General features: G+C 49.3%; 1 protein-coding gene and 5 long non-coding RNA genes across 13 annotated transcripts; 4 read left to right on the top strand and 2 right to left on the bottom strand.

Annotated features, from left to right (window-relative positions):
• Nucleotides 1-7,245: 7,245 nt before the first annotated feature.
• LOC310886568 (E3 ubiquitin-protein ligase RNF13-like) lies at nt 7,246-14,604 on the bottom strand. The gene has a single exon (XM_083811339.1). It carries the CDS (start codon nt 9,855-9,857, stop codon nt 8,838-8,840), a length of 1,020 nt encoding a protein of 339 aa, XP_083667465.1. The 5' UTR covers nt 9,858-14,604; the 3' UTR covers nt 7,246-8,837.
• Nucleotides 14,605-56,665: 42,061 nt separating this feature from the next.
• On the top strand, nt 56,666-59,069 carry LOC310886580. Its single transcript, XR_014575375.1, has 2 exons — nt 56,666-57,330; nt 58,090-59,069. It is a non-coding gene; the product is annotated as an uncharacterized lncRNA (long non-coding RNA).
• Nucleotides 59,070-59,463: 394 nt separating this feature from the next.
• On the bottom strand, nt 59,464-66,700 carry LOC310886577. 2 transcript variants are annotated; one of them, XR_014575372.1, is made up of 3 exons: nt 66,542-66,700; nt 62,150-62,293; nt 59,464-60,678 (listed from the first exon to the last, which is right to left on the bottom strand). It is a non-coding gene; the product is annotated as an uncharacterized lncRNA (long non-coding RNA). The 2 variants fall into 2 exon arrangements; XR_014575373.1 differs by lacking the exons at nt 59,464-60,678; nt 62,150-62,293 and adding an exon at nt 63,602-64,589.
• LOC310886578 lies at nt 60,694-63,476 on the top strand. Its single transcript, XR_014575374.1, has 3 exons — nt 60,694-61,748; nt 62,195-62,315; nt 62,906-63,476. It is a non-coding gene; the product is annotated as an uncharacterized lncRNA (long non-coding RNA).
• On the top strand, nt 65,627-134,251 carry LOC310886576. Of its 7 annotated transcripts, XR_014575365.1 has the most exons (11): nt 65,627-66,000; nt 66,727-66,857; nt 67,713-67,836; nt 76,427-76,549; nt 90,872-91,058; nt 101,424-101,528; nt 127,270-127,645; nt 128,318-129,823; nt 131,450-131,585; nt 132,103-132,285; nt 134,027-134,251. It is a non-coding gene; the product is annotated as an uncharacterized lncRNA (long non-coding RNA). The 7 variants fall into 7 exon arrangements; XR_014575366.1 differs by lacking the exons at nt 127,270-127,645; nt 128,318-129,823; nt 131,450-131,585; nt 132,103-132,285; nt 134,027-134,251 and adding an exon at nt 101,971-103,177; XR_014575367.1 differs by lacking the exons at nt 101,424-101,528; nt 127,270-127,645; nt 128,318-129,823; ... (1 more) ...; nt 132,103-132,285; nt 134,027-134,251 and adding an exon at nt 94,595-98,926.
• Nucleotides 67,932-70,686, top strand: LOC310886581. Its single transcript, XR_014575376.1, has 2 exons — nt 67,932-68,459; nt 69,417-70,686. It is a non-coding gene; the product is annotated as an uncharacterized lncRNA (long non-coding RNA).
• Nucleotides 134,252-140,907: the final 6,656 nt, after the last annotated feature.

The following is a 140,907-nucleotide window of genomic DNA, read 5'->3' as shown; positions in this document are numbered from 1 at the left end:
GGTCGGGGTGCCCCAAAGCATCCCCTTGTCCTCACCGGTCCCTTTGCTGGCTGCCTCTGCTAGCAGGATGCCGAGGGGCTGCATCATGACTTGGCTCCGCTCCACGAGGGAGAAGCCCTGTGGAGCTGGGGAAGCTCTGCTAGCCCGAGAGCAAAGGCACCAAAATAAACAGCGCTTCCCTGAACACTAAATATACGGGACTAGAAACGGCTTGCGTTTCTTTTTTTCTTTTAACTGAGAACAAGTAGGGAGAGTTGGAATAGCTGGGAGTGTTATAAATGATGACATGCCTTTGAACTAGCAGCTGGGTGAATGTCTCATCCCACGCTGTCTATGTTCATGCTCCCCTGTCATCTGCTTGCGAGGGCTAATAGAGATAAAACAATCCGAGGATGGATTTCCAGGCAGAACAGTTCTGCCAGGTGTCTCCTCATGCTGCAGCGAGGGACTTGGAAAAAGAAAAGAGAGGCCACTGTGCCAAAACCTACCTGGTGAAGTCGAGGGAGTAAATCTGAGGTATCTGGGAAAAGGAGGACGTGGTTGGGTTGACCTCTGGCTGCAAAGGATTGTGCCCTCAGCAAAACCTCAGGATCCTGCCCTGAAGAGGCATGGAAAATGTACGGCTTGTGCTGGAGAGCGAGTACAGGCTCTGATGGATTGCTTTGTGGGGCTGTGGTCCCACAGGCTGGGAGGACTGGACGTGGCTGTCGAAGTGCTGTTTGCTTTGCCTGCCACAAAGGCCTTTTTAAAGACTTGAGTAAATGTTTGCACAGCGATGCTCCTTGGGCACCACGCACCTGTTCTAATTAGATATAATTTGTTTCGTGGAGCTCTTCTCCTCGCAGTGGAAATCCTGACCCACGGGTGCTGACATTGGACTCTTCCCCAGACTGTCTGGTCCTGCATCTCTGCTTCAGGGCAGTGCCAGGACAGTGCCCTGAATAATCCTTTGGGCAACGCAGGGAAGGACTTAAGGGAGGTTCAGTAAAACAGTTTGGCTCTAAACCTCTGACTAGAAGAGTCAAGGCTCAATGAAGAGCTTGTTCCTGTTACCTTCCCCAGATAAAGCATTACTGGGGCAGTGGAGGGGCAGATCTGCCTCCAGCAGTCTCTGGGTCCTCTCCTGGCATCCTGCTCATCCCCAGGCAGTGAATTTGCCAAGGGAAAATTACCGATTTCACGGGGACCTGGGGATGCTCAGCCCCTGGCGGGGCTGCTGGATGGCACCAGCTGTACCCTCACCGTGGAGGAAGGCGGTTAGTTCGAGCCTGGGCAAAGCAGTGTGAAGACGCCAGAAGGTAAAGGGATGGGAAAACAGTGTCCTAAAAGCCAAGCGAGACAGCTCAGAGTTAGGCTCTGCACAGGGAAAGCCAAAGCTGAGGCAAGCAGGGAGACTTTTGGGCTGCAGGAGTGCTGCTTAGGGCTTGCTGGAGTGGCAGGGGAGTGCCCAGCTGTCACAGCAGCACAGGACAGTGCTATTTAGACCTGATTTTTCCTGGAAATGTCAGGTTAAGATGAAGGTTTTAATATATATTTCATTGACCAAAGCAAATGCATCTCATATACTAATTAAATGTGTGTCATCCAGCCAGCGCTATTGCTAGGGTTATTTTTCTTGCTCCAGTGACGAATATGGCCAATTAAATCAACAATATCTCTTTGCTTGCATTCATTTTCTCTCTCCATCCCCTGCTGGAAGGAGAGGAAAACAAAGCTGGTGGTCAAAAGGGTCTTTAAACATCATGGGCAAAATACCTGGAGTCCTTCCCTTTGGACCACGAGGCTGTGGTGCAGCTTTTGTTGCAGGAGGCCAACGAGCAGTTGTAGCAGGTGCTGCTCCACAAGTGCTTTCTTCCCCCTTTATCCTTTTGGCCAAAATCTCTTGCTGACCTCTGGCTTAGCTCTGTGCCAGCTCTTGGTGTGTCTCCTTACAGTGCATGCCCCATCCTGTAATGCAGGTGAGCTGGGAGCATGGACTCTAACCATGGGTGGTGCCTCTTGTTCTGATGGAGCCAGATCTTCACACAGCCCCCAGATTTAAGTTTAATAAGGCTGAGCCCTTTGAGGGGTAACTTTTGCAGTCAGGTCTTCAGAGGGTGGATGGATTTGCCTTGGAAGGTCTTTAAAATTGTGGTGGGGTGAGAATCAGAAAGATGTTGAGGTTTCATCACGGGAAGAGATGTATTAAAAATGTTGTTCCTGTGGCTCTGCAAAGCATGGCCATGGTGACTGCTACACCAGCTCTGTGCTGCCTGGGGAGGGGTCTGGATTGATGCACCGCTTTTCTGCTTATCTGGGTAAATGCCGTGCTGATGAATGAGGCCAGAGCTACTTATCAAAATCAATCAGGGCTCTGGTTAATTAGGGCAGTCAGGGCCAGGTCAGTATTTTCCCTCTTTCCTCCAGCCTTGTGGCAGAGGGACACAAAGGTCAGAAGAAAAAAATTGGCTCAGGTCCCAATTCTTAGATGACTACAGTAGTTTACACTTAGTCAATAACCAGGAGTAATAAGGAGATGCTTTGTGGAATGGGTAAATAAGGAGGCTGGGATGTGTCCTCATCCTCCAAGCACTCTGTTCCCTGCCTCGAGAACGGGAGTTTTTTTTCATGCACTCCATCCACCTTACTTTTTCTCTCTGAGAAGACTTTGGGGCTTCATTCACAGATAAATAAGCTGCATCACCCAAATTTTTCCAAGTTCCTGGTCCTTTCCTTCCCTCCCTGCCTTGGCAGCAGGACTGGCTGCTTCTCTCAGCAGGGCAGCTGTTGTGGGTGCTCAACTGTGGCCAGGGCTGGGGCAGTAAAAGTGCAGAATAGCCTTCCAAGAGGTAATGTTGCTGTTTCAAGGCCTTCTTCGGTCTCCCTGGCAGTTTCTCAGTTCCTCCCTCCAGACTCTCAGCCTTCTCTACAGAGCCATTCCCACCCCCTGATTTCTGAGAGGTAAAGACATTTGTCTGAGTCAGCAGAAGACGATGTTTTTTTCCATTAGGATCACTGTCGCGTACTGCTCTTGGCACTCCAGGTGGGAGATGCCTCCACAGAGGACGCTTCCCAATGCCTGCGATGCCAGGATAGAAATAGGTACGTCCTCTCCTTCCCAGTGCTACTGGGGCTAGTGGGATCTGGCACTGGGGAGACTTTTTAACCTGCTGATAGATCATTTCTCAATTTTCTGGAATAGCATCTCTGCTGGTTTCCAGGGAGGGAAGAGATTTGTGGAGAAAGAATATTTTTGGGTAAGGGAAGGACTTCTTGTACCTGATCACGCCTCATCTCTTTAAGGGAGGTGTGGAATCAATCTTTGTGATTAAGCGAGAGAGCAGGTAGCTTGAAGCCTCTGAGACTTTGCAGTCTGCTCAGGTCTTGGTGCAGATGTAATGGGAAGTGCTGGATCTCTGTTTTCCATGCATGTTTGAAAGGGAAAAGTACCAAAAAAGAATTGTTCAACTGAAAAAGCAGACATGGAGCTAAGGTGTGAGCTCTGCAGGTAACAAGAAAGGAATGGGAGCAATACAGCACAGCTGCATCTTGCTCCTTGTTTCCTTAACATGGGACAGGCATGTATTTCCATCGGGACAAGGTGTGGGTGTTCCCTGGTATGGGCTTGACCACTGGCCCAGTGCTGCCAGCTGTAAGCATCTGTGCTGCAGCATTAGTGTGTGCAAACAAAGGCTGTGCGTGAGCTCAGAGCCGCTACAGTGGAAGCGGATTTGGTGAGTCAAGCTACTTTTTTTTTTTTTCGAAGCACTGATCCCATTTCCTTGTATTCTTAAGTAGCTTCAATCCATCTTACTGCATTACAGAAACTGTGTTGATTGTTCTACTGTAGTGACTAATAACCAGCCGTACTCTGCAGATTACCCTGGAGAGCTGGATTCCTGGCTTAGCTGTACCAGGCTTCCTGCGTGCAAAGACACCTCAGGGTAACCTGATTTTTTAAGGCACATATGAAGTTTTCTGCAAGCAGGAGAGAGAAGGGAGCACCACGGGGTGTGGGAAAGAGGCAGAAGGGAATAAGAGCAAGAGCAGAAAGGAGATGGGTTGGTGGAAGGGAGAAGTGGGTTTCAGAGCCTGGGGGTGGGAAAAACTTTGCCTGGAAAAGCAAGAGGCAGAGAAATGGAGGTTGGATGAAAGAAGAAAAGGAAAGAACTGGGAATTTTTCATAGCTCTTAGATCCTAAGGGCTATAAAGGGCCAACTGTATGTCCCCGTATGCTCGAGATGTTTTGGGAAGAACAGGGAGTTGCGTAGAGAAGCTGTTTGTTCCTGAAGCTCCCCGAAGCCCACTGCTCCTTGCAGAGAAACCGCAGAGCCAGCCCCCATCCCTGCTGCGAGGGAGCTGGCAGCCCGAATGCCTGGCTGAAGTGCTGGTGAGCATCTGTAAGGAAGGTCCTTTTGGTGAAAAGGTGACTCAGTATAAGTAATGCTGACATTGTAAGAAGAAATAGGATGGTGTAGGAGGTGGGCGGTATGGCCTGAGGAAGGAAGGAAAGCTTCCATGCGTGTCAGCCTTTGGGTAACAGAGACTCCTGGCCCTGTGGCAAGCACATTCTGTCCTTCATCTCCTCCCCAGATGGATTTTGGAGATCAAAGGTAAGGCTCTCTGCTGCTGTAACGCTATTGATGTCAATTGGGCTGTGCCGCAGGGAAGTTGGCTCTCTCCTTCTAATTACAGTAGGTATTAAACTTGAGTCTTCAAGGTTGAAATTCCTACCTTTGGCCTGCACAGGATCCATAGATCACTCAAATCTCACTTAAACCCTCAAAGCAGTTCTTTAAATGTTGTTGTCAAGGCTTAGTGCTGGCTCTCAGCGTGGGGAAAATGTCTCCACTGGACGGTTGCCCGTAGGCTGCACATGGGGTAATCAGCCACCCTAATTGCTCCCGGTGATCTATAGCATCGACGTTCTGGTGGTGAAGTCAATAGTTCCCAGTGCTGGGTCATCAGCTGCTTCCCTCTGGGTCACAGTCTGGTGACTCTCCCAGCAATATACTGAGCCATGTTTGTGCGCGCACACAAAAAAAAAATCCAGCAATAAAATGTGCAAGAAACTGCAAAGACCCCCCTGATAAATGAGATCTCAGTCATCCGCTGAGGCTGTGCCGGAACCTGGTTATTGCTTAATAGACTGAGTGCAGCGGAGCTTGAATTATGGGGGCAGAGGCTTGCTAAAAGGGGGGGCTCCTGGCAAATCCTTTAAGCACAATGTTTGGGTGCTAGATGTACCAGTACTCCAGCCAGCACTGGTGCTCTGATCAAAACCATCCATGTTGGATCATCCTCAGCTCTTCTCATTCGGGCTTCTGGTAGGTTCGTCAGGGCTTTGGCTGCTCCTCTGAGCTGTTCCTGGCTGGATCCATGAGATTGCGTTCCCCTTCCCCCTCACTTTCCTTTTTTTCTGCATTAGGTTTGTCTAAAATTTTTCTAGGTAGCCTTTTCTGGCAGGAGTTGGCACCTCTGCATATACAATTCCCCTTCTTCTTGAGCTCTGAGACACACAAACAGGGGTCCCTTTCCCAGCAGCAGCTCTCTTCTCATCCCTTGCCTCCTCTCTGTGATTCGGCGGCAATTTAACACACTGCTTTTACAGCACCTCTGCAGGAGCCACGAATCTTCCTGTAAGATCTGCCTGTGGCCTTTTCCAGACCTCACCCCCTGCACTTTTCCTCCTCTCCCGGTTCCCAGCCACCAGCAGCACGGTTGTGCTGGGCCAGCCCCGTCCCCACGCTGCTGTAGGATGCTCCATCAATGTCTGCGTGGTCAAACGCTCTGCCCCAGCGTGCCCCAGACCCTTCGTCCTCCTTTTTCCCTCTGGTGCACTGTCTGTGGTAGTTTATTTTCCACTCTGGGACAGTGCTACCTTCGGAGAAGTTAATAATCCTCATTCAGGCTCCAAGGGCTGTGTGTCCCACCCTGGCAATAAGCTAACCTCGCTGTGTTAGGAGTGCCATTAACGCTGATGGAGGGCAGTGGATCTGACGGCTGGAGGGCTGGAGGTCAGGTTTGCTATGGCACACACTTCAGATTTTCAGTGTGATAGGCTTTGATAACATTAAATGGACTGAAGAGCTGCTCTCTTACCCAGATCCTGTTCTTTTTTTTCCTCTCCTTTTTAAATTAAGGCAATGCAGCATTGCGTTGTAAGAAGGATCTATTTTTCTACTGACCCATTTCAGTAAAATTCAGCCCCTCTAGAGCATGTGCTGCTTTGAAGGTGGAAAGAAACTGATAGATATTACGGGCACTACGATCAGCTCATCTCTCCTCATGCATATTACAGCCTGGAGAATTCCCCCTGGAGATTCTCCTCCTGAGCCCAGCACACTGCAGCTGGGTGACACTGTGCCTTCGTGTGACTATCTAAAACCACCTCAAGGTCTGGCTCAGGGGGCTTGTTCAACCACTTCATCCATCGCATGTGAGACCGTTGCTGGGGGACACGGCAGCCTGTTTTGGCCCATCGTACCCCCAGAAGGTTGAAAATACCTCTTCAGCCTCTCCCTGCCAGTCTGCAGCACCTGCGCTTGTTCAGACCTCAGCTGAGGGAGGACGAGGGCAGTGAGTGTGCTGAGACAGGAGCTGGGAGTGCTGCTGACATCCTTCTGTTCATTCCTTCCCTTTAGGGTGCTGGGGTCAGCTACCCGGCTACCTCCGCAGGGCCTGCGGACCCAGGGAGCTTTGAGGTCAGCTCCAGATGCTGAGGAGTGGATGAAGACATTTGTGCAGCCCAGCGAAGCCAGTCCTGTCTTTTTCAGAGCTGCTGACAGGAGAGTTACCTCCAGAAGGCAATTAAAGGCACCTAAATGAACTTCCTGCTGCTAATCACCCTCTGAAGGACCTGTCTCCTTCCCCAGATGGAGACGACTGCCTTTGCTTCCTCAGGCACCCTGAGGGGGTTCGTTCAGCAGTGGAAGTGATTTGTGGCTCCCAGGAGGCTGCACACCTTGCAGAGGAGGGCAGTTTTCTTGTGAAGTGACTTGAAAATCATTTTTCCCCATTTGTTCCACAAATGAAATGAAACAGCTCAGTCAGAGGACTTGCAGAAAGACTTGTTTCTGTCAAGTCCTTGGAAACGCCGTCATGTTTCATTCCAGGAGAAATTGGTTTGGAACTTCTCCACTGCAGAAGAAATTCTGAAACTGCAGTTTCCTCTTTTGATCCCACCTGAAGCCGCCCTGGTTTCCCCAGGGCAGGAGTGACAGAGCCAGGTCCAGCTTGTCTCTGGAAGTCCCATGTATTCACGTATTTTTCCCAGCCCACTCTAACACAAATACGATGTGTACACTTTCAAGATAAGCAAGTAATCTAGGTGCTATTTTCAAGTCTCCAAGATTTCTGTATTGCAGAGATCATGCTTCTCAGTTCTGCAGCATGATTTTTTCCCGACAGTCTTTTCTAAATCCTGGTCTTCGGAGTCTTAATGTAGCCACTCAATAGGAAAATACTTCAAGGCTGTAGGATTGTTTGCTGGCCCTAGTTGTGTTGTTGTTGTTGTATGGTCCTAATAGATAGATCTGATGACAGCACACTTCTGGGTACTGCCATAACTGTTTTATGTTTAGAGCAGAGCCTTTGATTTGGGAGGTTAGCCTTTGTACAGCTGTGAAGGTTTGATGTCTTGGTCACAGTATGTTAGAGCTGTTCACTTCCTTAATTTTTGGCATTTAGTAAAGAGGTTTTACGGCTTTCTTTTACACGAGATTAAATGCTAATATTGGTTTTGTGAGCGTTTCCAGCTCTGTATCCCCATATGCAGTTTGTGACTTGGCTGGCTGCCCCATCCACAGTGGGTGTTAGAGCCACCCGTACCAGCCTGCGGAGCCGGTGCTGATTTCTGCTCGTGCTTTAAAGCAGGATTGGGAAAGCATTCAGACCGCCTAAATAATATGACTGTGCCTGGTGTATCTGGAGAAGAGACGAAGATCTGTTTGCATCATGTTAGTACATCAATCCAGCAACCCTTAAGGTGCTTAGGCACATTTGGATAATGACCTGGAACAACCTAGGTAGCAGGAGGTTGCATGTACCTGTCACGTCAGCCTCTGTGAGCGTGCGAGATTGCCAGCCACCAGGCAAACGCAGCCAATTACGCCACGCTCAGAAGCATTTCATTCTTTTTCCATCTACCCAGCTCCACTAAGTGAATCCTGCTGTAAAGACCTCTACCTCCCGCTGGCATCACCTCCCGGCTGAGGAGATGGTGTTTAAAGTGCCCTCAATATTTCTGGAGCAGTTTTTCAACCCGTGCGCTTAAAGGCCAGGCTACCCTCTGCAGTGGGCTGTGCTGAGCCACCCGAAGCGTGGGGACAGCGTGTGTCAGTGTGCGAGGTGACAAGGAGGTGCTGGGGGCTTGCAGGCCCCGTTTTACCCCTAACGGGAAGGGACTTGCTTTATGCCTTAGTACCTGACATTTTTTTCCTCTCTGTATTGTGGCTTGTCAGGCTAGGAAGTGGTTTCTGCTCTCTGCAATACACGGGATGGTTCTCACCTGGGATTTTTGGGCAACACTCAAAGCAAGATTCAGTGTGTGTGTGTGCTTGTGTATCCATGCACAGGTATTTTGGGAGGGAATTGAGGAAGCTTCCTAGCAGACATAAGCCAGCTCCCATACCTGATGTTCTTAAATCCCTGCTTCTCCCCTGTTGCCCTGGCTTAAGGAATTTTTGATATTTCCAGCTGGGATTTTATGCCTTGTTGTGGTGGGGGACCCGGGGAAGGGAGCCAAAACTGCAGTGTTCATTGCTTGCTTCCCAGTAAAAGCTAGCCTGGAGCAGGAGCTGAGGGAAAGCACAGGGGAAGTTTTCCTTGGTTTAATGATAACTTATCCAACTCACAGCTCAAATGGTGCTGTTCTCCAGAGAATTAAAGCACTCCCCTTCCACTGAGCTTGCATTGTCTTGCTCCCCATCTCCATATTCGTCATCTTCATACTCTTCTCTGAACGCATCATATTCTTGGCCCTGCTCCTCCTCCTCTTCCTCCTCATTCACATCCTCGTGAGCCTGTTCTAGCAGGAGCTCACCTTGCCCGTGGGTGTTCACGGGCTGCTTGCAGAAGGGACATGTCTTCTTCCCGGTCTGGGTGTGGAGCCAGGTGTCAATGCAGCCGCAGTGGTAAGCGTGGGAACAGGACAGGATCTTCAGGAGGTCCCCTTCCTTGTACTCTGACATGCAGATCACACAGCTCTCGTGCTTGTCTCCCGGCTTGTACGTATACAGCTTTATCTTACGAGCCTTCTTGCACCACCTTATGCCAACCATAATTGAGATAGTGGTGATAATGATGTAGAACATGTCCCGCATGATGCGAGTGTCCTGCAGCATTTTAGCATTGCCTTGATAAGGAGCAAAATAGTATTTGGGTGGTAGAAGTCTGATGTATGCCCCTTTCTCGCATTGCAAAGTCTTTTCCATGTGAAGGGAGACAGATTCTCCGGTGAAGAGTGATGGTATTTCAATCTGCTGCTGGATTTCTTTGTCATCAGACGTCATGGTGATCAGCTGCTCCGAATCCACGTTGTACACAACAGCAGCTTGGTAGCCAGCCTGCTGGGCGTGGAGGACCTTCTCAGCAAAGGAGCAGCCGCACCCCTGGATGAGCGCAATGTATTTCTCTGAGGCCTTCCTTGGTGCTGGAGGATTCTCTATGGCGTGGCAAGCATTTGGTGGTATTGCCCTCATCAGGTACCCTGCCAGCCCTTCTGCCGGGAGCTGTGGCCCAAAGCATGCGGGCAGGGCTTTGTACACAACGCACTTGGAGCTGTCATTGTAAGCCACGTGGCCAAAGGCTTCTGCAACAGCAACCTCGTGGAAGAAGGTGGCAACCACAAAGTAAAGGAGCTGGAGCTGAAGACTCATGTTGAGTGCAGTTGGGTAGCTCTGAAAACAGATTTCCAGGCTAGTCCCAAAGGAAAATTGTGAGAGACAGTCACAGAAGAATTATCCCAGCTGGCTGTTACCACTGTGCCATGACTTGGAGCCACAGCAGGGTGGAGATGAAACAGTTTCTGCTGGTTCTTCTTAGGTTTGGTGGTTCCCAGGATACAACTCGTCTCTCTTCTGCTGTCTCCAGCTGCTAAGCAGCACCCTTACATCATATCTGCAGGTCTGTGACATCACCTGGTCGCTGTGTTCCATACCAGGGAGATGTGGCATTACTGCCAACGTGCTTAAACCACTCTTTCCCCTTCCTTTTTGGTCTGCTCCATGCATGTGGCTTCTGGTTTCATCCCCCTCTGAGTACAGATAGGATGCTGGTTTCTCTCATCTGGTAGATACGCAGGTAGAATGAACGAGCCTCCCCACCAGCACCGTGCCCACTGCAGACTGGGATGCTTTGTGCTGGTGGCCAAAGCAGTGTCTGGAAAAAGCAGCAGAGTGGGAGCGAGCTGTTAGGCTTGGCCACCATCTGCCGCTGGAGGTGCACGTGGCAGCTCAAATTGGTCTGCTGAAAGTGTTCTTTTTCCTTAAAATCATAATCTTTGAACCGATACCAAACCAAATAAATTGCTTAGGGTAGAAGGTTTTTTTTTTTTTTCCATTTGAAATAAGTCAATCACTAACTGTCAGTCAAAAATTGCTGCTAGCAGAAGTTGAAAATCTCTGTGTGGCCTCACTCTCTGCCATTAGCCAAACTTCTATGAGAGCGGATCCACCTTCAAGGGACCTGATGAGCAGCAAGATTTGCTGGGGCTGAGCTCGCAGGACTCCTGTTGGGGTGGGTGAGCCTGGGAGGACTGCTATCTTGTGCTTGAGCTTTTACCTTATTCACTTTAAAATCTCACCTGCAGGAATCAAATGACTGAAGGAAGACTTTAGCTTCTAGCTATAAATACAGATTTAAAATTTGAGTGATGTAAAAATATGATGTGAAATAGCTGAAAAGGGGATTGGAAGGCATGAGGACAAGTGTTGTCCGTTCCTCCCGGAGCGACAACGCAGCTCTCATCTTTCAGGCAATTCCCACCTCCAATGGTGAGTGCTCTGTGCCCAGAGGAACACCAGCCTGATGGGGAAGCAATAGCTCTCCTAGTTGTTGGAGCAAACTAGCAGTGAATATGCAGTGAACCCAGGTCAGTTCTGAACCACAAATCCCTAAAAACCTGTACCTTTTAACAAACAACCCTTTTTGTTTAACAGTCCACTTGGGAGTAGCCCCGTGGTTCCCATTGCAGTTGTGTTGGACCCAAAGTTAAAAAAAAAAAAAAAAAAAAAAAATCACTTGTGTACTAGGCAACTGATTTGTTACTAGCCCCCTTGGGCTCTGCTTGAGACAGATTTCACTGGGAAAAGAGCTACAGAAAATGTCAGCAGACAGTGTGTGTGTGTGCCAGAGACTCCCAGCAGCTGTGATTTCAAATTGATTTTATTTTCCCCTCATCTAAAGAGTTTTACGCTCACAGGGAGGCATTTTGTTGCATTTAAAAACAAGGGAAAGGTTTGGGGAGGGGGTTGAAGCCAAAGACTCTGAAGCACAATGAGATGAAGAAAATGGAGGTACACCGGCAGAACTTTTTGAGGGTTCATTTTTGGCTTGGTCTTACAGTCCCTGTGATGGCATCCATCATCCTCGTTTCTTTACTTGCGCTCAGCTCTCTATTTTTGCCTCCAGATCGAAGCTTTATGTACTGCCAGTCACTGCTGCCTGACTTAGGGGCAGGAGGTCTGTCTGTGGGGTTGGACAAGGAGCAATGCATCTGTACTTGAGCTCTGACAGATGTGGGACTAAGGAAGGATTCCCGTTGTTTTCTGTGCAGATGCTATGCTGTACTATCTTCAGCTCTGGCTGTGTACGGTTATCTTCTGGCTGCTCCAGCGCCATTTCTTATATCCTGTATCAGCAAGGCATGAGCAGCCATCCTGGCTCCCTCACCAAGCCCTTGGATAGAAGGAGAAATCAGGTGTTAGTGTCCAGCCTGGATCTCAGTAACTCCTAGCAGTACCCCAAAGAGAGCTGTGGGTAAAAGTACAGATCCTCTTGAAGAGGCTGGACAGTGACGAAGAGGAGAACAGGATACAGACAAGACTAGAGAGGAGGGCTTTAGAAAAACTTAGGCCAAGATGGCCTTCAATCCAAGGGCCAAAGTGGTGCCCTATCCTCTGTGGTTCCCCCCTGTGCTGTCTGTTTGCATCGCTGCTGCCTGCCTCCTTCATCACCAGTGCCCTGGAGGCTTTGGCTCCTGCTGGCTGAGGTTGAGCCGCACTTCCTACACGTGTGTGGGACTCTGCCAGGCTATCCTGAAGGCCTCTCCAGCCCCATGCTGCATTCATTACAGCCGGCACTGAACTCTCCTTCTCGTTGTGCCCTACCCCTGTAACATTCATCTGTTAAATACATTGCAGATGCTCCTGGACATATTCTTGAGCCATTTCCTCTGGAGTCCCTGCAATCTACTTTGTCAGAATAATTGCAATTTATTTAAATGTCAACAAGCCACACGTGGGAGACAGCAGTTGTGTGCAAGAGCAGAGCAATTACAGGGAACAGGTCCCATTTTACCACTTGAACAAAGATCCAAGCTAGAAGAAAGGAAAAGACCATTTACCTCTGTTAACTCATCACTTACCCCACCACTCCTGAAGTCCCTGTGTTCTTTTATGCTCCTTCTTCGGGGCTATGACTTCATGCAGGAATAGGGATCTAAAACTATCTCCTCTTTCTGCTTGTACTCCACAGAAAAAAGGTTTGCTAAATCCAGAGGAATTTGGTGTTGATTTAGACCCCACATAACTGCTAGCACAATCTAACCCTTGTCCTGCCCAAATAGCTTAAACTGTAACAGAGATGCCAAGAAGACTGACTGATGTGGACATCATTATAATTCCAACAAAAGATTCATTACAGGTGCCTGATCCAGCATTGATTTAACTTGGAGAATGTCTAGATTTTTTTTTCTCTGAGGTTTTTGTAGCATGAAAAGAGCAGCCTGGCAGTGCTATGATGTGAGTTTGTACATAATCAGACTTCTTGTCCTTTATCTGTATTAGGTCGGTCTCTAAGGTCCACAGGCAGTGGCATTGTACAGACAAAACAGCAGACTCTCGCTGCCCTGAACAGCCAAAGGCCAGGAGCACAAAAAGCCATTGTGGGGTTAAATGCAGGGCTCAAGACATCTTGGCAGGTATCCCTGGTTCTAGCTCGGTGCCCTTCTTATCAGGGCATGCCGCTCCTCTGGGGTTGTGCTATAGGATTAGAGAGGACCAGGCTCATGGAGTGAAATGCCAGTGATTTGCTGTGAAGGAAGATCTGGGGCCATCTAGTGACCTTCCAGTGAAAACCTTTCTGCTCCCAGTGCTCCCAGTTCTTTTTTAAAGAAAGATATGTGGGACACGCTTCCACCCTCCTGCTGACTGAGCAAGTCCCCAGCTCTGCAGCAAGCTGGCTGGAAGGCAGACTTGCACCCTGTAGTTAATGATTTTTTTTATTTTTTATTTTTTGCTAGGAGCTGATTTAGAAACTGGTACATGTAACCACCTCCTTTCATCTAGGATCAAAGGAAAGAATGACCCATGTCTTTACTGAATAGATAGCTGAAACAGAGTCACCACCCAAAACATTGTTAGGTAGATGAGAAATGGAGTCGTGTGTGGGGAAAGTTTTTGTGCCTTGCTGTTTGTGAGAAGGGAAGTGGGAGAGGAATGGAGAGCAGGTTTGCTGGAGCTCTGCAAGCCCTGCTTGTGTGCGCCATTCCCTACACGTGTCTCAGCGTCGTGTGCTCCTGTGCTCTGCCAGGTGTCTCTCCTGGATTTCCCAGGGGTCCAGGCAATCTCTCCTCTGTGTTATTACCTAGTACAAGCATGATAATCTGGGCCCTAATGCATACAGAAGATTATAAGGCAGTGATTTATGGACCTGCTACAAAAGTACCCATAATCGGCTAATGCTCACAATTAAAAAAGGCAGTTGAGCAAATCTGGGCCATTGCAACTTGGTACCCATGTCTGGAAATGGATTCTAGTTCCAGCTGTTTGCCTTGCAACGGAGGGAGACATCATCTTTATTAGATACTGGTGCCGGCAATATCATCTTGCCTTTTCTACTTTTGGCAAAATGCCCTGAAAATCTTGGACATAAAGCAAAAACATCCTCTCCATTTAGCAGCTTTTTGTTCTTTTTAAACTATATGGTTGAAAAAAAGAAAAAGGAATGTAGAGTGCTTGTTTCATCAACCTAGGCTTTGTGCTAAAAGTTACCTGTTAATTGCAGTAATTGGACCCTTCGTTGGAATAAACCTGTTTGTGCAGGCTTTTAGGAGTGAGAGCTTCAGAAACAGAGTGGAAGGAGGAACCTCAAGTCAGGCCATCCACGGGCTTGGCAAGAGCTAGTGCGTGCTGCTGCTTCTGTTCTGCGGTTGTGGACCTCACAAATCTTCTAGATTGAAGTCCATCCAAACCGGGCAGAGCCAAGGATATGCGCTCAATACTTCATTTGTCCTTTCAGTCTTTATTCCCTACCCGCACATTTCCGATTGTTTTTAATCCAGTGCTGTGTTTATGCTTCCCGAGAGGCATTGGCTGGAGTTTGAGTTGCAAGGAGGGGGTGGAAGACAGTAGGAGAGTGTATGGGGGGGGCTCGATTTTCCAGGGAGCGGTTTGGATGAGCCTTCCTGGGTTATTCCTACTCACTGTTGTGTGCATGGAGGGGGATCAGTGCTACTGCGGTCACACTGCGCAAGCAGAGGGGACATGTCTTGCTCCCGGGCTGAGCGCAGTGCCACAGGTCGATGCACTTGCTGTGGTAGGCGTGGGTGCAGGAGAGCAGCTTCAGGGCCTCACGGGGCTTGTACGCCTGCAGACAGATGGCACACTGAGGGTGGTGGACGGCCCTCCAGACCTCGCTGGGGGGCATCTCTGGATGTTGTCCTTTGCTCTGGTGTTTGTTCCACCTCCAGCTTCGGTACCTCTTCACGCATCTCGCAAGAATCTGGATGCCTGTTAACATGGTGACCAGGAAGCTGGCGACCTTGCAGACGGGCAGGATCAGGCTGTAATAAAGGTCTGGATAGCAGGTGAAGCACCTCCAGGCACAACAGCCAGAGCTCCCACCAGCATTGTTCCAGAAGCAGCGCTTATCTTGGAGGATAACAGCCCTTTGCTCTGCCTGTCCCCTCTTCCTCTGAAGCTTGGCACCTACCTCCATGACGAAGGCCACCATGAACCCTCCCTCGACCTCCTTATCACCTGGTGCCACATCCCTGAAGCCTTGTGCCTTGGTGGTGGCCTTGTGCCCAACTCGCCAAGCATGAGGGGCCTCAGCCTGGTGGCACTGGGGGCTGAGGGCTGAGGAATCTGCTTGGGCACTGCCGGGAGGGGGGCTGGCCGCCATCCCGCCCTCCATGAGGGGCAGCTCCAGGCCTGCAGCGAGAGCCAGGCCTCCTGGTCTGGTGCTGTTGCCATGACCACTGTCGGCCAGCTGGAAGCACAAGAGCACAGTGATCACACAGAAGGGGGACCAGAAAGGGTCCCACATGCTGGGGACAACACGGACCTGGGACTGGGGTGCCCTTGTCCCCAGGCGGAGGCCCTTGGTGGGCGCCTCAGGCAGCCCAGACCTGCCGCCACCTTCCGGAAGCTTCTCCCTCCTTCTGCCCAGGGTACCCGTGGTGGGGCCTCCACCTTCCTCTCACAGCTCTTCCACAGATTCCATCTTTTCACCTTCACTTTTATTCCTCCTCCGTATTTATTTCTTTCTTCCTCTGGTGCATCACGGCAATAGTGCCTTGCAATGCGGAACTGCAGCTCAGAGGAAGCTGTTTCATGGGGTAAAATGTGTTTTTCTCCCTGTGGGGTGCACAGAGGATTTTGGCTGTAAAAAAAAAAAAAAAAAAAAAGGCAGAGATGGGCAAAAAACTGTTTCTGCCCGTCTCATGGCTACAAACCCAGTTTGCCCCTCCTCCATGGTGCTCTAGTGAAGCCAAAGTCACAGCAGCTCTCCATCCTGCTCTCCTTGCAAGGCCATGCTGTAATGATGAGGGTCCACACTCTTCTGGGTGTTTCTGATCTTTCTTTTCACTTTTGTCCCATTTTCATTACTTTCCCTCCCCAAAACCTTCTCCCCATCCCACAATGTTCACCTGGGAGCAACCACACCTACAGGACTAGGTGCCCTGATTTCCCCCTGACCATCAGAACCATTTTTTAGCTTGTCCATGACTTCCCAGCGCATAAACCCTTGCCTAAATTTCTCTCTGTGTTTATTCATGTATCCCCATCGCTCCTCCTCTCTGGGGGTGCTGCAGAGAGTTGTGTGCCCGCCCCACGGAGCTGGCGGTACGGCAGAGCTGGGAGCGAGGTTCCCTGGGGTAATCTGCAAAGTACAAGTTGTTATTACCCACTACAGCAGAACAATCAGCACGGGCTCTGTAATGCAGTAAGATGGATTGAGGCTGCTTAAGACCGGAGGAAAATGGAATCGCTGCCTTACAGAAAGAAGTTGAGCTCCCGCAATCCACCGCTGATGAATGATGAGACCTGAGCAAAAGCCCAGATTTGAAAATTGCTGGATTTGGGGAGTGAGATAGGATTGTGCAACAGGAGCCAGAATCAGCCCTGAATCACTGCTTGGTACCACCACGTGCCAGGTCCATCTTGTAAAGGTAACTCTCTTCAAGTGCAGCTATTTTCCGGATAGTTGCAGTAGAGATTCAGCCATCTTACATTGCTCAAGCGTGATTAGAGCCAGTGCAGCCCTTCAGAGGCCCCCTTTTTTTGTGACAGCTGCCCTGCAAGGCACCGACAGCCTCCTACAGCGCTACTGCGAGGCAGGTGTGGGGTTTCTATGCTGCTGACAGAGCTCTGCGTCGAGGCTCTCACCACCTCTAAAGCTCTGTGCCAGACCACAGCCAACACATCCCCATGTCAGGATTTAATAGTCGAGTGACACAGAGCCCCTTTTGCAAGCACTGTGCAGGTCTGTGCTGCTTGACCTGCCTTGCTCATCCTTGATGCTGGTTTGTCATGGAAGAGGAGTTGGAAAACCAGCATTACTTGGAAAAGCAGTAAGACACAGCTCGTTCAGACTCCAGGAGCCAGCAGAAATGCTGTAGGTATCATGGATTTCTTGCAACACAAAATGGGCTGGGATTTCCCCTCCTGCTGAGAGGGAATGGCCTAAAGATATCTCTTCTTGCAGTGGAGAACTTGTTACTTCACCAAAGAGCTGGGCTTTGAGATGGGAAGGTTGGAAAGGAGGAGACGATGCTGGGCTAAAAAGAAAGGGTGCTAAGAGAGGGGAGGAGTGCTGGCTGTGCTCAGCAGCGATGCTTGGGGATCTGCGCAGATGTTGCCACCGAGAAGCAGCTGGCAGAGAAGAATTACCCCAAATTCCTCTTGTTGCTGCCAGCCCCGACAGTGTCGGTGGTTGGTGTCAGTGCCCTCCAGTGAGGTGGGGAATGGGGAAGCCATCGGGCGCGACGCAGGTGCTCAGCTGGAGGGGCTCTTCTGCCACTTTGGACTCAGTGTTCGCTGGGCCTGGTGTGCTGACAGGGGGAAGCTGCTCAGAAATAAAGAATTGCAGCTTTCCTGGTTACTGATTAGAGCTATGCTGCTTTTTTTATTACTTTTTTTTTTTTTTCTCTCTTTTCAAATGGAGGTGCTGATCCTTCCTGTAGACTTCTTCAAATTTCAGTCCCATATCTGGGCCCTTACAGCTAGAGGGGGAAATTGTGAAGTGGAAAAAGCAATGAACTTCCACCACTTCTATGGTCGTGAAGACACTGATTTTGGCTCATGTGCTTCTAGGGGATTTCAGTTGTGCAGTAATAAGACCTAGGTTATTACATGTTTCTTATTTCTTCCAACTTGAGTGTGACTCTAGCTTTCCTTCTGCCTTGCTGAAGATGAACAGCAGATCCTCCACTGTTACATTAAGGTGGCTTCAAAAATATAATAAATTAGCTATACAAACCTTTGTAGTTTAAGTTATAAAGCAACCTCTAACTGCTCAGGATTAAGGAGACAGTTGTCTTAAATCAGCCAGTTGTTTTAAACACTTCTCTGCTAGCTGTCAGGGCTGTATGCCTGGGAACATCTGGCAGGGAGGGAGTGAAGAACATCTTGGGGCAGTGCTCTCTTCCACTGGCACATCTGTATCTGGAAGGAAACATCTGTTTGACCTGGAGATGTGACGGTAAGCCATGGTGGTTCTCTATGTGGGCAAACACCCGTCAAAGGAAACTTCTCCCCTATCCATTCAGCTTGTGTTTGTGAGCAAGGGTGCATGCCATAATGGAGCAGCTTATACCTTTCAGCCTTTGGCTAGATGTGAGTTGTTTTTCACCCACGTTAAATTTAAATAGCTTCTCATTCAAACTCAGGCTTGCCCAGGACTAACCTTGTGTATGACGGGTGGGAGCGCACCCCCCTGGCTGGGTTGCTTGGAGGGTGTTTGGGTCCTTCCCCAGGCTGTGAGCAGGCAAATACAGTGACCCACCACAAGTCAGACTGGCCTATTTTGGGTTTCCTATCCATGAGCAGCTGTTGTATTCTCTTGAAGTAAAGCAGCTCTGACCTAGTGATAGCATATGTAACCCCAAATAAATTGTGCACAGTTTGCTCATGCTTTCAGATGCCCTGACATCACATCGGGGGATTTGTGTTAGACTTCAGCGCCAGACTCTGCTCTCAGTCTGGGGCCGGAGGTAAGGAGGAGCTGGGGCTCCCAGTTGTCTCTCCAGCAGCTTGCTCTGGCAAGGGGAGATGATTCTGGCTCTTGGAGCATGGAGATAGGCTGCGAGAACTGGCCTGAGAGGCTCTGGGGTATCTCAGAGGATTACTAGGTTTGCTAAGAGAACATATGCTAACTGCCTGGCTCTTCAGGGTAAGAGAAAAACAAGGGAGGCTTAGCTGGTCATAAAAATGCAAGCTGAAGATGAGCAAAGAGCCAGGTGTGCGCATGAGGGTTTGTTTTGGTTTGTTTGTTTGTTTTTTTAATGGATTTTTTTTTCGATGCTAAAGTATCACACTTTGCAATAAGATTTGCTGTGGTTTAATTTTGCTGGGCATGAGCTCCCGAGAGGACACACTGTAAGCAACCGCAATCCAGATGGGCCCGTTGGTTCAAGGCAGAGGTTTTTAACAGGCAGGGTTGCCCAGCTCAGCAGAGACCTGGCCAGGGTAGAGCTGGAGAGGGACCTGCCTGCAGCCGGGAAGCTAAGGGAAAGGTTTCTGCTCTTTTATTTTCCCACGCTGGCTCTCTTTGTTTCAGAGATGCAAGGTGAAGCCAGTGGCAGGCAGGCTTAAACTGACGCCAAAACATCTGCGCAGAGGTGTGCAGAGATTTAACTGTCCTGATATTCGACTGATTTAGCTGCTGCAACTTCAGACCATTAATGAGCCCCCGAGGAAGGAGCCAGGGAGGCCTGGAGAGGCCACGGTACCAGCCCTAGCGCGGCCACGACAGCTGAGCTCTCACCCGGCTGCAACAGGCAGGGGCAAGGCTGCGCCTGTGCCCTGCTCAGCTCCTCATTTTCCTTTTTTATGTGTGCTTAGAGTGATTGCTTTGCTCTGTGAAGACCAGCGCTTCCTTGGAGCCTGCGTGGCTGCAGGCTCTGCGTGCATCTCGTGTCACCGGCGCTGACCCCGCCAGCCCCTCCTCACGTGCTGCGAGCCAGCGTTTGCAATCCGCGAGCATCGCCTTCATTAGCAGAGGTCCATCTCCTCCCCTTTACCGTTTCACCCGCTGCTGTTGATTAAGTTTCTTTTTGCAGCTCTTCCAGGAAGCCAGGGGCCTGTTGTTTTGGAGATAGCCTTAATTTGTTTACTTGTGCATATGTTCTGTCTTGTACAATGATGCTTCGCAGCTGGTCTCGAGCAGCCTACGGCACAGGAGAAGCAGCAGGTTAAGTTTAAACCAAAGGAAGTCGCTGAAAGCTGGCCTGACATGCTAATCCAAGTGTAGGCACCCTCGGATTGATGTGGTAAAACATGTTGCCATATTGTTTTAGATAGCAGCTTTGCATTTATTGCTGGTTTCCATCACAATATAGGCACAATAATGGTTTGCTTGTGCTGAGCATCGGTAAAGCATAAAGATTTAAAGATGGAAAATTTTACAATTTTACTATGCAAATGCTCTAAAGCAGAGAGTCAGGGGTTAGGCTTGAGATGTTCCCACTGGACAGGATTTTCTGTCATGCTTTCAGGAGACAGACACCTGCAAAAAATGCCTGGTTTCAGAAGCGTCGTCAGTCCGTTGTGTTTAGGAGCTTGTGCTCCAATGAAGCTTTGCTGATGCATCGCTGGGGTACCTCTTCCCTGCTTGCACTGTGTGTGAGGCTCCTGCACCATACTCTGTCGGAGGCCTGGTGTGCTCTTGACTCAAGAGGGAGACATCAAAATATTGGTGCTGCGTCGGGCTGTGAGAGATGGAGAATGGCAGATCCTTCTGTACTGCTTTCCTGCCCTATATCATGCAGAATCTGGCCCTATTAGAGAAAAGAAAATCATTTGGATATTTTACTGCTACTGTAAAGCTGCTGTTTCTTCCCCATACCCACCCTTTAAAAAAAAATAAAAAAAATAAAAATCATGTTTAATTTGCCAGCTTGCAAATGGCTCCTAAATAACACAGTTGTCTTTGGCTCAATTGATCAGAGGGCTCTGCCCATGAGAACAGCAATACTTTGCCATCTTGGATTAGCTTTGTTTTGGAGGAATTGGATGTGTTTTTGTTGTTTTTAAATGATTCTCTTTCCAGGTCGAGGCTGAGCCAGATAAGTGAATGCATAGAATCGATATTTCGCAGAACTGATAGAAAATTAGCCAGGTTTAATAAATTTCATGCATGGCTTCCTATTGTAGCTGTATATCAAAGGGAAAATAAATATATTGACTGGATCTGCTTACAATAGCAGCTGTAAGTCACTCTGTGAAATAAGCCAATTGCTCCAATGGTTATGTGAGGCCATGCTGATTAGGGTAGAAAGGGATCATGCTCAGGACACCTGGGTTCTGTTCTCGCTAGTTTGCTACATGACCTTGAAATTCAGGCCAAATTTCCAGGTATGTCCCTGAAGCTTGTTTTGCCTCATGACTTCTGGAGCTTTCTTTGAGACGCTGAGGGTTTAGTCCTTGGTAGCTCCGTGTTCTGCTTGCCTCTCCTTGTACAAGGTGAAGGTGGTGGGACATGGTGGCACTGCATTCCTCCGAGACAGCTCCTGATGGTATTCCCATTTTCATTGTGGTTTACTTTCTTGGTAGCTCCCTTGCACATCTCCCATTTGGGGGATTACAGCTGATAAGTGCTCTGAGACCCACTGCAGAAAAGCAACAGAGAGGTAGGGCTAGGTAAGGCTCAAATCTCAGGTGACCTGATTTTTTCATCTCCAGATAAATACGTTATTTTCTGGGATTCAGGTAGAAACAGTAACCGCTTTCCTCTTGCAGATTTTCTCATGATGTTTCCTGTAATCCAGGCCTCCCTGCAGTAAATGAACTGAAGGCATATGGAGCATCCAAATTCACTTGCATTCATCTTCATTTGCCCTGGCTGTAACGGACAGTGGCCACACAACTGTCCTTTGGAAATTACTAATGCGAGACCATAACTGCTGCTCCACTGCTCCTCCATCTCTTTGCAGCAGAGAAACAGTAGCACGTAATTGTACATGGTTTGAACATGCTGCACTTAATCCTGCGTGCAGCTGCCTACAAGGGCATCTGGCACGCTAAGGGCTGACGGCAGGGCATGCCGGGCAGCGCTGCTCGTGGAGCCAGACAGCATCGCGGGGAAGGACGGGGCACCCAGCCCTCTGCTGCTGCAGTCCCCAGGACGTGTTTGGTACCAGTGGGGTACAGGAGCAGACGTGTTGGGTTTAGGTGCTTCTAACCAAGGTGACGTGAGGTATGAGACTGCCTTTGCTCCTCAGTGCTAGGGTGAAAGTGTCCATCCAGGGGCACGAAAGGGCATCTGCAGGACTGAAGCTTTCTCTTTATACCTGGGATTGCTGAGGAAAAGGGGAGACTGAGTCCACTGGGATCTGGCCTCTTGATGCAGGTAAAACTTGAGGGGGGGGGAGAATCAGGACCACAAATTTTCATTTTTTAAATCTGCAGTTTGCAGTGCACATAGTGGCATTGCAAAAGATTGTAAGAATTTTCTCTCTAGCAGTTCTGCCACTATCCCATTTAGTCTTTCCCTCTTGCCTGAACCCTGTACAGATTTTTTTTTTCCTGATGGTTTGCCCGGCATGATGATGAGAGCAGATCCACGGCTGGTGTAAATCAGCACAGCTCCCCAAACTTTGGTGGAGCAAACAGAGGTAGTGCTGGTGGAGGATCCCACCCCTGTTATTTCGGTTATCAAGCTGTAGCTGTTTCTGCAGCTTGTTGGATGGAAATGGCTCCTCCTTCCCTGTAACGAGGTGAAAGCTGGAGCAGTTTTCCAGCCATGCATCTGCAAAGGGAAAATAAATGGGGAGGATGAGCAAGCCATGGGTGGGTGTTCCTGGCGGGGCTGTTAAGCATATAACATAATTTATTGCTTAAGTAACCTTGAAACAGCATTCATGGCGATGGAGCCCTGCTACACTGGCACTGCGGTGGGCAGGGAAGGAGAAGGGCTCTGTTAGCGGGATGCAGTTAAGCATGCACCTGCCGTCATTCATCATCCAGTTAACCCCGAAGCTAAACTTTGCTTCAAAATCCGTATTTTCCTCTCCTTCCTCTCCCTCTCTGCACCTGCCTGCTGCCACCAGCCGTCAGCCGCCCCGCTTTGGCTGCGGAGCAGCAGAAGGAGCTGGGATTTGCTCATGTGCCCGCTGGTGATGCGTGTGCGGAAAGCGCTACCAGACCGATGGGTGCACGGAGCAGAAAGGTTTCTGTTGACGAACGCAAGGGAAGAGCGCCGTAGCCAGCACCAGAAATGTGTTTGTGAACCACAGATGCGTCCACATGTGCGAGCGATGGCAGGGAGAGTGCAGTACGGAGCAGACGGGTGTGTGGGCACGCACATGTGCGTCAGGGGCAGTGCAACACAAAAAAATGTGTGTGCAGAGACTCAGGCAGAGCCAGAAGGCCGATAAGAGCAGTGTCTGGATGAGCAGAGCCTGGTAGCGGGTATAAAATTCAAGGAGTGGGAGGGTGGGTGCATGCAGGCAGCGCAGGGCAGGGCCTGGCGTGCTCAGCACCACCAAACCCCGCTGCAGCTGGCGACTGCTGGGCCAAAGGAGACTCCCATCGCCTTGCTGTGAAAATAGCTGCTTGCAGATCTGCATTTGAGGCGAATCTTGTGTTTACACCGCCGGAATGAGTGTGGGTTTTGCTTTTTCTTTCTCTTCCCTTTTCCTTTTTTTTTTCTTTTTTTTTTTTTTTTTTTTCCTGACTCTGCAATTCCCAGCTGCAGGAATGCTGACGGGCAGATGAAAGGCTCGCTGCTGGGACTTCTCCAGCTCGGCTTCACAGACCCAACGCGTGTCTGAGCTGCTGCGCCCTGTCTGCGAAGCCTGTCCTCTGTCTTGTCTTGCTAGATGTTTTCTCTAGTTGCTGCTGTAGTATTCAAGATCATAACAAAGCCTCTGAAATGCTGGAATTTCCCTTCTCCCTTTAATGAAGATCAAGGGGAAAGTTATGTCCCTGCATGTAGGATAATAAGCATCACAAGTTTACTCTGTCTGCACAGCGTGGGGAAGTTAGCTGTTATCTCTGTTTTTCTAACGGAAACGTGTGAGCTGACACTGTTGGGAGAAGAGGATTTATCTGGGAGGAAAAAGGGGTGATGCAGTCTGTGAGATCAGCTAGAGCTGGTTTAGCAGTTTCTGGCTGGGGTTCCAACAGAAATGCCGGATTTGTTTTAACTGACACTGTTGAGGAGTCAAAATCTTCCTATTGTTTTCTGCAGTTTTCCCAACTTGAAATCCTTTTCATCCAGGAGAATAAAAAATAGTTATAAATTCCCATACTGACATGTTTCACAATCTAAAGTGTCCTTTTAGGTCTGGCGTTGTGTTTTATTTGGCTAATTAAATAGTAAACCCTTTTGTTTTACACATTACAAAACATCAAGGTCTGTTTCAACACCATTGGTGTTTTTATTAGTCTCTGAAATTCTCATGGAACAGGAAAAACGGTTCCATCCAGCTCTGCTGTGTCAGTAAATGTGTGAGCAATCACAGTGTGACATAGTCACCAAGAAGCATGTACAAATTGAATCTCTACGTGTGGTTGTCAGGAAACAAAACATGCTCAATATCTGTATCAAACACAATTTTGATTTTTTAGCAAAGCTTTGTGGAAAACTTAGCAACAAAGGAATAAAAATGACTCCTGCAATTTGGCAACAGGTAAACAAAATGTATAAAAATCCATGAAAATAGTGTACCGCCGTCTCTGGGGACGATTTCTCACATGCAGGCTCATCTTTGGTGAAGGGGAGGAATGGGACCGCATCCCACTCGCTGAGATCTCAAACCCCGCTGAAGTCATTTGTAACCGGATCGGGCTGGGGGATCACCACGGGCTCTCAATTTGATGTAGGCACCAGCCAAAGCTGTGGGGCTCAGCGGCAGTTCAAGTGAGCATCTTTCATCTCCTGGGTGGTCCTCAAGTCAGGGCCCTCAACTCCTCTTTTTCACCCCCTCTCTCAAACTGGGCATTTGCTGATGCCATTGTTTAATCCAGCCAGGGATCCGCTCCATTTTCCATGCTCCGAGGTAATTTTTGGCGAGGCTGCTCCGTTCTTGCATGCCAGTTAAAAACACTCTCTCAGGCAGGTCTTCTTCCACGGGGCATTTGTAATCCTGGGAGGTTTGTGTGTAATAAATCTCCGTGCCTGCCTGGCTTTATTCTGGGGGTGGCTAGTGGTGTAAAATCTCAGCCCCTTCCTTCGTGTGGAAGCAGCTGACAAACAGCTCTGCTGCTAATTCCTTCCAGATGGGGCCAAGCCGGCATTTTCCCCGTACAGATTTCCCTGCAAAATGCAATGGGCCCTTCCTTGGCTCTCTGGTCCCAGCAGCGTTCTGGAAGAGGTCCTGCCACCATGGTATTTTTGGGTACAGTGGAGCTCCTTCACATGCCGTCACCGTGAAGGTATGCCCACGCAACCCCTTTTTGGCTTCTCATGCTCTCCGTTCCTCTTCCCACTTGGTAGACCTCACAGTCAGGGTCGTGCCTCCCCACCCTGTCCCTTGCCGACTCTCTGCGCGCGGCCAGCTCGTGAGAGGTGGTGGCAAATTGTCATGGGCAGTGCTCAGCTCCCCCGGGACAGCACAAGGAGCCCTCTCTGCAGCAGCGACGGCGAGCGCTGCACAACCCCGAGGAGCTGACAGCAGGTTGCTATAATGAGAACGTCACACCAGCTTAAGAGAGAATTAATACCCTGCCCTGTGGCTGTACCAGAGCTGGCATGTAAGGCAGGACATGGCTGTGCTAATATATAAAAAAAAGAGAATTATTTACTGAGGCTGCAGGACACAAACAGATGCTGCTGTGTGATGATGCAGGACAGAAGGGACTGAGTCATCGAACACAGCCCCTGCGGTCATGAGCTTTCGGCCTTATAATCCTCTTTCAAAAACCACACTCCATCCTCCAGTACTTAGGCTTTTGGTCCCGTTTTATTGCCATGGGGGGCCTGGTGCGGAGCCTTAGCACCGTGCTGTGAGGCAGGGATGTGTTCCCAGCCTGCATTGGCTCCCATCCCCTCCGCTTCGTGCAGGTGACACTTTTTACCCCCCTCACCTCCCGCAGTGTTCACTGGTGAACGTGGACAGGGGTATCTGCTCTGGTCTCCACTCCATTTCCCGAAGAAACCACGCATGTTTCAGGGTTTCAAAAGTGCTCAGCATGCCGAGGCAGCAGCCCTCAGCATCCTGCCTGCCCCGTACCACAGGTGCCTGAAGCAACAAGTGCAACCTGGCCCTGGAGCCGCTCAGGGTGTCCCTGAGCATCTGCTCTCCTCGCTCGCGCTTCTATGCCATGGAAAAACCTCTCCTTCAAAGAGGGCAGAAGAAGGATGCAGCCAGCAGCTGGCAACCCCCCAGAACATGCTGGTACATAAAACCTGCCCGGCTCCACACGTTCCCCAGCTGTTTGCCTGAAGACAGCACGCGGCGGGGTCGAGCTGCCTGCCGTGGGTGGGCTGGGAGGAGGATCCAGCAGGCGAGAAAAACAAAATCAGGATCAGAGCCTGAAGAAGTCTTTTTTTTTTTTTTCTCCCCCCACCTCCTTGGCACGGCGGGCTGTTGCCCCTATCATCTCTCAGCAGCTGGCTTGTGCTGAGCAGCTGTCTCTGTGTACCCAGTGTGCTGGGTTTGCGACTGGCCTGGGTCTTCTCGGGCTGGGACAAAAGCAGGTCGAGCACACGAAAGCATGGCTGCCTTTCAGGCAAGCTTTTCTGTGCAGTTCTCCGGCAAGAGATTTCCCTTTATTAAAGGAAGTTACTAGAGTGTCCAGAGCTGCGAAGCATGGATTTAAAATCATCTATGAGTTTTGAAATTGAGATTAAGTCGTCCTGCTTCAGGGCACAAGATAAACTCTAGAGGAGGGGACAAGATGGATTTTTTTTTTCCCTTTGAGCAGATTAGGCTATAGCTTCCAGAAGGGGTTTTGATTTGATAGGTGTGTTTTTCCATCTTTGCCTGCAGCAGCAGTTACTGTGGACTAAATGAGACAGGCTGACCAGGGGATGTCCCAAATATCCACTCTCTGCTGCATGCATAAGGGAGTGGGAGACCTGCCCTGCTCCAAGCCTGGCTGTTCCTGCATCCCCGTGTTATAGCAGGACCAAAGATGGCCCGTTCTCAAGGCACTTTTCAAAGGCGCTTCAGTAATTCTCATTATCCTCAGTGCAAGGACCACGGGCCAGATTTCAGCAGCACTTGGCTCCTTTTCAGGCCAAAAATTCAGTCTTCTGTTGATGCTTTCTTTCAGCTGAAGGAAGAAGGAGGTTGAGTTTTGCTTGGATTGTCCCTGGCATAAAGAGAAAGCGCCCACACGCTCCATGTGCTTTGCAGGCTGATCCAAGGCCCGGCGGATACGTTCCCTTTGACTTCACCATCGTTTGAATTTCGGCCTGCAGTACTAAATGATATCACCGGTGCACTGAATGGCTTGTGCTGCTGCCGGCTCAAAATTGCAATGACCTAATGGTACTGAGAGTTTCTGTGATCTATCTCATTTGCTTCCCTCCCCAGAAGATGGTGTGTTCGATGAGCTGTACCTACTACCTGGACCTGGGAGAAGAGGCAAGCACAGACATAACCCTAGCAGGGTCCTCCTGGGCTGCTGAAATGCATCCTGCCGGAGGATGGAGAGCAACACAGCGTTCCCCACACAAACCCTTGCCTTTCACAGCGTGCGGTTGTCCTCAGGCAACTTGGAAAGCAAATTTTTTCCACCAGCTCAACTGCCGGAGAGGTTTTCTCCCTCTTTCAAACCCGAGCTGCAACTCGGTTGCTGCAGTGAATGACAAAATGAAGCAGCTGCTTTGTGGCCAGGGTGCCCGTTTCTTGCAGCGTTGCTCCAAACGAGTCGATGACGTTGGATAACACAGGAAAGATTTTGTCAAGGGCGGCGGTAAGGACAGCAGCTGCCTTGGTGTTCTGGGCTTCGCCAGCTCACTTCACTCCAGGTTTGTTGTTGCGGTTTGTTCCAGCAGTCCCCAGGCACGTTGAATTCCTGCAGGCTGGATCTTTCTGCCTGAAGTGATCTTATTTTGGCAGAGCAGCGTCCTCGGGAGCTGGAGGGAGGCTAGCTGGAGCTGGCAGACTGCATCGTATGTGCCACCCATGCTGCGTTTTCGGTGGCGCGGGAGCTGGGTTTGGATGGGCACGGAGCTGGTTTCCCATTCATGGCAAGCAGGCCTGGGCTGCCAGGCTGATTCTTGCCTCGAGCCAGTCTGTCTGTTTGTTAACTTCCAGCAACGTTATTCTTGGTCTGCGCTGCTCCGAGGTGATGAAAAATAGACCCTCCTGGGTATAAAAGTGTTTTCAGTTTAGAGCGTGTGGAAGTGTTGCCAAGGATGACAAAAGCAAAGACCCCAAGCAAAGAAACACCACGCTTGTGCGTCTTCCAGAGAGAAGATGAGATTTCCATTTGGGACCCAAACTGGAGCTGGGCCCTGCTCTGAGAGGCGTGCGCTGGCACAGAGCACGTGGGACGCAGCCTGTGGGTACCGGGGTTACCGAATGCAGCTGTGTGGGGCAGGGAGCGTCCCATCTAACACCCTGCTGAGCCCCAGTTTCATTCCTCGGTCGTAGGGATTGAAGCTGTTGGAGCGAGTGATGTTCCCTGCGAGGTCTGCAAAGAGCAGCCTTCTTTAACGTGGCTTCCCTGGCCTCTTGTGCTGTCCCGTGAATATCCAAGTGCCTGTAATGCCTCAGCATTCTCCCCCTGCCTCAGTTTACCCTTCCCTTGGTCTAATTAGCTAAAAACTACTCAAATAAAGCCCTCCTATTGACTTTGCCAGGGTGTTTTGAGATTTAATTAACAGTCGGTAGAAAGTACTGAGATCATCCGATGAAAGCGGCTATAGATATGCAAAGCAGCGTCATTATGCAAAGATAAAATTTAGAACCTTTGCAAAAAAATAAGTGTAAAAATGAATGTATTGTGACTTGTGACCGGCTCTGCTCAGCTCCCAGGCTGTAGCATTCCATCACCTGATGATCCCTAGGGAAACGGGGGGAAAATGAGATTTATGGGAGAAGAGAAAAAATGCAGAGGCAAGGCCTTAAAATCAGATTAAGAATGAAAATAAAATAGAAGCTCTGAAAGAAAAGAAAGAACTTTTCCCCCTTATCTCTTGGAGGTCTATAAAGTCCTGTGTACACCCTATAAGCAGCAACCCAAGGAAAAGCTAGAATTAGGTTTCAGATTACTCACAGTTTATTTATTTGCCTTTTTTTTTCTGCTGGGGGAAAAAAAAGTTTGTGGAAAAAAATGAATTCCAGGTACAATTTAAACAAGAAAAATGTCTGAGAAGGGACACACTCCATCAACTAATTAAACATGTAACAGAGGTGCAATATTCCCAATTAACTACAAAAGTGTGCTTCCACTTCTAATTGCTGACAGTTTCTTTTGGTGCCTATGTGCAGATTAATTGTCTTCAATGGGTAGCTGGTTAGCTTGATAATGTAATGTCTGAAGTGGAGGTGGTAATTACTTTGATTATGTTTTTTTTTTTTCTAAATGGCAGCTGGAAGTTGGGCTTGGGGTTTACAGAATCAGGGGCAGATGAAAAAAAAATAATAATAATCTAACAAAAGGTTGAGGAAAGAAATGAAGGGTTTTTTTTAGGATTTTAAACCCGATTTAGCGAAACCCTCCTGTGAGATACCTCAGGGACCTTTGCTGGGGATTGCAATAGCCCCGAGAGGAGGGAAGCTGTAACTCAGGCCCCGACTGGTGAAGGTGCTCAGCAGGAGGTGTGAGCTGGGCTCCCTGTGCAGCTCCTGCAGCACTAAATACCACCAGACACGCTGGGGAGCGAGACCCACGTGCCAGCAGTCACCGAATCACCGAACTGTAGGGGTTGGAAGGGACCTCCAGAGATCACCAGGTCCAACCCCCCTGCCAAAGCAGTTCCCTAGAGCAGGCTGCCCAGGGAGGCGTCCGGACGGGCCTCGAATATCTCCAGAGAAGGAGACCCCACAGCCTCCCTGGGCAGCCTGTCCCAGCGCTCCGTCACCCTCACCGGGAAGAAGTTCTTTCGCGTGTTGGTGCGGAACTGCCTGGGCTCCATTTTGTGGCCGCTGCCCCTTGTCCTGTCCCCACAGAGCACTGAAAAGAGGTCGGCCGTGTCCCTCTGTCTCCCACAGCTCAGGTATTTACAGACATCGATCAGATCCCCTCTCGGCCTTCTCTTCCCAAGGCTGACCAGACCCAGGTCTCTCGGCCTCTCCTCGCAGGGGAGATGCTCCAGGCCACATATCATCTTTGTGGCCCTCTGCTGGACTCTTTCCAGGAGCTCCCTGGCTTTTTTTGTGCCGGGGAGCCCAGCACTGGACCCAGCCCTCCAGGTGAGGCTCCCACGCTGTGCTGGAGCCGCTTTCCATAGCACCGAGGAGCGAGGGGCTACACGGCCAGCCCGGGGTGGCTCTGCAGGCCCAACCCCACGAGCAGCAGAGGATGCCCTGGGGATCGAAGCAGGGACTGTGCCCTGCAGAGGCTGGCTGGGTGCCAGGTAGAGGCGAGGGAGGCTCTCAAAGCCTGGCCCCGTCTCCAGCAGCAGCCGTGCATATGATGGATGGTGCGGCTCGGCTGCCGCAGATGTTCCCTCTGTCCTCCTCCCCGGTGCCCCGCAGCCTCCTGGCAGCCGGCAAGGAGGGAGGCAGTGGGGTGAGCGGGGCTGCTGGCAGCCGGCTCCCTTCCCAGGCGTCGTGCCTGTCGGTTGTGCCGCTCTTTGGTGTTGTGTTTTTTTTTTTTTGGCTGGCGTGGGAAAGACCCAGGGCAGGAGGCTGAGCCTGCAATTCAAGCCCCAGCTTCCCGTCTCCTTTTCTGCTTTTGGCAGCTGAGAGCTCTGCTCGCTGGAGCCGAGGGATTCCCAGGCTTTTATCCTCTGCTAGCTGTCAGCTCTTTGGTATGAGATGAAATCACCTCCTTCCTTCTCCTGCCCAGTCCTGCCACTCACGGCAGCCCACCGCGGCCACCCTCCGCCGGGCTCTGTCCTGCCAGAGAGCATCCCTTAACCTTTCCCCCCTGCTGCTTTCTGCCCCTTCCTCTTCACTTTCTCTCCTCCTTTCTCTTGGGGGCTGTTAGGTGAGGAGCTGATCTGGGTCCAGGAGGAGCATGTGTAGGAATTGGATAAGGAACAGGATCCACTGGCCCGCAAGAAAACTTGGCCGATGCCTGTGCCAAGGCTGTCTTGGTTGGAGCGATGCTCCGGCATGTGCCAGGCGGAGTGGGGCAGCAGGACAGCACCTGGGCTCATCCTCAGGAGCTGGCCACAGAGTTGCCAGCCTCAGCTCTGTCCCCATGTGTTCCCTCGCTCCTCTCCTGCCTTTCCCCTCTGCCTCTCCTGCCTCCGCTCCCTGCTTGCCCTCGGCCAGACCTGCGGACTCGCTGAGACACCACCTCTCACCGGTCGGCAGATTATGGGGCCATGAGGGTCTCCCAGCACCGGGATGGATGGAGGCAGGGGTGGGAAGGTTCATTTGCTACAGAAAAACGTGGCTTAATGGCCTCACTGGTGAGGAGGGAGGTTTATCGCGAGGTTTTGAAGCCCAGGAGCAATGGGGAGCTGTGCCAGCAGCCAGCAAGCCCAGATGCTGCCTGTTTTTCTCCCACAGCTGCCGTCAGCCAGCAGCAGCCGAGTCACTTGTCACCGCAGCTCCGAGCCCCTCTGGAAGGGGCTTGCAAAGCCTTGCACCTCCCGGCAAGAGAGCTGCTCTTGCTGCTTTTTAGCTAACTCGAGCGGGGAAACTGAGGCCCAGGCTCTTCTCGATTCAGCGCTTGCTCTGGCGTGCGTTTTCCTTCAGATTTTCCTTTCTTCCCCCTTGCTCTGTGTCTTGGGCAGGAGGAGACCATGTCAGGGAGTTGTGGGGCCACCTCTCCACAGCATGCTTAATGCTTCCTCGCCTTCCTCCGGGTCAGTCGCATCGTGCCGGACTCAAAACCCTCGCAGGTGAGGGCTGTAACTGGCGCAGCGCTTCGCACCGAGGTGCCCCAATTTGAGCACACCCTAATACGAGGGAAAGTGCTTTCTGAAGCGAACACTAATGAAATCCTCTATTTCAGCTATGCATCATCACACGGCTCTTTTAATGTCACAGTTAGGGGAGATGATTAGATTCTGTGTTTGTTGGTGGTGCTCCTGTATTTTTCGACTCCCTCTGCCTGTGAAGCTGAGTTACCGTGGTTACCGTGGCCGGGGCTCTGAGCGGCAGAAAAATTAGAATCATTAAAAAAGAAAAAAAAAAAAAAAGAGAGAAAGCCTATTCAAAATGATCTGAAATAGCTCATTTCACAAATCAGCTGCTCACAACTTTTAAGGTCTAGGTCTTCAGAAAACCCCTTGTCAAGGTGTTATCCCAGCTCACCTCGAGGTGACTGGGGATTTCACCCAACACTGAAGCCACGGTGATGTTGTCAGCATGGGGCGAGTATTTGCCATGCAGGCTTTCTGATCGAGGATGCTTTTCAATCTCTTTTCACTTTTCCTTTTTTCTCTTTTAATCGATCTGCTTCTTAAGGGAAAGCGATTTCGTAGTGAATTTTGCAAAACCGAAACAAAAGGAAGGCAAACGTGTTTGGAGCCTTTCCAGCCTGCCCAGCCGAGCGGCGAGGAGCGCAGCTTGCGGCACGGCTCTGGCTCCCGAAATGCTCCCTGCCATCCCGGGCACATCCAGCCCCTTGGTCCCAGCTGTCTCCCTCACGGAGCAGGAGCGCTGCTGCCTCTCGCAAGCCGTGGCTTTGCCCCTTCAAAACTCAGCTGCTCTTGTGCTGAGCAGTTTCATCAGCTTTGCAAAATCCCCCAGGGTTCCAGGGGGGGGATTTTGGGGTGATACGAGCAGTGTGGGCCAGGTTTTGACCCCGCAGCGTTGCTAAAGCCCAGTCACTTGGATGAGAAGCTGGCTGGGCATGGGGAAAAGCTGCCAGCCTGTTTGCTTCCAGATATCGGCCCCTCTCCAGCCAGCCCTTGAAGGAGCTGCTGCTTCTGCCAGGAGCAACTTGAGGGCAGAGCGACCCACTGGGGCCTGGATATCTCGCTCAGGCCGAGATAAGAGGTGTATGGGAGCAGGCAGGATGCGACTCCAGCCCGGCAGCTCAGGACGAAGCCAGGCCAGCCCGTGGGGCTGCGGCCCCATCCCTGCCATTGCCGTGGTTTCCCGGAGCATCATCGCACCGGTACGAAGCGTCGCTGCTCTGAGAGCTGGAGGAACGGGAGCTTCTCACTTGAGGAGTCCTGTGGGGATTTTTCTCCTGCTCTGTTAGGTAGCAAGGAAAAAAAAAAAAAAAGGCTTTTTTTTATTATTTTCTGCGACATCTGCAGTCATGAATTGGGCCTATAAAACACTGTGTAGGAGACTGTTCCTCCTTCACTTGATCTCCTTTCATTCCCAAGAACATTTTTCTCATCAAAGCTTGCAGATTTCAGACACGCCATAAGATATTTTTAATCATCTTCTGTCACGAAGTTTCCAAGTTAAAGGAGCCTGTGCCATGCAGAGAAAATCTATTTATTCTCCCTTGTTTAAAATACCCTGGCAGTCATTTTAATTACAATACCTTTTCCCTACCCCTCTTGGGATGTGCAAATGTATTTACACAATTTACAGTAGAAGTGGTTTCCTTCCCCCGTCCCCTCACGCCTTTCCCGTCACTTCCCTCTCTCCCCAATATGTGTAGCGTGCACAATTTCAAATATCACAACTTGGCAAATAAATATTACAAGATTCAATAAGGCAGAGCTGCATTTGCAAGTCTGAGGCTAATTTAATAAATGATGGCAGGAGCTTTAAAACATGTCTCCTATTTAAAGAGCACAACACCGATCTCTGGAAGGAACTGCGAAGTGGGCTAAATCTTTTAAAGGCTTTAAATGAATCCTTTTCGTCTAAAGCTTTGAAAATTAAAATCCTCCAGAGCTCGTTTTTGTTCAGCTTCGTCAGAGCAGACGTAAGCCAAGCCTGTGAACTACCCTGGGTGCACCGCCAGCTCTGGGCTCGGCGTGGGCCCCGAGGTGGCGTTTCCAGGTCCGCCCTTTGGAGGAGACAAGAAGGGGGAAAAAGAAGGAGAACATGGGTCGAAGAAAACGTAAAACCCATTTCTATTTAGAGCAGGATGTGTGTTGGCACAGGGGGCTGGTTTGGAGAAGCTGCTGTACGGCTGCGCTCCAGCAACCGTGACCTTTGGTCCCAGTTTGTGCTGCGAACTGGGACCAGTTGTTGGGATAAGGAGGTCAATGTGCGGTGGGACCCTATGCACGAGTCAGGGCTTCGCAATATCTCCCCAACAACACTTCCAAATCCCACAAACCACCGTCCGCACTGCCTTTATCTTTCATCTCCGGGAACTCTCACGCAGCTCTCACAGCCCGGAGGATCGCAGTCCCCTGCCCTCCCTCCCTCCACCCCACCGTGCAGAAACGCAGCTTGAGAAGATTACGCCAAGCCTTTCTGCCTTTAAACTCCATTAAATCTACACGTCGGGGAGATGGCTTTGGCAGATTGGATTGGATTGGATTACGTCTCTTTGGATCCTTTGCTGGTGGGGTATTTCAAAGATCACCTTTAACCACAGCTTGCTTCTCTGCAAGTCTGAATTGCTCCGGTTAAAGTCGCAGCTTGGCTGAAGCAGAAGCAACTGGATGTCAGCAGCAGAGAAATAAACGCAAATATTTAACAGACTCTCTATTTTTCTATCTCTATTTGCTTGACGGTGACAAGTTGTACTGCGAATGGAGAAATGGAGGCACAGAGTGGTGTGATGCCTTGCAGGGAGTCCCTTAGGGTTAATGGGGGAGCAAAGGAGACCCCTGCTGCCTGCTCACAGCCTGGCCAGCTCCTGGTGCAGGTGTTCGTGCTTGGGATGCAGCCCATGAAGGTCGGTGTCTCCAGATCACGCAGCACTGGGCCTGGGGGGATTAACCTCTCCCTGTTGACACCCCTGCTGGGGAGCCTCTTGCTCTGGTCTGGAGATGATTTGTCAGATTATTGCCCACTGCTGTGCAGGCAGGATCTTCCCTGGCAGCCTTACACCAGACACGGTCACCTCATTGAGCGAATTCACACGGAGAAGGGGCAGCACCACCGTGTGTGCACAGGAAGCCACCTGCGTTTTGAGGCTGGAAGCTCAGCTTTGCCAAACACCTGTTATTAGGGTGACTCTCCAAAAAACCTCGTGGGCCTCGACAGCTCTCCACCACCACAACAAGCCCGATGGAGCACCAACAGCCACAGCTTCACCCTCTCTTCCCCTGGTGAAGTCGGGTTATCCCCCCTTCCTCCCTCGCTGCTGGCAGAGACCCAAAACACGTCCCTCCGTGCCTGATTCCTAAACCAGACTCTTAGCCCGGCGGTGTGTAATTAAGTTGAAGCTCTGGCTTGAACAGTTGGAGCTTGGAGGAGGTAGCGGGGTGAAGGAGGACAGAAAATACACATAAATCCTTCCTCTGTGTGCTCTTATCCACAGTGACAGCTACAAAAAAGCCCTTTATGGCTTCAGTCACATCACATCTCAGCACGAAGCGTGCCACCACGGGGAGACCCACCAGGCGATCATCTGGAAATGGCAGCTTCTGTGAAATTTGCAGGGTGATGAACAAAAAGAAAGGGTGGAAAAGACCCAAAAGGCTGCGTGTGTGGCTGGTGTTATTTCTCTTGAAGTGAGAGGGGATCAGAGAGACCACGACAGCCTGTCCCGGATGGTGGTGGGGACACTGTGGAGCTCGGGAACAGGCACACGGCCCCATGGCATCACCACAAAACAAACTTCAGATTCAGAGGGAAACCCTCACCAAACACCCCCCAATTTCCTATACACCAGGTGAAGGGGATGGAGGCCTCCAATGGAGCAGAGCCGCTTTTTTTGGTGCACCTGAGCCATTAATGCTGATGAACAACATCTGCTCCATGGTCCGTGGGGCTGGGGTGAAATTTGCAGGCACAAGCCGAGTGGGCGTTTGTTGAGAAGCTGAAGGAACCCTCCTGGGACGGCTCCTGACCAGAGGTGAGGAATGAGCCATTTGTTTGCTTCAGTTTGAAAGTTAGAGTGACGCTGCTGGGGAGAAATAATCGTTGAGAGGGCTCCCAAGGAAAAGCAAATCAAAGCGCGCTAAGTATCTGTCAGTAAAGAAGCTTTTGCATATCATTTTTTGAAATATAGCTCTTATTTTGAATTCCACGTAGTATATTTCAGCATGTAAAATAAGAAATAGGAGCCCAACAATGTGTGGTCTGGCTGGATGTCCAAGATGTTAACTGAATGTTTTCCTGCCTTAAGGGTCAGGCAGGAACCAAAGCTTCAGCAGTTCTATCTGCATTTCTTAGGTATATGAATAAAATTAATGTTACTCAAAAGGATTGTAACAGCTTGTACTAAAACCAAGTTCCCTCACAGGGCTGTACTGATTTTGGTGGTGTTATTGGTGTGAGTGACCTGTAGTGCTGGTGAGGAGGGTGCAACCTGCTTGTTAATCGGGGGGTTGCAGGCTGCTTTGGTTAAGGGCTGCCCTTAATTCGCCCACAGCACTGGGGACCTGCTCCCCAGCCCTGGCCCTGCTCTGCAGGTTGTGGCAGGAAGGAATCCCTTCGGTAAGCACCCAGCCGTGGCTGGGGGAGGATGCTTTACAAAGCAATTTGGAGAAAGTCTCCTCAGAATGTCCGAGCCCCCGCCGTTATCGCCTTCTCGCTCCAGTCTGGTGGCCTCCTCCGCTCGCTGTACCTGCCGCTGCGGCTTTCTTGCCTCTCTAATCTGATTTAGATAACAACCCCACTCGGGGAAATTGGCGCAGGCAAGCGGCTGCGCCGCGTGCGTTGATTTGCCTGCTCCTGATCCGCTCGCCGATAGCAGGCGGGATGCGGAGCTCGGCTGCTGGTGGGAAGGGACGGATCCTCCTCTCCCACGTGTAACGAGGCAGCTCCGAGCTCTCCAAGGTGTTTTTACAACACCCTGCACAGTGAAAGGGTGATCAGAGGCACCCCCTGCTCGCTGCGGCTCCGAGGGGTGGTGGCACCAGCTTGGTCCCCAAACAGGTTGCCTTGTCCCCCCCATCTGGAAGCTTTTTCAGGGCAGATTTGGGGACCTCACGCTGGCTGTGGGGTCTGTCCTCAGGTGTCAGACTCGCTGCGCAACCACAGAAGGGCTGCGGACCGTCTGCTTCCCCTGCTGCACGTGTTGCGTTCGGCACTGCGTGCTTTCCCGACAGGAAAGTCCCGGCCAGAAATAGAACAGCCTTTCCCCGAGCTCCCCTGCTTATGGGGCTGCCTCATCAATGCGGCATCAATCCCTGCGCGTCCAGAAGATCCCTGCAGAAATTCAGGCTTTTTTTTTTTGTCTTTTCCCCGCTCCGTCCTTTCACTCCTTTTCATAAAACCTGTCAGCACCAGCTTCGTGGGATGCCTGCATGCGACGGGAGCAAAGCCAAGACCACCAAACTCACTGCGTGTGGGCAGCGCAGCCTGGCTCTGCTGCGGGATGCAGCCGTGGTTCTCCTGCTGCGGGGAGCAGCGCTCGGCCCCCAGCCCAGCCCTGGGGAAGGGGCAGCCCCTGGAGCACACGGTCCCTGCTAGCACTAAAGCAAAGAGCCTATTCGGCCCTGGGGACCTCGAGCGGAGAGATTAAAAGCCCAATCAGCCTCTTTTCATCTACTCCTCAATAAGTGCTGCGATGCTGTGCCCCAGCTGGTCAGCGCCGCGTCTCCTCCCAGCCCTCTCCCCTCCACCTCTTCCCCGTGCCCTGCGTGGGCTGTTGATATATTTTTATTGATCTCGCTTATGTAAAGCTCATCCCTGCCATTCACTCCTGAGTAATAACCAGGGCTCTTTGTTCCCCTGCACAATAGACCGTGCCTCGACAGCCCCAGGGAGCTCGGGAGGTGCTTTAAAAGGTTAATGTCTCTGTTAGATTACAAATCGCTCCAGAGCGGTCTGCTGTCACTCGCAGGAGGTCTGAAATAATCACCTGGATCCTTTAACTATTAACTGATCCTGAACGAGACGCGCTCCCAGCGATGGGAGATGCTGTGACTGTGCTGCTACCTCTGGCCATGCAGGGAACAAGCGTCCTACTCGCCCGAGCATCTCGGGGACAGAGGCTGGGCTGGGCTGGTTTCCCAGTGCTGGTTTCCCAGTGCTGGTTTCCCAGTGCTGGTTTCCCAGTGCTGGTTTCCCAGTGCTGGTTTCCCAGTGCTCTTCCCTTTGTCCCCAGATGCCTTGAGGCCAAGGGGACTCGAGGGCTTTGGGTGCTGGGTGACCCTGATGTGCTGCAGCACCCTGCCGTCACGCAGGGATGAGGAGCTGTGTGCTGTACAGCGGATGCAGCGCGTCTGATGTGCTGCGTGTCCATCTCCGTGCTTTGTGTCTCTTGTCCCCATATGTGACATTGCCACCCACTGTGGCCGTGCCCAGGTGTCTTTGATCTGGCTGTGACCTTTTGTGCAGTAAAGGGGCTTCCTTCTCCCACTGGCCAGGTCAGGGAGGGAGATGTGGGTCAGGAAATCAGCACCAAGACTAGGAGGAGGTGATGGAGATCCCAGCCATGAGTCCAGAAAATTATCACTGGAAGAATTAAAAAGAAAGAGAAATCCAACTCAAGACACAGCTCAGGATTTTTGCTCGTTTGGGGGAACAGCGGACATGGGCTCTAACCACACACAGAGGCAGACTCGCTCGCTGCTTTGCCTCCCTCCACTTTTCTCCCCAAGCCCCCCAGTCCGCTGGCCTGGCTTGGTGGGAGTGGGCTCGTTGGCGTTTCGTGCGGCCACGTTTTGTGCGTTGTGCTCTTGGTTGAGTCGAATCCTAATTCGGCTGTCTTTGGGGGACGGCAGACAGCTGCTTTAATGAGTTAACAGTAGGGTTTAAAATAACCAGCATCTGTTCTTTGTGCGAGCAGGGGCTCTCCCACCACAGCTCTGCCTTCCAAAAACAACCCTGCAGGGGAGGCGTGAGCTTGGGGCCACTCCGGCGCTGCCTCCGCACCGAGCGATGCCTCAGCCCTCGTGGGTTTGCTGCCTGGACGGGATGAGTTTCTCTTGGCAGCTCCTTCTGCAAGCATTGCCTGGAGAAATCCTTAGCTGGAGCGAAGGTATCGCTGCAGCGAGGGCTTTCGCAGGGGGTAGGGACCATCCCAGACCTCAGCGGTGCAGCTGCGATCTCCTTGAGGGCACCTTTCTGGAAATGCGTACCTGTGGCTTGCTTTCCACCAGCGTTTTTGACCCCTCGGTCTGTAAGAGGCTTCCTGTGGATCTCTGGAGGTTTTTTGCCTTCCCAGCTCTGATCTGCAGGTTGTTTTATTCAGGGGGCATAAGACGGAGTTGCAGCAATGCCCACCTGCCCACCCAGCAATTGCACAATCGTTAAAGAAGATTTCCTGCTGCAGCACAAATGTCTGTGGTGCTCCTGGTTCCCAAGACACCCCCGGGTCTTGCAGCCACACCAGATCTCATGGACCTTTTTGCGAGCCCAGTCTGGCACTGCCCAGAGGCCAGTTGTACCCGGCTCCTGCTGTCCTTCTGTTGGTTCTTGAAGCACCTTTCCCTGCCGAGATCAGCATCCTCCGCCCTGGGAGCAGACCCCAGAATTGCAGAATATCCCGAGTTGGAAGGAAGCTGCAAGGATCATTGAGTCCAAATCCTGGCTCCACACAGGACCACCTGAAAATCAGACTATGTCTGAGAGAGTTGTCCAAACACTTCTTGAACTCTGGCAGGCTTGGTGCCATGACCTCTGCTCTGGGGAGCCCATCCCAGTGCCCAACCGCCAGTGAGGCATTGGTAAGGTATCGGTGAGGATACTTTTCCTAAAATTCCTAAAAATTTCCTAAAATCCAACCAGAATGCAGATGCAAGGAGCAACCTGGAGGTGACCTTCATGCGTGCCTGGGATCCGTTCGCTTGGAGGTGAAAGCAAATGAGCAGCAGAGCTAACGGAGGGCTGGGTGCTGACAAGATTCTCCTCATCCTGGGATGGAGGCGGCTGCCCAGCACCCCAGCATCCGGGTGCGGAACCTTGGAGCCCGCCGCCTCCCACCCCCTCTCTTATTTATTGGGTGTGGGAGCCAGTGGATTTTTTATTTTTTTTTTCCCAGATGCACCCAGCACAGCGGGCTCTGCACGACACCAAATTAATTAACGTTGGGCAGGCAGAATGCAATTAACTACCCTGGAGCCCGGCCAAGGCGGGGGGAGCATTCCTTGCTCCTGCGAGAAATGACCCGGGAGCTTTCCAGGGCAGGACCCTTGCGTTCGCTGTGCAACTCAAGGGCAGGAGGCTTTGGCTTGGGCACATCCTTCTCAAAAAGCCTCCTCCAACTCCCTTCGCTGCTCTGCACCCACTCGCATCCCGCTCCGTGTGTGATCCCACCCGGCTGCTTCCTCCATCCATCCATCCATCCCGGGGAGGCGGCAGGCGGAGGGAGGCGGCGTTTGCAGGAGATTGCACCGCGGTTGGCAAAATCCTGGGTAGAAGTAATCAAGCGAGAGGCCGTGGTTGCATTTCAAGGACCAACTGGCTGGCTTTTATTTATTGCTGCCACTCACTGAGAAAATGGACTCGGGAGGAGATTCCTGGGCCGCGGCTGCTGCGCAAGACGGGCAGCTTCTGTTAAATAGAGCATCGCCTGACAGAACTGTGATTTAGCTGTGGCTATTTAAAGGGTTTTGGAGGCAGCCAATGCAGAGCATCTGCAGGCAAAATGGGCAGTCTTGGCAGTTCAGCTACTTTGAAAGTCAACTAAATTAAAAAAGAAAAGAAAAAAAAAAAAAAAAAGCTTGTGCAGAAATGCACAGGAGTTGAGGAGGTGGCTGGGGAAGGGAACTGGTGGGATAACAGGTGGGGGTCCAGCGCAGGGGCTGGCTGAGCCCCACTCCCAAATTTCATGCAGCCCACGCAGAAACCTGTCCCTCCCCCTGTAGTCCCAACCCTACTGAGTGCCGGGTTTTGTTACCCATTGCTCACCTTGCTTGCATGTTCTCCTCTCCGACCCTTTGCACCTCTGGCTGCATGTGACAGCTTCACATTCGGGCCACGTGTGCTGAACCTGAACTCGTCCTGCTCCATTGAGGAGGATGGTTAGAGCCCAGATGGCTTTGAATAATGAGCAGGGGTATAAATCTGCATGGTGCTCGTGGTATTTACAAACTCGTAAAGCAGCCTTGGCAGGGCACCCTGGCCTCGCACTGTCGGTGGGAGCACCCCCCTTCCATGTGCCCCGCTGGCCAAGCAGAGTCTGGGGGTGAGCGGTGGGGATGCATCGTGTTGGACCTTAATTCCCAGCCTCGACAGACACCCTGATCCCCCCAGGAAAGGAAACCAAGGCTCCCCCTTACCTCTGCTCTCCTCTGTGCCTGGGTGCCTCGCTGGGCCGTCCCTGAGCCGTACCAGGTCGCATCGCAGTGCCTCTGCTCTACAGGCAGGTGGGTCCCCAGGAGCAGCCCTGTACTTCACCCATTACCTTCCGCCTCTAAAGGTGCAAGGATCAAGATTGAAATGTCAAGTACATTCTTCTTTGTTACGCCAGTTAAATGCTTTACTCTGCTGAGGCCAACGTGTCTCTCATCCTGGGCTTTGACTGCAAGCTCCTATGGTGCGAGGGGCCAGGCTTCTCCGTGCTTTAATGATAAATAAACTTGAGTACGCAGGAACAGCAGCCCTGCCTCCCCATCAGCACAGGATCTGGCCCTGACATGCAGCTGGCCCTGACGTGCCCACCCGTTGTCACCTCCTTTGCTGGGTGCTGCCCAGCCATGACCTCCTGCAGCTCGGCCAGAAGTTCCTCTTCGGTGAGACCCTGTGGATAACAAGGGCTGGCCCTGATTTGAAGCATCCTTCCTCTGGGAGCATTCCCATCAAAGAAGCTACCGGCAAGGCAAGTAGGGCCAGAAGTCTCTGACCGGTGGCAGTTTATGTGCGTGTTCATCGGAGCCCTCCAGACAACTGCAGTGAACTTACAGGGATCTTTCCCTAAAATCCACCACTGTTTCCAACGTAAAAAAGAGCGCGTGTCTTCTGGGGTCAGCTTTCCCCAGAGGGAAGCATCCATGGAGCTCCTGTCCCCTCTCTGGCTGTGCCACCGAGCTCTGTACAGGGAGTACAAAGCTGCTGCAAATGGCAGGAGCACCCCTGCTGCAGAGGCAGCACGACACAGGCACTGCTCAGCCTCCATGGCCCCGTCGGGACCCCTGGAAGGCCCTTGGGAGTGCAGCCACGCTGTGGGTTTGCCTTGGGATGCCGAAGCTCCCGCCTGCCGCCAGAGTGGGCTTTTTTACGTGCTGTTCTCCCCCAACATGACACAAGATTAATTACAGCCATAAAAACATTAGGAGCTTTCTAAATATTTTATGTGAATAAGCACACACAATATGAGGGTTTTACTCGTTACGTTTTTGTAAAGGACATTTTGTTTGTAATAACTGGGAAACCTGACAGGTGATTTTATTTTTAGTGCTCCTGTCCGCTCTGAAGGACTCCGAACGCAAGGAGGAGACAAGGGCAGTAAAAACTCCTCTCAGAACTGGGAGCGGATACAAAGCTGATGAGGAGAGGATGAAAAGACGGCCGCAAATTTCAACCCCAAACCCAACCTCGTTGCCCACCGTTTGGAAACCACTTGCAGTGGAGGAGATTCGGCCCTGGCTGGGAGCACCGGTGGGGTGGAAGCAGCTCACAGGCATGGCGGTCTCCGTACAAGTGCCGTCACTGCAGTTGTGGTTGTGGCACGGGCTCCCCACACCACGTACCAGCAGTGCTGGTTCATGCCAGCGATGCATTGCACTCGCTGCTCCCAGCTGGGCTGTGATCTGCACGTAGTGGAGGCCACACCAGAGGGTTGGCATTTAATCTGTATTCAGGTTCAACAGGAGCCTGGTGGCTCGCTGATTCTTTTACCCGTCTTCATTCCCAGTCACTGCTGGGCACCAGCAGTAAGAAGGTGCCGGTCTGGTTCTTCCTGGGGCGAGTTAGCAGCCAACTCATCTTGAAAACGATGGGATAGTTTCGGGGGGCTGTTTGCTTTTGCTGCTGCCACACTCCAGGCATCACCTGGCACAGGAAGGTTTTGCCAAGATTCCTGCGATTGCTACACCCCAGCAAGGCACCTGGGGAAGCCTCAAAGCTTTCGTAAGCAGCCAGGGAAGGTTAGAGGATTTGGCTTGTCATCTCTGTGTTTGAAAGACCAGGTCTTGCTCGCCATTATCCCAAGAGACAAGGCTGCTCAGGCGGTTCCTAAAGCAGGATCTGGCCCACCCAGGTAGGGCTCGTTTGCCGCCTGGCTTTTTTGGGAGTCAGCCTACATCTTCCTCCCTGTCCCGGTCTGGCTGCAGTCCCAGGCAGAGCAGATCTGGACATCTAGCAATTACAGCAGACAGCACTTCTTCCCTTGCCCTTCCTGACTATCTCGAGCAATCCCAGCAAGTCTTCCAATTTCCTGGTGTTACTGTGGCACTGCAAGGCAAGAAGCCATTAGCGACTGGGTCTCGATGTGTCTCATTCTCGGTTTAAATATTGAAGAGGCTTCGAAACACCTCTTCATCCTAGCAGTTGACCTGAAATGGTGTCTGTTGCGCCACGCAGCTGTTATTTTTTGGTGGGCTGTCATGGTTTCTGATTGCGGAGCAAGGAGATGCAGCGCTCCCGAGCCCTGACACGCAGCAGGACTCAGAGTTGGTGCTGAATATTTCATGCAGACACATGCAGACAGAGGCACCAGTCTGTTTTCAATTCTGATTTTCTCTGCTTCTCTAGGTGCATAAATGATGCATATTGTTTAAGCTTCCCAGTTTCAGAGGGGGGAAGAGTGACAAACGCCTTTGCCGTTGGTCGCACGAGTTTTGGGTGAAGCAGACCTCGTGTTTTCAGCTGGCTGTACGATATTGTAAGCCAAGAAGTCTGCCAGTGGCTGAGCCCCATGTGGATGGAGACAGAGGGATGGGAGCTGGGGTGGCCCAGCACATAGGCAGGATTCAGCCCTCTCGAACAGGATCTAATACTAGCTAACTACCTGTGTCCTCCTGCTAATTAGGTGGCTCTTTCAGCCTTTCCAAGGTTTTATCAGATCAAAACCAGTGCTGTTTTCACGGCGATCGAATGATGATCGAACGATCGATTCACGGCAAGATGAGGATGCTTTTCCAGCAGCCCCACTCTGCCTGGATGCAGGGCCCTGTTCTGAGCCAGCAGCTCCCATGCTTGTGCTTTTTGGGGGTGATAAGAAGCTAATTAGAGCCAAACATATATGCCTTTGGACTAATTGTGGAATAATGCTGCTGGAGTGTAGAGCAGCTGTCAGGGAGAAGCGTTGGATGAAAGTTGATTTCATCCCCGGCACAAAGTGCATTGAGTGCTTCTCTTTCACTCCCAGGCATCCGAATGCGGCTCCTGGATGCTCTGTGCTCTCCCACCCCCACCTCTCCACTCCTTGCCCCTTTTCCCACGTTTCATTACCATTTCCCTGGGACAGGATCCTCTGCGTTCAACCACCTCCTACCGCCACAGTCATCCCACCTGGGCCATGGGTTGGGGTCAGCATCCATCCCTCCAGAAGCACCGCGACGCAGCTGCTTTCCTCCTGCCTCCCAGTGAAGCCTTGGCTACGGATGCTTAGAAAAGTTTCATCTCAATGAACACCTTCGGTGGCATTTTCAGCAGCTGGAAAACAGCGATGAGAGGAATTCCTGATGTTGTTATGGGCTGGCTTTTCTTTGTCAAGGCTCTCACCGCCCGCCTCATTTTCTCCTTAACAACTCTACCTGTGATTGACAGTACAGCGAAAGCTGTCATAAAATAAGACAGAAATTGGCTGTCAATTAGAGTTGTTCTTTAAAGGTCAAACAGAAATTAGAATGCGAACCCCAGGGGTATATTTTATAGCTGATCACTGATGGCAAAATACAGGATCTTGGCTGCACCGTGGCACAGCGGAGCCGTGAGTGAGGGCCGTATCCTGCCCGCAGGCAGCGGGCACATCCCAGCCCTCAACTGCTTGCAATGCACTGAATCTGGACAGCTGTGGTGCTGGGAAGGGGATGTTCCAGCCAAGCAGGAGCTAGAGGGGAAAATTTGGGTTCATTTGGTTGTTTCTGTAAATAGTAATCCACATCTCTCGAGATTTTACTTTGGGTAAATTAACAGAAAGTCGTCGTCGTCCCCCCATTTTTTATTTTTTTATTTTTTGGAAAGGGTTGGACTTCAGTGCCTTCATATTACTACAAATTTCAGATTGCAGTTCTGAGTTAATTACTGCCAGCAGAGGCAGAGACCACAGAAGGTCTTTCAGAGCTCTGCAGACAGCTGCTCTCACCGCACCTGTACCTTGGACTAACGGCCTCGCTGTGCCTCTTAGCGGATCAAGTTCTGCTTTAAATGATCGTGCAAGCTCACAAAAACCTGCCAGAGTAAAACCAACACATCTTGGCCAACATCTCCCCAGGTTGTTTGGAGGGCTATGACTTTTTTTTTAATTTGTCCTAATTTCAGGATTGAAAAATCTGTGATACCTTGACATTTGGGGCAGGAGTAGGGGGGAAAAAAATCCCACCCAAGTTTTCCCTTTGGTAACGAAGCAGTAAAGCTGTAGTCACCTGCACAGACTCGGTGCTTCCTCTTTTTCTCCTTTTTTCTTCAGGCCATATCTACCACTACATTCTCTATTAAATAATCTTCAGACTTCCTACGGCCTTTAATGCTAATTAAGTCCTGAAGTGGTCAGAAAGCAGCTGGGGGAGACCTGTATCACAGGTTCCCTGGTCAGCTTGCGAGTATTTTGCTTCCCATCTCCAAAGCGTTTTCGAGGCAAGGCTCTGTAGGGTTTGTCCAGCAGCATGGAGCTGCTCCTCCCTGTAGCCAGTGTTATCCATAATTGCTGGGTTTTGAGAACTTTATTGCTGTGTCTCCCCATTTTAAACAAATGTTTGGTTGCTTGTCGTTGTTTTGATATTTTTTTTTTTTTACATGTGATCCTGGAGGGTTGCGGGGCCCAAACTTGTGAGGTAAAGTGCTCAAATGGCTTGGCCTGCGTTACCCAGTATTTGTGAGGGACATCAGGGTGGTCTCATAAGCAAAAATCTGCCCTGGGGCAGAAGCAAAGCACGTGCAGGGACTCAGGGCTGGAAAGCAATACCTCCATCATGTAATTCCTCATCCCAAAATGACCCTAAACGGGTGAAGAGTGTGAATGCCTCGATGAGAGAGGCCAAGGGTGTGAATGGGGAAAGGACCCTGAAACTTTCTTCCTTTTCTTTCTCACTGAAAGTCTTTTAAATGATTTCAATGCTAAAAGCCCTCATTAAGCTTTAATCCTCTACACCAAATCTCTACGTACGGGCTGTTGCCAGTCTCCAAGTAATCCTCGCGCCCATTCGCCCCGCAGTTAGGTGCTGAAGGCCGCCTGGTCTGGATTGCATTTGCTTCCAGCCAAGCTTTGCAGCGACCACCTTTGCAGAGGTGTTTTTATGCTTTTTCCAGACGGAGCTTGTGTTAATCTGTCACAGCAAGTTTAGCTTTGGCGTTCGCAATCGTTTTCCGAAGGAGACAGTCCCTCTCTGTTGACTGAAGGGAAAAGCAGAGAAAATAAGCAGTTAACTTAGAAACAGCCAAGGCCAAGTGCTGTGAGAGCTCTCACTCCTGCAGAGCAGTGCTTGTAGACAGGGATGGGGGTGGCCAGTCCCCTGGGCCGTCAGCCCCCAGGTCGGGGACAGACCCCAAAACGGGCACCGATGTTCCCCAAGCAGTGCCTACGTTGCACAAGTTTTGGATGGGAGCACCATTTACAACCGACCTGAGGTCTGTTTTTTGGTGAGGGGAAAAGTCAGGTGGAGAAAAACAAGCTGGTTTGTTGTCTGTAAGTGGAAAAGAAAGAACTCCCACCAGGTTTTGAAGCAGCTTCACAATTAATTTCTAGGTGAAACTTGTCATGTTCTCAAATGGGGAGGGTTGGTTTTGGAAATGCTGAGGAACAATTTTGACTCAGGAAGTAACTATTTAAATACAAAATATATATATATATATTTTAACTAATCTTGACCCTGTTTCCCAAATGTGGGATGTGTTTTCTGGTCAATTGAATCTAGAAAAAAAATCAACCTGGTTAGAGAACAAGCAACAGGTAAGGGAGGTGAAGAGGGGAAGGGAAAATAACTGGCTGGCTTCATCCAAAATCCTGGGCAATCAATGCAACGTCTCCAGTGGGCTTGAGGCCACGGCCCAGTGAGATGGAGGAGATAAATAGGACAGGAGGATCAATCGCAGGCAAGAGGAAGGAGGACAAACGTCACAAATCCAATATTTAAAAAAAAAAAAAAAAAGAACAATGCAAAGTTAAAAGCTTTGGCTCAATGGATTTGGCATTACAATATCAAAGCTTTTGTCAGCACTGGGAAATACTTCACCTCAAGTTGATGCTCTTTGGCAAAAATAAGAAAAAAAAAATATATATATATATATAAAAAATTCTGCATTTTTTCCCCTGTGCAAAGGAAAAAAAGCCTCCACAGAAAGATTGCTTCGATCAAAAGGCCATGTAGCATCTTGCCTGTTCCCAGAGAGACCGTGGAGAGCACAGCCCAGTTGGTAATTTGAACAGAGCAGCAGATAAATACACAGATCTTTTAAATTCCAAGCATGAAATGGGGGAAGCGGCGAGAAGCAGGGCTGGAGCTGCTCCAGGGAAGCAAGACGCTAAGACACAGCTACATGCAGGGCAATGGACAGGGGCACGCGGGGCTGTGCGCGGCAGCACCTACCTCCTGCCCCATCCCGGGATGCATAAATCCACTCCTCATGGTGGAAATGGTAGAAAAATAGAATCATCAAGGTTGGAAGAGAACTTCAGGATTATCTGGTCCAACCATCACCCTACTACCAACGTCACCCACTAAACCATGTCCCTAAACGCCAGGTCCAACCTTTCCCTGAACACCCCCAGGGACAGTGACTCCACCACTTCCCCGGGCAACCTGTTACAATGCCTGACTGCTCTTTCTGAGAAGAAATGTCTCCTCATTTCCAACCTGAACCTCCCCTGGCGCAACTTGAGGCCATTCCCTCTAGTCCTATCACTAGTTATCTGTGAGAAGAGGCCGACCCCCAGCTCCCCACACCTTGGAGACCTTGGTGCCTGCAAGGCTGTTCCTCGCTCCTCTCTCTCTCCCAGCAGCTGTTCCCCAGCAGTTCTTTTTTATTTTTATTTTTTTTTTCCCTTTCCTAAATATGCTCTCACAGAGGCACAAACAACATCACCTATTGGCCCGGCTCTGGCCAGCAGCGGAGCCCTTATCTAACATGGGCCAGCTTCTGGATTCTTCTCACAGAAGCCCCCCCTGCGTTCCCCCGCTACCAAAACCTTGCCACGTAAACCCACTACAGTGGGAGCCTGCACGCCGTTGTGCAGCAGGAGAGGTGGCAAGCCTGGGTTTCTCCTTCTGCTGTGTGTTCGTCCAAAGGTGGTTTCCAAAGTGGCTCAATTAAGCTCCGCGGTTGTTATTGATATTAATGAAGGGAGAAGGCTGGCCTCTGAAGGCTCAGCTAATTTGCGTGCCTGACACTTGTGTTGTTTGAGTATTTGAGGATCTTTCATTAAATTCTCAAAAAAATGGATAGAGACATTAAGATGGTCTTAGCTCTCAGCCAAAAAATGCAGGTGGTGGCGGGATGATTGTTCCTGGGCTGGAAAAATACTCCAGCCGTTCCAGTACGGCAGCAGACCTGCTGAACCCCAGGAGTCACTTTAATTTGAGGGGTTTGGGGATGGCTTCTGATATGACCCATTGGCCAAGGAAAGCCTCAACGTGATGCATCGAGGCTGGTGGATCCTGGCTGGGATTGCTGAAAACAGCCCTGAATTCACCCCCCTGAGTCCCAGCAGCACGAGCACTGCAGGGACAGCTTCCAGCCAGCCTCGTGGGAGCCCTTGTCCCACGTTCCCAAAGGGATGGCGTGGGCACAAGCCTGACAGGCTCTGCTAAAAGCAAGGTCTGAAAGCAGCTCAGCCACGCAGCACAATGCCAAGGTTGGGTTTTGGCTGAGTTCGGGGCTGCAGAAATTAAGGACAATGCGGAAGGAGTCTCCTGTTGAATTTTATTTATTCAGCTGCAAAAGCATGTTTTTTTGTCCCCTGCTGCTGCTACAGGGGTGGTGGAGGCTCTCCCAATTAGCTCCCGGCACTCCGGTGTGCTTGCACCTCTCTCGTGAGGCTTTCGGTCAGGTTATCTGGTGGGGATTTTCTTTTTCCCAGCTTGTCGGAGGTGAAAGGTGCTGGTTTTTCTCCCACATAATGAGCTGGTTTGTGCATGTCAGCACTGGCTCCGCATTGTGTCTGGTGCTGTCTCCATTCACGCCTTCGTGGAGAATTTAGAAATGCGACATCTCGTTTCTGGTTCAGGCTTTCAAGCGTTTTTAATCCCTGCGTGCAAACAATGCACAGCAACAGGAATTGCTTTATAAATGGGGGGAAAAAGCAGATTCTCTTCTGAGAATGCATTTGCAAATGCCTTTCATCCCCTCTCACCGCGCTTGGTCTGAACAGCAGCATGAAAGGAGCAAAGAGCGCAGCACGAGAAGGAAAGACGCATAAAGCCAAAGGATGTGAGGGCCCTGTTACACTGACTTTTCAAGTCTTATAGTTAAAAAAAAAATAATAAAATAAACAGGTGTTTTGTGCAGCTTTCCTTATTTTGAGGCTGGTGCAGTATACTCAGAGTTTGAAGGCACCTGAAGGTGAGAAGCAGGACGTGGTATATAACCCCTCAGCGGTTACACCAGGGGAAAAAAAGGCCAGCTTCTCCTGTTCCTGGTTTGCACTCATGATGTAAACGTGACTCTGAATCTTGGGTAGGAGTCCGAGGAATTCGTAGCAGAGCCAGGGGAGAGCTGGCTCCGTAAACACAAAGCACACAGCCTCAGCCATTTTTTCTTCTAAAGAGGTGGGTTTTGTGCTTGGAAGTGAGCCTGAAGTTAGCCTTTTCACTGGCATGATGGTAGATGGTGGATGCAGATCCTTCTCTGAGTCTGCGGGAAGTAGTCCAATCTCAGCTTACGGCAGCTTCCCAGAATGCCTTTAAAAGCACAAAAAGTCAAACTTCGTGTTAGCAGCTCAGCTGCTTCAAATAACACAGAAGGAGATAGGGGAAGAAAATAAACAAACCCAGATTTTAACAAATATCTTCTGCTCCGAGCCCATTCTGTATTTGTTGGCAAGGTGAATGCACTTTACAAGAAGGCTTTTAATTTTTTGAATGGTAAATTCAGATCTTGTGCTCATTTGAGGGGAAAAAGGCAGAAATCAGGAATGGCGCAACAACCTTCCCACCCCACCAACGTTTTGTATAAATCTAATCACCAGGCTGAAAGTAGACATTAAAATTACAATATAGCTCTTGACTTTTGGTAATTAAAAACATTTTGTGATGACTCCCTTGATTAAAACGAGATCATCCATTTAAAATGAAAATTCAGAATGAAAATTGCTTTTGTTGCACCGATTATTCTATTTTAAAACTCCTCGCTGTTATCACCCTAATAAAAAGCTGTCACTTCTTCTGTCAAGTAATTCACAACATGAGGCATTTGCATTTCTCCCCGACTTGTGTTTATTTCAGTAATTACAAATGGATTCTTCTTCTACCACCCCCCTCTCCCCCATCCTTCACTCCTGCGCTCGCCCTCCCCTCCCTCTCCATCACCGGGTGGGCTGCTGCCCTTCATCCCGGGCCAGCACTGAGAAATCCCACAAAGGGAATTTAGGGAAGGAGGAAAAAAATAAACTATCAGCAGGGTGGGTGCTTTCTGCCTATAAAAAGCCACGGTGGGTTGAAGCTGGGGGGCCAGGAAGACCCGTCATCACCGCCCGGCTGATGAGGATGCAGGCGGAGGCTGCCCAGTGCTTGAATCTGCAGTATGACTGCCACTGCCTTTATTTTTTTCTTTTTAAATCTCTCTGTGCTAAATGGAATGATAATTCCCTGCCATTAAATGAAATTTTGATTAAGTAGATTAACAAGTAATGATAAAAGCCAGTTTCACTTAAAGATCGTGGGCTAGATTGTGGGTGCGTGTGAGCAAGTGATCTAAGCTTGAGGAAGTTGGGAAATCATCTCGGTTCTGCTGTTAGCCTTTCCCTGTCGTGATCCAGCTCGCAAGGCAGAAACAGAGCCAGAAGCCGCCCTCCTTCCCATCCTCCCTCCCCTCCAACAGCCACGACCTTCCCCGAGAAGCTGCTCCAGTTGGCCCCATCCTCACCACCATCGCCTCCACCGAGGGATGCTAAAGAGGGCTTGGAGACTCCTAAATGGGAAAGGAGGGAAGTAAAGGAGTTAATTGAAAAGGAGAATTAATTAAATGGCAGTTAATGGGGGTCGGCATGGTCTGATCTCGTCTGGGCTCAGTGGTGCGTTGCTCAGGCTGGTGCTTGGTAGGGGGACACTGTGCACAGCAGTTGTGTGTGTCTCTGTATTTGTGTGCATGACTATATAATTGTATTTAGTATATATGGAGCTGTATGCGTGGGTGTGTAATATATAAATAAATACATATGTTGCAAACTTTTGCGTTTTCCCATTCGAAAGCTGTCTCCAGCTCAACACGTAAAGGCAGACCAGCCTTGCCGCTGTTTATCTCTTTCTCCATAGGCAGCTGCTCCCTCTCTAACCTGACAGCGCCGCTACATGAGGCAGTATTCCAGGGCTGAGGGTTTTCAATTTATCTGCACAAAGCACTTGTGCTTAAGCTGGAAAGCGCGGGGACGTGAGCAGCGCCTGGCCCTGGCAGCGCCTCGCCGCCAGCCAGCCCGCGCAGGGCAGTGGTGCGGGGCTCGCTGCTCTCCGTGTTTTTCTTTCGGCTTTTTTTCCTTCTTCCTTTTGGGTAAACTGGAGCCAAGAGCTTAAAAGAAAAAAAAATAAATAGAAAAACAACAAGCTTGTGGAGGGCAGTGTGCTACTGGTAAATGTTTTTCCTCCTTTCTTTCAGTGAATTTTGCTCTAATATTCCCAATTCCCAGACACGGCATAAACCTCCTCCTTCTGTACTTCTTTCCCCAGGGTAGAAGCATCCTGCAAAGATGTCAGTGCTCGGAGAACACCAAAATAATTCAGAGGACGAGGGGAGAGTCGTCCCCTTCTGTGGCCATGCCCATGCTCAGCCCTGAGCAGCCCTGCCTGGTGCTGATGGGACACGTATGTGCTGCGGAGGGGACGGGGGGACAGGGCTGTGTCCTAGCCTGGGCAACCCACGCAAACCCTGGGGTCACTCCAAGCCACGTCAGAGCTGGGGACTGCCTGACGTGGAGGGGAAATCCTTGCACTTTGTGCTTTTCGGGTGCCCAGATAGCTCCCAGCCTTTCCAAGCTTCTCCCTACAGGAGCATCCCAGTGTCTCAGTTCCTCCATCAAGGACTGAGGTTTCCTGGGCACCACAAACCGGCCTCCGTGCATGCAAGTGTACTGGGCTTACGTGGCCAAGGTTTGGTAAGAGGGACTGCAGGGGGGCTGTGGTGGAGTTTAGCTGCCCATCAGCATGAAACCACCACAGCAAGTTTGGGATGAGTGGGATTTGAACATTGAAACATGGGTGAAACGTTCCCCAGGGCTCTTCGATGAGGGGGTTACGGTTCAGCAGAACAAAATTTGATGAATTTGGAGAAAATCTCTTTGGAAGCAATATTTTTTTTACTGTTTTTCTGGGTGCACAGCTCTCAGCGACAGAAATAATAGATAGCAAGTAAAATACCAGTTGAAAGGCACCATTGCGGGTAACAGGAGCACATGCTACCTTGCGTGTTTTCTTTCAAAGAACAAAATCAAGATGTAAGGAACCAGTGATGGGGATGAAGGGGGCACTTAGCAGGCTATGATTAATCTGCAACCTGCTTAATCGGCCTCAGGATAACTGAGAGTTGTCTCTGGATAATTGAGATCAATGGAGTTTCATTAGAGACTGCTTTAAAGAGCACCCGGCTTCAAATGCTGAGCGAAGCAGGAGGGAATCAGGGGAGCGAGGACGGAGCCCAGGAGCAGTGGGAGGATGCTGAGCAGCGACAGGGAACTGGCCCTTGCGCTGACACGCAGGAGGTCTGCGGCGGCTGGTCTAAGACTGGGACTTGTGGCTTTTCTTGATACTTGGGAACGGTAATTTATTATTTTTTTTTTGCAGAACATGTGCGAAAGCTGTAATTCTTCCCAGTGCTGAGTGGTCGGTGCAATACAGATATGATGAGCAAGTAGTGTGAGTCCCGTGGGCAGAGGATACAGGATTTGGGTGAACCTGCAGCGCCTCCTGCAAGCAGGAGCAAGTCAGTTGATGCAGCCTTTGGTTGGGCTGCTGTGTCCCCAGAGCACCGGCTTTAGGGCTTGCCTGGTTTGCCTGCAGTTACCCCAGATAGGAACACCCAAACTGCATCCCAGTTTGGCAGGTGCCATATCTCCAGGTTCTGCCCATGCCCTTGGAAAGAGGCTGGGTCAGGCATTCCTGTGAAGGGTTTGGATCCCCCCTGCCTAAACCGTGTGAAGAGAGAAAACGCTTCTGGTTTTTGTCCCTCCATGCTAATGAGGTCAGGGAAACAGGGTTGTTAATTCCAGAGTGTATGGGAGGAAGCTTTTAGCCATTGGTTTCTATCCAAGCCCTGGCACAAGAATCAAATACCCAGAATACAAGACCCCAGAAAGAGAGAAAAGTGTCATTTCAGATCAGGGAAAATCCAGGCACTGCTAGACACGAACAAAAGGCGATTTGGCAGCTGCTGGCCGAGCAGGCTAGCTCTTTCTTCTTGTCCCCAGCGGCTATGGAAACTGCCGCTGTTTGTCCACCCTCCCAGGGAAGGTGGGCACGGCGGGCATGCCGACCTCCCCCAGGACAAGCCGTGGCAAAGCAATGGAGCAGGACGAAGACCTCCAGCCACACGTGCCAAGTGCTCCCTTGTCCTCCTAACTCTGGGCGACCGCAAAAGGTGCTCCCAGCCTGCGGTGCTGAGGCTCCCTGGGCAGCTCACCTCCCTTCCCATCACGATAGTGACTAAACCAGAGATTTAAATCTGTTTTTTTAACATACCGTCTTCAGCCTCGTTTGGCTGTGGGTCATTGTTATATTTTTTAAACCCCAAAGCCCTTTGCAACCTGGTTGTCACAATCTCATCTAGCAAGGACTTTCTTTATGCAAATCCCTTGGCTTCAGAAGCTCCGGACTGAAAAAAGGAAAACCAAGTTATCGTAAGACTTGAGCTGCCAGGCCCAGCAACAGGCATGAGAAGTCCAAGGTTTACAGATTAAATATCAGAGAAGCTATCGTGGTTCCAGGGTGGCTTCAGATGAGGGTGCTCAAGACGAGCGGTGTTTGCAGCAGGGACACTCGGTGGGAGGAATTGTTCTCTGATCAGCAAAGCAAGGAGCAGCTTGGGGCCATCCCTTCCCTTGCCCTGTGTCGGGTGGGTTATGAGAGGCTCCTACAAGCCCCTACATAAGCCCTTACTCCAAAGAAAGTCGTTTTTCAGATCTTTTGAGTGGTTTGCAAAGGTTAATGAATAAGGAATCAATTAATGGTCTCCTAGCCTTGCACTTTCTCTTTTCATTTAAAGGGTTCCCTTTTTGAAGATTAGTTTAATGTTAGGAATAATCTGGTTTTGCTGAGAGCTAATTAAATGTGGCACCATCTCTCCTTGCCCTGCTCTTGCTCCTTAGAAAAGCTCTGGCTTGCAGCAGGAGTTAAAAAGCTTTGCCGTGGTCTGGGGGCTCACTTGACTCCCTGCCCTCTCCCTCGGCTCCGGCTCCAGGAGCTGGGAGCAGGTTTCTTTCCTGTCTCAGATGTCTCCAGACCAAGCCCCTCCAAAGAGAGACCGAGCATTTCTTCCCAAAGCTGAATGCAGACCACAAATGAATTCAAAAAGTGTGGGAGAAATTAAGGGCTGTAACCGCTGCTTGGATCCACCTGTCCTAATTCTGGTAGGGGACAACTTCGTTCGATCCCATTGCAGTGCCTGACATGGCTCCAGCAGTCACGGCTCACTTGGGATTTGCTTGCACCAACATTTTAAATTCCCACATCCCCTTAATTTAGACACTGCTTTACCAGAACATCTCCCCATTGAAGAGATCCTCTTCTCCTCATGATCATCCATGGACTGCATCCATTTGCCCAGATCCAAGCCCTCCAAACACACGGGCAACCACCCGTTGAGTTCAGCACACGCTGGATGAGTTTTTCATCAGTCTGGCCCGTTTCAAACACTCAGCTCACATTAGCAGCAGTAACAGTACCAGCCCCTGAAAACTCAAGAGTTCAACCTGGTGGCAGTATTTAATCAAGAATGTGCTTTTATCTCCCTTACCGCATTGGAAACCCATCACACCTGGTCAGAGAGCCTTTGGTTCATGCTCCTCGGCCGAGATTTCTCTCTGATTTATTACAGCAGCTTTCCCTATTACCGAAGCCTTGGAACAGAAACACCCATCAAAGGTTTAAGAGCCTAAATGGGTGTTAATTAGCCCAGCAGGGAAGGCAGAGTTTCAATGAGGTTTATCTTTAAACTACTATTAAGTTTGACAATGTAAAGAGATAAATTCGGTACTTAATTCAAGCCTCGCCTAATCAAATAGATTATGGTTGTTACCCATATCTAAAATGTAAATAATCTTTAACTTCACTGGGGGTTGTTTTACGGAACCGGGTTGTATTGGCACTCGTGACAAAGCCCTGCTGTCCTCTCTCTCGCCCCCACTGCACAGCATCCACCACCGAATCCTAAATCCGTTCTGCTTGAAAGGGATTAGGAAGGGGGTGGATGGGTGGGAGCAGAGGGGGAAGGCAGTGCCCAGTGCCAGTCGTGTTTTGGTGCTCGTCCGTGGGGCGCAGACAAAACGCCAGCAGGGACGGCAGGGGCTGGGGCAGGTGGTGTTCCCCTGAGCACCGATGGCTTGTTTTGTGCTGGGTGCTTTGTGTCTGTCTGAGGTGCATGGAGCGTTATGCCTTTTGCCAGGTCTTGTATCGATCCTGATGTTTAAAACATGGGGTCTCGGGCTCTCACAAAGCTTTCAGAAAGGCAGAAAGCATCTGTTAGTGGGGAAAATTGCTTCCAAATAGCCTGAGCTGGGTTAGAAGGGACCTTCCTGACCTTCATCCTGCCCCGTAGGAGGAGGGATCCTGGGCCACGTCTCCACAGAGGAGCTTGACCCCGGTTGTCCCTGGACAAAAATGTCCCGAGCCCTGGTTCCACCCAGCTCCAGCCAAGCACCATCTGCATTGGAAACGTGCAGTCATTTGGCTTCAGTGGGGCAGCGCTCAGGGTATCGGGCCAATTTAAAGAGAAAAATAAATAAATAAAGGTTCGGGAAAAGAAAAAGAGAAGGAGAAGAAAAAGCAGCTGTCAGGCAAACCTTTCCGAAGTCCCCCTTTCCACCTCAAAACTCTGCATAAAGGCCACGTCCCTGTCTAACCAGCAAGGAAATTCTCAGCGTGAGCATTGTGCTAGGGAGGAAAAAAACACATTTCTGAAGCTTGCTTTTCTTTTCCTTTTTATCCTCTTTCCCCCCCCCCTCGTGTTAATCTAATCACTTTGCCCAGGAAAGGAGAAAAACGGGCAGATGGGATTTTACATGCAGCAGGATTTTCACTGCGACTTTTAGGTATTTACAATACCTCAAGGAATAATGCAAAACCATCTAGATTATGGACTTAGAAACCAGCCTGTGCACGCTGTGTGTGTGCGCACGTGTATGGGCACTGAGATATTAGCCACACACATGGAAAAAGAGCGCACAACAAATTTATCTTTACAACTCTTAAATTATCTTTCAGTTGACACTTATTAACCTCCTGCCAAATTCATTATCTACGTGAATAAAACCTGAGCTATCAAACAGAAATGGCTTGCAAGGCTGCTGCCCATGCTCAGGGAAAATTTGATTGCGACCAGGCAAGCTGAAACAAGGCTTTTTAAAATTATTTTATTTTATTTCCCTCTAAAAAGCCAAATCCTGGACCTTGCAGAAAGGGGCTCCCAGCACGATGCATGCGGGGAGTGCGACCAGCCGTATTATCATACAGAGAGCTGTGAAATCGAGGCAGAGGAAATATATTCTGCTGTGATTTAGGGTTTTATGTCTTGGAGCGAGGAGTGCTTCTCCCCCTTCCTGGCTGTTTTGGTTGCTGCACGTTTCCTGGGGCCAGCACATGACATTCAGAGATGGGGAGCGGAGGGGGATTTTGCTCGCTAACGAGGAGGACGATTTGGGTCTGGGATTTGCAGCTTTGGGGAAGAGGGAATATCTGTTAGTTTCTAAATATCTGTTCATTTATCAATGGAAATAAGCATTTCCTTTGGCCAAATAGCACAGCCTCGAGGATTTCACTCTTGGGTCTGGACTAGCATTTTCCACCTTGCTCAGACTTAGGGGAAAAAACATTACAGACATTTCAATACAGTTCCCACTGCGGGCACAACGAGCATTCATGCTTATAAAGACCAAGAGACAGAGGCTGTCTGAAGGGAAGCAGGGATCTGCATACCCCACCCTGCTAGAGAGGAAAAATCCCCCCACTCAGCAGCTGCTTGTTGAGCTCTGGCATTTGATGGCTCCAAATTAATCGAATAAACAAGGCACCTCTGCGCAAAGAGCAATTAGAGGCAGCCGAGCCCTGCTCCTTTCCCCAGCTGCCTCTGTGACAGGTTAAAAACCCTTCCCAGCATCAAGGCGTCCCCAGCAGCTTTTGGAGGCTGCTAAGCGAGGCTCAGGGCTGACAGCCAGGGTGAGCTTTCCCCTGGTAAGGCGGCGGCCAATTAACCTGATGAAAAGGAGGGAGACAGAGCAGACAGGGCTTCTGCAGGGGCAGGCGAGGCCTTTCAAGTGAGGGAGAGGAACAGGCAGAGAGAAAGAAGCAGAGAATTTTGGGGTCCCCAAAGCTCTGTTTTGTCTGGGCGGGGTGTCTGTAGGGTCCTTTTCCCCTGATATCCTTATGGAGAGCAGGATGTGGCACTGCTGTCCTTGGGGTTCCTATCCTTGGGTATCCAAGCAGTGTTCTCTCCCCAGGATGTACATGAGTATCCCAGCTGCAATTTCCAGACCAGTGATCCTGTGGCTGCTTGAAAACATCCCTGTGTGCGTAAGATCAGTGTTCGTGCTCCCATTTTGCAGGGGCTTGCACGTGATGGATGGAGCAGCTGTCTGCAGCAGCAGTGGCCTAGGTGCATGTAGAGGGGACGCAGGCTGCCTGCAGGGAGAAAAGGAGCAGGGACCAAAGAAAGTGCTCTAGTGTTTGCAGGGCTGACCAGACCAATAGCTACATACAAGCTCCTTGCAGCTGGTCTATGTACAAGCTGCATTTGCACCCCATCTACGCGACTGACTGCATCCCCAAGTGCCATCTGGCATGTGTGAGCCATGCAGCAAATGTGTTTTTATCTGGGAACTGAAAATGCTGTGCATTTCGTGTGAGGTCACTTAATTAAGTGATCCTAGAGACGGGAGGAAGAAGTCAGCCTGCTGCTGAATCCCTGTATTTTTTTTTCCTTTTTTGAGTTAGGAAAACTTGCTTGGAGCCTCTGCAAAGCCAGAAGAAAATCAACCCCCTTCTCAAGCAAGCAGCTCTCAGGCTGAGCCAGGGCTTTGTGGATTTCTCTTTGTTAGGCTCAAAATTACTTCCTTCATTTTCCCCGTCACTCCTGGAGTTGTCTCAAGCCCCGGGGCTGCAGGCAGGCACAGGGCTAATCCTTCCCGAGCTCTGCTGTCTGGTGGACTTCAGGGCCAGGCGATAGGCTCTGGTGCTCAGGCAGAATGAGGCACCATCCATCATGTCCACTTGAGACAGCTGTCAGCAAAGCTAATCATCTGCTGCCCGAGCGATGTTCCCCTGACCTCTGCTTGCCTCTGGGAGAGGCTTGGTCCTTCTTCGGTGCCACCGAAGGGGATGGAGACAATTGCTGAGAGCGGAGAGAGCCCGGTGGGAGGACAGGAGCTGGGTGGCCACCCAAGCAGCTGGCAGGAGCACAGCTTGATGCTGATGGGCCTCCAGGCAGTGCGGGGATCAGGGAATCCACCGGTGGGGTCAGCCCCTGCCCGTGGCTCGTGCCCAGGCACAGAGGCCAGCAGAGATTTGTGTCTGCAGGAGCAATCATCACAACCAATGTCATTTTAAGATGCGAAGGACAATACTGTGCTCCCCTCCAAGGCTGGGAGCACCATAAATAACAGGGCAAAGCTGTCCCCTGCCATCTGAGAAACCCGTAGATCGAAGTCCCAGCTGTTTCCATCTCCGAGAGTCTCAGCAAAGAGCTGCCTGTCACATCATTGCGTGTCAGCGTGGCCAGGCAGGGTGCTCCCCAAGACATCCTCCCTCTGCTGAAGCCTTGGGGACTGTGCCCAGCTGAGCCACGAGCACCTCGTGTCCTCCTGTCCCCCCACGAAGCACTTCTGCACAGTCAGCCATGGTGGCCTCCCATTTTATTGGGACAAGCAGAGGAAACCAGTGGCTCTGGCCCTTCAGGGGACGCTGCGGGACACCCAGGAGCTGGGAAGTGCTTGGGACCATCAGCACTGTCCCAAGGAGCCCAGCAGTGCCAGGAAGGTGGCATGGGACAGGGACACCCTTAGGAACCACTTCTGTTTAAACCAGTGGGGTGGGCGCTTGCTGATCCCTGCTCTGCCTTCCCAGGGAAGCACCCCTGCATCCAAGCAAGTGGAGGAGTGATCTGCCCTGAGCTGAACTCCCTGCTAGAGACAGATGAGAGATTGCAGCGTGTTTAATTCATGGCCCTGCGTTTCTATTTCTGGTTGCTCTCAGGCCTCCCTGTACCAGGGAGGCACCTCTCAGGCACCATTTCCCTTCTCCTTCGCGTGCTTCTCAGCTAGCAGCGTGTGCCAAGCCAGCCGTGTTGGTTGGCTTTGGGGTGATGTGGGGCCAAAGAGACACAGGAGTCCTGCTGGAAGGGGGCACCCGGAGGCAGAGGGGCTGCAGCTCCAGGCAGGGCTGCCTGGCCCCACTGCAGAGCTCTGAACACCTCTCCGCATGTTCATCCTGGTGGTGCTCACTGCAGGGCTCTGATTCCATTTTTAAAGGCAGGGAAACTGAGGCTGAGATGTGTCAAGGTCACGCAGGAGCCTACGTTTAAGATCAGGTTCCCCTGAGTGTGAGATAAGGCTGGGGGTGAGCTTTGGGGTTAGGTCCAATCCTGCCTTCAGCCTGGGCTTGACCTCATGCAGGGCTTGCAGTGCAGTAAGAAAATTGCCCTTTCCACATCCTTTCCTCCCCAGCCAACTCGCCACCCACCAGATTATTCTCGACAGAGCAACCTGGGCAAGGGCAGGTAATCCACGGCTCCAGGCGGGCTGCTGCATCACTGACCTCTGGCACTGCAGCCTCTCCTGCCACTGGCTTCTGCAGGAATTTCCCAGGCCAAAGCAAGCTGCAAGATATATATATATATATATATATATATATATATATTATTTTTTCCCTCTCTCTCTTTCTCTGTCTCCTGCAAGCTGCTTGAGAGCAAAGTCATTGGCATAGCATAAATAGGGAGCACACTGGGCGTCCGCCGGCTAAGCTGAATCCCCCTCCACCCCCTGCCGTTTCCAATTTGTAGCCCATATTTTAATTCCCTGCCCCACTGTTCCCTTCCTGCTCTCGTAAAAGAGACCGTCCCACCCGAGCAGCGGCTGGCAAAGCAGCTGCCATTTGCAGCTAGATAATGATGAAGATACTTTGGTTCTCATTGGGGTTCCAACCGCAGGAGCCTGGTGCTGCTGGCACCAAAGGACAAAGTTGCTTCTTCCGCTTTTATCCTTTTTTTTTATTTTTCCTCTCTTCTTTAACTGCAGGATTCTTTTTATTTTTTTATTTTTTTGTGTGTATAAACTTTGAACGCTGTCCTCCTAGGGATGGAGGAAGGGAAACACTTCCAAAGTAGAAGCTGTACCAGAATTGCTCGTAAAGCATCCTTGTGTCTCCTGGGGAGTGCTGAGCAAGGGCAGACCCAGGGCTGATTTAAGACTGGCAGAGTGCTGTTGTGTCCTTCCTCCCCACCATGTGATATGGGTTCGTGGCAAGAGGCAAGCCTCATTTCGCTCGGTTTCGAAATGCTTGGTGGATTGGTTTTTTTCAGGCAGAAATCTGTAAGGGGAGAGAGGGAAGGAAGCACAAGCAAAAACGGCCGGGTGGTGGGACCACGAGGCTGAGGCATCATTTGCCCTCCGGCTCCCTCCACTTTGGTTCTGCTGTGCTCCAGGATCCAGATCCCCCACCCCCCAGCTGTACCACGCTGCTCCCCCTGGATGCGGGGGGCAAAGGATGGGGGAATCCAGCAGGCTGGTGAACATTAAAAGAGCACTAAGGAGGAGGAGAACTTCCCATAGCTCCTGGAGAAGCAAGATACCTCCTTTTGCCTCTGTGGTCCACAGAAGGCAGCTGATCCTGCGAATGTTTGGCTGAGGGGAGAGAAAAATGTGGCGCTCAGCTTCCTACAGCTTTACTCTACCCTATAGGAGGGGAAGCAAGAAACAAAAAGCAAAGGGGTCTGGCCAGGGTGACTCAACAGATACTGGCAGACAATAGATGAATATTTTCCTGGTTCCCGTCTCAGCTCCTCTAGACTATCTTTGCCACAGACAGATGGACAGGCAGCAATGGACACCCTCTCTTTTTCTTTCTTCTTCTGCTGGCTCATGAGTAAATTCAATAAAACAGTGGGAGATCTGTTAGGATTAAGGTCAAATAAAAAGCGAAAAGGTGATTGGATTTGTTTTATGATTGATTATAGAAAGTGCAGATATTTATTAACAGCCAACAGGATAACTGTCAAAATGATTCTATATCAACAACAAAAAAAAGCACACCAGAAGATGAGTCAAACGTTTTCAGCGTTGTGGGAACAAGATTAAACCAAATACAATTGATGCAGCAAATAAAGATGCCAATGTTAACAGCTGCTATATAATTTCAACTGGTCAATCTAATCTGAATTTATTTATACATATATATATGAATGTATATATGCATATTTTTTTTTTCTCTTTTTAAGGAGCCTCTGCCAATTGTAAATGCTGTCAGTGCCGTGGATCAGGAGTTGAGTCATCTTGTCTGTTTTACAGCATCTGATCCATGCCAAAGGGAGGGAGCAATGGGGAGGCCACAATGTCGTGAGGAGGACGCCATGGGAGCCGAGGGACCTGCTCCTGCCTTGGGTGCTGCCACGTCACCTTGGTCCAAGGGCTTTCCTGCTCCTCGACTCAGTTTTTCTCTCTTTAATCTCTTTGCTTCTAAAGCAGTGCTGTTCTGAAATAGCACTGGGGGAGCCCAGGGAGCCTTGGGTCATGCTACCTCGTGCATCCACAATGGGTTGTCCCCATGGCCTGTCCCCAGCCACTGCCACCCTAGAGCGATTTTTCCTCTGCCAGACCCAGAAACGCACATCCGTGGTGGCACAGGATGGCCACACAAGGTGCTGAGCCTGCTGTGCTGAGGACCACCCTGCCCTCCCTCCTCTAGGCTATTCTTATCCTCTTCCATCCATCTGCAAGTGGCTTTCTATTAGTACTGAGCCATTAAAATTCAAGGTCAGATTTGATTCTATATTGATCATTACCAGGCAAATTAAAGACATCTTTCTTCTCTTCTTCTTGTGTTACAGTGCCAAGAGGCATCCCGCTGTTTGCTTTTACAGGCTGCTGCTGCTGCCCCAGCGTCTCCTTGGACGGGAGCTGCTCCAAGCACGGAGGTTTCATGTTTCCTGTTAAAGAAAGATGCTCCAGGTTAAAAAAAAAAAAAAAAAAAAAAAAAAAAAAAGTAATTGTAGCTTGGAAGGCTGTTGGTTAAGAGAAGAAATGAGGCACAGCTGAAGTCCAGACTTAGTGCTTGCATCCCTATCAGAAAGGATCAGGGCATGGGGGCATGGTTCGGACCATTACAGCTCTGTCCTGTACAATGTGTTTGGCTCTTCCAAAGCACAGTGCAGAAATCTTGAGAATGAGTTTTTACTTTGTTTCCTACCAACTCGGCCTAAAATGCAGGGATAACCCCCTTTTTCTTCCCCATGGCTCAGCACCTGCAGGTCTCAACTCCTGGTGCATGCAGATCTCAGCTCTGAGCATCGTTATTTGCAGGACTGGTGCACACCGAAGCCAAGCTTGCAGCTGGGATCTGCTACACCAGGTCGTGGAGACACGTAGCAAGAAATTGTTCCCTGGCCTGACTTAAGTCCAGACCACTGTCTTGAAGAGCCTCAGCTCTGCAGCTCTATCAGCCTGTCCTCGCCGCATGCCCTCACCGCCTGTCACTGCTTTTGAAGCTCCCTTTTCCCTGAGCTGAGTTCTGGCTGACTGATGCTGTTTTGACCCTGCAGGGTGGAGGGGCTCCTGGTGCCACTGTGAGATTAGAAGAGAAAGTCTCCGACAAGTCCTTTCCTGAAGCATCAGGACAGCACCTCCAAAATTGTTTCTGTTTATACTTCGCCAGTGACTCATACGTTGATATTCTGTCCTGTAGGTTACTTTAAAAACAGGAATAATTACACTGCTAATTATCATTTGAATTATTCATTTTGTCCCCCTCTTCCTTTCTGCTGGAAGAAGGAGATGCATTGTCAGTTGTGGCTGTCTTTGTACAACATGATTAGATGTTCTGTGCGCAGTGATGGGAGAGATCTCATCAAAATCTGCTTCCAAAAACGGAACCAGGATGAGGAGTTTCACAGGTTTCAACAAGTTAAAAACCTCTCCCCTTCAGACATATAAATATGCACCCACATATGCACATGAACGCACACACAGCTGGGTGCTCATACACCCCTTAACCAAGCACGAAAACACATCCATCCCCACCATAACAATAAAACCTTTTCCTCGGCTGACAGACAGAGCAGTCTCTAATGAGATTGTGAGCGTGTGGCACATGTGTTTGTGTGTGTTTTCCTAATTATCTCTTTTCAAATAAGATTAAACATCCTTCGAAGCTGGACATCTTTCCAATAGGTGAATGTTTGAACTCCAGGGCTGCTAGTAACATGAAAAATTCTCCCTGTCACAGACAGACAAACAAATTGTTTTGTTGGTGGTGGCGTTTTGTTTTGTTTTGTTTTTCCTTAGGAGAAACGTTGCAGTGAAATTACTATTCTGATGTTGCTAGAAACCCAGTTGAGGGGAGCCCAGCTCTCTTCTCATTGCAGCTGAGGCAAATCAGGACTAAGTCCAAAAATGCTCTTGATATGAAGGAGGTGTGAAGCTGCTTTGAAAGGTGACTTTGGCATGTGATCCTTGTTATCAGACGGAAGGTCTCAGGGTCAGGGCCCTGCTTTATGGATACTGCCGCTTGGGCTTATGTTGGAGTTGTTCAGTGGGACAGTCTGGGTAACCTCTGACTCAAGAGGCTTCTGAAAGCTGCTGACCTGGGGGACATAAGATGAGGAGAAATCCTTTATCACTCTTCCTTTCCATTCTCTAAGCAATTGGTCACTGGAGGTGGGCAAAGCAGCCTCGAGCCATGACCCATCGCTCTCTCTCTTTGCTCTGTGAGCTCTTTCAGAACAGCAGTCCTTGTCCAACAGCCCAGCTGTGGTCCACCACCCCCCGGCAACCCAAATGCCCTTGTGGGGCTGCCACTGAGCAGGGCTGGGGCTATTCCTGCTGGCTTGGCTCATCCATCACTCCCTTCTGCCCTGCGTGTGCAGTAATCTCTTCTTCCCTTCCTGCAGAGAAGGCAGCGATACCATGAATGAGGATGTGTTTGTGCAGGGGAGGAATGTGCATCAGCAGCCACAGCAAAGATCCCCCATTCACTTCACACCTCCTTTCCAAGCATTACCTGAATATATCCATTAACTTGAACAGGCTTGTTCCTTTATCAAGGATTCCTTAAGAAGATCTCGGCTGACTGGAAAGCTGCGCGTGTGCTTCAGACAATATGTCTGCACTCCACAGTTTTATTTGTTTAACAGGTCTGATAACAGCTCTGCCTATTGCACCAAGAGCCGCCCCACTCAGGCAACAGGTTTGTTCCTTCATCATGCATCAATCTAAACTGATTCCTCCCTGGAGACTCAAGAAAGAAGGTGCACAGTCAAGTTATTCTTTTAAACGCTTTCTGTTGATATCATACTGTTGTTTTGCTGTATTTAAATCACAGGAAAAAGGACACGGTCTCTCTCTATACCATTATCTTTTGCTGAGACAAAGTCTGAGGAATGTGTCAGGGAAAGGATTTATCAAAGCCAACAATCCAATAGTTTTATTTCCTTCTTGTCAGACACAGGGCCCTTATTCAGCTCTTTTATAGGAACGCTGGATTTGCCAGGCTGGATCAAACCCAATCTCTGTCTCCAACAGCAGCCAGTGTTGCTGGCTTCCATGGTAGCACACGAATCCCCTGCAGCAGGAGTGCTGCTGGTAACCCAGCCAGGCAGCAGGCTTCCTTCCCACCCCCCGGGAAGACGTGGGTGATGTGTTGGAGCAACGAGGTTTATCTCCGTTCTGTAGATTTTAATGCCCGTTGATCTGGTGCCCTCACCCCTTGCTATTATTTACTCTGGAGAAAAGCAAATAAAACCCTGCACGTTGAGCTGAGGCCACTAATGCAGTTTGCGCAAATACTGCACTGGTGTAAATGATGCTGCAGGATGGCCATCAGGCTCACAAGGGGGTGGGTTTGCTCTTCCCCATTATGACCACTGAATATTTTAACTACTGACATGTGTGGCCAATTGTTAACTGTTTTAATCTTTAAGCTGGTTTAAGCCCCCTTGTGTTTCCCTTCACACCAGCAGCTCCCTGCCTTCGGCTTCCCGGCACTGACCTAACGCCCACACTGACAGCCCAAACGAACGCCGGGGAGGCTGAACCGCCACAATACAACTTGCCAAAGGGGCTGATCCTGGCTCAGCCAAACCTGAAAGCAGGGAGGGGAGGAGAAAATGGGGACCCACTCAAAATGAGACAGCTGTGGAGGGAAATGGGTGCAGGGACAGAGAGAGAAGAGGAGTGAGATCGCTAAACAGATGGCTGGGGGAAGAGCCGGTGAAAGAGAAGGGAAGCAGACAGATGGAGGACAGAGAGGAGTGGGGTGAGTGACATAAGCAATTCTCTGCACTTGTTCATATTTAATCAAGAATTTGCTGCTGCTGCTATTTGCATTTTGGCATTATTTGCTTAACAGCAGCATCTTAGCAGGCACTGCCAGAGGCCAGGGCCCCAGGAGCAGTGCAGATGCTCAGGGAGCTGGGCTGGCCTCTAAGGGTTGCAGCCCCAGTGGCCGGGCCGCAGCTGGAAGCGGGGTCAGGCAGGCAGATGAGAGGCCCACGCCCAACACTGAGCACAAAACCAGAGCAGCTGGACCCATACAGCATGTTAGGGATGAAATGGGGCAACAGCACAGCTTCCTCAACCCGAACAGCCCCTCTGAGGGGAAAATGGCTGCTCCCTGGGTGGGGGGCGGGAGCAGTTCGGGGTAAGTACGGTATGACAACTTAGAGCTCTTTGGCTCTGACAACTAAAAGTGGGCAGAGGGCCTTCCATCTTCTTGCACGCTGCCTCAGTCCTCTGCCAGTCAGAGGTGGGGTGGCTGGGCCTCTCCATGAGGGCTGGCTTCCCAGGCAGCCTCAGGGCAGGGGCAGGCTCCTTCCAGCAGAGACAGGGTTGGGGAGGAGCTGCTAGGCCTCGGTTTGGGGCAGAACCAGAGCAAAGGTCCAGCAGCGGGGTGTTCTTTGGGGTAGCCTCTTCCCCGCAGCTCTTCTGAACATTTCGTGTGCCGCTACATCTCGCGGTGCAGCGTTGCCCTCAGGTCAGGGAAGTGTTTTGTGAAAGGAGCAGTAGGTAAACTGAGGCACGGGGTGGTTACTCCGAGGTACCTCTGATCACACAAGGGAGCCATAAATCAGTCTGAGAATGGGGCCTGGGAATCAAGATGACTGGCTCATGCTGTGTGGGGACTTGGGGCCTGAGAGAGCAGTACTCACAGCAGAAAACTTTTTTTTTTTTTGCGGTCTTACCTATCGTGCCTTGCTTTTTTTCTTTTCTTCCTCCAGCAAGTGATTCTTATTCTCAGATAGAAATTCCAGCTTTTTCAGAGTCTCCCACAATGCATAATGTCTTGTGACTTTGACATATCTTTAGCTGACAATGTCTTAGACCAGTTCTAGGAGGAATAATAAGAGTAATCATTAATATTTGTCAGGTCTAACCCAGCCTTATATCCTGTGGGATCGTAAAGCCTGTTAGCAGAGAACAGGGCTAATTCTGCTCATCACTGCCACCTGCGTCCTGCTCCTACAGGGAGGGTTTTAAATTTGCTTCATAAGCCTCCAGGTAAAAATAGCAAAACAGCCATAACTGCTATAGTATTTTCCACTGCAAGTGAGAAACTGAGGCACAGGATAGGTAACTTGCCTCTAAGTAAATCAGTGGTAAGATACAAGAATTACCAATCTAGTTTTGCATCTTACTGGAGGAGCGAAGAAGTTAATGTTGTCTAGAGTATATTAAAAGTGGAAAGAAAAAACAGGGAGCAGGTAGTCTGAGGAACTAAGGATGGAAGATGGACTTTCTGAAATGAAGCTCATGCACAGTTGTTGATTTCTTTTTCTTTTTTTTTTGCATAACAGTAAGTTGAAATGGCCCTTTTAAAATGTTTTAAAGCAGTTCTCTAATTTCTGGGTGACTGAAAGACAAAGGCAACTGAAAACCTCTCTAGTTTTTTCTTGCTCTGATTTTTTTTAATTGTAATTATGAAACTGTCCCATTATCATATTGTGATGCGGAACCTTTCAAGTAATGAGAAATTCAAGTGAAGTCTTGATTACCTCCCCTGAGAACAAAATGTGATGGGGAGGACAGAGGGGGGGGAGGGGGATTCAGACAAGTTTTATAATAATAAAATAAAGAAAAAATTAATCATGGATCCATTAGTGTTAATACAAATGCTTTATGACTCACCTCAATCACTTTACATTATTTAATAACAGAAAGTCATTATTTCCTGGGAGAATTAGGATAAAACCTATTGGGGAGTTTTGTGTGTCATTTGTGTTTTGTTTTGTTTTTCTTTTTTTTTTTAAGTAACGTGGTAACTAAAAATTAGGTATTAGGTGTAGATAGCACAGGACAAGGTGTCGGGGGGGGTATGTTTTAACCCCTCACAGCTGTTACCTTTCTTGAGCTTAGTGCACTGCAGGTGCCTGGGGAGGACAGCACCTGATGGGCTGTGAAGGTGATTACTTCGGGTGCTGGAAGAGAGGGGCACGATGGTGCCCAGGGGAGCAGGAGAACATCTGGAAAGGCTCACTGGGTAAGTCCTGCAGCAGCTACACCCATCACTTGGTTTTAGCTGTGCCTTGGGATGGTGTGCTGGCTCTGCAGAAGCAGGTACGGGTTCAGTCGCTGTTACCTGTGCTGTCGTAGTTGCTAGATGGCCAGTGGGAGGCCTGGGGGTAAGGGGGGACACAGGCTGGCTCTGCAGTCCAGGTGCCAAGGCACCTCTGCCAGACATGGGCTTTTGCCTCCAAATTTACTTAGTCTCTTTGAAAGCTGACCTCATGTGTCCCCTACATTTAATTTTTTTCTTGCTTTCTCCTTGTTTGCAGAGATACTGCTACACTCATTAACATTGGTAACACCTTTGGAAGTGGCTTTTAAAACCTGCAGTTGGCCTCCAGGCCAGCATTATGAAAGGGTTGGGTCTTTTTGTGGAAAAGGCATCCCTAGAACAAAGTAAGATGCCTTGTCCCTGAGCAGGTGAATAGTTCCTAAGTGTACCGCTAAAGGAGTACAGGGAGGTCTTTATCGAAGGTTGGCCAAGGGATCCTTCACTAGTTTCAGTGGCACAGTGTGAGCTGGCATCGTTGCTCTGGGGAAATAGATGGGTGGAAAAACGGAGGAGCCATTTGTACCCAGGCTGCTTTTCCATGGGAGGTGAGTCCAGTCCTGCAAGTGGCCTCCTGTACACAAAGCCTGTCTGAGTTTAAAAAAAAAAAGGGGGGGGGGGGGGGGGGGGACATGACCAAAGGCATCTCCCAGCACGGGAAGTGGAGCAGCACAAGGATGCTGTCTCTACTGATTCAGCTTTTCAGGTAGTAGGAGCTTGTGCTCCTAAACTGCAGAAGCTAATGGGAATCGTGCTTGTGCTTGCTGGAAGGCAGGTTTTAAAGCTGAAGGTTACATGCTACCTGCACGTAACCCAGTGCATTGCAAGGTAAAGGGATTACACGCAGCTTAATCTGGAACTCTGGCTCTGTGAGCAATTAAACTCCAGCGATTCAGCAGCTATGAAAGTTCATGCTGAGAGTGTTACATTCCTCGCGTTACCCTCTTGCCTCCTGTCAGTGAATAGGAACGTGAATGTTAGCTGCAGCTGATGCCAGCCTTGGTGGAAATTTGCTGAATGGGAAGATGTCAAAGTCGTGTGTTGACAAAACTCCTGCTAAAGGGAGCCTGTTGGGGGGGCCGCTGGGAGAAGGGTACTCAGATAAACCCCTCCTTAGCGGTTCTACTGTTGGCCCTCTGTCTTAGAGAGAGGACTCAGCTGACTGATGTGTGAGGGTGGGTGCTCAGCTGGCGTGATTGGCTCCATCTGATCCAGCACTCCCCTCTTCTGTGCCTCAGTTTCCCCATTTGTAAAAAGGGGATCATTAGCTTGAGACAGATGTACTTTTATGTAAAATCCTATACGACCTGATTGGAAAGCACTGCTTCTCAAAAACATTCTTGCATTTGAAAAGCAGATTGAAATAAAAACATTTTCTGTGGAAAACTGCTAAAACAGAATTTCAGTCTCACGTGGAATCCCCTGTGAGTGGCTTGCTGGCTCAGAATGACCTTGCTGTTGAAACTGAAGCTGTTTATATGATGAGCATCTCCCTGTCCCCCCAGGTGCTGCTGTCATAAGGTCCCGGTCATTTTGTGTACTCAGGACAAGAACCAATGTCTACCTGGCAATGTTCACAGACAACAGGCAGAGGAATTATTCCTCTTTCCTCATCGTGAGGAGCTGAAGGACAGAGGCGAAGGCAATTTTCAGGGGAGCCCCATTCTGTACCAGGGCCAGTGAAAGCACTGGCTTCTGTGTGACTCAGTCCAGTATTTTAAACCCCAAAAAATCCTTTCTGTCTAGGGAAAGACCAGCTGCTTAATCCAGCCGTGGGAAACATGACATGTAACTGTATCAGCGAGAGCTGGGGGCCTTGGGGAAAGCTCCTGCCAGAGCGAGGGCATCCTGAGGACACCTTTGCTGGTGTCTGTTTACCTGCACACTGTAATTGCTCAAGCTATTTGCTACATGAGGAGTCAAGAAAGTGACAGAGGCAAACAGGACACCCAATTTTCCGCGGAAAGTTAACTTTTCCAATTGCAGTTGAAAGCTTGGTTCTTTTGACCTAATTTCCCACTCCAAGGGTTAACTGCTCTCTGCGGTACGGCAGGCCCTCCAGTGAGTGCAGCCAGACAATGCCATTTAAGTGAATGTTCCTAGCCTACAGAAGTCCTGGAGATAGCTCCATCTTGCTCACAGTAGGTGTTACATTAGCTGCTCAAACCATATTCCAGTAAATTAGAGCTGGGCTGATTTAGACAATCACTGGGTCATTCTTTCCTCCAATTCCCAGTCTCACACAGAGATAACAGCAGCTGGGGGAAAGCAGGGAGGTGGACGAATAGCAGTTTGCTTGCTTATTAGGGGTTAGATGCAGTCTTGAGTCTGTGATTTGCAGAACACAACCGATACCAGCAACAAAAGCCTCAAAGTTAAATGATGCAGTATTTGTTTCAGGTCTAATAAAGACGCTTAAACAAACGCCAGGCACTTTCTTCTTTAGAGGCAAGCCACTGTATTAAAATGCCTTTATAAACCCGAACAAAACCTATGGTGAGCAGTAATTTTGGGGTGAAAGCTGGTCGCTACACAGCTGGTCTTTTGCATATGGGAAAGCATGGCCAGAGCCCCAGACTGGGTGTCAGGCCACCTAGTTGGTGGTGTGTGCTGGATGACTGGAGACATTTGGATATCTATTTGTATCCTCTAGCTATCGTAAACCTTTTTGAAGCGTGTTTGTACCTTAACTAGTGCAAGAGGAACCTGATTTTAGTTTGGCTTGTGAGTACAACAATGAAATACTGTTATTGCAGTGAGTAGCCTGACCTGCTTGCTAGCGAGTAAGTGAGAAACCTTACAACCCTTCTGAGGTCCTTTTATATGATTTGGTGTGCTTTCAGTCAGAAATGTGTACTACTTGTACTGTTTTCTTCAGGAATCGGGTGAGTGGATATCAGATGTTGTAGTAAGGAGTTCTGCAAGTGTTGGGAGGCCTTTTTTTTGGCCCAGTTTAAGCCTCCAGCCCAGCAAAATATTAAGCAAGTGCTTAAATACAAGAATCTGCCTCAGTGTCTGTGACTGAACCGACTGCTTGACACTGAGGTGCCGCAGTGCAGAATAAGGAGAGGGGCTGCTGCTGCTGCTCCCCAAGGCACCCAAGCCATGACCTCTTTTTCCTCACATTATAATGTCCCTGGCAATGTGAAATGCAGTGCAAATGCTTTGAAGAGGAGTGACTGCAGGTGTGCAACAGCTTCAAGGGATTAAGAAGTGGGAGGAAGCAACAGAAGACAGGAGCCAAGGTGATGTGCAAGTGTCTGTAATTTAAAGGGGAAAAGAGTGTTTGTTTAGCTCCAGAGGATGGGTTGCTGCTTACCTTGATGTTTTCAGCTCTGGTGAGAAATACTGTATTTCTGAAGGTGTGTCCAAGGCAAGGAGCTGCTCCTAAGCTTCAGCATACAAATAGAAAGGGCACCGCAGAGAGAGAATTATTTATCTATCTATTCCCATTGCTCCCTTTAAAACTCACGGTAATGATGTTGCTATGACCCAGGCCTCTAATATTATGTGCCTCAGGTAAGGCAGATTGATATATAAATACCTGAGTTTATTACAGTTGAAAGACCTTTTTGAAAACTCAGGGGGAGGGAGAAATTGTGGGATCTAATCTACCATCCCTGAGGGAGAAAATTAGCCCACGGGGAGTGCTAAATGATACGGAGGCATTTGGATGCGGAAGGAAGAGTGCATCATTTATGAAGTGGGTCAGCTCCATCCTGGGGGGGGACTGAGGCTAAGTGGGATTTGCCACTGAAGCCCTGGTTCTCAGCATGTTGCCCTCTCAGGACTGAATGGATTCTCCTTAAATCTTGGTTGTATTTATGTAGTCCTGGGCTGGGCTGCAGCCTGCAGTCATCTGTGCTCTGACGTTGAGCGTTGAGTGCTGTGTGAGGTTAGACTCACCTGAACACAAGACTTTGGGACCAGGTAATCAAAGAGCAATAGGGATTATGTATCACATTCCCAGAATCAGATTAAGGTTTTTCTGGAATCATGTTTAAAACCCCTCACTTCCCTACCTGCCTGTTCCCAGGGCATTTCCAAGTGTTCAGGGTGGAGACTGAAGGTTTCTCCCTGTTGCCCTGACTGTTCTGCCTGGTTCTGTTGGTAATCTCCACTATTCTGATAATTTTTCCTCACGTGTTAAATCACATTATATTCACAATTGTAGCAAGCATTTTCTCTGCTATGATCTAGTTGTAAAGTTGCAAAGGAGTCACTTTCTGAGTGGTGTTTAAAACTGACGAACACGGTTGTGTGACTTGCTTTGGGGCCCCAGCAGTTATCCTGGGCCTCCTTCTCTGTTACTCTCCAAGTTACATGGTTTCTCACACACGTGTTAAATCCTCCTGTTTGAGCTGGTAGCACTTTAAATACTAGGTTTTAGTGTAGCACAGACCTGAGGTCCAGAGCATGGAAGATGAACAGCCGCTGCTTGCGTTGCTCCTGTGAAATCTAGGCCTCTGACCTGTGAGTCTAGTCACTGCAGCTAGAGAAGTTACCCAGTGGAAAATATCTTTCCCCGGGGCTTTGCACAGACAGGAGCCTCCAATGAATGGACCTACAGCGGTCACATTTCCCTCTGTACTGATAACTGAGCCCTGCTAACCCCGGTGAAGTGCTCTGCTAACAGAAGCAGAGGCTTCCAGGAGCTGGCATGGTCGCAAGGGGATCCTTGGTGGCACAGCAGCAGTGATTAGGGACTGGGCATTTTAACAGAAGTTGGGAGCACAGATGTAGCCAGAACTGCATTAACTGATAAAAAGAAAAGTGCTTCTTAACATACTGTGTAATTACTGTGAAACTCATTGCCACAGGAAGCCATCGAGGCCAGGCACTTAATAAGACTCACCAAAAGGGTGGACACTTGTACAAATGGCAGAAATATGTAAAAACATGTTAGCTAATGATGACAAATTTTGCTGCAGGCTTATTAAACCATGCCTTTAAGCCAGTCTTTTCCTGGTAGAGTCCAGAATGATGCTTAATCTGAGGAAGGAATGAGCTGGCAGACATTGGGTCTGATGCAGTTTGGCAGCCCCTCCAAGGAGTGGTGAGTTTGACAAGGACCTCATCGCGTTACAGCTCTGTCACCTCGCCTCTGCCCTCTGTAGCACAGAAATCTGCATAGTTTGTGATCAATAAAAGTGGGAGCATGAAGGTGAAACCACGGTTTTCTTCCCCCTAAAGAGGAATGCATTTCCCAGATCATTACATTTTTGGTTCATGCGCTGAGGGTTTCTCTCCCTGGGAAGTTTATACAGTAGATTGAATCTGATCATTGAAAAACTCATCCGGAAAACAGGTTAGATGCGAGTATGAAATGCTCCCCTCCCGACCTGCTTCCCCCTCCTTTCTTCTGTGTACCCTAAGGATGCTGAGGCTGATGGTAGGTTTAGCAGGTTTTAATTATCGTTTACTACCTAGGTGAAGTCTCAGGCCTCTCTTTCTGGATTAATCCCCAGAGAGTGGGTCTTAAATTCTCATTATCTGCCTGAGATGAGTGGGTGGTCAAGGCACATTTTCCAGTGAAAGCTCTGGTTTTCCCACATGCCTCCTGAGTTACCAGTTCAGTGTCTGAGGGCTGATAAGTCTACTTTTAGTAGCTGGATTTGTCTTCATTCCTGCTTTGGAATTGAGAACTTGGATTTTACCTGTTCTTTCCTCCATGCTTACCTTTCAAGAGGTAGGTAAAATATCTGTAGAGATTTGAGGGTTCCCGAGTGGGAAAGCAATGACAAAATAATGTTTTTGCAGCCAGGAGTGTTGCTCGTGGGAGGAAAGCTGTGCACTCTGAGCCTTCAGATAGCATTCAGACCAGTACATGCAGTTGCAGAAACCATTTAATCCTGTGCAGCTGCTTCCAGCTATAGCAAGGGCTCCATTTCACCCAGAGACTTTCTGTCCCTGTGCTCCTGAGAAGTTTGGCATCCCTGTTTAACACCACCACAGGCAGCTAATTCATACTTAAAGGCGATAACCTGGGTGGTGATGAATCCAAGAGGTGCCTGCATGTGTCCAACTGACTGTGTACGTTACAGGAACTTGGTCTGATCACAGACACATAACACAAGATGCAAAAGCAGGGGACTGGATGCTGCTGGTGTCTAAACTAGGGTCACACTGATGCAGTGAGTTAAATGGGAGACAGACAGAGCTTGTTTGTTTTGGGGGTGTAAATGGTGTGGGGAGCAGAGGTGAATGTGAGCAACATGTTTAGCCCTCCTGGCTGTGATCAAATCCTGCAGAGGCAGGCAGAAGGAGAAATGGGAGTTCCAGCTAAACGCAGATATTCCTCCTGCAGGATGCATCTCAAACATCCCACCTCTTGCTTGCTTTCACCTGGAAGAAGTTACAGCTACAACTTATTTTTGCTGATCGTGTACCTCTGCAGGGTTCGGCACCGAAGCATGTACAGGCATGGAGGAGATGGCATCCTCTGGGCAGGGACGGGGGCAAAGATGAGGCTTCGGTGGGCAGGCACTGGGGAGGAATTTAAGGCCAGCAGCAGGAAGCTGCTGAAAGCTGCTCGCACACAAAAGCAGGCCCAGCCTGCACCAAAACGCTCTGTAAGAGAGCTGGAGGATTGCTAGGGTTAACAAGTGAAAGCTGCCCTGCCTGCTTTTATTCCCTGCACAGCAAACACTTGTTCTGGTTATAAATGGCTCCATGAAGAATTTATTTCTTTTGCTGTTTCTGGGTTCTGTATTCCCATGTTTCTGTTTTCGAGCACAGAGGGATATCACTCTTGCTTTGTGTTCTGCTGTCCATCTCCTTCCTGTGCTCTTTTTCTTTCCCTCCTACAGCAGAGCCATTTAGGCATCCATAAAACTCCAATAAAATTTTCTCTCCCACATACTTCTGCAAGAGCAGAAAAAATGTCTGCTTCACTTCACAGACATTTTGATGTGGGGGGAACGGACTTTATATTAAAAAAAAAAAAAAGTGAACGGTGAGTAAAATAACAAGCACAGAGAAAAAGGGCGGCTTTCGCAGAGCTGATATACTCCCACCAGCTCACCTTCAGAGCAATTATGCCATGTAAATCTCCCTTTTGCAGGAAGAGCCAAGGAGAGCCAAAAAGGGCACCAGGCATTTCGGCTTGTGCCCTGAATAGAGAAATAACCCAAGTATTAACACAGCTTGGCTGTGAGCCAGATGCCTGTGCATGGAAACATATTTAAACCATTGAATAAGCAGGGTATAAACAAGAATTTTCAAAGTTTGGTGCTTTTTGCAACTCCAGGCAATGAGAATTAGAGTCTACAGTTATTAAGTTCCCATCTGGTGGCTTCTTTATGAAGGAATGATATTTGCATGTTTCCAGCAGAGAAAAGCTGTTTTTAGCTCAGATAAAATGGAACATTTTGCGATGGTATGGGAAATAACAGATGATGCTGATTTTAGCAACTGGGGTTGTAGGTTTCACCAGCTGCCCTTTAAAAAAAATTATTTATCTTTAAGTAACGGGAACCATTGTTTTTCCTAGTACCCTTAAAACCCACTGACTTGGAAGACTTTGGTCAGAGGAAATGGTGAAGGCGTCTTATAGAGAAAGGAAATAACCCGTAGGCAGATCCATTGAGACCTCATTCTGGATACGTTTTCCCTTTGCGTTTTTTAACTTTTAATTTCAGGAGGGTGCAAGGCTGATGTAGCCACAGGTAACCAGGATGCAAAAGGGCCTGATTATTTTCTTTCTTGTAAGAGCAGTTAGCAGGAAGGATTCGCAGTCGCTGCACCGCATTGCTACTGCGGGGTTGTTAGTATTCCAAAACACACAAGGCAGGAGCCGCATGGATTAACCTAGGAGGAAGCCAGTGCCTGGCTTGTTTTGAAATATCCTTTCCCAACACTGCAAACTGAATATGGTTTTGGAACCAGACACAGCTTTTCAAACCAGCCTGCTCATCCGCTGCCAGCTTAGAGCCTTAAAAACTAAAAATACAGCTTGGGCAACAACAGAACCACACCGCTGCTCAGACACAAGCACTCTCCCACCCAAACAGCTGCTCTGCTGTCACTGCCAGAGCCGGGGGGGGGCACGTAATGCCCCAGTGGAGCTGCAGCTTGGGGACTGCAGCAGGAGGCAGGACCCAGGCTCAAAACAGGGTTAATATCCCGCTCCCCACCCTGAACTGAGCTCAGCAAATGCGGTGTAATTAAGGGTGGAAGGCATGGTGTTTTGCTCGCAGGCGATGTGGTGTGTAGGTGCGTTTTAGGTTCAGGGATGGACACGTCCATCTGAATGCGCACGTGCACCCTATCTGAAGCCTAGCAGCCTAGGCATAATGGCTTCAGTATTGCGCTACACCACACAGCTCCAAGGGCGGTATTTTTTATAGTAACATGATCGCTGGTCTATCCCTGAGTCTCATCAGATGAGGTTACTAACTGGGGTTAGCTCGTGGTACCTGGTCCTGGAGTAAAAGTGATGCTGCAGCGCAGGGCTGCAAAAACTGCCATATACTAGTGAGTATTTCAGTTAGGCTTTTCTTCTTGCCTCCTCCAGGGTTTTCTGTTGATGGGTAAACACAAGAAGCAACAAGTCGGAGGTTCTGACTGGCCAGGGAACTGCTCTTCCAGAGATATGAAAACCTCCACAGCGTTCGACAGCGTTGGAAAGCTCAGCCAGGTATGTGCGATCTGCACCCTGCGGACTGCATCCTTCCAGGGCTTGCCAATGGAAAGTCCTGAGACGCTGAACTTATTTCATTTTTAACCACGACCCAGCAGATCCCACACTTTGCTCGGGGCTGGCTGGGCTGCTCTGCAGATGATCTTGCGATGTTATGACAGTACAGAGAGCCATTATTCCAAGTGCTTGCCAATCACCAGACTGCTGCCAGTCTGTGTCAAATGAAGCATCCCAGGCCCTGTCACATTAAATCCAGCAGCTCTTTCATTTGGAGCAGAGCGGTGTGTTTATTTGTGCTCCCTCCCCTCCTTTTGGGATGCCACACTCAATCATCTCAGGGGTTTGGTCTGCCTGTGCAAAGCTTGTAAGCACAGCGAAGCTCAGCACCCCTTTAAGGGCCCCTCACACTGGGGCAAGCAATGCTGTCGGGTTCTTTGCTGTGGTATTGCTTTGGAAAGAGATGGGTATAAATAAGGGGGAAAGCATGAAATATTGGTACTGCAGAGAGCGTGGTTCCAGATCAGTCCAGTGAATGTCCTTGGCCCTGCCATGCACGCCAGTGCGAGGGCAGGGTGTCATAGCCTGATGAGTAGTTGTAAATGAGAGCAGAAGATGCAGAGTAGTGGCACATCTGCTTACACCGGTCAAGGCACCTCCATATCCCTGCCTTGAAAATGGGAGGGATGAGGAGTAGACCAGTCTCTGCAAAGAGAAGATCAAGCCAGGTAGCCTGCTGCAAAAAAAAAAAAAAAAAAAAAAAAAAAAGAGGGATGGAAATGAGGATGTATCCTCACCTGAAGGCCAAAATCCACCAGAGCTTGCTTGTTTTGTCTGCAAGCATTGCGGTACTGGGCTGGATTTTTCCAAGGTGGTGCCCCCACTGTGTTTCCAAGAAGCCAACGTGCCTGCCCCTGTGAGCTCTCTGGGGAACAGCACCAAGCAGGATAGTGCTGCAGCAGTCATCTGGAAAGAGTGCAGCCACTCTCAGAGTGTGGGTTTCCTGGCTGCACTGATCCTCAGGCAGTGGTGACCCCCTGAGGAGAATTGTCCCATTCATACACAGGCTGCAGGTGGAAGGTGCAAAGAAAGGTTTGTCCAAAATGGGGAAAAGAAGGCGAAAAGATGATGAGCTGGCTGGAAACAGGAGTTCAGCCAGGAACCAGGGTTCTGCACATAAAATGTTGTTCTGTCAGCTCAGATTCCCCTGTCCCTGCAGGAAAGCTGCATGAATCAAGTCACTCAGTGTACAGGTTGTGAAAACCGGTCAGCTTCTTTTGCCTTCATAGCTTGGGAGAAAAGAGTGGTTTGTTTGATTTTTTTTTTTTTATTTTTTTTCATTTATAATGCATCTGCAGTAAGAGGTGATTCATTTCTTGTCAGTATTTGGTGTTTAATTTGCCTTCTGTAGGATATGAATTCAGATGTTGTTATGGTTTTGCTCCTTTACCAGAATTAAAAAACAAAATGCACAGTTAAGACAGAATTCCAGTTCTTCCAATCATTTGACAGAATGAAGCCTGCAATCCAAATTAACTGAGTTTCCACGTTACCGTTGTCACTTTGCATGCTGGCTGAGTTCTCTTGAATTCAGCCCTGATCCATTAGAAAAATATATTCCTTACCTCTCTTGCAAGGAGCCCCCAGGCTGATTAAAAGCAAAAGAGGTTTTAGCTGTGATCTTTTCTCCCCTTGAAGGAGTGGCTTTTATCTGTGGCTGTTTGTTTCACAAGATAGTTTCTGGTTATTCCACGGTTATTGTGAGAATTGACGGGGAGTTTCCCAATGGATGCATGGACATCTCTTCAAGGATGCCTCCTGCTTTTAAGGACTTTAACAAAACCTTACACAAATCCCCATTTGGTGTCACTCCGATACCAGCGTCTCATTAGGAAACTGTAATGATAAATCTAGCTTCGTTATCCAACATATCTAACAGTCAGCCCAGTGACATCCTTTCCTTTCATTATACAGAATAGAGATTGACTCATTGGGTGACTCCGCGTTCAGTTGAAACCACATACAGTAACTGGAAACCCAGGGAGACTCTGCAGTCTCCATGGAGACAGCACACTTACAACTTAATGTGATCAACAGATGCTGCAATAATCTTGAAAGATGGAGAAAATGTTTCAAACCGAGTGTTGTTTATGGTGGTTCAGTGGATGTTCAAATTTGCTCTGTTATGACTGGGCTCCATCTAAACGCACAGTCTTTTGAAAACACACAGACGTGCGTATTGAGGGAGAGACGTCTCATGGGGATAAAGCAACTAGGAGCTGGGCTGCTGCTTTTCATTCCCAGCATCCGCCCTTGCGGGACGCCACCTCAACTTCCACTTCTGTCCCAGTTTATCTGTAAAATGGGGCAGTCATCCAGTTAATAGCCCCCGTATCTTTTATGCTCTGGGGTAATTGTAATGAGATGAAAGTAAGAGGATTCTGATGAATGAGCGTACAGTCTCAGTGAATTGAATAGGAATCTCCCTCCGTGCTGTATGAGCTAATGCTGTAGCTGACATCAAGATTTCCAGAGCAGGGTTATTTGTTTCATTCTGTGAAACCTCTGAATGATCGCCTCCTACAGAATTTTATAAGCTGTTGTAAAGGAATGACCAGGTTTCTGCCTGCTGCTCTCAGAGACGGGTGCAGCTCCCATCCCAGCTGGACCCCTTGCTTCCTCCCCAGGAGCAGGGAGGCACAAGTCCTCCTGAAACAGGAGGAAAGGCACACAGGTGCTAGTCCCACACCAGAAAAATTCCCAAAGCGTAGCTATTGGAAAGGATGGTCTAGATGTAAGTACAGGCACAGAAAGCCTTCGGTTCACCAGCTGCTGGGAAGGTAGAAATTCATTCTGTACTTGCTTGTTTCTTGTTCTTTCTCTAAGCATCCTCTGCTGGCCACTCACAGAGAGAGGCTGCTTGGCTGGAGGGATACTTGCTCTGAACTCCTGTTTTGCTGCTAAAATCTGGTGGCTGTGGAGAGTGGAGGGATTTTTTCCCCTCGTTCATTGAGTTTTTCATAGGGGAGAATTAATCTTTAATAATACGGTGGCATTTAGAGCTGTGCTAGGTGCTTTACAGACACATGTGGAGATGCAATTACCAGCTCAGAAACAATGAGAGCAGCCTATAAAGGAAAGATGACTGGATTTATAAGGAGGAGACTAACAGCCGTGGCAGGACTGCCCTCGAAATCAAGGAGGCTGGTCAGGGTACCTGTGCCTCTGCTGCCGCTGCTCTCAGCCCGCTGCTTTCGCTGACGTGCCGAGCTAGGGGAGCATTCTGCATTTAGGCAGCACTCAGGCTGTCCCCTCTGCTGGCAGAGTCCTGTAGCTGAAACTCCGCAGGTGGGCAGCAGTTGGTAACTTCTGCTATGAGGCTGCATTAAGGAGGAGGCATCTTGTCAGTCTAAGCATCCTGCTGGAATCTGCCAACAGAGCCTTAACAGAGTAGGATGTCCGAATCCCAGCTGCTGTTTCTTTCCTCCCCTGCCAGGGCAACCTTCCTTGCAAGACCCTTGCTCGGCCAGGCTCCTAGGCTGGACTCTTGCCCTTGAAAAGGTGCTCAGCTTTGAACTTCCCCCTCCTGCACGCTTCTGGGGCAAGAGTTTTCAGGTGGAATCCATCTGACGCTTTGGGGACGTTTTCTTTCTCAGCCTTGGAGAGATCCTCACTCGTGCAGTCCAAGCCGGTCGGTTCTCCACCCAGCCTTTGGTTCCAAGGCACTGTACACATCCATGCGAGGAATCATAACCCCATAGCGCAGCCATAAATACCAGCAAGGATTATTGATCATGCTCTGTCTCCAAATAATGTCAGGAATGTGTCTCCTTTCAAAAAAAAGGGCAGGATATCTAATTCAATGAATGGAATTCCTCGATGAAGTCCCAGATGGGCCTGTAAGATCAGCCTGATTATTTTTTGAAGCCTTGGTTGCTCCGAATAAGACTGAAAATTGAATTAGCTCTGAGAGACAGCCTGGGCCAATCACTCAGGGAAGCTGAAGGACAGCTTATTGATTTTCATGTTTCAGAAAAAATTAAATGATATCCCTTTTTGTTATTTAAAATGCTGCTTAAGCAATTTAGTAATGTGATGTTGGAGGCTCAGTTCCAGGCTCTGAATCGGAAGAAGGAGGGGGAGATTTCCCTTGACAAGAGAGGTAGGTGGAAGGAAGATTTAGTGTAATTGCCTTCCCTTCCAAATAATTGATGGCGCCAAAAGAATGGCTATATTTCGCCAGCCTCCTCTCCTGCATACCATTTATTAAAGATATAATAATTAATGATGTAAATAGTTGATTTATAATCAACAACACTGGTAGTTAATTGATTTTTGTATGTGTGCGCGAATTTATGATGGGAAGATACGTACAAGGTGATTACACTGTCCTGCAAGGCTGCGGCGTGCCCGGGGAGAGGGAGAAGAGGAGGTCTGGTCAGTCTCAGCAGCTGGATTTTTGGTCATTTCGTCGGGAAATCTAACAGTTCTCCATCCCTCAAAAGAAACCAGTGTTTGAGGGATCCCATCGGTCCAGAACAGGGGTTCCTGACTTCCAAGGGTGTGTGAAAGGACGGCATCTTCCAGGCACAGCCATGGCTTTTAGTGGGAAATGAGCTCTGCTCAGCTGCTTTGGTAGGGGCTGGGTGGAGAGTGCCAGGCACTTCCCAGCCCTCTGCAGTGCTTCCTAGATTAAACTGTAGTGCATGATTTCTCTCCCCCGCTGCCCCACCCCTTCCCTTCGCATTGTTTCAGGGAAATCTTTCAGAAACAGCTCTTAATCAAATGAATGTGCTGTTATAAATAAAATACCTTCTCCTCCCCCTTCTCCCCTCTCACTTCAAATCTTGAACCTGTGCCCAAGCAGGAAAATGGGATTTTTTTGTTGTTGTTGAAAAAGGTGGCTAGAAGATGTTGTTTCATGTCGTGCCCCTATTTCCAAGGTTCCCATCCCATATGGGGAACATCTTGAAGGCATCTGGGTGATCTTAGCCTGTTATCGTGGCGGGAGAGGTTTGGTGTGAGCAGTCTCCTTAAGCTTATCTAAAAGTCAGACCGGGTGGTGTGTGTTTTTGCCAACGCAGGGTGGAAATGCCCTTCCATCCCAGCAGCTGCCAGTGTGGGGACAGAGCTCTGTCCCTCTGCAGCGTGCCTGCTGCTGGGTTTGGGATCAGCCGCCCGTCCCCTTGTTGGGCAGGAGGCCCACACATCAGGCCTGGCCTCTCCCTGGTGTGCCACGGGCGATTTGGGAACTCAGCTGGGGTGTAAATCTGTCCCGTGCTGCCTGAAGTTCCTTGACCTTCAACTAAGACCTGAGCTGCCTCTTCTCTGTGATGAGTCGACGCTATTAATTGGAAATCCAATTCTGGAGGATTGCCAGGCTAATGCTGAGCAAGCATCGTTTGGCTCTGCAGGCAGGATATAGGACATGCCTTGGTCTATCTATAGCTGGGGGAAGTCAGCTTATTCTGCCTCATTGCAGGTGAAAAGTGGGGTAAGTGTGTCCGGGTTCCTACCTCACCACTCTTGTACCTCACATAGTTTCATTTTTTTTCCTATTACTAGCTTTTTGCAAGATGAGCTGCACAGCAGAAATGCCAAGCAAATACTGATGTTTTTTTTACCTGATCCCTATCAGCACATGGGGCAAAATGGCATCAGTCCTCTGCAGGCAAGGCATCCCTTCCAGAGCTGGTGGGGAGCAGTCAGGGGTTGCCTTTCCACCCTAAACAGTGACCTCAGGGCAAGACCTTTTGCCCCAGAGGGGCTAATCCTGCCCTCCCGTGACTGCACAGGGAGCCACAATTTAGAGCAGGGCTGGGATCTGCTTGGTCTGGGGGCAAATGAGCTGCTCCTTGGAGCTCACCTCTCGTGGCACGTGAGGAGATCACGCTCCCATGGTCTCAGATGGGGATGCTTCAGTTTAGCCTCAAAATGAGAAGTGTTTGTAGAGCTTGGGGGATCGGATCCTGTTGCCTTACATCACCCAAGGGGTATAAACAAGATGCTCAGACCCTGGTAAAGAGCCTCTCTGATCCCAGAAGCTGTGCTTAACAGAGACCTCGCAGTCAAAAAAGCAGCTTTTGTTGACAACTGAGCTGAAGAGTGATTGATGCCATGTGTCGAACAGCAGAGAGCAGGAGGTGAGCAGCAGGGCAACCCCTCTCGCAGCCGAGAGAGGCATCCGCTCAGGCCGGTGCTCGGCTGCAAGCTCCAAATGTATTTGTGATTCTCCCACTCTCCCTGTTTCTTGATCCCAGTGCTTAAGCATTGTGCAGAAAAGAGAGGCAGAGGACAGGCTGCAGAAAGCAGTGCAGATGGGAAAGAGATGACAGGGAGAAAGCGAAGCTGGACAAAGATTGGCGTGGAGGACAGAGCTGAATGCCAGGCAGGGACCCAAGGCTGGTGACACAGCTTCTCTGCTACATTTTTCAGGCAGATCCTTTGCCCTCCCTTTTCTTAGCGTAGGTTGATCTATCTTGGGGATGTTCTTCCAGCATGTTTGTGCATGCCCTATGGTGTGGGGGGGTAGGGATGTGCTCTGGTGGGCTGAGAGGCAGTGGCAGGCAGTCCCGATGGTTGGTCCTGGGCTGAGCTGCAGCGCAGCCACGTATCGCAGCATCGCTGATCAGCACGGAGATGTGAGAGAGGCTGACAAGGGTTATGCTAAGCCAGAGCTGATCAATTCCAATCTGATTAATACTAACTGTTTATAAAGTGTGTCAGACCCAAACGTGCGTCCAATATTAATTAATCCTCCAAACTGCCCAGGGAAGTAGGGAGGAAAGGAAAGATTGTGTCCCTTTCTAAAGAAAGGAAGCAGCTGGGAGTGATTGATTAGGTGGCACTTGGGTCTTGGGGGCTGTTTCTGCTTCTCTGTTTGTCTTGGACATTTGTAGGGAGCTTTGGAGGGCAGAGCACAGCTTTTGAGTCTGTGCAGTGCCCGGCACCGAGGGAAGGTCTGCATGCTTGGGCTCCTCTCCAGGAGGTGCAGAATGACTTAATTCATGGCAAGTCCCTTTTGAGCTGTTACGGGTTTCCCTGCTGCTGGGCCTGCTTTCAGAGAGGGGAGATGTCCCTGGTAGGGTGCTGGCTGTCCCCTGCAGGTGCCTCGTTCCAGCCAGCGGGCATGGCAGGGCACTGTAGGTGCATGCAGGGCCCCACAGGAGCAAGAAGGCAGCTGATACAGGACCGAGCTCTCTACAAGACCAGCAGACATAAGGGCAGGAGATGGGGCCATTGCTTCAGACACCAAAGCCAAGTACAGCAGCTCAAAGGTGAGGGAACCCTGCTCAGTCTGGTCAGTGCCAGGGAGATCCCAATGCGCTACCAGCACAGGCACAAAAGACCCTTTCTGCTCCAAAGGCTGCTCCCCTGTGCAGAGCCTCTGTGCCTCTTTCCAGGTATGTTCTCTCCCATTTGTATCACATTGCTGGGAAAGCAGATGAAATTGCAAAATCTGGGCCTTTGTTTTAATTTCAATCAGCCTTTTGATTGATGCAGTAAAACCACTGGAAGCCGCTGGTGCAGCCATAGCTCTGCACTCCCCACGCAGGGCATCACATTGTGTGCCCAGCCAGCTTCAAGGGTTCCTGGCAAAGAGCTTCTGGTCCATGCAGCTGGGAGCAATAAGTTTTTCAGCTGCTTTGGCTAGATGCAAACAAATTCCAGGGCTCCCATTTGTCACCATGTGTAGCCCCAGTGCCTCGATGGGGATGGAAACTGATGTCAGAGCAACAGCACCTTAAACAGCCCAGCTGAATCCACAGGAATCCCTCCAGGGTCTGGCCCATGCTCTGGCCAGCACTGTGAATAAACAGAGTACTTTCCTCCCCATGCCTGGAAATGCAGGGCCTTTCACAAGCACTAGAATTTGCATAAAACACTTAAAACTCATATAAATAAACCTAGACAGCCAGATCTTACAGGAACCAAATGAAATCATAAAGCTCTAGATTTTAATTAGTCTCTCACCCCTGCTATATCAAACGATCATCATTGCTCATGTCAAACTGATGCTTATTCTGGGATATAAAAAAAAAAGTCTGAGTCCCCTGACAGGGCTGAGGGATATAAAGGTGGAGGAGGGAGCTGAAAGAGCCATATGGGCCTGAGCGGTTCCTGGGCTGTGGTGTCTCTGGCACAGGGTTTGCCTAGAAGTCTCCAGCACAGATGGGCTGGAATTTCCTTCCATTTCACGTCAGTATGGTGGGGACAAGGCAGGGAACTCCACGGAGGGATTTGCACCCCAAGATAGCCCCAGCCCCACACGTGCTCCCAAGGAGCAGAGCAGGGACAGGGGCATTTCTGTGCCTTGGGCAGCCCTGGCCTGGAAGCAGGAGCTGTGCAGTGGGTCCCAAGGCAGCCCCAGCCGACGGGAGCAGGAGGCTGAGTGATGTCCCTTCCAGATGCTAGAAGCCTCTCGGCATACAGAGAAGGAAGCCTGTGGGTTTTTTTTTTTCCACTTTACCTTCATGCTGCCAGCCGTTCAAGCACAGGTGCTAGTTATGGAGCTGTTGTTAAGGGTTATTAAAGATAAATTTTTTTCGTTCTCCCTTTGATTGATGCCTTAATAGATTCTTCCAGATGTGATAAGGTCAAATTTAAATTTAATCATTTTTTCATTTTTTGTCAATTCCTGGGTGATGCATAAACACACCAGTGTTGGGAAGGTGCAAGCAGCTGGGGAGCCTGTGTTAAGTTTTGCTCTCTGCTTCTGTTTAAATCATTGTAATGACAGGCTGGTGAACTGCAGGGTTCCAGAGCTTTCTGGGTAAAATCTTGAGCGTGGAACCTTTCTAGATGAAGAAATTCCTATAAATCAGTAGAAAATTCATAGAAGGTTCTGGAAAAATCCTGTTTGGGAAAACCTTCTGAGCTCCTAGATCCAGGAGTTCCTGGAAAGCACCAGAAAATTTCTGCAGATCTTTCACAGAACAGCATCAGATCTTGCTCTAAAACAGGTCTGAAAACTAGCACAAATATTTGGGCATCCTGCTCTCAGCTCTGCAGCTGCCTTGTGCAGTTCTTCTTTTGGGAAGTGACATGGAGTTGTCTCAAGCAGGACCTTGCAGAAATTCAGGTACCAGGTGTTGGTGACCTCTTTTAAAAGTACCAGCCCTGATTTCTGCTTGCCTCAATTCTTCCGCTCATGGGAAGGTGATGTGTTTGGGGAGAAGCTCCAGTGTGGGAGGGTGATGGGTTGTTTGTTTTTGTTTTTTTTTTTTGAAGTACTTTGTCATTTGGCCACAATGACACCTTCCATTTTCATAGATGTTGGTGAAACGGAGGAAGCAGGAGTTGCAGCCAGGCTCGAAGTGAAGTGCTAGTGTCTTCAACAGCAGTGTGATGCTTCAGAACACCCCTCGCTGCCGTCGTTTCCTGCCTGGGAACAGAGCAGGCTCTGCTGCAGGACTCTGCCCTTCGCTGCTCTTCAGCGGTTGGTGGCATGGCTGATGAGAGCATACACCTCTCAATTATTTTGTGAGGTCTGGGCTGGTTTTCAGCAACACTGGTGTCTGGAGTGATGTGAATGCACCAGACTTGGCTTTCTCTTTTATTATTCTCGCTCTTTACCTCATTTTGCTTTGCCCACCATTCCTGTTGCTTCCATCCAGCAGGAGGTGCACACAGAGGGGTGCCGCAGGATGGCTCCTGCCTTGCCAAAAGCAGGAGCAGCTCTCGTTAGGCTGTGGTTACTGTTGTGTTAGCTGATATTTTAACAAACATGTAGCTGTTAAAATGCTGGTTCTCTGCGCCTTAATGCGAACAGCAGCACAGGAGACACGGCTTATGAGGATTTGTTTGCGTTAGGGATGTTTGCAGCAGGTTAGGCACCATGTGTCGTGCTGCCAGAGCGTGCTCAAAGGGAAGGGTCTGTGCTGCAGGCAAGATGACTCCAGGGACCAGGGGGGCTCTGAGGGTCCTGGTCTTGGCCAGTGCAGGGAATCGGTGTCTTCAGGGGCCCAGGGGGGCTCTGAGGGGCCTGACTGTGGCTGGTGCGGGTGATCGGTGTCTTCAGGGGCCCATGATACTGCACTGATAGTCCATCCCCTGCTGTGGTTTCAGCTAGTCCTAGCACCGCTCTCCCAGGTGGCATCAAGGCAGGACTCATGCCAATAAGTGCTCTGGCTGATGCCAAGATGAGGACTTTAGGGGAGAAAGGAGGAGAGTTCAGCTATATGGAAACTGGCCAGACCACGCCGTTTACCCTCACAGACTGGTTTTTGGCCTGTTTTATTCAACTTGCTATGTGAATAGCTGCAGTGGGGAGGAGCTGTCAAGTGTAAGCCAGCTTTTGGTGGACTGGGCCGTAGCAACTCAGGGCAAACACATCACGTTCCTGTCAGCACAGAGGTGATGAACATGGCTGCCTCTCACCTCCGCACAGCCCAGGGACAGTGCTGAGGCCCACTGCGAGCACGGTCTGGGTTTAAGTACAGACTTGGCTCCTACTTGACTGTCAGTGTAGACACATCCTTAGTGTTTTCATTGCTGGGGGAAACAAACCCTTCGGCGTGTGCTTGCCTTCACACCCTGCGCGGATCCAGCTGTCTCTGCTTTCTCTCTGCTCGCAAGCAGATGGCGGAGCGAGAGAGGAGATGCCTCAGGTGAGCTGGGCTGGGAGACACAAGTGTGAAGAGACACATCGTTGCGTTGTCAAAATATTGGGATGTCTAGTTTAAACCAGAACAGAAGGGATTGCAAAAGCCACCGGCTCCCCTGGTAACAGCGCACGGGTCCGCGTGTAGGCCGCGAGCCGGGGGAGTACGAGGAGGGTGGGGGTTAGCGTGAGCTGTGGGGCCGTGGGTGGGCTGCGCGCCCTGCAGGCACCCCTGCTCTGCAAACAATAACAGGAACATTTAAATGCCGTAAAGCTCGTTTTATCAGGGAGATGGTTTGCACCGAAAGCGGCTGTTGTGCACGGTTCCTTTGATAGGTCTCAGCAGATAGCACCAATTATAAAATTATTAACAAACGAATGTGCTCCTTCGCTCCAATTAAATGATAAGAGCTAAAGCAAAGAGGCAGATTTTTATCATTATCAGATTACAGGCCCATATTGTGCTGATAATAAAGTAGGCACTTTCTGATATGCTACCTCCAGTATGACTCCTTAGATTATTGTTTGGCTGTAGAAAAAAAATATAAAAAGAATTTTGCAAAAGCAATAACAACGTTGGAAGTGTCTTATCACAGACCGTTCGAGGGAGCGTAACAAAGGGGCACAAAATGACTCAGGCTGATGGCAGCGAGGATAATAAGAGCATCAGGAGTGGGGAGGGTGCCCACACGACAGAGCACTGGGCCAGAACATCTCAAGGCTGTTAAGCGAACTCCCTCTTAAGGCTTTATCTCTTTCATATAATCAGGGAGGCAGTCTTCTGCAGCGTGTGGAAAAGTGAAAAGATCCACAGGGGGAGGAAATATTTGATATTGAAAGATCTTACGGGGGTGGGAGGAGTGTTTCCCTCCTGTTCATTTCCCCCTAGAAAGTCTGGCAGGATTTGGGCTGTAGTTACAAATGCACGGTTCCTTTTTCACCAGCTGAAATCTGATGTTTCAGAGGTGATCAAATGTAATTAGGCAGCGTAGTACTAATTCAGATGCCATGTGATGTGTTGAAGGAGGGGAATAGCAACTGCATGGCAGGAGGGACAGAATCACTTTCCCCTTCCTGACCCTGAAGCAATCATATATAAAGCCCAAGAGCTGATTTTATTTTCCTCTCTGCAGGGGAGAGACAGCAGTTTAAGGAAGAGTCCTACTCTGTATTTGACTCTACGCCTTGCTATGTGTTAGGTTGTTAGGCTGGTAAAATATGTAGAGGATGTGATTCCCTTTCTGTACTGGCATAAATCAGAAGTCACTCTAGCTGTGCTGATTTACACAAGCTGAGGGTTTGGCTTAACAAAATTATAACAGCATAAAGCTGGTGAGGAGGAAAGGTCAAGCCCACCGTATCTGTCTCAAAGCATGGTGATATTAGCCATGAAATTGTGATCATGACTGATCAGGGAACCTCATCGTTAAGTGACTAATTATTATTAATTATTATTTATTAGTGTAGCACCAGGGAGCCCTTGTCACGTTCATGTTAAGCTCCCTTGAACCTGGATCCACTCCAAATTTTCTGAAGTCCTTGAGTTTGCAAAACAGAGCTGCTGATCTCCTAGGAACAGGTCTCGGAGTTTAATACTCCTGGGACTGACAGGTCTCAAAGGAGGAGTGCTGTAACGTGTGTATTGCTTGTGGCGGGTCCTGAGAGAAGCCCAGCAAAGGAGAACTGGGAAATAATAATGCGAAAATGGTGAGCTGCAGTTAGACTTCTGCTGAACTCGGGGATGGTTGTGTGTATGTGTGGCTGCAGGCTCAAGCGCTTCTAATTACCCATCCCTAGTGATCAGATCAAATTATCTCAGAGGGCTAATTTCAATGAATTTTGCTCTCATTTTCACCGATGTAAATCACAACCCCTCTGCTGTCAGTGGAGCTGAGCTGGATTTACACCCAGCGTAACAGAGGCTGGAAAGCATCTGCACTGAACTCCTGCCAGTTCTTTTCTGAGTCTGCCTGCAGAGACTCCAGAACCGAGTGACATTGGCTTTCCTAGGCATCAAAGGGCCACTTGAAAGGCTAATTAATGTTATCTCTGTGCCAGATCAGGGACGTAAAGGACTGTTTTCTTGTCCTGATACAGCACCAACATGTGCGGTTTTACAGCCCCAGCCTGTTGGCTGCTGATTCTGCTTGCGTTCACTGTTATTTACAACCCTGTACACAAAAAGGTCTATTTTATTTATTTGTATGTTTTTGCTTCCCGGGAAGATCTTCAGCTGCGAGCTGAGTCAGCAGGATCTCTAGTCAAACGGCGAGCCTTTTTCCCTACAAGATACTGAAACCCCGTGATGTTTAGCCTGACGGGAGAGAACTTTTGCTTTCAGTGTGCCACATCACTTTGTTTCGCCTCCCATCTTTCCCTGCAAGCAGGAAGCAGCCCTCTTGAATGTAATTTCTATTGAAAGCAAATGGTGTCTATGTCTGATTAGTTCTGGCTTGAGGCTGTATCAACAAGCTCAGTGTTGGTCCTGCACTTGCAGCCTGGAATATTTTAGGGCACTTGAGTCTGACAGATTCATGTTTATTACATTAAACCATTTTATCATTGACTCGCCAAAGTGTTATTCTCCCAGCTGGAAAGAGGCAGTTAAAAAAAAAAAAAAGGCAGTTACACCTCAGTCCGAAGTGCTGACAACAAGGCCAAATCCTGCAGCCTTCACTTAGAGCCTTAGAGGGGCTAATCCTGCTCTTGTTCAGGATCTCATTCTGACCCTGCTGTAGTGAATGACAAAGCTGTGGTACGAGAAAGGCCAGGCAGGAAAGACTCCTGAAATCAACAGTATTTGATTGAGACGTGATACTGGGTAAGTGTGAACCAGCAGGTTGGGGTCTGTTGTACAGACCAGAGGCTCTGCTGGTGTTCCTGCACAGGACGGTGCAGGGGGATTGCCCTAGCTTGTCCCTGTCCCCGTATAACAGATCAGGCCCCTTCTCCTCAGGGAGCCACAGCTGTTTCATAGCACTAACATCAGCAAAACCTGTGTCAGCAACCAGGACTCTCCAGACAAAGAGGGAGCTGTGAGGGGAAGTGCTTTTGCTGTTATTTTTTTCTTTTGCTAAGCCATTTCTCGCAGCGCAACTGTACAAACACAGTAAGTCACCTTTTTCCCCCCATAAGTCCAGGGCCTCAAGGATTTTGTTTGCATTTCCTCCCTGGGGACAGGGTTTCCATTACACCAAGGCCTCTCTGCTTCACTCTGGCAGCCTACGAAGGTCTTGAAAGGGCTGGAAAATGTCCCCTGCCAGCTTCCCTTGCTCAGGAGAGCTCCCTGGCCCACACGGAGCTGGCAGTGGGCCTCAGTGTGCCGCAGAAGCCTCCGCCCTGTGGGGAATCCCAAGGGGATGAGCTGTGGGCTCTTTCAAAACAAAGGTATACATTTCAAAACATCCTGTGGAAGGGAAAATACCATCAGCAACCAGAAAACGGTTTTGAAGCAATCAGGCTGTTCCGTTTAAAACCACCCAGAGTCGGGCAGCCTCCTCCACTGTTTTTCTTTCTTGCTTAACATCTAAAAGTCTCTGAGGAATTTCCCGGTACATTTGCTCTGCTTCACCACAGGTCTCCGTGGAGTGTCTCTGTGACATGCACTGTGTGGCCTGACGCTTGACTTTGTCATTTTGCCCATCTTGTCACTCTCATAGATTAATCAGAATAATTCTTAATGTTTCCCAGAAGTAACTTCTGCCTGGGTTCTCCTACAGGTGTTTTACCAACGTTACTGGCAGCTGCGTGCCATCCCAGCAAGACAAGGGAGATCGAGGTGCTAAAAGCAATCAGAAGCGAGCTGGAAGCTAAGCATGCTAACCTAAGCTACCTGTCCAGAGTTTTCTTGTCAACAAAAGCAAAATATACAAACTCCCAGAGGAGAGACGTCCCGTATCACGGGGGGTGAGTAGTGTTTTGGGGATCAGAGGGCGAGGGGATGCCTGGAGTTAGTTAGGGCAAATGGCTGATGTATTTATCTGGAACTCCTTGGTACGTGGGGTTCCTGGAACTACGAGGGAGGTGAGTCCTTACCCTTGTTTCAGGGATGTGAGACAGCTAGAGAAGTGACAGGGGGTAGGATGGAGAGTGGCGGAGCTGAGACACGTCAGGCTTCCCGAGTTCCAAGCCAGTTCCTTGTCCATTAAACAGCACAGCCCTCCTTGGTGCCTGTGGACTGTCTTTCAGTCCAATACTCTGTTCACAGTCCAAGGCATCCTCAAATTTAAGGAAGAGACGATAAAATAGATGAAAGCCGATCAGGAACTAACATTCTTTAAGATCGCACCCAGTAACCCTTTGTTTAGCTAACCCGGTCTTTGAAGAAACTGGCTGCACATCTGAAATGCGTTTGCTCTGTAGACAGATAACTGTGAAAGTAGAACCCGGTCTCCAAAGAGCTTTAAGCTTTCTTTGAAGAAGGCAACTGACTACATGTCATGCCACATAAGGCATTAACCTTTAAATGTTATGCAGATGACTGGGGAAGGAGGCCATTTGTTACAGGAGGGGAAAAAAGAGAAAGGGTGGTTTTGGCTATGCTGCCAGGAGAGCCAATTCCCATCAGTGGGTTTGATGCATTGTTTCATAAGTAACAGTGTTGGTTTTGTACGGGAGCAGCTCTCAGAAACCGTAATGTTTAATGCAGAATGAAATGTGTTCGAGGAGAGAGAATTTTTGCAGCCAGTGAAGCAGGATGCGTCTCAGAGACTCTCTCCTTAATGCTCTCTGATTCTACAGCAAAGGCATGGTCTGCTTTGTGGTCCTTGCATCACGTGTAGGTCTCTGCACCACAGACCACTTCTGGGATATTTTTGTTTTCAAAAACTGTTGCCGTTGTGGAAAGCAAGCCAGAAAGCATACCTTGTGTTGTCCTGGGCAAGAGACATTTTGTTCTTTGGTATGTGTTCTATTGAAAACAAAAGTAATTTGTGCTAATGTAATGTGCTATTTGTGTGCAGAAAACAGCACGTGGCATTGAACGTATTGGAAACTGTAACTGTTGGTGGGATTCTGTATTTATGCTGATGTGGTGCACCAAGTTCTGAGCATAGGGCAGTTTCCCAAAGGCGATTCTCAAGACAGGCAGCGCTGCTGTGAAACTTGGTCACCACCCTCGCTGAGTCCTGTGAGCTCCCTGGGTGGGCAGTGCTGCCATCAGTAGTCCAGAAAGCATGTTGCTGCTCTGCTCTCTGCCCTTCGAACTGTGGTGTCAAATACTGTAGATGGCTCTTGTGGGGAGGAAAATTGATGCTAACGTAGATGTAGAAAGGCCTGGCTTTTGGAGCAGGGCAGAAGCCCAATAACCTAAAACAGCAGCTCCAACCGTTTTGTATGTAAGCACAGATCAGAAGCCTGTTCCTCTCTCCTGCCTCCCTACAAGACACACACATGGTTGTGTTCAGCTGTCCTTCTCTGCCCCTTTTCTCATTACCTCTTGAAATTAAACTGTGAATCCCCTCCTCCCTTCCCCTTCTCAAAGCTTTCTCTCTCAGGGCAGCTTTGCATTTCCTTTCTGTTTTCAATAGACACGTGCTTACTGCAACTATTTTATCAATGAATAGCAGTTGAAAAACTACTGGTTTTGGTGTGGTTTATCCCAACCTGTAGTAAGAGTCTGACCTTCCCGTTAGAGATTGCTCTGCTTCGCGTGCAGGAAACACTACCAGAATGTTGCTTTGCCCTCTAGCACGTTTACCTCTCTGTGGGCATTCTTGAAGCACTAGCTATTATGGCTATACTGCTCTAGCACAGCTCCTCCTAATGATAATATTTTTCCCTTCTTAAAACAACTTCAACGACCATGACTAAGTACCCAGCAGGTCAGCTGGGAATAATCGGGTTTCTGCCTGCATCTTTCAAACAGAGCGAGGCATCCTTGGGTCTCTGCATCACACACCCAGGCTTTGGGGGAATCGCCATTAATGGCTGGGAATGTGTCTTGGCTTTCCTCTTAATCTCTTATCACAAGATTAGCTAATGTCTGCAAAACCCAGGAGGATTGGGTAATGATAAGGGATCGTCAGGCGAGATGGGAAGATAAGCATTGTTCTCTAAGAAACCAGCCTCCCAAGGAGATAATTATCTCGTGCTCTCCATCAGCGCTCTGCTCGCCCCCATCCCGGAGGCCCTATGCACTGCGGCTGTTGCGCCGGGGCACAGCGAAGCAGCAGCAGGGGAGCGAGTGCCCCTTGCAACCCTACCGAGAGCTGCAAAGTCCCAGACTTCGCGTGAGGGTAGCAGCTTGTGCTGCTCGGGGCTTTGCACGGCCCCCGCAGCCCCTGGCTCCAGGATCCCAGGTACCACATGGGGTTTGAGATGACCCACTGTGTGCAAAGGACAATTGGTGTTTTCAGCCCCGCTGGTAAAAAGAAGGAAGAAAAAAAAAAACGTGTGGGGGTGGAAAAGCCCAACTCCTTTTTTCTGTGCTCTACAAGGTGCTAGAAAAGCAGAGCAAGCATCCTGCCGGATGTCTGTGTCGGTACAGGGAGCGGTTTGAGGCATTCCTTTCCATCAGCTGCTTGTAACCTGTCTCAGCTGAGTCGTCGTCGCCCACGGTGTGTGCACATTCCCAGCTGCTCCGCTGCAAAATGAGATGGGTTCCTCTAATCCGCCTCTCCCCCTGACAGTGTCTCGGGGCTCCCTGGGGCAACTATTTCTTCAGAGACGGTGTTTTGGCGAACAGTGGTTTGTATCCCTGCAAAACAAGTGCTGAGTCTCCAGCAGAGCAGGACCGCCCAGCCTAAAACTGGTTTTGAACTGTGGTGGGATGGGAAGTGGGTTCAACATTCCTCCACTTTTTGGTGTTTGCAGCGTGAGCCCCAAAGGAGCTTTGGAGGGTTGCTGGCTGCCAAACCACACCGTCTCCAGGGCAGCCTTGGGTCTGGGTCATCCCTCTCGTGGAGCCAGGGGGGACTCCAGCACGTGGGGACGCGGTGGCACAGAGCAACTGCCCGGCACCCAGTGCTGCTGCCCGCTTGGCAGCTCCTGCTCCTCCTTCCTCCTGCACTCCCGCTGCTCCGAACGTGGTTAGCTCAGATTTACACCTCGTGAGGCACCGTCTGTGCTGCTGAGTATCCATTTCATTATCTGCTTGTAATTGTTTTGTCTTCCCTGATCTTTTGTTCACCTGTGATGAGTGTACAATCAGTTTTGCTCTCTTCTGACATGAGTTACATGCCTTTTGAGCCCTGACTGATTAAACTCTCTTCCTTCTTCAAGTAAATTGGTTCCCATAGAGCTGTCCACTAGTGTGACTCCATTCAGTGTCTGAATTACATCTTCCCAGCTGACAGATGGATCGCTTGAGGGCTTTGTGGTCATTGTGCTAGCCTCAGAAGTTTGTGGATGATTATATTCCCAACCTGGTCAGCCAGCTTTTGTTTGCTGGAACTTTTCTACTCTAAATATTGGTGACTGATGCCTGGTCTCATTGTTCTCAGACTACTGGAGCCTGCTGCTGCGAGGGAACGTTGCTGTGTTATCTGATAGTTGTGAGCAGCGCGTTCGGCCCCCTTCCTGGCTGATGTTACTTAGTGCCAGCATCTGCCTCCAACCTTCACTGCCTTGCAGCAAGCAGTGGCTGCCCAGGCAGGGATGCAAACCAGCCTACGCACGTTTATGTGCAAAATAAAACTAAGTGGACTTGAAGGATGCTGCTCGAGAGACTGCTTAAAGGAGGAAGACAACATCCATAGGTGAGGTGAGGACAATGCCATGCTCCATCCCATACGGTTGTCCCATGCAGGCTGGCTGTCCCTGTCTGGCACCCTATCTGTTGGCAGGGTGACAGTTAACGTGCACAGCTCAAAGACACTTTGCCAACAGGGGTGGATTAAACTCAGCTTCATTGCTTTCAGGGGCTTCTCTGGCTCTTCCCTGGCTAGTGAAAATGTTTGGAAAGTTGGCCAGTGGGTGTATTAATTGGCTTGTGTGATATTTATTTGAATTTTAATTGGATGAGAAATCAATAGAAATAACTATTATTATGAAACTGAATAATGAAGCAGCAGTAGAATTAGTGACCCATTTCTAGCAGAAAGAAATACTTTTTTATTACTTAAAACAAGCTTAAATTAACAACTGCAGATAATGGTTCCCCAGAGCTAGATAAGGGGTTAAGGATCGTTGCTCGCAGCGATGACAGGCTACTCGCTAAAGTTGGTGAGTTATGTTTCAAGGTTATGGTTTATAGCTCGGATATATTGTCTCCAAGTGAGTGAAACTTGGTTGACTGGCATGCCAAATGACTCACAAATTGACCTGAAAAATAGCATTCCCCCCTGCAGCCCCGGTTGTGTAAATGATGTTTTGGAAACCTCCGATTGTGTGGCCAGTTATAAGATTCATCTCATTTGAAGGAGAAGTGGAAAAGATGAGTGTAATCTGGAAACAAAGGACCCTGTGCCCCCAGATTTTGGCACAGGAGCTGAGCTGCTGATGCCAGTTGAAAGGCTGCTGTCACTCGTTGCGGCTTTGGGAAGTGACGAGGTCGACACCTTATTTCGGAAAGATGTTTCTCAGCCTGGCCCTACGGCTGGCAGCGTCAGCACAGTGGAGGGGCCGTGCACGAGGAATGAGGACAAAGTTGCCCTGAAAGCTTTAATCTTGTGAAACCTCAGCCCGGTTCTCTCAGTGCCTTGAGCCTGCCTGAATATGCATTAGATCAGAGCAATGCTACCCACTGATGTTCAGGAGGTTCGGTGTTAATGGATTAGACACACGCTTAGATTAGAAGTTGAGTTTCGGTGCAGTTCTGCCTCACCAGCAGCTTTGCGGGGCCAGATGAGAATCCGTTTGTGACAAAAACCTAAAAATATCAAACAGCTCTGGCAAACTGACTGGCCCTTTATTGCGAATGATGTCGGGCCCTTCGTGGAGACATTTATCCCAGCACTGATTGCCCGTGGCCAGCCCAGTCCAGGTGCCAGAGTCCAGCTGCAGGGCACAAGAAAATCAGTCACATTTTCATCCAGATGTCACCAAGGGGAAGTTTCTTTCATGTTTCTGTCATATTTAATGGTGTCTGAGCTTAAAATAAACCTACTAAAGGCTCGGCTTCACCTTGGATTGCTGCTCCTCTGTAATCATTTACGCTGGTAAAAGTGGTGTAATTCACATTTCATTTATGCCCACGACATGGTACATGCAGCAGCAGGGGAACGTGGCCTCTTTTCTCGCTGGAACCTTTAAGGTTTCCAGCTCCGAGTGTAATTGGACACTATTACAGTGTTTTATGAGCCTTGTTTGCCTGCGCTAAGAAGAACAAAAAGTAGTTCTTAACTCAAGCTAAAAGAGCAGGGAAAACAAAGCAATTTGGGTTGTAACTTAAATTCCTAATACTAATTAAAGCAATCTGGTTTGCTGAGCGCATCGGGTAGACGTACCCAACGGGGTGATGTGTGCTCCCTGGCACCACAGCCCCAGGAACGGGCTGGGGGCCAGCTGGGAGACCCAGCCTGGGATTTCGGTTGTCTCTCTGCTTTCACCAGGGCCCATAGGCTGCATGTTACAGGTTGCTTTGCTTGGATGGTTGTTTTTTTTGAGCGAACCGTTATCCCCGCTAATATTTATTGGGGTCTGTCTCACTGTAAACATATCTGTATCGAAGCTGTTAGATATAAACCAAGTCAGGTAAATCCAGCGCAGAGGAGGATATACTGAAGAAATGTAGACTAAAGCCTGTCAGATTTATTTTTATTTATGTCGATTTCTACAAACATAAAGCAGCTCTGCTAGACTTTGAAGGAGTCAGAGAGATTCATGCTGTATTCCCCCATACCCGCAGGAGCTGCATGCAAAGCTACGCACTGGGTTTTGACAGCAAGGATTGAGCCCACAGCCTCAGGTTAAAGCTAAATTATTTGAGCAAGAGAAACAATCCACAGACTGTGGAAAACAGCTTAAAGCCACGCGTATCTGAAATATATAAAGCTTGAGCCAGAGCTTCCTGAAGCCAGTGGCATCCTTCGCTGCTTCGGCTGCCAGGAGATGACCGGTTCCCATCCCTGAGCTCTGGGGGATCCATGGAAAAGGGCTGATGCAGCCACAAGTGTGTAAGAGCCGAGCTCTCCGTTACATCCCAAGTAAGCAAACTGTCCCCGTCCTCCCTCCTTCGCCTGTGTCAGCACATGGGACAGGAGATGGATGTTCCCACAACACCCATTTCCAGTCTTTTTTCATGTCCGCAAGTAATTCCATTTCAATGGAAGACTGCTGGAGTTGTCCACTGTCCATCAGTCTGGTGGTGGGGATTTATTGGCAAGATACGGAACTATTTCTGTCCTAGCAGCTTGCAGCAAAGCAATCAGGAGTGGTTTTCTTCTCAGTCAGGTCTAAGTGGGTACGTAGCTGACTGAACCATGGCATCTCTTGGTAGCCTGGGGGTGCTTTTCTGGCCCTGTGGGACCCATCTGTAGCTGGTGCTGCTCTGGTTATTTCGTCCAGACCCAGCACTGCAAACATTTTGCATGGTGGAGCAGGAATAAAGACACTTTCCAGCAAACATAATCCTGCGTTATCTGCAGCGCCTCTGACTTTAAGTCTCCCCCTCTTAGTCTCTACTTCCTCCTCCACATCTTGAGAATTATCCAGGGGAGGAGGTGGCTCCTGGCTCCTCTGCAGCCTGGTGGCTGCCTGGCACCCTCCTGAGCAGTGGGAGCACACACAGGACTTCACTGGTCACTAGCTGGCACCCTTGTCACCTCTTCCTCGAATCCTATGGCTAATGCTTTCTTAATTTGCTCATCTGTAAAGTACTTAACATCCATCCACTGAATTATGGTTTAATTGTGCAAGCTTCCCTGATAATGCTGTTCGTTGACATGAGGCTTAGTATAAAATGTTGATTTCTTGCTTGCTGGTAATTGTGGTAATGATGCTTCGTAGTCGTAGGACAGCGGCTGTGCTTTTGAGCAGGAGTAGGAGCACTTCACATCTTTGCAGCCTGAGTGAACACAAGCAGGTAGCATTCCTGCTGTCACTGGAGATGGGGAGACTGGGGCAGGGGATAGCTAAAGCTATTGCTGTGTACTGTGGATACTGATCATTTGGGAAGAGGTCTCGAGTCCCTAGACCTCTCGAGCCTCTGAGCAACTCCAAGTTCAGAAGAAAGCAAGCTGGAGCTGGGCTCTAGCAGGGAGCGTAGCGATGGGACAAGGAGTAATGGCTTTGAACAGATGGAGAGGAGATTTAGGTTAGATGTGACGTGAGGAAGAAATCCTTCACTCAGAGCACAAAGCGCACATGGGCGTTAGGGCTGAAGATACACCTTGCTTCTGTTCTTTTCCTTAAAGAATAGAAGGAAATTACATAAAAACCATTGTTAAAAATAAACCCAGGGCACAGGATGGGAGGTGGAGGGCAGCTGTTGTGGTCCAGGGGAGCCAGCCCCAGAAAAGGGGCCCTCAGCCCCCCCCAGCCCTCCTCCTTCTTTCATGTGAGGGCATCTCCCGGGCTGCTCCCAACACAGCCGCCTTCGGGCACGCATGGGCCACTCCATCACAGAGGCCTGCTGAGGTCACAGTGGGCACCGCTGCCCCGCCTTTGCTGCGGGCCCTATAAAACATCCCCCCTGCAGCTGGCCCACCACTCGCTCAGCGACTAGCTCTTCTGGCAGCCAGCGTAAGCGGCAGGAAGACGACTAGAAGCAGAAAGGCGAGAAGCGGCCCTCCTTGGTGTGCAAGGATAGCGATGCCATCCAAAGAAGCACCAAGAAGGAATGCAGCTCACAAGATGTGTCGTGGGTTCAGGGATGGCGCCAGCAGCACAAGAGACATCAGTGCTCGAGAGACCTCTGGTGCCTGGCCCACAGGCACACATAAGCAGTATCACAGGTACCGCAGTGACGCGGGGAACAGGCCACCCCCTCAAACACCCAGCAACAGGGGGCCTGGGCCTTCCCATCGGCGTAACGGTGGCATGGGGCAAAGTCAGGAGCATCAGATAGAGAGCCGTGGGGGGCAGAGGCATGCCCATGGTACAGAACGGAGCGTGGGACCCAGGCATGGCCATAAAACAGACAGCAGCCTCAAATCCATGCGTGAAAATCAAACCAACAGTGGCATGGGTCCTGGGAGTGGAACTGGACGACCTCGTGGTTCAGCACCCTGGCCGGAAAACATTCCCAATGGAAGGCATCCCATCTGGGCAGTCCCAGGCAACGACTGGCTCATCCTTCTGCCAAGCACTGTGGAGCCCATGGAGACGAATCCACCAGAAGATGTGGAAGAACAAATGGAAGTGGATCCACCTCCACCAGAACAGACGTGGGACTACCGCAGCATGTCGTTGCTCTCTTCCATCTGAGAGCACTAACAGCGGCGCAGGAGTGCCCGCCCAGCTCCCTACTCATTGCTCAGGCTCCATCCCAAGCATTAGCTTGGAGCCACCAAATACTGCAGACGTCCCGCAGGCTTACCTGCAAGATGTCCAGGCAATAAACAACTCTTGCCAATTCTCAGAGGTTGCGTGAGTGCTTCTTTCCCATTCCCCAGCCCTTGTGCGAGAGGTGGCATCCCTTCTGCGCAGAGCCTCGAGGAAGAGCACAAGAGAGGACCCAGCTTCCTTCGGGCTGCTGCGGTGGGGTGACAGGAGGAGTCCCCGAGGGCTACCATGTGCCCTTAACATTTGTGAAAATAGACCAAGGGGTGAAAATAGTAGTGTGTGAGCGATTATAGGTGGCTAATTTCTTATATTAGGAGTGAGTTTCTGTATCTGAGTAATTGGTAATGACCGACATGGAGAAGGCTGAGGTACTCAACTACTTCTTTGCCTCCGTCTGCACTGGTAGATGGGCTTCCCAAATCTTTCATTTCCCTGAACCCATAGATGGAGGCTGGGGGATCAAAGTCCCACCCACTGTAAGTGAAGAGCAGGTTTGAGACCACATGAGGAATCTAAACAGGTACAGGTCTGTGGGACCTGATGACATGAATCCCAGGGTCCTGAGGGATCTGGCAAGCCTCCCTCCATCCGAGCTGTAAAGTCCTGGCATTTGGGCGATGTCCCTGGTGAGTGGAAAAATGGAAACGTCATGCCCCTACTCTTCAACAATTAAAGCAAGGAATTGAACAAAGAGCACTACTCTTCAACAATTAAAACAATTAGGAGACATTTCTGCTCAGAAAGAGCAGTCAGACATTGGAACAGGTTGCCCAGGGAAGTGGTCGAGTCACTATCCCTGGGAGTGTTCAGGGAAAGGTTGGACCTGGCGTTTAGGGACATGGTTTAGTGGGTGACGTTGGTAGTAGGGTGATGGTTGGACCAGATGATCTTGAAGGTCTTTTCCAACCTTAATTTTTCTATGATTCTAAGTGTTTTGTCTCCTGCCATATGCCAGCAGGATTATAAATCCTCAGGCTGAGAAGAGGCATCGCTCCATGGGGAAAGTGCCACCAGGAACGTTTTGGGGGTGAAGATCTGTAGCAAAAACTCATTCGGAGTGCTTATCTGCTCCTCTTTCGGGTCAGGCATCTGCAGACAGCTCAGGAAACCTGTGTGTGTGTTGCTGGGACTGAAGTGGTGGTGTTGTCACGTCTGACACTAATGGAGAAGACGTGTTTCTCCATTAGAAGTTTACCGATAGTGATTTCCGCTCTGCTGGTAGTTCCAGTTCCCCTGTGGTTAAATGAGGACTTTGGAGGTTAAAGTCTGTCAGGCCTGGATCAAGGTCAGGAAACCTGCATTTGATTCTGAAGATGTTAATTAACTTTGCACCACATAGAACCTGGGCATGCTTGAAAAGAAATATAGATAAATTTTACATTTAAATATTTGAATAGTGTCTATATCTTATGATGGCTGTAAAAAACCCTGTTCATGCAGGCTGCAGGAAGAGAGGAGATTTGCATAGCAGAATAATTGGTTTTGCAAATAAATCTGGTTCTTGAAATTTGTAGATTAGCAATAATATGTCTCCAGATGAGAAGGAAAGGTCATGGATGAATAAAGCAACAATTAAACTTTCAGGAGATTATTAAACTAAACACAAACCTGGCTAAATGCATATGAGAGAATGTCAATAAAGGACAGGAGTGGCCTGTCAGGACTTGCAAGCCTCCAGGATATTAATGTTACTTTGAGATCTTTTCTTCCAATGCAGCTGCTGCTCTTCTTGAAGTAACAGCCTTTGCAGATTCCTGCCTAATCTGGACAATCCATTAAATAACCCAGTTAATTTAAACCATTTAAATCCAATAAGGCTGGTATGTAATGCTATAAAACTCTAAACAAAATCCTTGGAGTATTACCACATTAACTGTTGCATTGCAGGCTCTATCCACGCCTGGTGCTGTCCAGTAGGTGCCTTGCAGGAAAACGAGGAGGTCTCAGCACAGACTGCACCGAGGAGGGGAAATACCGAGGCTTTATAGAAATGTGAGTTTTGTTTTGAATCTGAATGGGGAAAAAAAAAATAGTAGTATTTTCCAAATGGGCCATGAAATAGGTCTTTTATGACAGGGAGAATGAAGGTTGGGGGGAAATTCTCATTTCAGAGTATTGAAAAGTTGGGTCCAGAGCACTCAACTTTTCTTTGGAGCTTTCAGAAAGATCCTAAAATGAAATGTTCCTGAAATGAAAAACTTCCTTTCATGGCACTTTTTGCAAAAGTTCCTCCGGAAAGGAGAAAAGAAAAAAGAAAAGAAAAGAAAAAAGAAAAGAAAAGAAAAGAGTCCCAAACATCTTCTGAGGAAAAAATCCTGCATCCCCCTTTTCTCCCACATCTCTGCCACCACACAGCACAGGAGGCACTGGGCTGACCGTGCTCCAGGCTTGAGAATCTGCATCTGAGCTCCTTTACACCACCCTGGTTCTGCAGGAAAGGGGCTGCATGTGGCGATGATGGGCGAAGACCTTGTCCACCTTCTCCTGCCTCAGAGGCTTAAGAAGATCAGAGTTCCTGATGCCCAGCAATGCTCCTGCTTTGGATCTCCTGTGCTCCCAAGCGTGGCACGTTGAGGACCAAGGGGCAGTGCTGCCGAATCACTTCCCTTCGGACAGACAGACAGAGGAGCTGTGGCTGGATGTGTGGACACATCCCCATCCAGGAGGGAGAGAGGTCAGGGCCTCAGCTGGCAGTGGGAGCAGAGGGAAGGAGAGCTTTCCACGCCTGTTTTTCTCTCTCCTGAATCTCAGGAAAGGGACAGGAGTTAAGACAAAGTAGAAATAAAAGTCCAGGGGAATTTTGGTGGACAGAGGCCCAGCCCTAACTCAGCTTTCCCTAGCTTGGTGCCACTGGAGCTGCCTCTTCCAGGCATATTCTGCCTCTGAATGTCAGGCCGGAATGCCCCCCGACCTGTGAAATGGCTGCCTGTTGCCTGGTTTCCAAGCAGCTCATCACCCTCGCTTCTCTCACGTAGACGCAGAGCGCTGTAGCTGGCTAAAAAAAGCAACACACACACAGGGAGCCCTTCATCCAGAAACAGAGCCCAGGCATGAAACAACCCTGCCAAAACAAAACACACCACCACGTATCTAATTTTCCCTTTGGGAATCGTAGAGGAGTCACATATGACAGACATGAGTCATATCGCTTTGTGCGGGTCTAGGAGATGCTCAGATATTACCTTGAGGAGGGCAGGTGAAGGAATTAGATGGAGCAATAACCGTAATGCAGCACTCCTCTTTGCTAGCTCCGAGGGCATTTTACAAGGGAAGACAGTGTCGGCGTGCTTGTTTTAACAGGGACAGGGAGAGGAGGCATTAATTCTCCAAGGCCACACGGCCTCCTGTGTCAGAGCAAGGGTGAGAGCCTGGGGCACCCGGCCCTGCTCTGCGCCCGGGGCCACGCTGCCCCAGTCGTGCTCTTGACATTGGCGTTATTGCCTGAGCGAAGGACAGCGAAAACCCACAGGCTCAGCCTGTGAAAAACGTGATCTCTCTTCTTTAATTACACACACTGCAAATCAGTGGGGAATACCTCCCCCTGCTCCTTAGGACAGGAGCACGGCCACGTAGAGGCTCGTTCGGGGCTTTTCATTCCTTGAAATGATTCATTTGTATGTAAAATCATATTAGCCTTTATTGGTTCTCTCCACAGACCCTCCCAGCGCAGACAGATCTAAACCTTGAAGTGCCATTAATCTTTGGTGTGCTCTGCCCGCTCTTTCACATGGTACTTTGTGGCTGGTGACCTTCAAGCAGAGGATTTTTGTTGTACTCTTTCCCCAGGAGCCCTGGCAACACCTGCAGCAGCTGGTGTTAATCTTCCCGGAGTGGGAGGGAAGCGGGGGGGTCCGGGCTCCTTCACGTGTATTGACAGCTGAATGCCAAGCTGCTTTTTTTCCCCTTGCAGGAGATAATTGCTGAGAAAAGGCCAAGTCCTGGCATAGTCGGGAGGGTCAGGCAAATTCCTGCCCAAGTTATTGTCTGAGCTGATGGCGAGCAAGTCGGGGCAGCCCGCGAAGGTTGTGTTTGTACAGCGCCTGGCACAGGGGGGCCCACCTCTGCCCATGGCTTGGAGGCACCATGGTGATGATAAGGTGAGGCTGAGGCCTGATTTTGGGGAGACAGCAGCTGGAAACTCAATCCTAACTGCTGCAGAGCTCTGACCTCAGGCCCGTAGCCTGCACTCAAGCATCAGTACAAGTCCCATGAAATTCAGGTGCATCGGTAAATGGGCACATTGGTGTTAGGTGCCACTGGCTCTTCAGAAGAGACCCTGGTACGTGTCGCGGTTTCCCCAAGGTCAAGGATGCCTTTTTGAGGTTGTTGGGGCCATAACAGCCTCAAGCTGAGCCAGGAGAGGTTTAGATTAGGTGTCAGGAAGTATTTCTTCTTGGAAAGAGTGGTTAGGCATTGGAACGGGCTGCCCAGAGAAATGGCGGAGTCACCATCCCTGGAGGTATTTAAGAGACGCGTGGACGAGGTGCTTAGGGACGTGGGTTGGTGGTGTACTTGGTAGCGTTAGGTGCTGGTTAGACTTGATGATGTTGTGGGTCCTTTTCAACCTAAATGATCCTATGATTCTATAATCAACCCTCATGAAGAACAGCTTACCCTGGCAGGTGTGATGGAGCTGAAAGCAGCTCTGGAGAGCAGGGTGCTGGGGGAAGGCAACACAGGAAGGAAATCCTAAGCAGAGCTTGGAGTGTCTTGTCCCTGCGAGGCTTGGGGAAAGCCTGCTTGCAAGGCTCTCCTGCTCAGTCCCTTCTGGGGTGGTTTCTCTAGTGTGTAGTAAGGGTTGAGCTGACACTTCAGCAGTTTTCCTCTTTGTAATGTCTGCCACCCCTGCTCAAATATCTATTTTTGCCCTGTCACTTGGGGTTTAACCTCGTAGAGACTTCTGTCTCTCTGTCAGATTGGACTTGGATTGGCAAGCAAGTCCAAAATGACGGGGAGAGGTGTATAGGTACACGTATGCGAGTGTGCACACTGATCATCTAAACCTGGTTTGATAGGAGACCAGGCTAAATTTAAATCTATCAGGCAATTCGCTGGCTGAAGTGAAACAGGTGACGAATTGGAAACTTGCTGTTTTGGAAGGAGGAAAGTTGTATTCTTGCTGCTCATGTCAAATCACATTACATCCCCCCCACCTCGTGTTGACACAGGGAGCAACACAGGACACTCTAGGCCCGCGTTGTCTGCCAGACGTGTCCTGCCTCCCCATTCCTGCCCTCATCGATCGTGTCTTTGCGGGCCTGACTCAAGTTTACTGCGTCACATTGAACCTTTGCAGATGCCAGAGCCCTGGTGCTGCTTGCAGAGAGGAGCATGCTGTCTGTTTGAATTAAATTCAAGCTATTGCAGCTCTCTGTTTTACTCAGGCAGGATTGATCTTTTGTAGGGGGTGCCGTGGGAAGCAGAACGAGATGCTTGAGTCTCTTATCACTTGGACCCGAGGAAAGCACGAGTCACACTCAGAAACTGATGATGCTACACCAGGCTTACTTTACCCTTGCCAAGAACAGGAGCTGGCCTCTGTATTAAAGACACTTAAGGAGTCGCTGCCTTCAGAGAGGTGCGGTTGTACGGAATTATTCTGTGCAAGGAGAAAAATGTTCCCTTAATTTGCTTCCTGAGCTCTTACAGTGGGATGTAGAGGCAGAAACCTCCATCCTGTCTGAAGAGCTCCTTTCAGGAGCCACCCTGTGAATCAAAGCTGTTCAGTTTTATTCCCCTTCTTAAACTACGGGGGATCTGGAGTCCTTCTTCTTTTTGCGATCGCTTGCCACTGTCTGTCAGGCTTCAGAAGCTAAAGAGAAAAGGGGATTTTTTCCCCTCGGCCCTTGGGTGAGAGCCATCAAAAAGTAAATGAGGCAGTGACGGTGACAGCGAAGGTGTCGGTGCCTGCTTGGGGAGCGCCTTGAAGCAGCACTCAGGTGTGAGGCAGGCGATGTGGTTACGAAGGTGTTGTGCTCCTAGTCCCTGAAACCCACCTGGGGTCATTCAGAAGGGACCCACGCAGAGCCCCCAAAAATCAGAGGCTGCTTTTAGAAATGTTGGTGTGTGAACGGCCGGTTACTGTATGCTACATTTGCATCAGCTGGGAAACCATAAGGAGGTTTTCATAACCATCATTAGGAATTTGCTTTAGGAAAAATATATTGAGAGTCGTTGTGGCTTGTTAGATAGCCAGACTGCGAGACAGCTGGGCTGAGGGCAGCACTGAAATTGCTCTTCTGGCTAAGGACTGCAGCTGAGTGAGACTTCTAATTTGTTTCGTGGCTTTAACTGGAGGGAACCGAGGAGTGATATATTGGGGGGAGGCCACCTGAAACGAAGTTTTTCCATTATCCCTTGCCAAAGCAGGAGTAGAAGTAATTAGACTCAAAGAGTTGTATTTGTTCCACACCAAAGCAAAACTTTCTGTTGCTTTTCTGGATGCATTTACCCTGTTATTCCAGTTCTAAACAAAATGCCTTTTTTTTTTTTTTTCCAAAATGCAGTATTGAGAAGATTTTGTTCTGAGTTTTTCAAAAGAGGATTTTTCCCATAGCACCAGTTTGACCCATCCTTTCTTTTCCTGAGGTCTTCCCTTTCCTTGTATTCTGTTTTCTCTTTTGTATCTGGGTAGGAAAGCAGTGCCAGACCAATGTCAGGGCATTTCGTGTCAAGGTTATGCTCCCCCTGTCCCTCTCTCTGCCCTGTGTGTGACATTCCCTGCTAACCTCCTTAGCTCCTGGAAACCCCAGGAGGTCATACAGCCTCTTCCCAAACTGGCGAGCACGTGCTGTGACCGGGGAGGTGCTTTTGTGCTGGTTTCAGCGAACTGGGTTGGCCCTGGGGCAGTGTCCCCTTGCCACGGCTGGTGGCAATCCACCACTGCTTGTCACTGGACTCCTCCTTACCTTTCTCCTTCTTTATGTTTGCAAAACTACGGCAAAAGCCCGGTGTTGTGACCCGGAGTGTTTTGCCTGGCTGTCGGTGACAGCAGGTTTGACAGCGGAAGGGCTGGAGCACGCATTGCTTCTGCTTGAGCTAGCAGAGTGGTAGCGGGTGACTCCTTTGAAGAGCGTAACAGCCTGCCAGGGAAATGGGTGTCGGGGCTCCGGATCGCTGCCGATCCCAGGCACTTCATTCTCCATTGCACACCAGCAGGGACGGGGGAACGTGCGGGCAAGCCCAGGAGCCCAGCTTGACTGTATCGCCGAGGAGAGCTCGAAGTCAAGGATCATCGTCTAATTAGTCCATGCGGCGCGTAGCAGGGTTATTTTTATCTCGAGCCCTTCAAAACATACATAATCGTTCCACCTTAATTCTTTCCAAACTTGGTCTCTATGGAAACCCTAATATAAACGACTGCTCCTTTCATTTCTGCACATCTGAGCTGCGTTGCAGGCTCCCTCGGTGTGCATGTGGCCATTCATGCACATGTGCACACACGCGCGCGCGGAGTGGCACCAGGCTGATCTGTATTCTTTGCTGCCGGCCTTCCTCTCCACCCTTCAGATAATAGCACTTGGGTTTTATTTCTTCCAAGCACCGCGTGTTTAGATCTGCAAACCTCTGAGGAGTCTTTGTCTCTGAACCGCAGGGAGGTGGGGGTGGGAGGGAAGCCAGAAACCTTCGCGATGCTCGTGTTGATGTTCAGCCTGCTCCTGTGGGATTTGGGGCAGATGCCTGTAGGATGCTGCCTATGGCTCCCTCAGCTTTATGAATGGAGTTTAGGGTGTGGAAAAGCCACTTTTTCTAATAACCCTCTTGTATTCAAAAGCGTTTGTTACCGGTTTCTCCAGGTTTTGCTTATGAACACAAGAGGGCCACGTTTAGTGGAAATAAAAAAGGCTGGCAGCAGCTTTGCAAAGGGAAAAGAGGAGGCTGGGTGTAAGAAGCAAGCTGGGAGCGCTGCGCTCTGCAGCTTTGCGTAGAGTTTAATGCATGTGGCTCCGAGCCCGTCAGGCTGGGGGAGGATGCAGTGCCCAGCTGATGCTCAGCTGCATCTCAGTCACTTCAGCATTAGCCCCCGCTGCCCTTCTGCTGTTCTGCCTTCTCTTAGCCCCATCATAGTGGTAGATGAACCCCTCTCGGGTTTAACACACTTATCGTTTCCATTCTCTGCAGTGGAGAACTGGAGCACAGGCGGGTTGCAGATTTGATCCACTAAAGGACGTAGTGCTTCAAAGTTAGCCTCAGCACATCGTTTTTAAGCAGCTGACTTGTGGATAGGAATCCACAATAGCACTGAAGTGCCTCAGCTCTCACAATCAGGCCCTGGAAGGATTTTCCTCTCCAGTGCAGGAAAATCTCTGCTTCTTGTAGAGCCCCATCTCTGGGTTGGGACAGCTGAGACGTGAAGGTTATGGCTGGTATGAAGGAAGGGGAATTGACCCTGGGTGCACAGCCTGGGGAATTCACCTCCGGGGCAGGAGGCTGTGCACCACTTCAGCATGGTGCTGGGCACACCAGCACCGCACGGCGAGAGCAGGCTCCCGGGGGGCACAACCTCCCCTCCTCTGCCCTCTGTGAAGTATCTGCCTGCTGCAACCAGGCAAGAAGCTTACTGGTGAACTACTGGGTGTGTTAATGTGCTTTCCTGTGCCTTCTGGAGCGCTCCTTACTTCCCCATACGTCCTAACGTGGAGGGATGTCACCAGGGAGCAGAGCTTCACCATACACCCCCAGTCCAGTAACACTCCTGGTAATGCAGGACGTTGCTGAATGCCCCGTTGGTGGTGTTAAGAAGCTGGTTGGGCTGCAGGTGGGAGAAAACCCACAGAGAACAAAACAGATCCGAATGCCTTTGAGCAGTGCTGAGGGTTATTGTCCTCCAAGGATGGCCGTCTTTCTTCTAAGCACTCCTCTTGGAAGCACTTTGCTAATTCTCTGCTTCTCCCCTGTCCTTCGGCCCCTCCAGGCCAGCTGAATGGCTGCGGGGTGTCGAGGCTCCCTCACCAACCTCATTGTTGCGATCTCCTTTGAAAAGGATTCAGAGCTGCTCCACCAATTTTAGCTCAGCCCTCAATTCCGTGTCCTATTTGCTGTCAAGTCCAGAAGGACCCGGCTACCACCACCCCCAGAAGGATGACAGTGAGGAATCTGGCCCGCTCCTGCAGGCAAGAGGCTTGTTCGCACGCTCGGTATAAAAGGCAATTTCATTAGTTTGCAGCCCTGGCTGGGAACCAGAGCTGGCACCAGAGATTGTTTTTATGAATAACACTCTGGCAAAACAGAGCTGGTAGCAGCTTGGGTGGGATATATATATTTAATTCGTCCCCTTTCATTCTTGGATTGGCAAACTGGCAGGTTGCAGAGCAGTTGCGTGTCTCTCGCTGTGTGCTGTGAGTCACAGCAGCGCTCGGGGTGCCCAGCACGTGGCCGGGGCTGCGCTCCTGTACCTGCACTTCCTGACCAGGGCACAGCGTGAAAGACTAGCAAAGGAGAGATCTTCAAGAAGCAGATAACACTGGATGCACTTCAAATTGCCTTGGCTTAACCCACTGGGCTGTAATGGGTTGGTTTTCCCTGCAAAGCCCAACAGAGCTCGTAGCTTTTTGTAGGCAGGCAGCGTTTGGTCTTCTACACGGTTAACGAGAAACTGGAATAATGATGCTGAGTACTTCGTAGAGACGTTCCACGTCTCAGCATGAACTGTTGGGCTGTGTTAAAATATCCTCTATTGTGCCTGGTGTAGTGCTGTCGCAGGGGTGTTTGGGCAGCACCCAGAAATCCCTGCTTGCATCTTGTTTTCCGTTGTGAGCACAATGCTGCTGCTGTCTGCTCTACAGAAGCACGGCAGAGGTTAAACTTCATTGCTTGAGCAAATAGCCTGTTACTCAGCTTCTGCTGCTGCAGCAGGCTGAGTATCTCGGGCTGAATCAACTTTTCCAAGCTGCCAGAGTGATTTAGGAGCTCACAGGCGAGTTCACAGAGGGCAGGAGGTTGTGTACCATCGCCTTTGTGGAGTCATGCTGCAAGGCAAGGTATGTTAGCTGAGGTTTAAAACCACCCAGGCACAGCTTCACAGCTGGCAGACTGGGGCTAAGGCTCTTCCCTGGCCCACGGAAGGGGGGAACCCAGCACAACTCTGTTCTGGCTACATAAACAGGCCCTAATCCCACAAAAGCCCTGTCAGCCACAGCAGGATTTTTCATTCTGGTCTCCGGTGGAACAGGGCTCTCACTGAAGCTGACTGGAAGGTTTTCCTTCCAACAATCTTATTTTGAGTGAAAAAAATGCTGTGCAGTCTTCTCCATGGTGGGCAAGGCAAGGTTTGTTAATTTAAGCTTAAGTAAGAGGGGAAATTAAGGTATGCAATGGGGAGAAGCTCCAGCAGATGAGAAGGCAGGCATACCGGACAGGTTCAGTGGTAGGCAATGGGGTTGGGCCCCACGGCTCGAGGATGCTGCTGAGCCCTGGGAGTCTGGTCTGTCTCGTGGGTTTGTCCCTGGCTGCAGAGATGAAGCACTTCACAAGGTGACTCGTTCACCTTGAGCTGGAGACAACCCTCCTTGCTGCTCTGCTGGAGAAACAGGTAAAGACCAGTGGCCTTCCCTTAACAGTTAAGATGATATCACTCGCTAGAAACAGCATCCAATTTCCTGATCCTTTGTTTGAACAACAAACAAATAAGATACGAGTGCTGCAGCTACAGGCACATCTTCTTCATAAATATCAAGAGGCACGAGGCTCTTGCTCTAAACACCTAACTCTAAATAATGCTTCGAGCTAGAGTTGTTACCCGCTACCTTGAATACAGCCCCACTCCATCAGCAGGTTAAAATAATAACAAATAAAACACGGAATTATAGCTGTGCAATGCTCGAAAATGAGCCTGTCACTTTGTGTCTGGGTTGGAAATCAATCACCAAGTCTTCGAATCAGGTTCTGCTATTAAGGTCTGGAAGCAGGAAAGATTAAAGACATGTCCATGAAAGGCTCTTTCTGCAGGTATGCTGATCTTCCCCAATTTTAAACAGATCTTTTTTCTTTCCTTAGCCATGGTTTCTGTCATTGCCTTCCAAGCTGGTGTCCTTTTGGGCAATTATTATTAACTATTACATGTTAAAAGGATCTGTTTCACATATAGGCAGGGACGAGGAGATGACATTGGTTTGACCGCGTGTAGATGGTATAAGAGCCATGTGCAAAAGCCCTGGTCTGCTTTGCAGCAGCAGGCTGGAGGACAATGAAGCCCTGGAGGTTGTAGCATCCTCTCCAACAACTGCAGTTCTCTTGCCTGCATCCCTTCTACCATCTCCTCTTGGGCTTCAGAGCCAGGTCTGCAAAAGGTTTGCCTGGAGAACAGAAGCCCAGCCAGAGCTGTGTTGTGTCGGGGTACAGCAGTGCACTGGCATGCTGAAAGCCGTGTTCCACACCCTTCCTGCAGCATTTTGGTGCATTCCCTGCAAAAAGCATTTGGACTCCACGGCATGGGAAACAAACCTAGGGCCAAGCGCTGCACTTACAGGGATCCAGCACCTCGCCGGCAGCAGTTCATCACGGATCCATTTGGCACCATAGCCTCTTACTTTCTTCTTCTTCTGGCTGCTTCACAAAGGCTGCTCCGCTCCCATCACGCTGCAGCTGCTGTGGCAGAGGATGGGGATGCTTCGAAGCCAGCGGAAGGCCGTTGAGCTCTGGGCAAAGGGGCTCCCGTCTCCTTGACTGACAGTAATTACCGCTCGCTGCGCCGGGGGTGTTGCGGAGCGCTTGCTGGAAACGGAGACAGGGCTGTGCACGCCTCAACAGGTTTCTCCATTTAAATATCTTTTAAGCTTTGAGAGCGGAGTGCTTTCTGCCTTTACCTCTCCCTCCCCCTCCCCTTCCCCATTCGGGTGCTTTGAAAGAGTTTTGTTTTAACTAAACAGCGTTTTACATTTCATGCAGAACCATCATGTATTGCGCGTTTGTTTTCCCTCCACCGTGACAGGCTCTGACATTATTTTGATGAGAAGATTTCTCAGCATTTTGAAGCGATGTTCAGTCTTTCCTTGCTTGGGGTTGCTTTTTAACCCTCTGAGTTGCAGCTGCCTGGAGGAATCTGCCAAAATTTGGGAGCTGCCAACAGAAAAATTTCCTTTTCCTCTTCAGTTACTGCCCCACACATTGCCTGTGAGGTCTTGTCCACACAGAGGAATCATGTGGTTATGCTGGATGGGTTATCCTGCTGTAGAGATGCTGGATTAGCAGCTTGCAGACTTGAATTTAGTTTGGAATAAGAGTAAATCTTTGCCATGCAGGCAAATCCTCACAGAGACACAGAGCCTGTCCGCAGAAGATAGGAGGACAACTCCTTTGACAAATAAAAGCAAAACGTTTCCTCTCTTGGCAAAAGGATCCAATATAAATTGCTTCTGCATGGCAGGGGCAAAGGTGCGTGAGGGGCTGCTGGGCTGGGCGTGCTGGGGAAGGGGTTTGGGGGCAGGCGAGGGCAGAAGCGTGTGTTTTCTCGTGTCTGATTAACCTAAGGATGCCAGCAAAGTTGTCTTGTGAGTGTAAATGCAAGGACTGGTTTTGGAACAGGTTTGCAGCCTAATTTTACACCCAGATGCCTGATCCTGTAACGTTTCCCCTGTAGCAAAGTTCCCCCGTGGATGAAGTTGCCTGGCACAACTGGGTGCCTGAGAGACGCCTCCAGGGCCCATCCTCACACAGCCGCTGGTGCCCAGGGCTTGGCGCTTCTGTTCCCATCTGCTGCCATCCAACTTGTGCCACTCTGCATCCAGCAGGTCCTGATTACCACAAGGACCCCATCAGCGTCTTGAAATGTTCCCCAGCGGTCCCTGAAATCAATCCAAACCCCATTCACAGGCTTCATCAAACTGTCAGCTGTCCTAAAAACCTGTTTGGGATCGCAGGCAGGGTGTCCTGCAGCCAGCTACCCTGCCAGGAGCTGCTGGAAGGCGAGCATCCTCCCAGCAGTGCTCTGCCGCTGTGAACTCAGTTCCCCAGGCCTTGATTGAGCTCTCTAATTTAATTCTGGCTTCCTTTGGGGTGGGGAAGAAGTAGGGGAGGAAGAGGGGGAAGACAAGGAAGGTGCTTAGAGATCAGTAGCAGTGTTTTGTGCTGGAAATTGGAAGCTTTTCAAAACCTTCCAAAAGAGCTTAGAGGAGTCCGCAGGTAGGACGTGCTTTTAAATTTCCTGGCATCACTTAATCATTAGCTGCATCCAGAGGGAATTAAATAACGTCAATCAACATAAATTATTCTTCATGGGAGCATCAGCAGTGTGGGCAGTTTTTATTGTAACTTAAGCAGGAAATTGAAATATCAGCATCAGAGTGTGAAATACGCCATTGCAGTGAACTGTTCTTCATAAAGCAAGGGGAGAAATGTAAAGAAGATTACACACTATTAGTCCCACTAGAATTTTGCTCTTAATCTGCCTTAAATTGAAAAATTGTTTGCAAGTCTTAGCAGTTTCCTCGTGCTATAAAACAGGGGGTGTCACAGGCATGCGGGACCCAGGAGGGATCCCCAAATTGTTAGGACCTGAGGGGCGCTTTGGGGAGGCAGAATTAGGGGTCTGGACACAAGGGGATGGTGTGCTGGGTGGCACGTGGCATGAGGCAGCAGGGCTGTGCCTCCTTGCATCTCCCATCTTCGCTCAGCACCTGACTGCCCAGCGCATCTCCGCTCCTTTCGGGCCCCAGAAACACATCAGATCTCTTGAGAAGGCAATTCTTGAGCCCCATCACTGACGTTTGGTTCAATTTGAGACACTTGGATGCACAACTGAATTGAATTCCTAATATTTTAGATGTGGGGAGGGATCTTCCTGTCAGAACAAGGGAATGACATGTGGTAAGTACCCAGGGAAAGAAAATTCCAGGAAAACATCTTCCTGGCTCTGGTGGATTGCTTTGTTTCAATTGCGCATAATCATTTCACCCGATAATGTTGAAAGATTTCATTTGGGCTTTTGATTGTATTAAAATATTAAACATGGAATGTAAAATTATAATAAAACGTTAGCATTAATATTTTAATACAATCCAAAGGTTGAAACAAAACATTAAAACTGCAGAGGAAACGTAGGGTGGAGAAGGCCGCTTATAGACAAGGGGGATTTATGCACATCAGCAGCCGTGTCTGTCTTCTCCGCATTGCAATTATCTTGACGTGCACACTCTACCCATTGCCTGAGCGTGCATGCTGCTTGCTTGCCTCTTAATCTGAGCCGTTTCCCCTTTCCTTAGACTCAGGAAGAGGCTCGGGCACGAAGGAGAAAATGTGCCCTCACTATTTTTGTAAATGAATGACTCTTGATCTTTAAGTTCACACCAAAGAGACAGACGCACGCGGAGGCCCTGTGCTCCAGGGCACCATGAAGAATGTCACTGAGCTTGGGACTCACGGAAGAAGAAATCTCCTTGCAGGGAGAAAGTTTATGTCGACAGTATGTCAAGAGGAAAAGGAAAGAGAAAGAAAAGACTCTGGGGGGTAATTTTTATAGCGTGCATTGAGAGAAGAGACAAACCTTGAAAGCTCCCATCAGTTGATGATCTGTTATTGCTGTACAGCTCCTGTTACCTTTCTGCTTGGAAGAATATGAATGGTTTCAGAGCAAATGTGGGCATAATGTTATTTACCAGGCTTGGCCTTATTAGGGACATTCATTCTCTTGCTCATAACCTGCCCTTTTATTTTGAGGGGAGCCGGGACGTGGATGGATGTGTGATGAGGTTATTTGCTCTGCCTCAGGTGTTGTCAGCAGTACCTCTGGGATCTGGGGATCTGCTTCTGGAGCACCAGTGCAGTGGTGGCACACAGAGCTGGAACAAGTGTGCACGACCCCACAGGCCAGTGAGGAATCAGAGCTGTCTTTCAGATTCTCACAGTCACCCACAGGAGTTTTGTTTTCGGTCAGAAATGGGACTGTAAGGGGGGGCAGGGGTTCAAACAGGAGCTTTTTCTCTTAGGTTTTACCAGTTATAACTGGCTCTGTGTTGAGCTGAAGTGAAATATGCACTGAAGCTCAAGACTGCTTGGATGGGTTGAACCAATGAGCCTTGAATCTCCCCTTTAAGTGTTCAGTGCTAACAGCGTTAAGTCTTATATTACCGGGTAGAAGATTAATGGGTTGTAGAAGCCTAAAGAAATTTGCCTCGAATGTTTCAGACACGGAGTTTGTGGTCATGGATTTTCTAATCTTTGCCATCTGCCATCCTTGGCCCAGGTCTCCTGGTGTGGGTCAGAGCCTCACAATTTTTCTGAAATCTCCAGTCAAAGCCTGCAATTTTGGCCTCTTGTTCGCTCAGAGGCGAGCTCCGGCCATGGAAATGGAGCCTCAGAGAAGCATCGCACTTGGCGATGGAGGTTGATGCCCTATTTAACTCCCGCTGAGGAGATGGCTTTGAACAGGGGTCTTCTTTTGACCTCTAGTTGTGCCTGTAATGTTTTGTTCTCCAGCCAGTGACTGATGGGTGAATAAAAGTCTTGTGAAGTCCCCAGAGCCCCAGAGAAGCAGGTATCTTTAAACCAGAGCTACAGACCCTCACGGCAGGCTCTCAATGAAGTGCAGAGGAGGGGTGGGAGCGAGGGACATCCGAAATGCTGCCTGCAAAACCAGTACCAGGTAACAACGAGCCTCCCACTGCCAGTCCAGCCACAGTGCTCACTGCCTGCTGCAGTGCTTCTGCTTCCCAGTCAGACCAGTGCAACCAGTTGCTGTGTTGTCCTTCCCCGTGGCCCTCCTCTTCCTCACTTTCACACACCAGCACTGTGATTCAGCACGGAGCTTACAGGTGTGCTTTGTGCCTGTGGACTTCAGCAGAGGCTCTGCGTTTGCCTCATTGCAGTGGATTAGCAGAGGCTGGGTCAGAGCCTCTTGTGCCCTCCAAGCTCTTCTGCTGCAGGTCTGAAAGATTCGGCTCTCGCTGCCGTCTGGTAGAGGCTGCTTGACACCAGCCGCAGGGGCTCTGTCGCATTTAGCAAAGGGGAAGGGAGGAGCCACATTATTTCTTGCTAGTGAGAATCATAAAAAGGAGAGGTACAAGAGCTGCAGGAAGCAGTGCTGGGAAGAAAAGGTAGCCCAGGCTCTGGCTTTGAAATCTTACCCCTAATTTTTGCTCTTGACTTGGCCGCCTGCTGCTGCCCACCGCTGGAGATAGGACGTAGGGGCAGCAGGCAGACCTGTGTAGCTGTTTCACCTAACAATTACCCTTATCAAATCCATGGAGCTGGGATCCTTGCGTACGGTTCGGAGCATGCAACCTTTGTGGCTTTGGGGGACGCTTTCAGGGTCCTGCTGTAGCATGTAGTACTTAGGAGCAGGGCTGAGTCCCCACCTAAATCACTTCATGTGCAGCAAATCCGTTTGTGCAACAGTAATGCCACCCCTTTGTCCCTCTGTTCTGGTGTCTCAGGACCTCGGGAGGATCAGATCAGTCACAGATAACTGGGATCTCCAACCCATTCGGGCCACAATGCCAGAAATCTGCCAGCTTATAATTAGCTGCCATGAATTATTCATCGGAGGCACAGCGTCCGTCAGATCTGACAGCCGTAATCGTTTTGCCAGCAAAATATGGGGTTTGTCTTATTTGTGAAAATGATTCAGGCAGCATTTTTTTAATAGAGAAGGGAGGGGTATGTGTGTCTATGCCTGTGTATAAATATCTGTATATTATATAGATAAACATACGTATAACCACATGCACACACATACATATATGTTTTGCGTGCTTGCTCTGTAATTAAAGCTGTGTTTGTACAGCATGGATCAAGCCTATCAGTGATGTAACTGATTAAACCAATTGGATTGCAGCAGGAATGAAGACGTATTTATATCTGCTCTCTTTTACAGTCTAAAAATACCCTGTAATTCTGAATGGATGTGTTTTTAGGCAGCTGCATTTAGAAATACCTCCAGATGCACATTTTGGTGTTGTTTTCGGGAAGGAGGCAAGGAGATGAGAGACGAGGGGTCTTGCCAGGAACCCTCCGATCCCCTGTCTCTTTAAGGCTCCGTCACACTCCCTCTCTCTGCTTTCATTCTTAAATACGGGATGTGTCCAGGCTTTATTAATTTATAACAATAGCTGATGGTGCTGGGGAATGAATGGGGCTATGAAATATCTGACATGGCAATTAGGGCTGCTATCGCAGCAAGGCCTGATTTTTGCTGGAAGGGAAGTTGCTGTAAACCAAGGCTAATTAATTGCTTTTGAAAAAAGAAAAAGAAAAATCACACATAAATGATCTGGGCCAAAATTCTCTTCCTGTCATGGTGTAAATCTGGAGTAGATCCTCTGTTTTTTGCACGGTTACCCTTTGTGTATGGCAGGGCTGTAGCAAGCACGCTAACAGTGATGCTGCAGGCAAGGGTGTGTGGTGCAGAGCAGCAGCTTCCTCAAAAATCACCATTCCTGAGGCACGTTGCACAGGATCACTCACATTTCACTCTTTTGCAAAGGGAGGCTGGTGCAGCACCGCGAGGCGGTTCGGCTGTCTGCGTTACAGATGTCCCCACCTCGCTCGCGTATGCACGTGGTGCTTTCAGTCCCGTTGTGTCAGGACAATGAAAAAATCATCTCCACATTTTCTCCCCTTGTTCTTTGTGGCCCTGAGCACCTCATGCCTTTCCTCCTTTCTGCCCTGCTCTTTCTCTGGTGTCTTGCAGGATCAGGGAGAGATGATGCACAGTGGAAGGAGAGAGACTTTATCAGCTCCTAAGTGCTGGGGCCTGGGTGGGTTTCGATATTGAGAAGGGGTTGTGGGGACAGAGCTCGTCAGCAGCTTTAAAACAAGGTGTCAGAGGGTGACTTCAGTAATAAAGCACTCTGCAGTGGCAAACGGCAGTGGAGAAGGTGCAGGCAGGAGGTCATGAGCGTTGCCAGCTCCCCTTTCCCCATCTCTGCGCAGTGATCCCAGGCAGAGGTGTGCCGCCACCTCCTAACAAACCACTCAAGATGACTGATCCCAGTAGAAGTGACAGCTCTTGGTAACACATCACCAGCCTGAAAACTCAAACCAGGTCCTCCAAAATGTTCAGCTGAGAGGCAGCAAAGTGGATTCTGCCTGCTGGGCCTCTCTCCTCATTCACAGACCGGTGATGTCCCCACCGTGCCTCTTGCTGTGGTCGGGAACGTGGTCATGGCTTGTGGGGGTAGAGGAGAGGTCCGTCCTCTTGGGCTGCTCTCTCAAAGGACCTAGGGCATATCACAGATACCCCGTTGTAAGGAGCGTAGAGCACTGGGGCCCCAGTTGCTTGTCCTCTCTCAGCCAGCACTTAAATGCCAACACAATAACAAACACAATGCATTATTTAAAAGCCACTGTGCTCGACCCTACAAGGAGCTTTTCAATCACTTGAATGTCAAGGAGAAAGATGTGGCTGTTTCGCTGATGGCTGGGGGCTTAACCTCCTCATTTACAGTGTGACCAAGGTGGGAGGCAAAGAGCTGCTGAGATGGGTGTGTGCGTGCTTGAGGGCATGGGTATGCAACCAACACGGTCGCCCGCAGGGGCTGGATGCTTGCTGGGGCTGGGCCAGGCTTGGGCTGCTCAGAAGCGTTGGGTCCAGTGGTCTGGAGCTGCTCCTCAGCAGCATTTCAGCAGCTTATCACCTGCCGCCCCCACTCCCTTTTCTTGGGGCAAAGCAGGGTAGGCCATGGGCTTCTTATGGCTTATTTACCAAACTCTTCTTGCTCGCTGGTGGCTGTTAGCAAATTAAATATTTCCAACCTCCTGTCCTGCTGTCTGGCTTCAGAAGAGACGACTTCTTTCCCACAAAGTTTCAGCGAAATCCCTCGCAAGGCTGCAAGTCATTATCTGAGAGTCACTGCTGGAATGAGGTTGTGGGCAGTAGCAAAAGTCAGAAACTGGGATCTCTCTGTAAGCAAAAATCCTCAATCACTTTGTAAACAACCAGTAGTGTGTGTCTATATCTAGCAAATGTTGTTTTGGAAATGAGAAAAGGTCACCAGTTGCAGTGGTGGCATTTCACCCCTCATGACCTCATTAGAGGTTTTTTCCCAAGTAAGTCACTATTTTATTTATTTAGCAATGAGACTGGCTCCATTTCCTCTGTCTGCACAAAATACGAGCCAAAGCATCCTGTGCGGGGCGAGATGTACTGTGTTAAGCAGAGCGATTCTTTGTATTCAGATGGTTTTCGCATTCAAAGCGCTTGAAAGGTGACACATAGGAAAAGGGAGAATGAAGCTGATGGGTGCGTTGGGTGATGTTAGAGCAGGACCATTACTTCAGGTGCTGGGAGGCTGTAATCACAACCAGCTTTGGATGAGAAGGTACAAAGCCGGGTACGCAGAGGGAAAGCGGCTGTGGTTCGGGATCCAAAGCTGTCCTCCCGGCCCTGCAGAAAGCCTCGGAGCTCCCCGGGGATGCTCAGCGCACGGGTGCTCCTGCCTTGCCGCGTGGGAGGCGAGTCTGGCGGCGAGCAGATGGCGCGGGCACAGCGCGCGCCTGTCGCGTGGGTGCGGGGAGACCCCGCACCGCCACCAGAGAGCTCGGGTCTGTCCTGGGAACAGGGGTGGAGTTACTCCAGATTTGGTTGTTAAATAATTGGAGCCGCCTTGGTCACAAGCTGAGGTTTTTATTATTCTTTACAGGGATTTTTGATAGTGCTCGGTGAAGTACCCACAACAGATAGCAGAACGTGATGGAGGAGAGGGCTGGGGCTTGTTCACTTCTGCTCACAGGCGGAAAATATCTCTTAGGAAATATCTCTCAGGCAGCCTGATATTTTTGGGCACCTGCAAAGATAGGCATATCTGTGCCTCCCTCTTTTGTTTGTATTGTGGAAGGACCAAAAGGCCACAAATGCCACAAATGTGCCACAAATGCCACAAATGGGCCTAAATGCCACAAATACCGTATTTCATCTCTCCTAGACTGATGCTGTAGATCTGCAATACAGATTCCCTGGTTCCCTGCTGCTGCCCTTCCAGGCACGGCGACCACGTTACACCTGGATGGAAAGTTGCCTGAATCTAGCTGGAATGGACTCAGTCCCGGGGGCAGAGGGTCACATTTCCCAAGCACTTTAGGAGTAGCCGTCATGTTTTTGACCCAGATCTAGGCACCTAAAGCACACAGACTATACAATTTATAGCAAGTCTTAATCTTCTCACAAAAGCCTTTTAAAGCTTGTTCTCAGAATCCAGTCTGGATTATAAATCATTAGAACAGATGAGACGGGATCCAGAATGGATGAGGCACCAATAAAATAGATTAGTTAGAATACAGAACAGATATAAAGCATGAACAGCTAGAGAGATTATTAGTTCGAGAAGATGAGATTAGATAGAGCAGCTCTTCTGCTACCCTGGCTTTGCTGTTCATACTCCCAGCCAAAAACAGCTCGTGCAACGATGCCAAGAACCAGAACACGCTTCCTCGAGGCTTCAAAAGCAGGCAGCGTTTGAATTTGTCCACAATTCTGCCTCCATCCCAGCCTGAGTGTCTGTACTGAGATGCAGAAAGAAAGGCTGAGGAACAAAAGGCAAGCGCTAGCAATTAGCAGGGGCTGTGGCTCAAGGCCTTTTCTGGAGCTGCGGCGCAATGGGCAACCACTTGCAGACCTCATCAGCTTCGGTTCTCTGGAGCAAAAAAAGAGGGAAAGAGCCTAGGCAGACAAAATCATGCAGTGCTTGGTTTTATTGAATTCTCCATTCCACGGCAGCAGTTGTTGGAGTTGACCTTCTAGGTGTCTTGCTTATTGTTGTTGGAGGCTTTGAGTGTTTATTTTTCCAGAAGCAATCATTCCAGTGGATGGAAATGCGGCTAAAGCTTCTCGAAGCAATTAACTCATTTGCTTTGGTCCACACTGCTGGATGTTATTGTTAACAGGAAAACACCATCTATTTGTTTATATTAAAGAGGAGAAGCGGGAGATTTGTTAAAAGGAGATTGCAATGAGATTGTTTGGTCCTAGTAGGCCGTAAAATGTTCGTCTAAGAGGAGCGAGCGGAGCGCTTGCAGCCTCCATATGCAACCCGTGTAATCCCCTTGTTAACACACTTCCCAGCAGTAACTTCGCTCACTCCTGCCTGCTCAGGAATATTCATGTGCTCATGCATCATTTTAATGAACTTATCAACACGTGCATAAGCTATTAATTAAACATTTATTAGTAATTATGCTTTGGGATCGCTTCATGTGTAACTCGTGGTGTTATAAATGCAGCGTCTCGTGCCAGCATTTCACCAGCCCAGTCCGCAGAGCGAGAAGGACCCTCTCAGCCCGTCTGCAAGGAGAGAGGCTGCTTCCCTGCCATCCTGCCTGGTCCTCACCCACATCCAGCTCAGCTTGTGCTAATCAGTGTATTCTGCTTCCCCGGACAACCTGGAAATGAGCTGGTAGGAGAAAACAGCAGAATTCACCGGTGATGGCTCGCATTTCCAAGGCAAATGTGTGCTGTGGGGCAGCAGCACGCACAGCCATGGCACATCCTTGCTGCAAATGTTACAGGGATTTCTAGATGAGAATTAATGGACTTTCCTTGGCTAGCACAGAAGAAAATGTTCTATGTGGGGTTGTTTATTATTTCTGTTACAGTCACTGTACTTGCTTATTGCTTCCATCTGTTGGCATCAAACTATTGGCTCTTGTCTTATCGCTGGGATATAAACCCTTCACGGGCAGGGAGCATGGTTTGGTGAGAGGCACAACAAAAGTGCCTGAGAAATTCAGGTGCTTAAAAGCTGAGAGATGCCTTGGAATCGGTTTCAGAGAGGAGCTCAGGTACTTAATTCCCAGAGGTTTCATTCAGGAAGAAAGACATTTGATGGCCTGAAATATTAAGTGCATAAGTTGTTAGCCTTTAAGTCTTGCAAAGTCATTTGCTCCAGACCTTCATATCGCCAGTTGTTGCCTCAGGAGATGGCTGGCTTTGTTGTACAGGGTTCTTGGGAAGCCAATCGACCCAGACCATGTCTTGTTTAAGGAATACTTAAACCCTTATGTGGGCTTAAGTTGTTCTCCTTATTCTTCCTCGCTGCCTCTCCTCCTTACTGCTGCCAGATCAGATAAGAGAGGATCAAGCAGGCCAACTGGAAGATCCAGAACCGTCATTAAAAACAAAGCTGCTCTCTCCCCCCTTCTCCAGGCAGTGTCTGGATCCACTAACGTTATTAGTCAGAGGAGCACAGGCTAGAAGGAGCCACGGGACCCGCTGGTGCCCAGCAGCCTCTGCTAACAAAACTCCGTCCACTGCAGGCGAGAGCTGGCTCTCCGCTGCCCCGAGGGACCCGCTGAATAATCCCGTGCAGGTGGCCCCAGCTTTGCTGCTTATGTGCAGCGATTTGGATGAATTGGCAGGAGCGGGTGATGCTGCACTAGGTCGTGTGCTGTTTTATAAATTTTAATCCTCGCTTTGAATTTTCCAGCAGAATGGGTTTGCTCTACCTCTGGGCTGGAGGGAAACTTTTTGTCGTTACCCTGGAAACGTGGAGACGACAGATCCGTCGTTCATTGGCAAGTGGGGAAGGATGAGAGAAAAGAGGATGACAAAAAAGCGTTGGGAAAGACCAAGAAAGTAAAAGGGCCTTTTAAAGGAGGCGTCTTCACCTACAGCAGCAAGGCTGGGAGCACGAAACACTCAGGCTACCTCTAGTGATCAGGATTTCCCAGCACTTCCTTGGATCCTCCATAGCATCAGACTTGCTGGAGCAGTTTTGCTCAACTTCAGCAAGAGAGCCAGGGGTGATGGATTTATGTTAACATCCCCTTGCTCCCTTCCCAGCTCTGGCAGCCCGGAGTCAGCTCACACTCTGCATACTTAATCTTTTACCTCATTTAAACCTGGGATGTTGTACATGTGGAGCATGGCCAAAGGTCAAAGAGCCACACAGTGAGAAAAGGGCCAAGCTGCAGAATGAGAGCAAGTGCCCAAAGAGTACTTGCTGAAAATTACCAGTCCTGGTACTGCAGGGAGCACAACGTGGAAGAGGGAGGAAGCCAGACATGCCCACCCGGAGGCCACTTTCCCTTTGCAGAGAGCCCAGAGGGCATCTCTGGCCCAGCAGAGCAAGTGGTCAGCAGAGCTCAACAGGGAGAGAACTGAAAGGCTCTCAGCCCTTTACTGTGCTTACACTAACGCCGTTCCTCACTCAGCAAAGGTCTCGGCACTCAGCTCTCATGTTGCCTGATGTCACTTTGTATCCTGGAGGGCACAGGAATCCAGAGTGCCAGAGTCCCATTTTTCCCCTGTGAATTGAGAGCTCTGGAGAAGAAAAACCACTCTTTAGTGTCCTGCTGAGCTCTGAGCTTCAGTTAAGGGGAAAAGAATACAGATGTCTGCAGTTCTCTTTGAATTTGATGGAGTTACACTTAGGAATTTGTTTTTTCTGCTGGAAATGCGAGTGAAGAGCAGGTGAGAAAGGACACTACAATGCAATATCCGACTGCTTAAAGCCCGTGGATAGGTAGCTCGCTGTGGTCACCGCCTGTTCCCATGCCTTGATGATATAAGTCCCTCTCGTGAACTTCATCTCCCCGCTGCCCTCCAAGGCACCAGCTCATATTAATCCTCTCTCTCCTTGCTGAGTCGCAAAGTTCTTAAAGGCCAGAGCTCCGTTTTCCTGCTCTTATAAAGTCCCCTGTGCACTCGTGGCCCCACGCAAATAAATACAGGGGAAGAAACGGCAGCCTCTCATCTGCAGTGCTCCAGGGGCCACAGGGAGCCTGGGGTTCACCTGGAGCTTGCACGAGTGCCCAGGCAAAGGTAAGTTGGCCTTGCCCTGCTCAGCTGCCTCCTCCTGCATCTGCGCCCCTCACTCCCTCACGCTTCTCCTCCCTGGACCCCAGCATCACCTTCGTGTCTCCATGTTTCTGCTTGTCACAGCCCCGTGTCCCCCTTTTCTGTTGCCTCCCTGCACCTCTCAGCGCTGCGGCTCTGCTAACGCCTCTGAAGCAAGCCCAGGGAAGAAGAGAAAACAAAGAGGAAAGATTTCCCTTTAAGCAAGAAGAAAACCAGCCCGGGCCTGGTAAAAGTTGTTGGTTTTGTCAATATTCAAGGAACTCTATCTGCTGAGACATGTAGGCTGCTATTGGAGGCAAAGAGCAGAGCTGGCTGGATTTTAACTTGCCACTGCCATCTGCGGGGCTGTTGTTGCTAGTAGCGAAGCCGGGCGGTCTCAGGAGGATACTGATCTCTGTTATGGTTGTTATCCTCTTCCCCAAGGAAGTTTGCAGTCCCTTTTCCCTCCCTCAACCCTGTTGCTGGAGCGGTGTCAGCGTAGCTGCCGGGCAGAGTAGTGGCAGCAGGAGACAAGTGTAGCAAACACTATTTGACAGTGTGTTTTGGATGCATTTCAGGTGAAAACACACACACACAAAAAAAAAAACAAGCACGTTTGATCCTGGCTGTACCTGCCTTCCATATTCATGTTCGTGTGCCTCCATGTCATTATGGGATTAAAGCATCATTAAGCACACAACAGAAGCCTTTGATAACCCTCTGTTCAGTGCTCCTCCTTGCCTCTCTTTTTTTGCATTTCTCCTACTCCATCTTCTTTCTTTATTTCCCTTTTCTCTCTTTTTTTTTTTTTAACCTAGCCTTTTTCCAACATCCCTTCTTTCTTCTCCCCAGTGGTTTCAGGGATGCTCTGGAGTAATAACTCCCAGAGATATGGTGTGGTTGAAAGGAACCTATTCTGACTCTCTTTTACACCAGGGTGTATCAGGATTTATGTGGCGAACGGGAGGCAGCATCAGTGAGCAAATCTGTGCAGCTCTGCCCTGTTCCACAGCAGCTCCGCTGGTCTGGGAGAGCAGAGGATGTGCTGCAGCTGAGTTGGTGCAAAGAGGCTGGGGAACGCAAGCAGGTCCCCGGCATCGGGTCTGGTGTAAATCCAGGAGTTATTCCGCTGGCTTCAGGGAAGCTGCTTCAGATTTACACCGGAGTAGCAGTGATCGGTATCTGGTGTTCAACATCTACTTTGCAACCTCCTGACTGAGAGCTGCGGAGTTTCAAGCCGCAGCTGTAGAATGCTCGTAGTATTTTTAATAAGGGTGCTGAGACCAATCTACTCCTGCATGGGAAACGTGACAGCAATTTAGATTGAAAGCTTCTGTTTTCCAGACAGGCACTCACCCGGTTAGTGCAAACAAAAAGGCACTTGTAACTCCAGTCCTTTAATCTTACTCTTTGCTTCATGATAGATAAGGCGTCTTGACATCAAATTGCACTAATATGGTCCTCTGAAGATTAGCACTGTGGACAATGCTTGTCGCCTGGCTTTCCCTGATAGGTTTTCTGAGTGTAGCAGCGTCTAGTGGTCAAAGCAGGGATCCTGGTATGGAGAATGGACTGACCTCCTAGGCTCCCTGCCTCTGACTTCTAGGCTGCCAGAGTCTGACCTTGCCTCTTGGTTTTCACAGTTGTAAAATGGGCATAATAGATAGTAATTAATTGCCTTGAGGGGAGCTCGTTGAGGGATGGCTAATGATTATTGGCCTGAAAATTACAGAGGAGAGAGGGGAAGAAGCAGAAGGAAGGTTTCACAATGAGTGTGGGATGCAGGAGCTGCTTCTCTAGAGAACTCAAAGTCTTTTCCTACAGATGGTCTCATTCCCCTCATTTGAACAAAGGGGCAAAAAAACACAAGGGCAAGTGATTTGCCCAAGGTTATATGAGAAACCCAGGAATGAACCCAGGTGTTGCAGGTGCTGCCAGCCTGCTGTGACCAGCATGTCGTGCTGCCTGCTCACAGCCAGGCTGTACAGGCTGTTGATGCCCACGAACACCCCACCACGTGTATCGGTTCTCTGTCCATGCACTGGGCGGGCATAGGGGTCACTGGCAGACCCACGGCGACATTTGAGGGGGAACATTTGGCTGCACAGAGGCTCTGCTTCAATGCACCCAGTGTACGGTCAAAGAATGTAGGGCCTGTGCTCATTTCTGCTCCCAGTTGCCTCCCAGGTAAACCCAGAGCAGCCCCTGGACTGGGGCACAGACTTGCTGGGTTAGGTGTGAGAACACCGGAGCCCGGAGCCGCTGTGGCTTTTTTCTTTTTTCAGTTACAAGGCAGATTGCAGGCAGCTTCTCCGAAGTGTTTGAGGGAGGTGGTGTCAGGCAGCAGCCTACAGCACCCAAAAGATGCTGCCAGCCCCTCTCCTCCCAGCTACACAACGGAGCTGGTTTTACAGGTGCTTGCAGCTTACTGTGACTCCTCCTGAGTGCTACCGAGTCCAGTACCTCGCACACAGTAGCCAGGCTGAGCTCCCTCCACCTTCCTAAGGACCCTGTCAAGGACCACAGGCATAAAACCAGCCCAAAGCCCATCCTGATCTCCCACAAGTCTTTGGATGAGCCCCTGCGGAGCCCAGACCTGGGCTTTGCTTTGCTTGGTCACCCAGAGCACTCGGATTGCTGGGCTCAGCCCTTGCCCTGCATGGGGAAGTGCCTCCATCCTATGGCTCACATCCACCCTTCCGAGAGGCTTTGCCGCTTCCATGGAGGTGGGAGGTAGGCCAAAATGCAGCCTCAGGGAAGGGGAGGTAAGGACACGGCCCTGACACGAGGAAGGTGACAACCACTGCTCTGCCTGACGGAGGAGACGGAGGTGTCGGAGCAATGTCAACCCAGCAGGGAGCTCCCGGCAGCCTCTCTGAGATCAAACTGCAGAAGGCTGGATAAAACGGACAGGGGGAAAGAAAAAAGGAGGAAGACGCCTCGAGTCGATTACACCAAGAGAAACGCTGCGTGAGGTGAAGGAACCTCACAGCGGAGCCAAAGCAAAACCAGCAGCTGAAGTCGGGGAGCAGATTATAGCCATGTGGCTGGGAATAGCAACCAGCCCTGCGCAAGCAGCCGTGAGCCAAACCACGGAGGGGCCAGGCCAGGCCAGGAGAGGCCGTGAGGGCTGTGCTGGGGGATGTTCCTTCCTGAGAAACCCCTGCTGGGGCTCCGTCCGGAGAGGCCTTGCTCCCCCAGCTCTCGGTGGATGGAGACAGGCGTGGAGAGACACCGAGCACTCCATACAACGCTGCTTACCCAGCAGCAAAGACAGGTAAAACACCCCTGAAGTGAGGAATCCATCTACACGCTGCAGACGCTGCGAGCTCCGAGATGTCATTTTGTGACCGACTTTGTCCTGAAAGTTGGCCGGGATTAATTCTTTGCCCCGAAGATGGAGGCACGCCGCTGGCTGGGACTATTGTATCCAAATCCACGCTGTGCCGGCACAGATACCTTTGTGCACGAGGGAGGGCAGTCTGGAGCCAGGCCCTGCTTGCCCCTCGCTCCCGGGCTCCTGCCCTGGCTGCTGGCTCCCAGGGATGGGAGCAGCCCCGTCCCTGCCCGCAGGGACCAGTCCGTGGGCACGCAGCTATTGCCAGGCATGCGGTACCAAAGGATTCCTGCACTAGCACGAGCCTTTTGTTGTTGTTTCAAAGGCTTTGAAATGCATGTTTCGTTCTTCCTTGTTCTGACATGACAGAGGACTATTTTAATAGCTGGGTATTAAATGTATTCAGGGGGAGAAAATGAAGAACTGCTTTAGCCTGCAGTTCTCAGGGAGCCTGTCTGTCATCAATAGCCTGTTTTCCACCAGAGTTCAGCAGGAGATGGCATCAGCCTCGCCAGGGTCAGTGCCGGAGTACTCTGCAGCCTGTATTCCCTAGGTGCCGATGTTCAGCCTTGAAATGGGACATACAACAGTGCGAAGGGCTGGTGCCTGCCTCCCGTCCCTCCCCTCCTGCTGTGCCCATGAAAGCCTGGAGATCCCTGACTTAGGGCACTTCCCTTTCATTTTTTTTTCAGGCCAACATAAACACAGCTCTCCAGCTCCTGGCGTGGGCACCTCGTGCCAGGCTGCGAGGCAGACCAAGCCAACGACGCCAGACTGGCCCTGAGGAAGGCGTCACTCCAGCACTTTGCCTTGGCTGCAGCTCAGCTCTGTCCTGTGCTGGGGCTGCCCGCACCTGATGGAGCCGGCTGGAGGATCACAGGGGCAGCGAGAGGCGGGCGTCGCAGCGGAGCAAGGCGAGGGACCGAGAGAGGGACTCAGTCCGTGAAACCTGACAGCTCCGCGTCGAGGTCTGGCCACAGCGCAGGGCCACGGAGGGGGAACGAGGCTCATCAAATTGAGCCTGGGAAGGCTTCCAAGACCTTGTCTTCGCGAGGCAACAGCGTGCAGGTTTGCATAAATATCTCTGAAATTCATCAAACAGCTCAAATGAAATACATTAGGGAAGGAACTTCTGCTGCATTTAAATCCGCACACGGTTGCTCCCCTGTCTTTGAAATCCAGTGATGCCCGCCCCTCCATCAGCCTAGGAGCAAGGTACATTCCAGATGGTTCCCCCATCCTAAAAAACTGCACTGCACAGCCGATTAAATTCTGCTTGTTGTAATTAAGCCCGACACAATTAGCTGTCAAGCAGGGCACTCATCTGTTTTATGTTGCAATCTCTTCAACAGGCGAGGCTGCTAGACAAGATTGTCACTTTTCGAAAAGATTTTCATTACTTACCCTGGGCTCTGTGTCAGACTATGAAATATAAAAATGTGCTCTGTAGCCAAGTCAGGGAAATTCTCATTTAATGTTCCACACAGTATTATGAAAGTAATGTACTCTGAAAATGAATGCATTTTGGAACATTTCGGAAGAAATGTAATTTGTCTGCTAAGTAATAACTGCATGTTCATGAATTTACTGGTTTTTTTTCAATATGCCTTTCGTAAAGTTGGGAAGACTTTTTCTGACCTAAAATGAAAAGAAGAGAAACTGTTGATTTTAATGTTACTCCTTCCTCCCTCCCTTTCTCCCTCCCTCTTTCTTTTATTCTTTCTTTTCCATCACTTCCAGGCACTTCCAGTGTAAAACCCAGGCACTGTCCCATGAAAGCAGAAGCTTGGCAGAAAAGAAATGTGCAGCTCAAAACAGAAAAGACAGAAGATAACTGAGGTCGGTGAGGAAGACGGGAACTCCATCTTTCTGTGCCTTTAAGAACAGAGAGCCCGAAATCCCCTGTTGCTCCTCACAGTTCAACAACCAGCATCTGTCAGTGGCGATGCAATTACAGTTCCCCTGCTTTGGTGGGACTGTGAATTTTCTGCATTTCTAATGTCAGAGGCTAAGTGGGGTCAAACATACAGAGCGGCAGTGCTTCTCGCCACCAAAATTCAGATTTTGTCAGAGAAAATAACAAAGTATTCAGGCTGGCAGAGCCTTCTCTTTGCCTTATAAATAGATGCTGGGCTCTGGGACAAATGCTGGAACATGCTGAGGTGCACGGAGGGAAGAGACATGCCTTTGGCTCTGGTGCTGAGTCTGGGTTCAGATCTGATGGCCTAAATTAGGGGTTATTTAAGTTGCCCAGTCAAGGAGTTGGGAGGCAGTGCCACTGAAATGCTGGCTGAGCTTTCCATCAGAAGAGAAATGGCTCACCCAGAGAGTCACTTGGGTTTTCTGGGCAGGAACCGGGTAGGGGCTGAGGGAGAAATGAAAACCGGGATTATTAATGGGAACAGATTGGAAAAAAATAAAAAAAAGAGGAAAGTAGGTGAGGAATGACAGCAAGAACTGGGACTGCAGTCCCAACTGGGATGAGTGGGCTCAGCAAGCTTCTGCCATTGCTTAAGATGTGATTTCGATAGTTGCAGGATGACGTGGTCCAGGCCTGGGTGAGCCTGCGCGGCTGAGGCAGTGGTGTCACTGCGTCCCTCCGAGCTGTGCTTGGAAGTGATTCTCCTCCAATCTGTCATTACCCCCCCAGTTGTGTACTTACAGCCCTTGAACAGGAGCAAGTTAAGAGTGGCATATATTACTGTCTTCGTGTGTCTGTACAAATTTGGGTTGTCAGTTTATATACCGAGATAAAATATAGTTTGCAGATCATAAGAAGTTATGTGCTGAAGTTTGAACCCCACTGTGCTGAGCATTACCCGGCTTTGTTTGCTGCCTGTTACTGGCCATTAACTCCCCAGGCAGACTCTCTTAGTCAGAATTCAAGTGGCTTTAATCAGGCTTCGTTTACCCTCCTTGGGAAGGAATAAAGTTCATTCAAATTAAGACCGCTTTATCTCCACGTAGAAGCACCCCCCACGTGAGGTTCAGCGCGTTTTAAAGATTTATCTTTTATGGCACACCTTTTCCTCGCTCAGATTTCCTTCGCAGAGTCCTTCCCTTGCAAAAGCTCCCATTTTCCCAGGAGCACTTCTGGAAGACGACTCGTTCGTGCCCTGGGTGTCTGCCCAGGGCTGGGAGCTCGGGGCTGGAGTGGCGCCCGGTCCATTAACATTCAGCTGCAGGAGAAAGGGGAGGAAAAACTCCACAGAAGCATGAGACGGAGAGCAAATAAAAGCAGAGCGGGTGAGCAGGAAAACATTGTCTCTTAATTGAGCCGGGGGAGAAGAAGGAGTCGTGGTGATTACAAGGCCTGCAGATCTTTGTTTACAAGAGCTGCCTTCCTGCGATCTGTCACCATCGGCCAGAAGCATTCAGGCTAGCCTTGAGAGAGCATCGTGCAGGGGGGAACTGAACCAGAGCAGCTGTAGCAGAGCGTGTGGGGTGCCCGTCTGCGTAGGCACTGCTTCAGTGCTCTTCCCTGCAGCTGCAAGCATCTTTGGTCCAAAATGCAGAAAGACAGGGCTTTTGCTCTGCGGCATGTTCCCTTGCTTCAGCCAGGGGCAGAATCACCACAAAGCAGCACAGGATAAGGCAGGGCTTGCTCCCATATCCCAGATGCTGGTTGTAAAGATGCTTACACATGCCGTGCTGTGCATGGACGGGGCAGGAAAACGTGGAGTCAGTTTGTTCATCATGATAACAACCTGCATAAGCAGAGTAAGTCTAACGTGTCTGGGACGGGAGATACCCAGGGTGTCAGTGCTGGAGAGCTCAGCTGCACATGCACAGGGACCATTTCACCGGGTCTCTGGACATCTGCTCTCCACCCTGAGCTACAGCTCCAGCCCAGCTGCCGGGGGCTTCAACATCCCAGACAAATGGCTCACATCTTTTTTTACGCTGGGATGAAGTGCCTGGGCAGAAAGAGAAGGTCTGTGCAGGAGACACAGATGCGTGGCAGCTCTGCTCCGAGTTCTCCAGCCATCTCCTGAGCAGGCAGCGATCAGTCTGGCGGATGCTGCTCCGAATTCTTGCCTTGTTTCCCCCAGAAGCTGCTCGCTCTGCATGGGGCTCAGCTGACGCTGGCACCCGGCGTGCTGCTGGCTTTGCTGCTGCAGGTGGCCAGCGCGTAGCGGGGATGTGCTAGCAGGGACTCTTGGCTTGCTGCAACGTGCTGCTTTATTGCAAATAGCTTTGGCCATAGCTGCTGTGATAACAGTAAAAACCAAACCCCCCAAAATCCCTTCCTGCTCTATCCCTTTGGCTGGATCCGCTGCTGGCAGAGGCTTTGCCGGCACCAGGTGCAAGGGGCTGCTCAGGGGGTGCAATGAAACCCAGCTCTGATTTTTTGGTATGTCCATTTAACCCTTTCCTCACTCCATTGATATTTGTCAATGGGACTCCCTCCCATTGACAAATATTAATTAATTAGAATTATTTATTTAAAAAGAGAAAAAACGTTTGTGAATGTTTTAATGCTGGGATAAGATCAGGAAAAGATCACTAAAAGAAAAGGCCCCCAGGTGCTGCAATAAAGGTCCAAGTGCCTCCCTTCTCCCGCCTTCTCCCTACACCAGCGCTGCTAGCCACGGGCTGTGCTACACGGGCTGCCGTGTTCTGATTTTTGTTTGGCTTTGGTTTGGGACATCACCTGAGCAGAAGCCTCAGCATTTACCCCTGTGCTTGAATAGAAGCAGTCTTTAAGGAGGCTCAGAGCCCTTTTGCTGCCTCCTCAGCATCTCCCTGATGAGGGCCAAAGAGTCCTGCCAGTCCCAGCTGGATTATCACGCGGGGCCAGCATCCTCCGCACACTGCACGTCTCAGCGCTGGTCACAGCTTCCTCGTTCCTTCATTCTGAGTCTCCCTTAGGTTTCATCGAAACCCCACATGGGTGAAGGTTTTACCACAGTGACCTCCTACACATCACAAACCACTAAGTATCGCCCCAGTTCTCCGAGAAGAGCCTGAAGGGATGCAAGATGTTCAGCTCTCTGTTGTCTTTCAGGTAAGCAAATTTAAACACGTAACTCCGTCTGACAGTTTCAATTATTATTCTTCTAACTGCACTACAAGAGAGGGAAAAAAAAGATTTATCACAAAAGATTATTTTGGGGGAAGGGGGAGGAGGACGGGGGAACTCTAGAATGTTTTATTTATGGGAATACTGCAAATTACCTTAATAAATTCCTTTACTAAGCTGTGTCAGCTACTAAAACATTGTTCTTTGTGGGTGAATAACTTTTAATTTGAGTGTTCTAGTATTCAGCAGAGTGAGGTAATGGATTAGCAATTGCCTGTATTGTAAATGTCATCTTGGCATAATTAGGGTGATTATTGTTAACCAGTGGAGTTTAGTATTTATCTGTCACTGGGTGAGAGAATATAACAAAGCCCCAATTAGTTATAAATGGTAGTGGGTGGTGGGAATGGAACACAGCCTCTGAAATGCTATTTTTGTTTTAAATTTGTTTCAGTGTTTATTTGGTTTTAACATCCGCATTAATGTGATCTCCCCCTGACAGGAGGGCTTGCGAATCACGTGCGCATGTAGACGCCATGGGTGTGAGGCCAGGAATTACAGCGGAGAAGGCATGAGCAGCGCTCTGATTTCCTGCACAAAGCATGGATTTTCTCAGTGCCAGACGGAAATACGGATGATCCGTGAGTCTGTCCAGTGTTGCAGGCCCAGGAAAGCAGAAAGAGGAGTAAGAAAAGCTTTTTCAATCAACTCCATCCTAATTTCTCCTTTCCTGATGACACCCTCTATTGGCCTTTTGCCCCAGGAGTCGCATTTGCCCTTCAAATGGGCCAAGTGAATGTTTGGTCCGTGATAACAGTCCCTCCTTGAAAAATGGGAGCAGAGAAGGAGGAGGAGTTTACACTGGTAAAACAGAGGTGTCGGGGTGCTGGAAGTTAGTAAACATTACTCCAGCTCACATCCGTCTCTGTTTGTGGTGCTTGTGCTAGCTCCCAGACGTTTGCACCCACTGATGGCAGGGCAGTTTAGGTGGCCTTTCCAAATCCAGCCCTCAAAGCAGCAATAGCCTGGAAACACCTGACTGGGCTGCACTCGCGGTGTAATCGTCTCTGACAGACACCTGCACGCCCAGACTTGGTGCCAACACTGAGTTTTAGGTCTTAATTCCCACTTAGGTTCCTCCCTGCCCATTCATTGCTAACAGCACCCTGCTTCTGATGGACAAATGGAAACTTTGGAACAAGGGAAGGGATGCACAGCCATATTACAGGTGGCTGTAGAGCAGCTTCCCCATTGGGAGCTTCATCTCCTTTCCCCCCAGGGCAGTCACCATCTAGCTCAAGGCACCAGGGTTAATGTCCTTTGCGAATACTTATCTGGTCTAATAGAACCGGGGATATTGCTATCACTCACAGAGATTTCAAATCCTTCCTCTTAATCCTGACAAGCTCTTGCCCTTAATAACTTCAGTGGGACTCTTGCCAGAGCAAAGACTGTCAAGTCAGATTCTCAAATGAAATGAAAAGAAAAGCAGGAAGGGAAGTTCAAGGTGAGGGTTTTTTTCCTTGGTGCTTTATATGGATGTTCATAGCTGGACACTGTTGTTTTTTTTCCTTCTATTATCTAAATGATGGATGAGTCAAATGTCCTGAGAAATATTTCCAGATCCAGACACAAATGACATAGGATGATCTGTGCAAAGCCACCAGGGGCTGAGAAAAGACAGAGAAAGGAGACTTAGATTGCTGATAGAAGATGTAGTGGGAAGACAGAGGTTTCAGAGGGAAGCAGGGATCATGTAATGTATGAAGCTTATACATAGTTTATACATCTTTAGTTAGTGGATATTTAAGTATATTGTAACAATCAGTTGTTGTAGGTTATCTTAGACAACAGGTTGCTTGTGACTGCAGTGTGTTAGGTGGGAGCTCTTTAAATTCTTCAGAAACCTTTTGCTATGCTCAGTCTCTTGTGACACAGATTATGTGATCTTTCATTAAAAATGAGAGGAACATTTCTATACTCTGTCTCTAGCAGAAAACCTAGAAAACTTGAAGCTGAGAGACACAAAGCAAGTAATGCTCCAGTTCCCATTTTAAGACATTCTCTGATTGCTGGAGACATTCTTACTCTAGGGATGGAAGAGGCTAGATCGATGGTTTGCAGTGTTTAAGGCAAGTGGTGCTGATAAGCGATGAGCTCTTGTCAGGATATGAGCCACGGGAGGCAATGAACATCAAGAACAGAAAATTTGAGCTGCTCTTAGGAAGAACTGGCCTTTTCCTGCAGCCTTTTCCAGGTGCCATGGTATCCCTCCAGGCACCAGCTCAGAAACAGGACAGATCTTTCTTTGCTTAGCTCAGCTTTGTTCATCCCTGCACCATATGAAGCTTGGCAAGCTAATATCCCCTGGAGATCTGGTATCCCTCCAGGCCCAACCTAACCCTAAACCATTTCTTTTCTCCCAGTGGGAAGAGACTCACCTTGTCACCCAAGGAAGGAACTAATGTCACCACCTGAAGATCTGCAACATGTCTGGGAGGATCCATGAGCCTGTGGCCACAGCAGAGCATGACTGCAGCAGCAGGGACTTGCCAAGAAAAACAGAGTTTGACCTGTTTTTTTTGGAGTGGGCGGTAGCTAGATTTACTTTCCACAAGACTGCACAGGTACTGCTTCCATTGTAAACTTAATAAAGCTAGTAAATACTCAGTAAACCTAACTTAGATTCTGATTATACCTGAAACAAGCACATAAATCCTACATTGTGTTTTTTTGTTTGGTTTGGGCTGGTTTTTTTTCTGCAAATGCAGCCAAAATTTTGCTGTTACTTGTTTAGGTACATCTGGGAGCTGAAAAATTTGCAACAATTTGCCAGCACAAATATTTTTCAAAAAAGTGTTTCCCCTCTTTCCCTGTAAATATTCTGCCTCTGGCCTTTGTGGGAAAAAGATGTTTTGGACAAAGTAGGAAAAAATAAAAATCTATAAACATTTTATAGAACTCATCAAATACAATTTTAGTTTAGTTTTACAGAGAAGTAGGACTTTCTTTTCTCTTCAGCACCTGCGGGAAGGTCAATATTACTTCCATAAAACATTCAGCAGCAAGGTTTTTTACATAGATACGTCCGCTTTCCATGGAAAGTCAATAGATACACTCAAAGCAATTCCTGAACAGAATGGGAGGGATCAAAGGGGACTTTTGAAAGGCTGAGCTCACTTGTATGAACTAAAGTAGAGTCTAATTCCTTAAAGGCTTGATCCAACCCCCACTGAGAGATATAAAATTGCTTCAACAGAAACAGGACCTGACCTTAACTGAGGGACAAGTCGGGAGACCTGCAGCAGTCCCAGCTGCTTGACACAGGCACAGACACGCCAGCAGCCACCTCCTCACCCTGCCTCAGTTTGAATTGCAGTCGATCCCTGGGAGAAAATAGAAATTTGTCGTAATGAACAGAGCGGGAGGCTTGGCTCGGTAGCATCATTTAAAGCTTTATAATCCCTTATCCCAATTTGCTTCAGTTTATTAGACATCCCTGGAAACAGGTGTGATGGAAATACCATGGAAACGTGAGACAAGTGGAGCCATCAGTTCACAGCCTCTCCATCAACGGATTCATCCCAGAGAGAAGAGCTAGCATCGCATGGGCACCTCCCTCTCCTCTTCCCAGTTTCATGTCAAGAGTCCAAAGACATCCCCATGCCGCAGCCAAGAGGGGCATTTCTTCATCAGGACTGGAGGGGAAATCAAGCCAGCCACACGTCCACAACTGTCAGCACTGCCAGTCCTCCCAAAGTAAGAGCAGAAATCCCAACATGGGCAGAAAGGGACAGATTAAACTGGCTGAGCTAAGCCGCTTGCATCTGGAGACACCCGATGGGGTGTTGCTTCCCTCTCCTCAGCCCTTATGCTTCAGCACTGCCGCTTGGCTCAGATAATTTACTTTTAATAGTCTTGTTACAAATGAGATTGCAAAGGAAGCACGTGACTCAGAACAGGGAATTCTGAGTCACATTCTCATTTCCCCCTCGTGCCTCCTAGGCCTCTAATAAACTACAAAGAGACATTAAGACAACACTGAGAACTCTTTATCTGCTGAGACTGGGGAACTGGAACAGTGAGCAGGCAATAATGGATTCCGCGTATTTGCAATACGTCCCTGCGGCAGCAACCAAACAAGGGAGACGGGAAGTTCAGGTGCTCAGGACATGGACTGCCCGGATCAGACGGCCAGCTGTGGATAGAAAGCAGGTAGGCAGTGTCTGAGGTCGGCTGAACACACCTTTCTAGCCAGTCTCCCTGGAGGCATTCAGCCATGCCCATGCCTTATTCCCTAGGAAAGCCAGGGGGAATTAAGTAGCTGTCATGCGCTTTGAGACATCTTTTACATCACCCCCTAGCACGTACTGTATCGCTTGGGCCAGGATAAATCACAGGTGTTAGCAGCAGCATGTCAATGGGAAGGGAAAAGGGGCCACATCCTACCTCTGCCTGCAGCATCTCTGACTGTAACACCAGTTCTGCAGACAACTGCAGGTAAAGGGAAAATCAGGCCTAGGGAATCAACAGACAAATGTCCCCCCAAGGCAAAGAAATCAATGCAAAAATCAAGTAGAGGTTAAAAACACATACGCAAAACTAATTACAGAAAGAGAACTGAGCCTGGGGTGGATGAGAGCCCTTGATAAAGGAAATGGCTCCACCAGGTAAACAGAGCAGTTGGCCTCAATGGCTTGGGTTATTTATTTTATTTTTTCTCTTTCTTCATGTAGGTCAGATGTCTTCCCAAGGGGGTTTCTCTTAAACTCCCTCTTAGGATCTCAATTACACACTCAACACAGATTAACAACAACAACAGATAATAGAACAGTTAGAGCAAAAGAAACCTCAGAGGAAAACACAGTGCACTTAGACCAGAACAAATAGCAAAGGGTTCATGGGGAAGGAAAATCAATGTGGCTGATATTTATTATGGTCTTTATGGAGGGAGATGGTACTCAACCAGAGCCCATTTAGAGTTCTGTTCCGCTTGGGTTTTGCCATAAACAAAAATAATGGGTCCAGTCCTTCATTACAGTTTTGTGCCCTGCACATTTTAATTAGGGTTAGGAAAATAGAAGGGAGAAAAGAAAAGCCAGAAAAAGAAAAAGAAGAGAGATGAAAAAAATCTCCAGCTAATTCATAATTTAGTATCTGATCTGCTCAGGCTTCTGCTGGATCTTCCAAAAGCAACATTCCCTTTCATTTGGATTGAGTAGTTGCTGCTCAAACGTCCTTTTGATGCCATGAATGAAGAGAAAACAAACAACCATGAATAGGGAGGGAAAGAAAAAAAAAAGAGGGCAAACAATTCAATATGTGTAGAATCTAACACACTTCAGCATCCCACACTGGGTGGCAAAGCCCAATGGTGGTGACTGTAAATCAGCACAAGTGGGAACACACTAGAAAAATAAAGGACAGAGGAGTAACATGTTATGAGTAATGAAATCCGTGCTTTCACCTCTTTGCCTCCCAGCATACACACACTACACAGCGAGGAATGCTCCTTTGCATTTGCACACACATTTGCTTGTAGGGCCATGTGCATGTAGGGCCAGAACCACGATCTCCACGAGGCCACGGTGTGGGGTACAGGAGCATGTGCCATGGTGGCAGGTGCGAAGCAGTTTCTCACTCTGCCCAACATCGGATTGCATGCAAGCAAAGTCAAAAATACGTGTGTGTGCTTGTGTACAGGTAACTGCAGCAATCGATAAAATGTATTCTCCCTGCTTTATCCAGCCTGTTACATGACTGACTGTTCTTGGACATGGTGGAGATTGGTAGCGTTGAGATCGGGCTCCTATCAAGGAATTTGAAATCAGATTTGAGGTGAGTCCTGCTCCAAGTATAGCTCAAAATCAAATTATTTTAGTTGTGGTAGGGAGGGGGAAGAGAAACAGAGTAGGTGAAATAATAGCTACTGTCTAACTAAGATAAGCCAGACAAGACAAAATATTAATTCTGATTATGTTAGCACACCAAACAGAGAGAACTGTAATTCTGTCTACCTGTCTAAATCAGGGAAAATTACTGTCACCAATGGTGCATAATTCAGGGATGATAAATCATTAAAAGTAGGTAGAAATGGTAACATCCTATTATTTGATGCTATTGATGATAAGCCTGCCTGAGAAAGGGAGATCCTCTGAGTTAGAGGCTCACGTTTCTTTGCAAATAGAGATGTAGTAAGCTCTCTGAAAGTTCATGAGTCTCGCTGATAACGGAGAATATTTCCAACACAAACAGCCTGCTGATGTGCCATATCCCCCCATAGCCCTCGCACAGACCCAACACAAGACTGAATCAAGCTCGCAGCTATCTCCGCTTGCACCAAAGGGTGGTTCAGGTGGCTTAGACCTGGAGCAGAGCCCTGCCTTGCCGTGCCATGCCGTGCTCTGTCTTTCCCTAGCTCTACCAGTGATTTGCTGTGTCATCTTGAGCAATCACTAAGACTAGATGTGTCCCCTTTCATATCAGCTGGCTCATACACAGGTGCCTCATTAACCTCATTAACTAATGAGCCAAACTGATCACACAGGTCTGCTGATGAGACTCACTTTGCATCTTGAAGTGCAAGTATTTCTCCATTAGTCCACAATAGTCTGTCCAGCATGATCAAAGGTCTCTTTCTGATATTTGCCACCACAGCAGGGGTACAAGGATATTGAACTGAGCTCAGGGCTTGGAAAACAGAGGTGTTGCAGATGAAACACAGGTCAGATGAGGACTGGGAGGAAACTATTCCCTGCTCTTTGAAATTAGTGCATTTCTGAAGGAGGGCACTGACAGTTCATGGAGCAACTTTGGTTTGTCGTTTCCCCCACTGCTCCAATCACTTTGGGCTGTTCTGGACGAGTGGGGCCTTAATCATCCAAAGACAGGAAAAATATGTCCTGGTTTAGGGAAGTAGGGAAACCTGTGGCTCAAGCTGTGTCTCTGCAGGAACTGGGGAAAGCTACAGTTTTCTGCAGCTACCTGGAGCTTAACTGCCACTTAAAGGAATTATCTCCAGCCTTTATCCCTAAGAAAAACAAGTATTAGTACAGAGCAGAGAGATGGATAGGAAAACAGGTTGGAAATTGCTTTGTAGACCTGCTTCCCCTCCTTTCTCCATGTTCAAACTGAAAAGGAGAAACAAAATGCTGTCAGCAGGGACTGGGAAGTGAAGAGGTGCTGGGCAGAGCATGAGCCTCCAGAAGGAACAGGAAAGAACAAGACCCATCCAAGCTTCCCCTGGTCATACATTCCTTCCCCAGACACCTGAAATTGGTCGCTAGCAAACATTTCTGATGGACTTGGTCCTACATCTCACCAGGGACACCCTTCTCACATCATCTCCCAGGGTAGTTTCTTACTTCTTTTGATGTTATCATAATCAGTGCTTTTAGGAATTTCTCCCAGAATTTTATAGACTTCACTCGGAATCTGTCAGGAAGGCTATTTCTTTTCTCCTTTAAAGAAAAAAGGAAGCTCTTTTCTCTTTCATATACACCAGGAATAACTCCTGGCTGAAATGAACTACTTGCTGTGGGAGAAAGGCACTGTGCTGACAGGCTTGAAAACTGACAACTTACTATTAAACTACAAAAAAGTCACTTCCCCAGTGATGGTGAAGGCTTAGCAGCAGGAGACTCTTCTCTTCCAGAATCCTTTTGCTGTAGTAAAAGCTTCAGAGGAAGTTCCAAGATACCAGAAATGGGCAGATCTAGCCTAATGTACCCAGGGCTTAAAGCAGCCTTAGCTTAAGCCCCGAGTTGTTTTTATACGGTCTTCATTGTCATACAGTCTTACCTCATAACATCATGTTCAGATTCCCTTCTGAACATCTCTCTGAGCACATGGTAGGCACTGGGGGATCCAAACCTCTTTCCAAGGTACCACGCTGCAGCAATATGGAAGGACGCCCTGCAGTAAGAATGGATTTCAGTGCTTAGGGCTCTAAACCAAGGCTCCATTTACTCATTCTTCCTATTTTTCTCCATTTATTCTTAATGCTAGTGTCTCATTTGTCTGAGGGGCACTCCCTGCTCAGAGTTCTGTTGTGCATTATGTTCCTGTTTCTCCTTTCTGACACCCAACAATCTCTGTACAAGCTGATCCACATACTTTATCTGTTGGACTCTCAGCATATAGCTTTCAAACACTTGCTTTTAGAAGCATTAAAATCACATAAAATAAAATAATCCAGACTGTCCCAATACAACCACATTCTCTGATTCACAATCAGGAGCTGTTGCCAAAGGCTTTGTTTAAAAAACTTACTGTGATTTTTTCACAATTAAATACTTCAATTCAAACCTTCTGCCATTATCTGAAAATGACCTTGGGGGTAGAACAGACAGTGGAAAAAAAAAAAGTCCTCAAACTATCAGCATGAAAAGGGATTGTTTCAAGGATGGCACTGGGTCACGGAGACATATGTTCTAGACATTCATCTCCCAGATGAGTAAGATTGCCATTTTGGATGAATAATTTTTTTAGGAAATAACACATTGCCTGGAGTAACCACTCCAGGTCAGAAAGCTTCGTACCTACCAGTTTCTTGCTTTCATTTTCTTGACCTTGATCCTCAGCTCATATATATCAGTATCTCTTTACAGAAGTCCATTGAAATACTTCCATGTATGTGAACTTCTGTAAAAGTGTGAGTTGAAGATCTGATCCAAGAGTCAGTCTATATTACATAGAAGTTTAAAAGAGATTCTTGGCAAATGAAGAAGGAAAGTAGAAGTCTTTTTGTACTCTGAAATTTCCCAGGAATAAAACAAGTGTGCAGTCAAAACTATTCAAATGACGTTTCAGGAGATCAGTCATCTATTAATGCATTTCTTTTTGAACAGACAGAGTTTGCAAATTTACTTTGGGCTTATAGGCTAACCAGTTCTATTGCCATCATGGCCAAACCTGATTTCTGACATAAGATCCAGCTCTGCGTTCAAATGAGTCTCACATCCATGCTAAAATGGATATGATTCTGCTTAACAGAGATAGGGTTTAATTAGAAGAATAACTTAACAAAAATCTTACCAAGGTTGTAGTGGCTCTTGAGGCCAGGTCACATGCATATTCAAGTAAGTCAGGTATATGCCCACCGACAATCACTTGATTTCTCAGAATGCAAGATCAGATTCAAGCGTGGGGCCTCGAATCCATGCTCACACAAAGCAGTGCTGCACCCTGGGGAAAACTGGGATTTTGAAATCAATGTGACTACCTAGTAAAACCGCACAGCACAGTCCAGTCCACAGTATGTAAAGCTAAAGGTTGTAACTACAGTCTTGGACATGACTCCCCACTG

The sequence above is a fragment of the Anser anser genome (genome assembly GCF_964211835.1).
Source record: "Anser anser genome assembly, chromosome: 25".
Classification (NCBI taxonomy): domain Eukaryota; kingdom Metazoa; phylum Chordata; class Aves; order Anseriformes; family Anatidae; genus Anser; species Anser anser.
The sequence above is the reverse complement of the archived record's forward strand: the minus strand, read 5'-3'. Positions and strand labels throughout refer to the sequence as shown.

Bases quoted from the DNA above. Each gene is read 5' to 3' on its own strand.
- LOC310886568 (XM_083811339.1), bottom strand. From the start codon at position 9,857: ATGAGTCTTCAGCTCCAGCTCCTTTACTTTGTGGTTGCCACCTTCTTC.